This window comes from Rhinolophus hipposideros (assembly GCF_964194185.1).
Source record: "Rhinolophus hipposideros genome assembly, chromosome: 7".
Taxonomy (NCBI): domain Eukaryota; kingdom Metazoa; phylum Chordata; class Mammalia; order Chiroptera; family Rhinolophidae; genus Rhinolophus; species Rhinolophus hipposideros.
This window is the reverse complement of record NC_138053.1, coordinates 94,210,997-94,332,892: the sequence shown is the minus strand read 5'-3', so window position 1 is coordinate 94,332,892 and position 121,896 is coordinate 94,210,997. Positions and strand designations below refer to the sequence as shown.

The 121,896-nt window shown below is 45.2% G+C and overlaps 1 protein-coding gene across 1 annotated transcript; it reads right to left on the bottom strand.

The window, feature by feature from the left end:
* Positions 1-4,222: 4,222 nt before the first annotated feature.
* DAP (death associated protein) lies at positions 4,223-53,008 on the bottom strand. The gene is made up of 4 exons (XM_081052987.1): positions 52,783-53,008; positions 43,007-43,103; positions 7,404-7,446; positions 4,223-6,084 (listed from the first exon to the last, which is right to left on the bottom strand). The coding sequence occupies exons 1-4, from the start codon at positions 52,835-52,837 to the stop codon at positions 5,971-5,973; spliced, it is 309 nt and encodes a 102-aa protein (XP_080909113.1). The 5' UTR covers positions 52,838-53,008; the 3' UTR covers positions 4,223-5,970.
* Between the last annotated feature and the right edge of the window lie 68,888 nt (positions 53,009-121,896).

Sequence of the window (121,896 nt, the reverse complement as noted above, 5' to 3'; positions counted from 1 at the left end):
CTCCTCTGCGAAGAACCTCCATGGCTGAGATGTCCCTCCTGATTCTCATTCACCACACACAGGTGTGGGGCCCATTCCGCGTCTCTGCTCCTCCTACCATACTTGGTGTAGGCTTTTCTTTATATCCCTAGCTACAAAACTTTTGTTCAGCTAGACATCAAATGGTCTCCAGGTGGATTGTTCTATAATTTAGTCGTAATTTTAATGTGTTCACAGAAAGAAGCAGGCACAGTGTTTATCTACTCTGCCATCTTGTATCTAGGATAACTTTCTTTGGGATCCTTTTGATATGCCAAGAGCCTCTATGAAGACAGTTAAATAACTCCACCTATTAAGTTGAAAACAATCAGCAGTAAGGCAGGGAAAAGAACTTTAGCTGTGAAACCCAAACAATAAACATGAGAGACTTCATTAATTGTTTTAACTGGTGTGATGGGCTTAGCACCATCTTAGGGCTGTTAAATATCTATGACGTGACATTACCTGTAATTTGAATGGGTTTTCTTATGCATTGTGGAAATCTGATTTATGGTCACTCCACTGTTTCTTAGGTTTTACTTTTACGGTTGTTTTGTGGGGAGGATTATTGTTCTGTCTAGAGATCCTTTCTACTCCCAAGTCTCCTTCTTATGCCCAGTTTACACTTGTCTGAGAGGTGGCACTTGTCAGGGTGTGGGTTTCTCATACTGGTCCCATTAGCGGGCAGTTGGATGCGCACCCACATTGCTCTGCTTTCCAGTTTGTAGATACATTGAGAAGGTCCTGGAACCACAAACACTTTACCAGCCTTTCTGGGTCTGGTATGACACAAGATCTGATGTTTGTTAATTTTGGTGACCAGAATTAGGATGAGTCTTAACCTAACTGAAAGTGGGGCTCATTTATATGGAATGACTTCTATAGTCACACAGGACTCCCCCAGTTACTGACAGCACCCTGAAATAGTGCTTTTTGAAAGTGACTGAACCAGATTATCTTCTCGCGAACTGACGTGCAGAGGCAGGGGCACCACTTGCGCCGAAGGCAGAGAATGTTATGATAAAGCATGTGACTTGGGCAAACTTGCTCCGTCTCATGTCCTGAAATGATTTTTATATCCCCTGTGATGTAATCGAGTTGTACAAGTTGCAGCTACAAGCACAGCTAATGCATTGGGCATTGTCAGTGTCTGAGGGATACAAAGGGTGTCAGCACCCCAAGTCTGAAATAGCTAGTGTGGGGTGATGGGGAAGCCCCAGGGGTTTAAGAAATGGCTGCATTCCAAAGAATTCACAGCTAGGCTTTTGCTCCTCCTTCTGTGATGGAAACAAGGATGTGTGCAGGGGCTGTGTGGGGGTGGGGTGAGGTTGTTGTGCTAGGAGACAGCGCTGCAAGGTGAGCTGATGCCGCTAGCCCGAAGTGCTTTATACACAGGTGTCATTCCCCTCTACCTCTTGCTTAGCTGCTCGCTCTGCAGAGATGCTCATTTTCCTCTTATGCTTCTCGTTTGGCCGTGTGGACTGATAACTCTGAGGTTAATAAGCTTGAGACACACACGGTCCATTTTGGAAAACAGGCTGCAATCGTTGTGAAAGAGGTTTCTAGACCTGAGAACATTTAAGTAGCTGAGCCAAAAGTCTGTGTTTGTCCTGCCCATCTGGGTGAGCGTGCTGGGGCGGCTGCGGAGGGACCTTCATCTCCGCCCTTCTTTGTTTCGGTGGCTGAGAAAACTGATGCTGCAGAACCATTGCACTCTCCCTGAAGGGAAAGGCTTGCTGTATCAAAAATGTCCATTGCAGCCAGGAGGAAATCTGCATTGTAGCAATTTGCTATTATCTGCTCCAAGGACTGAAAGGCAGACAGAGTTTGAACTCCTTTAGCTGCTTCTACTTGAGCGTCCCTGTCACTAAAACACACATTTCTTTTCAAGATTTCAGCATGAGCTGAACTTGCCTTTGTTTAGTTGCATTATTAATGAGTCATGGACTTCCAGAACAGGACTACTAAGGTTTTTCAGCCTCGGCACTGCTGACAGTTTTGTATGGATACTTATTTGTGGTGGGGACTGTCCTGTGAATTGTAAGATATTTAACAGCACCTCTGGCCCTTGTTACACACTGGCATCCCACCCCAAGCCCCTGGAGTCACAACCAAAGATGTCCCCAGACATTGCCAAATGTCCTCTGCGGGTAACATTGCCCCAGGTGGAAACCACTGCCCTCGAGATAATGGAGATTTATATTAGAACGCTAAGCACATTGCATGTTCTCAAACCATCTCTATTTAAAGAAGCACACAAGTGGGTTTCTGGCAGTTTGCACAGAAACCGAGCCTTTGTGCCACCAAATGTTGGACTCTCCCTTTTAGGTGACCTTTGGCAGCACAGAATAACAATGCTGAAACGTCATCAGAAAGCTCATCTGGGGCTTCTGCGCAGAGTTCCAAATCCTGCAGATTCTATCAGTTCATTACATTAGATCATCTTGGGTCTTTTCCAGGTGAAAAACTGGATGTTTTTGAAAGCATAGCAGTTGGATTCATAATAATTAGGATTAAAGGGGAAGATGAGAAAAAATTTATTTTCTCGTCATGAATGCGCTTAATTGAATTTTAGAAAGTCTGTCTGAAAGAGCCTGTTAAATGTTAGACAAGAGTGTTGTGAGATGTGCCTGTGGTCAAAGTTAAACCAGATCCCAGATGCTTTGAGGGTCTCAAGAAAAATGAGCTGCAATGAACCTATGTTATGTGCCAGCTTGGCTGGGCCACGGGGCCCAGATATCTGGTCACGCATTACTCTGATGTTTCTGTGAGGGTGTTCTGGGTGGGAATGAATATTTAAATCAGCGGACTTTGAGTGAAGTATAGTAACCTTCATAATGTGAGTGGGCCTTGTCAAATCAGTTGATGACCTTAATAGAACAAAGACTGACCTCCCCTGACCCCTTGCCAAGCAAAAAGGGAATTCTGCCAGCAGATGCCTTTGAATTTGAACTGCAACACTGGCTCTTCTCTAGGTTTCTAGTCTGCTGGCCCACCCTGTAGATTTTGGACTTGCCAATCTTCAATAATCACGTGAGCTAGTCCTTTAAAACAAATACCGATCTATCATCTATCTTCATTAGCTACCTACCTACCTACCCGCCCACACCCTACTGGTTCTGTTTCTGGAGAACTCTGCCTAACACAACTATTGAGGACATTGCAAGTACTCGAAGTTTCCTGGATAACCACCCCCACCACCCACTCACCCCCCGTTTTTCGGGAGCATATGGCTACATCTGCCTCCTGGGAGGGTTATGCAATGGCTGGTTTTTGCTTTGTCTTGTACTGCAGAGGCCAGCAGGCTGCCAAGGATGCCTGGGGAAGTTTCCTTGGGTTTGTAAGGTGAAGAATTGAACCAGCATGCAGCTGTGGAGTCAGAAAAAGCTGCAGAACACCAGCTAGAGCACCACAGGCCGCCAAGGCAGGGGGCCGATGTTTTAAAATTAATTACAAACCTACTGGGTCTGCCAGTGTCTCCCCTGCCCCCCAGGCCCTCCCCCTGGCCCTGCAATTTCTTGGGGAGCCTGAGCGCGATGTCTCACGGTGTCTCCACAACGGGTCCTCATTCAGGCTGCAGAACTCACCAAGGGCTCCCGCCGCACACGCGGGCTCACCTGCGTCCACACCTAGCTCCTGAAAGAACCAGGACCAGCGACGGGGAGCATTGTTCCGTTTTGGGTGTGTGCTTGTGTGCCTGGGAGTCAGCATTTGAGATCGTAACACACCCCTGGTCCTCCCCTGACCAATGGGGCACTGGGTAAGAAAAGCTCCAATCTGTGATGATGCCGGATCTCGGGGCTGAAGGCTTGAGACTATTCTCGGATCCTACTCATCTGGCGTACAGGAGGCCTTTGGGGAAAGGCAAACGTCTTGTCAGAGTGGCTTGGCCCCCCCCCCCCACTCCAGGGTTCATGACTAATGATTCCTTCTCAAGTCTGTCCCCAAGGGCCCACCTACAGAGTTAGCTGCGAGGCCCTGGTAAGACGTTTTCATCACTTGCCTTATGCTTTTCCATTTTAGGACATTTCAAGGTACGATGACTACACTTGAGGTGCCAGGTGTCCCATAGTTTGACTCTGTCTGGGAAACAATTTGTGCAAATACCCGTCATGTATGTGCGTTCCCATTTTTACTGAAACCATCTGGCAACCCTTGTAACATGTAAAAGAAAAATCTCTAAAATAGAAGAAAAAACAAACCACGAGAAGAAATACAGGGTCTTTATTACAATCCCTATTAACTTTGAAGTTAACAATTGATAAACTCATTCAGGGAAAAATTTTGCTTTCAGTGACCTAGAGCCCACAAGTACGTGCCAGATGCTGCTAAAGGTACCTGAGAAATGCACCTTGGGAAACAGCCTGGCCGTCGCTGCAAAGCCCAGAAGGATCGCTGATGTGTCTTACTTCCTGTGTGCAGTGGCTCACAGGCCTGACCTGGCACTGTCTGCTCTCGGGATCCCTTCTGAGACGCAGGCTCCAAAGGCCAGCCTCAGTTTACACCAACATCCTAGTGATTAAGACACACACCTGATGTGACGAGGCAGGGCCTGGAGGACTCGGTCCCGGCTTTTGAAATGGGGTGGGAAACCTAACACTGCCCTCATAATGGGAAGTGCAGAGCTTCTCCCTTAGGGACGGGTGAGAGGGGGGGTCTGCCTACGTATGTGTCACTGTGACTGGTCAGCAGCTGTGGAGTTGATCAGGGCGTCAGAGGGGCTGGGGGGTGCACCGGTCACAGCACCACTGCCAGCCTGCAGCAAACACCACTGCTGGTGACGGGCAGTCACTGCGCCCTCTCCAAAGCATCTGCTCTGCAGGAGGTTAACTACTGAGGAAAGGAGCCCCCTGGCTTTTCAGAAAGCTGGGCATCTACAGCTGTGAGCCAGAGAGGCGTCCAGGCCAGCTCTGGGCAGGAAACGGGTACAGAAAGTGGGGTAACCCCACCTGCCCAGGCAAATGTGCATGCGGGCAGGAGCTCTGGACAGCTGGACTGACTGACAAACAGGTTTTAACTCAAATGGAATGTGGTGTTCCTACGTTTCCCTGGAAACACAAAACGCAGGTTTTCATCTGGTCTATCTATGCAGCCAACGCTCTTGCTGTAGCATTCCAGAATTCGCTGTGTGCCTGCTCCTTTCCCTGGTCGGTGAGCACTCCCAGAACTCACCAACGGCTCTAGAGCTGAGCACTGAACAAGGCAGGTTTGCCTGGCTCTCCTGGGTGGGACCCGTCTGGATGTGGCGGCAGCGCGGACGTGGGACCCACCCTGAGCTCTCATTCCAGACGTACTCCTTTGGGCAAACTGCCTACATTCTAACTTTGTAGCACGATGACCCCTGGAGTAAAAGAGCCATTTTAAAGATGCGAGCTTCTCTTCCACTGTCTGGGGAGTGCCTGGTGCCGCCCTGCATGGCGATCCCTCGTCACAGGGAGAGACACTCAGTGTTGCTGTCGTCTGGCTCTCCCTGCTCTGCCTTCTAGAACACTCCCCCGCAGTTACTACCCTCATTCCTCATGCTCCCTCAGGTGGTAAGACTTTACTATCCTTGCACTAAAAATTATGAAATTATCGAGCTGTCCCCCTAATCTTAATCTAATCCACCCCCCCAAATTTGTGCCCTATTGGTTTTAAGACCACAGGCAGGGACGTTAGGCAATTGCTGAGACAAAACTACAGCTAAACTCTGAACAACTTCATTTTATTCAGGGCTGGCAGGTCCTCCCAGTGGCGCAGGGGGCCTCACACACCAACCAGGTCTCCTGGAAGCACGGCTTGGGGTCTATTTCTAGTTTCTGACACGGAAATGTAAGGCAAAGGAGGCGCTTGCTTTGCCTTAGATTTCCCAATGGAGCAGCGTTTTGAAGAAAACGCAGCTGTCTTTGCTGGGGAAATACCAAATATTGGGGAACCGAGGCATGGCTGGGGAGGGCGCTGGGTCCTCGCCGGTCACTTGCGAGGCTGCTGGATATTCTGGGTCCTCGGGGAAGAGTGCTTGTCCATGGACGCGTGGGGCTTCTGGTGAGCCACCTGGGCGGCCGCCGGTGGGAAGTCTTTGTCACCCTGTCAGAAGACATAGAACAGCTGGGGTCATGCAGGAGCAGGGCCACGACCCCATGCCCACCGCGTCCCTGCAGGTCAGGTGATGGCATGAGGACCTGTGGGCAGGCAGAAGCCTGTCCTGGGGCAGCGTGGGTCCTGAAACTCTCTGGGGAGAGGAAGGAGCACTGAGACCCACGCACTACCTAGAAGTGCTGTCTCTGCCCCTACCCCACGAGGGCAGGTCACCGTACGGCTTACCGGGAGCTAGGTTGGGTGGCTTTCTTCTGCCAGAACAGTTCTTGTAGTCTTTTGAACTGGGGGCAAGACAGACCCAAACCCAGGCTCTTAAATTCAGCTTTGCCACCACAGCTGTGAGTGGGGGCACCAGCTGGGAAGGAAACCCAGGGCAGGGCTGAAAAGCGTGAGACAGTGCCTGACAACCTGCCAGGCCTCGGAGAAGGTCCCGATCTGTTTCTCAGGGAGGCACAGCCTTCCTGTGCCACGGTGCTCACGTGACGGGGCCTGGGCCAAGGCGCTCCGGCTGAGCCGACGGCCACGGTTGACATTTAATTTTCTCACATGTAGTAGATTTCCCACCCGTCTGTCCCAGTCTCTGGACGGCTGTGGTGAGCTGTCTCTGGCAATGGCGCTTTCTTCCTACATCACATGCTAAGTGCTCAGGTGTGCTGACAGCCAAGGAACCATGGATGGCATCAGTGTGCCATCCCCAATGAAAGTTTGCTGGTGGGAGGTCTGTGGTTATAACCAAATCCTGGGTCTCACCAGAAGAGGGGGCTTTTGAAACGTAAAGGCGTGACTAAATCCCATGAGTTTAGTCCAGGACTCAGCAAACACTTTCTGCAGTGTGTCAGACAGTGACTATGTCAGGCTCTGCGGGTCACACTCTCTGCCTCAACTATCTGACTTGGCCACTGTAGCATGAATGCTGTCTGACAGTGTTATGACTGGGCCATGAAAACTTTATCCGTGGGCAATGAAATATGAATTGCATACAATTTCCGTATGTCACGACATAGAATTTGTATTTTGATTTTTTTCAACCGTTTAAAAAAGGTAAAAATATTCTCAGCTCACAGGCCACCCAGAAACACTTGGCCCGTGGGTAGTTTGCGGAACCCTGGATGAGGCTCAAGAGAAGGGCACACGTGAGGGAAGACAGGCGGCAGCCCGCTCACGCTGCGCGCTGCGTGGTCAGTTCCTACGTCCCTCACTATGCGCTCCATGGACACGAGACGACGAAGCGCCCCTGGCCCTGGGCTAGGAGAGTGGGGTTTCACAAAGACAGAAGGAACCAGGAGGTCACACGCGAAGGCTCTTACCCGGGCGATGACGCCGGAGATGAACACGGTCGGCTTAGGCGGACTGCAAGGCAAGGAAAGGCGGGTTAGAAGAAAACTCACAGAGCGCGACGTGGCAGGGACCCCACGGTGGACGAGGCTGGTTCCAGGGAGGGTAAGAAGCAATGAGGGGAGGGAGAGGAAGCAGGACTCAAAACTCTTCCTGTGTGTTATTTCATCACAATGACCGCCTGGCAGGGGGTTCAGGACACATTAGGGGTCCACCTCCTCCTGAGGTGGTTCAGACAAAGAGCCAGAGGAAAAGACTGCAGCCAACAGCCCCGAGCTGCTGAAAAGCACTTTCTTTTTGCTTTTTAGTTCATCCTCTGAATGTAACTATGGGCCAACTTATAGTTACGGTTTCAGGAAATTATGGACACAGGAGCTGCCTGAAGCCAGAAAACAGGATCACACTGGAGAACCCGGGGACTCCAGCTAAGGAGCTGCCCGTCCTGCAATGGGTCCCCTCCCAGGCCGGGGGTCCCCTCCGGCTCGCGGCTTCCAGCAAAGATCCTGGCTCCCACAGGGACTCAAGTAGTAAAGCTGTCAGGTCCCGGTGAAGCTACTGTCATTTTTTAACATCTTAAATCATAGCTGCCTACACCACCACCGACACTGAGGGGCCAGACTACAGGACCAGCGTAAGGTACGTGCAGTGTTGAGAAGCTGACAAACCAAAACATAGGCACCGCGAGCACGCTGGCTGTTCTCCTAGACTTTCCAGCTACGGAGAGGCAGACACTCGTTTTCTCATCAAATTCGTTTTTTTGTACAAAGAGAGTCAGATTGTTTTGTAATCTTCCTTCTGCACGTAGGATACGGTGAGCGTACTTCCATGTTATTGTATGCTCTTCTAGGCATTTTAACAATGGCTGCACGTGTCGCAGTTTTAAAACATCAGCACAGCTTCAGGGAGCATTCAGGTGTGCACACCCCCGGAATGGCTCGAGCAGAGGTCAGGAGACCCGGGAGCTACAGGTGACCACAAGGCGAGTCCAGGGGGGGGAGTGCGACGGGGGCAGCGGGAGGAGGTGGACAGTTTTGTTTCAGGATCGTCTTGCTGGGCAGACAGGGCGGATCCAGTCTGAGCTGCCCGCCTGCCTCCCATCAGCGCTGCTGCGGGGCCCTTGGAAGAAAAAGCCTTGTCTTAGCTGTGTGTCACTGCAGGCAAAGCCCGCATGTTCTGAAAGTTCAGTTGACATCCGAGTTGAGCACAAACACCTGGAAGTCCCCCAAGTAATTTCTGTTGCTCCATGAGCGGAAGAAACTTCAGTCTTACTCAGCAGCACAAACGTGCCCCCGAGCCTGGTATCACTCAGCAGCTCTCAGTGTGTGGTGAACAGACTTGGAGTTTTCCCGTTTTATGATGTGGCCACAGGATCAACAGCCAGCCAGAGATGAGTCGGCTCAGCACAGGTGTCACCCCTGCGTGCGCTTGGATTTGCCTGAAGCCCAGCATATCCTGTAGTGACTGCCCCACGCCACCCCCGGGCTTGGCCGGGCGCTCACGGCCACGGGTTAGGAACCGCGTTCTGGATTCTAACACTTTATAAATGTCTGAAGTAGCGATGGTTTGGTTCTGATAACTAATCATGCAGCATCACCTCCAATAAGGCCCGGCGTCTTTATGTGCCATGAGCTTGCGATTGCTTCCAGCATTTCCATTTTGCATTGGTTTCCTAACCCAAGTCAAGGCCCTGCAGGCAGAAACAGAGACACTGCCTCTATTCCCCCACTCCCCACCAAGAACCTGATGAGAAAGTCACCTACAAGGAGTGAATCTAGTCCGAATAAACACACAATAGAGGAGATTAGCTTCTCCGCCGCACTGAGCCCCAAAAGACGGCCCAGGAAGCTCGGGTCATCATATATCTGTATATACACATGTAGATATAAAATATGTATCCCTCCCCCAGATACACATATAATGTTCTGTGTATTGTTGAAAAGCAGACAAGCAAAAAAAAGTTACAATCATTTCTAATTCTGTGTTCTCTGCGTAGAAAACACACACACACTTCTCACAGAACCGGACTATAGAAGAACTGTAATGGAATCAGTAGGTTATGCTCCCAGGAGGCGGCGTGTCTGGCTCCTGGGAGAACAGGTGGCCGGCAGCAGGCACAGCGCCAGCTACAACGGCCACCCCAAGGGGCAGCTCCCAGCACCTGTCCCTGTGTGTGTGGAGGAGGGGCCTCCAGACCTCAGCCCTGTCCTGGGGTCCCACACTTCCACTGATGGCCTCTGCGTCACAGGTGACCCTTCGCATTCTGGCCCTGGGCGTCGCCTACATTCAACACGAGGAGGGTGGGTTCTAGATCTTGACTCGAGTGCGTTTGGGAAGCGCGTGTGTGGATGGTTATGGTAAGAGGTCACAGTGGCCTTGCTCCAACCCTGACATCAGGAAATGCAGCTAGGAGTTGCAGCCTTGCTTCTGCGTCCGTGGCTCAGCAGGTACGACTGTTATTCTCCTGGCGCCCACTTTAGCGTCTCTTTCCAACGAGCTTCTCAAGGAGACTGACAGCATGACTGCTGAATGGCCGTGGGGACTCTGGGGGCTAAAGGAAATCCCTCCCCCGCCCAGTCCCAGCTCAGTCCTTCAGAGGGTCAGGGTCGGGGGGCAGAACCCAAGGGCCCACACGGAGCATGAAGACACCTCTAAGGAGAAAGCCTACAGACCAAGCACATCTGAGGGGCGGTTCTTGCTCTAGGATAGCACTTTTTTTTTGTAAGAACACCAAAGAATTGTGCTGTACTTGCAAAGTCTTATCTAGGTTGCAGAGGAGACTCCGGCCTGCGTTAGCTCGGGTACACGACCCCTACAGACAGAGAGCAAGCTCTCCCCTCCCTTCCAAGTTTGCTTCAAAACCCCAGCTAGCTCAGCAACTAAGTTTTCAAAGATTTTTTTTTTACCTTTTAAGCTATTTTTAATTGTACAATTCAGTGCCATTAAGTACATTCCCTAAGTTATATAACCATCAGCACTAACCATTTCCAGAACTTGTACATCATCCTCAACAGAAACTCTGTGCCTAGTAAACAACTCCAGGCCCTGCCCCTAAACCCGGTGACTGCTGTTCTGCCTTCTGTCGTAAGAACTGCACCACTCCAGGACCTCAGACGTGTGGAATCGTCCGATATTTGTCCTTCTGTGTCTGGCTTATTTCACTGAGCATAAAGCCTTCCAGGTTCATCCATGTTATAGCGTGTGTCAGAATATCCTTGCTTTTTAAAGGCCGAATAATATTCCATGGTACGGACAGACCACCTTTGATTTCTCCATTTGTCTGTTGATGGACATGGAGGTTGTGTCTGCCTTTTCGCTCTTGTGACCAGTGATGCTATGGACACGGGCGTAACGGTATCTGGTTGAGACCCTGCTTTCAGATCTTTTGTGTGGATACTCAGAAGAGAATTGCAGGGTCATGTGGTAATTGTATGTTTAATGTGAGGAACCGTCAAACTGATGTCCAGAGAAGTTCTACTGTTTCACATTCCTGCCAGCAATGCACAGGGCCTCTGCGTCTCACCGACACCTGTCACTTTCTGTCTGTCTGTCTGTTTTGTAGTAGTCATCCTAATGTGTGTGAAGTACTATCTCATTGCGGTTGAGGCTTAGCAAATTTTTTTTTAAAGAATAAGCTTCTTTGCATGAAGGAATAGTGACCCTCAATCCGTACGGATCATTCATTCAAGGTCTTTAGAACATAAACACCCCCACTCCCCACCACCGCCATAATCGATGGTAAGGACACGTGGCAGCCACCTGTGACAAGATGACAGGAAGCCGGCCTCTCGGATAAATAGATGCGAACGGCGGTATCTGTTTTCACGGAGCTCTTAGTTTCCCCGAGCACGTGCTGCAGTGCAGGTTTTCATTAGGCTTGGCCAAAGGACCCCCGAGCGCAACGCCTTTTTCCATTTTCAATTAATACCATCTCAGAGTGGTAAACGATTGTTTATTACATTTCTATAGTAAAAACACATTTTAAACTCCTTGAGATATTGTAGCTTAAACAAAAATTCACAAACGAGAAACCCTGGTAAAGAGTCTGCTCACAAAGCTGTGTTTGCAAAAACACGTGCGCTTTAAATTCCATTAGGGTTCCATGCAAAGCATAACCTACATTTCCAAGATTCTAGAAACTGTGATCGCGTCTTTGAGGATTTATTTAATTTCATAAATACCATTCTGACAGATGCTGTTTTGAAGATGCAACGTTACTTTCTCCCAAGAAACAGAGACAGTGAAAAATATCACTGCTGCCCTCCCCACATCCTCAAACCTCTCCAGTTTTTAAAAACCACACTTATGTAGCATGAAAGGAACTATTAGCGTAATTCGCGGGGATTAGAGTCCAGGTACCACTTCCTATATGTCAACAGGAACTGCAGCTCCGTCCCACGTGCCTGGCATACGCGGCCCCTGCCTGCGCCATGCCCGTACTTTCCAGTGTTCACCTGGTAAGGACCACAGCACATCTTAACAGGGCCAGTTAGTGGTCACTCATCCTGAACAAAAGTTTCCTATTACTTATAAACTTCCTTGATGGACAAAGTTTATGCCTTATTGGCATTCCAGAGAGGCAGGATGAAATGGCTGAAATTCTTAGTGAACGTGACTCTGGGGAATGCAGACGTCCTCAGGACTAGTCTGCCGGGCTCATCTTTAAATGAAAGTCCTTAGGGCTGAGAAACGGAATTAATATTTTTAAAACTCTCCCCAAAATCTAAAACAGCAACTATTGAAATAAATGTCAATATATTTTATTCAACTCAATATATCCAAAATAGTACCAGTCGTCATGTAATCAACAGAAACACTACCGGGATTACAGACTTTCCACTTTTTGTGTGTCCTAAGATTTCACCACCTGGCAGTGCGGGTCCTGGGTGATGTGACGTTTTCTGCCCTCTCTAGGCTGTAGACTCTGGCTGCTCTAGCTCCCCCGCCACCCGCACCCCGTGGCCGTCAGTAGCACTGAATCATCCAGAAAAGGCTACGCGGGGACCTGGGAGAGGTCTGCAAACGACACTCCCTCCCCGCCCCGTAAGAAAGCACGAGTGCTGAGAAAGGGATTTTCCCCTAAAAATTTCCCTGGGAAGTCCAAGCTGCCTGTGAGTCAGGGAGAGGCACTCTCATAAACACTGGGGCCCGGAAAGCTGGGTCCCAGTCTCGATTTCATTTTCCAACAAGCAGCTAACGGTGCTGTGAGAAGGGGCCTGTCTCTCCCAATGCCCAGCCACTGAAGCTCAGTTTACCCCGCAGCCTATCACGAGGCGGGGAGCTGGCGGCTCCCAGACCACAGGCCTTCCAGGGTGTGTGTGCTCGCCCAAAAGGGGACACAGGCTGCCAACCCCTCAAATCCAGCCACACTAGTGGAAACACTTACAGGCCCCCCCACCATGTGCTGACAGCGAAGGGCTTCCCTGTGCCAGAGCCACAATGTCACCCACATCCCTCAGCTGTGCTGACCGGGCCTCTCTGGAGCCAGAAAGAGAAGCAGCACTCACTGTCCTTGGGGCGTCATGCCGGCTAGGAGTCGGGGTGTTGGGGTGTGGAATTATAAACAGGGACAGTGCCAGGAAAGAAAGGGGTGGGGTACTCTGCTAGGGCATATTTGGGGGCCTGAGTTGCGGAGGGCAGTCAGCGCTGACCCTGGAAAGGTGACATTCAAGCTGAGATCGCATGTGTGCATGTGCACGCATGTGTACACACGCGTGTGCTGGGAAGAGGGATACGACGCCACAGCGCAGTGACTGGATGGAAGGGGCAGTTTGCTTTGTCATCACAAAGCCAACGAGGTCTAAGGGTGGCCCTCTTTTCTTACAGTGATGGGAGTGGGTGATTTGGGGTGTACTCGGCTCGTGTGACGAATACCTGGGAAAAGCCGTCTTCTTGCTGACCCTTCCTATGAAAGGATAGAGCCCTTATTGCGACCTAGAAGCAGATTCTGCTACTATATTTTGACTTTGCTCTAAGCTTGTGGCTTTGTGTTTTCAGAGAGTTTATGGAAAAATACATTCCCACCTGGGGTGACTTTAAATATATTTCCTAGTAAAGGGATGGAAAACAAATCCTTTCTAGCCATTTCAGTTCTTGAAATATCTTTCTGGCTTGGTGTTAATTTATTTGGGTTATTAATCTTCTAGACACCAAAACAATAATTAGTGTGGCTGGTGGCCAGAGGGGAACGCCTCACTTCACTGCACCCAGACATTTATTTGCAATGTCATTCCTCAGAGTTTGACAGTCAAGGTTGTTTCTCTGCAGCTGATTTCAGGAGCCGAGAACTTCCCCACAAGATGGCACTGCTGGTCCTTTTATTAGCTGGGGGCTCTCGGGGCAAAGCTTTGGTCAGCGTGGGGGAGGATAACTCGGAGCTGACATTCCTTGTGGGCAGGGGCTCCTGGCGCCCTAGAACAGGTGTGTCCCCGTCTCCCTAAGCAGCGAGTAACTGTCCGTGAGTTACAGTTTGAACCTGAGCGGGGGCATCTTCACTTCCCCGCTAGATGTTCCCAGAAGGCTGCTCGAGGCCTTGTGCTCTTCACACACAGGTGACCCCATCACGAGAGTCGCGGCTCGTCCCTGCTCCCTCGTCCCTGCGCTCTGACCTCATTCTCCCTCCTTCCCTGGACACAACGACAAATCCATTCTAAAGACTCAGCTTGCACCTTAGGGTTTTAATTCATGGGGGTCATCCCGGGCTGGGGAGATGTCCACATTCATCACAATAGAGGGGTTCGGTGTGTCTGAGGGGAGGACCCAGGCCACGCTTCCTGACAGGGCACGCGTTGTTTGTTAAATCCCCCTCATTCTGCCTCCATCTCTGGGGAGCTCGGGGAAGATTCAGACGCACAGAGGAAAGCTGTGTTAATGAGCGTTTCAGGGCTGGACTTTCGAGACGAACGGCTCTGGGTTCAAGCCTCCGTTCAGAGGAGTGGCCTCTCCGAGCACGTGTCCAGCTGTGAAACGCGAACAATCCCTATTCCACAGAACAGTGGGGAGTTTCAGTGAAATGATGTACATACTGTACTTGGAATCCTGCCTCCACTGACAAAGTCACATGTAGTGGTAATGAGTACTAACTGCCTATATGACACAGTGCGGAAGCTGCTATTTTGTCTTCTAAAGTGTAATTTAAGCATTCTTTTCTTTTTTTTTTAAAGACTAGAGAATCCTAGGGTTCCTCTGAGCTTCTTTGAAGAATGACAGGGTGTCCACCTTAAGTTTTCTCATTCCTGTTCTAACACTGTACGGCACCAGGGGGCAGGATCCGAGGGCATTACAAGCAGAAAGGGGGGCCCCAGGATCAAAGAATCTGAACCCCTGCCCACCCTACCCAAGGCCAAGTGTGTAGGGCAGAAAACTGACAGCCTCCTTTATGTCACTGAATGTTCCAGAAAAGGTACCTTTTAGGAAGAATATAGGTTATCATTATAGGCAAGGGCTAAGCTTTAATATTTAAAAAAATATTAACGTGTGTGAGTTTTACCACATGGCAATGAGGAAGACGCTGGGGAAAAAGACAACAAGCCTGCCTGTGGTTAACTCCAGAGCTGAAGTGTTAGAAGACACTGGCTGTAGGTGGGCCCACTCCAAATATGCAAATTCAGGCAATACTGGCTGATGCCGGGAAAGGCTCCCAGGCTCTGCCAGGAAGTGCCTGCCCTCTGCCGCCTCCGTGACCGTCAGCTCCTTACAGCGGGAAACCCGGGTCTCCCGCACAGCCTGAGAACACGGTCCACACTGATCAGACAATCTGTGTAACTACCATAGATGTAGTATAAATTCCAAATGTAACTTTGTTTCAGCAGGTAACTTTTACACTTAAAACTATCCTGTCTTTGATGCTGAACACATTTGTTCTGGTGTCTGTCTTTTGAATTTCAACTATAGGGAAGTGCTAATGAATAGTTAATATGACTATATGGGTGCTAAAAATCAGAGTATTATCATCTGTATCGTGAAACCAGATCTAGTCGGCTGTCTTCAGGGTCAAGGGTCATGTGTTACTAGGGAACGACTTTTAGGAGGACAGTGTCCATGGTTCAAAGTACAAGGTATATATTATCTCAAGGACGCGTATTACACCTTTAAAAAAGGAAAATCATTGTGTAAGTAGAAAAAAATCTGACAAGACAACTGCTAATAGAATTCCTATCAGAAAGAAGTATGCACTGATATTAAGTTGAATTACAGACACCAAAATATTACCTGGTCTTGTCTACTCCCATCTCTGGAAGTAGAGGTGGCTGACCTTACATGGGACCAGCCACCATGAAAACGGTTTGTGGGGAATCTGGCAACAGAAGAGGAGAGGTGCCAGATTTCATGTGCTCTTAGGAGACTCCCCCTAGCCATGGGAGCCCTGCATCTAGCAAAAGTCAAGACATGGCCTGGGGACACTATGCACGGCTTAGGTTAAAGTCGAGTACGTGGAATGATGGACAAGAGCTGCTGGATTTGTGTTGCTGGGTTCACCAGTAATGACATCCTTAATCCACCCTCCAAACGCAGGGCAGGGAGGGATCTGTGCTGAGAGCGACCGCCAGCCAGGCAAATGTGCTAAGCTGCCCTCCTCAGTGGTCTCGAGACCTGCAAACTCAGCTGCTCCCCAGCTGCGTGGACCCTCCTCGGACCATGCCATACCCTCTTGCCTTTTCCAGGATTAACAGAAAAGGAGGTGCCCGTATGCAGAAAACTAAACCCACTGCCAATGCTCTTACTTTCTGAACCAGCTAGTGAGTTAGGATGACTTCCCATCGATCCGAGAGCCACCCCCACCCACATGTTTAGAGCAAGCCTCTAGAATATTTGGATAGCACGGGAGCACAACGGGGTGGACATGACACAGACGCATGTCACCGTCACCTGAGGTTGCGAGGAAAGCACTCTGAGGGCTGATGGAAGTGTTCACTCCCTCGCTCCCTCCCTCCGTCCCTCTGTCCCTCCCTCCCTCCCTCCCTCTTTCCCTCCCTCCCTCCCTCCCTCCCTCACTATTGAACAGTCAGGATGCTTGGTCTCTGGTGCCCAGGTCACTCTGTTTTCCTCGTCTACTAGTTGGTACCACTTATTTCTTCACCATAGATCTGTATCTACTGAGTGCCGAGCGTGCCTCACAGTTAGGAAGCATTTCGTCCTATTTGAGCACCTCCTGCTTCCTCTCTGTTCCGTGGCTGCGGGGACACTGGCCGCAGCTTCTCATCGCTGCCATCCTCTTCCTCCCGTCCACTCATGCACACCTGACATTCACCCACTGTACAGGGCTCTAGGCAGGCTGCGTAAAGACAGGAGATGTCAGAGAGCTGGTCCCAGGGGCCAACGAGGCTTACGAGAAGCTAACGTGGAAACAGTCACCATGACTTCCCGGAAACTGACTGCCCCTGTTTCAATGTGGCTAGTGTTGGTGGCAACCACAAGAAAACTGAGCATATCCTTATGGACAGAACTTCCACAGGCGATCTCCCGTCAGGGCTGTTCCTGACAACATGCAGGGAACCCGAGACTCTTCCTGAACTTGGCAAATAAGGGTTTCAAGTGAAGAACGGCAGAGCCAGAGGGGAGCGCGGGATGAAGCAAACAGCCAACCGTGTTGCACGAGACCCCAGGCCTAGTGCTCTCCTTACCACTCCTCCCCTCTGGGTGGCTGCTTCCGTAGGGCCCTTTCCCTTGCTTGCCGTGGGCCCAGCCAGATAATCTGCTTTGCCACCAAGGAAGCGTTCAGTGTGCCTTGTTATTAAAAAGCGAGGCAGATAAATGAATGGTGGCGACGCAGTCCCATGGGGCTGAAAGGACAGGGCTGCAGACAAAACACGTATTCTGAGAGCCGGTGGCCATGGGTTCTGGAGTTGAACTGAACCTGGTTCCTTATCTGAAATGGGGACCTAATGACCCCTCTGGTGCTCGCAGGATTTGAGGAAGATCAGACAAGCTCCATGCGTTAGGCACACTGCACACACAGGGTGACCAGGGGAGCACGCTAACGCGGTCAGCGCTCATGGAAGCAGGTTTATCTCAGTCGCGTCGCAATGGGGAGGGAGGACGGCTCCCATCAGGAACCTGAGGACCCCATGGGACCTGCCAGGGCTGTGGGGAAGGGCTCCAAGCAGTGACCTGGAGTTCCCTACTGGGCCTAGCAGCTCCTTGAGAAATGGTCCCATGGCCACAGCCACAAAGAGAGCAACCAGGAGGAGACCCCCTGGGCGGGCCTCTCCGAGGGCTGGACATGACATGCCTCGAGGCTATTAGGGCTAAATGCAGACTTCATGTTTAAGAAACCAAAGGAGCAGCTGTACTTATAATGCTCACTATGAGATGGCGTTCACGAACAGACCCCCACACCAGAACCTTCCTCCCTCCACCTCGGGGAGCAAATAAATCCGCATCCAAGGCCCGTCTATTCCAAGCGAGTGATGGAAGGTGTAAGCAGAGCACGGCCACAGCTCCCAGGAGTCTGAGAACCTGCACGGTTAATGACGCTGGTGCATTACCACCACGAGTGTAAATGATCTGGAATGCCAATGAAGGTGGGGGTAAAAAGGAGTTGGGGGCCTTTCCCTCACTTTGAACCCTCGCTGGCCCTGCAGGGAGGGGTTTTATTCGATCAGAAGAGGAGACTATTTCAGTGGCAGAGCTGATTCTGGCTGGGGGCTCGAGCTGGCACAGCTGAGCTCCAGAGCAGCACGGATGCCCAGGGCACGGCAGGCCCACGCATGTGGATCTCTGCATGTCACCACCGGGCCCGGGCCTCTGCGTGGAATAAACATTTACTGAGCCACCACCGGCGCCAGCCGCAGGGCGGGGTGCTGCGGACCCACCTGACCCACATAGATGGGAACTGCCCTCCGGAGCCCGACTGCATGAGGGCGCTGGGCTCCGCAGGGCGGCCTGGGACTCAAGACAGACTTGACCTCGTTGTTCATGAAATGAACCCAGGGCCCTGGTTTCTCTGCATCATAGCATCCGGAATCAGAACACTCTGCCTGACAAACAGAAGTCCTCGTGTGGACAAGGGGAGAATATCTGAAACCAGAACTATTCCAGCCAATCTGCAGATGGCCTGTGCTCCCACTGTGCCATCGCTTGGGTCAATGCACCTGACGACCCAGCTGTCACCTTGGAAACCAGAGGAAAGGACTCTCAGGAATGGAGACACCCAGGAGGAAACCTGGAGAGGTATGGGGCACGGAGTGTGCCTAGGGCAAGTGGGTGCACAGTCTCCCCTTGCTGTGAGGCTTTCCTAAGGAAACCAGTGCTGCGGTGTTTCAAGTGAGATGCGTGAACAAAGCAGCCAGATGAAAATCGGTGGCGTCTCCATTTGTTTCAGAGCAGCAGCTGGGATGGCAGTACTTGCACAAACAGTCTTAAAGAAGTTCTGTCAGGTACAAAGACCCCCAAAGAGGAGTTCTTCTTAAGCTCCAGATGCAATTTGTTGCTTTTCCTTGGCATTTGCCTCAAAAAGGTGCTGATCCGAACATAAAGAGAAAACCAGCATCTTTATGGTGCAGTAAGAAGGCTGTGAGTCTGAAAATGAATATCGGGGACCTAAGTACAAGCATTTTTGCATTGCAGTCTTCAAAAATGATGACAATGGCAGATGGCACTGTATCTGCCTTCCTATCCTTTTTCTGGGAGACACACAGCAGGCGGTCCCCACTGCCTCTTCTCTGACCAGTTACCCTGGGATGGCCCTGTGTACATGACTCCTTGGGGACACTTCGGGTTTAGGCCTTGGTCCCTGTGTAATTACCATCAGTGATTCTTTTCACTCTCTAAAGTACACCAGTTTAAATATGTCACACGGTCCCTCCAAGCCAAGACACAGAATTCTAGAATGATCCTCAACGTTCCTGGGGCTCTTAAACGTTTCATCTTGCATGGAAGAAACTGTTGGTATTCCCTCTGTCTGTATGACCTTAATCTTAGCCGGCCAGTAAACACCAGCTCGAAGAGGGCTCACAGGTGATCTTTCCGTTGCTTTCCCTGACCTTTCACCCGAACTGCCTTTTCCCCAGCTGTGTTCACACAAGAACTTCCCACTGTCACAGTAACATGTAGGCTCTTGCATGCCCAGCTCTCCTTCAAGGTCGAGGATGATGGTTGAATTTGTTGTGTTCCCAGCACCTGGTATGGTATCAACAAATGCTGTCAGCACGGAAACATGTCACCGGCATGGTCTGTGAAGGGAGTGAAGTGACCCCGGGGATTAAGTCGGGCTGCCTGTGGCTCATGTCTCAGGAATGCACGTGACTCCTCATGCACGGAGAGCCTCAGAGGCTTGCAAAGGAGTCCTCAGGGGTATGCGGATGAAGTTTTGTTACTGACCAGTCTGGCTGGGCTAAATCTGCTGGCGATGGGGAGGTAACCTGCAGTTCCCAAGCGAACGGCTCTTCTCCAGTGTTTGCCAGGCTGGTCTTAAAGACTAAAAGAGTTTTTCTCAATATTAAGAGAGAGCTCAGGCTAAGAGGTACTTCTTCAGATCGTCTCAAGTCAAACTTGAGAATGGTGATGGAATCAGGAGTTGAATCTTAAATGTTAAGCACAGATGCTGAGGGCACAAGGAAGAGGGGGGTGATGGCCTTACTAAGACAACTTTCAAGAGTGTGAATGAACAAATTTAACAAGAAAAACCCCATCAACCTTCTATATGCAATTCCCGGCAGCTGCCAATAAGGGCTGGAGGTCTTTGCAGGACTCTTGCCCTATTTCTCTAAAAATCTGCAATGGTTCAAAAAGCACAGGTGACCAGACTGAGGCATAAGCTGAAAGGCAGCCAACTCGGTAAAGAACCGGCATCTTTTTCATGAAGTGTGACTTTCCTCCTGACAAAAACAGCCCAAGTCAATGCAAAAGGGCTGTAATGTTCAAGGCGTTTTCTCCAGGCTCGGAAAAGACAAATGTGTGCCGTCACTAACACACCCTTGACAGGGACAGTTGACCACACTTTGCCTCTTTGGCTGGACTCTCAAATACCTGAAGGATCCAGCTCTTCACTTAGATATTTCCTTCTCTTGACCTATGGCCATTCCTGATTCCTGCCTTTGATCACCTGCAAGTGTTAGGAAACAGGAACTGCTTCCGTTAACTTTCATTTATCACGAGCACCTAAGAGCACGAGTGAGGAACAGGGCAAGGAACGGCTCAGTCTGGGGCGGCAGCCACGTGTCACGAGGAAGAGTGTGCTCCAGATGCAGGGCGGTCACTTGTTCGCACGTAGGATTTATTTTCCCCGAGAAATGGTATTACCGTTAATGATGCTTAGGTCCCTACTCTGTCTCATAATCCATGTAACCCACGTAGGACACTAAAGGCCAGTGTCCGAGTCTCAGGGCTGACGGGATTCCGCAGCCACGGCAGTCCTGAGACGCGGGCAGGGAGCTGAGCGCCGGCCTCTGGGCGGGTTGGTCAATTTGCTGTGTCGAGCACTTCACACTTAGGAAGAGTTTTGTGGGATTCTCTTTTAGAATTCAGGAAGCATCCCTGAGGGAGTGGCCCAGTGAAGTCAGCTCTAAAAGGACTCTTTTCCCTAATAATGAAAGGAATATACCAAAGCATCCAGAAGGGATGAGTAAATTATTAAACTGTTAAGACGTTGCTATAAATATGCAGTGCTAATTCAATAATTCATACTGGACTGGTACAACAATTTCTAAGGTTCATAAAATACTGCCGGCTTTTGATGGTAGCCAGCATCGTGGGGTGCATGCCAACTGCTTCTTCACCCGGCAGCCTGGTGTGGGGGTACCAGCGACCCTTCTCCCCGCCTGGCCTCCAAGGAGCCCTGGTGAGGCAGGGAGCAGGGCCTTCCCCTCCCCTCGGCTGGCCAGGGGGCTGGCCCCGGCTTGTCTCGGGCGGGAGAGACAGGAAGCGGGTTCCGCAGCAGCTGTGAGGCTTCTCGCCAGGCACCTGGGCAACGCTGAGCAGTCACAGGGTGTGGCAGCTTTCACCTGAGCCCAGCAACAGAACAGCCTGTTCCTCCAGCCCCGGACGGGCGTGGGGACATGCTCCTTCACATGTGCCTTTGTGCCTGAGAGTTTCCATTATGGCCCTTGATCTCTTACTCAGAACCGTGGGGTCAGGTACATTTCAGATTTTATAAAGGCAACACGTTGCATAAACTGTACATAATGAACACCCTGGAGGGATCTGGGGCAGCACCCTATATTCAAGCCCATTAATATTTTGTACAGCAAAATGCATGGAGATTACACTAAGCAGGATAAGTAAGGACTATAAATAGCCTACATCAGTTCCGTTTTTGCCAGCGTATGGGTTTGAGCATGAAAATGTGAAAACCTGTGCAGTTTTCTGAGCCCCCTGGACTGAACAGCTTGCTCTGGGGACACTAGGGCACTTTCTGCTTCCTGCCTCCTCTCTGGCTGTTCCTTTTCCCTCCAAGAAAGAAATGGATTTGGACTAAACAAGATGGTATAGCTCTGAGGGGGCAAGAAGAACCACAGGCATTACTCTGGGATTACACGGAGCAGCTGCGGTCAGCTCTACACATTTATCTCTATAGAGCAGAATCTGATTTATGCACGTAGGCAAAACCTTTGGCAAGGCAGAATAAAACAAAGGCAAGCGGGATTTCTCCCCAGGGGCCGGCGCCCCCCGCCCCCAGCCTGTTCCGGGTTGAGGGAACTGTGGCTCACAGACGTGGGCACACTTGCAGGCCTTCCCCCGATTGCAGAGCCCGTCGGCCCAGGTTCCAGCAACCTGCTCCGTGAGGTGTGCAGGGCGGGCAGCACACAGGTGCACTGGCCTCCCCGTGTGGAGATGCCGCAGCAGCACAGTGACAGAGGCATGTCACCCGCAGTCACAGGGCCGGGAGGAAGTGGAATGTGGACAAGAACCTAGGCCCTCAAATCCTCCAACAAACTGCTCTCCTCACACCGGCCACACACAGCCCTCAGGACCGCGGTCTAGCATTGTTCTGCCCCACGCTAGTCCTGCAGCGTGGGGTGAGTAACCTGGGTCAGCGGAGCTGTGGAAACACTGCTTCCAGGAGGCTTGAGTGTCCCTTAGTGTGCTAGAGCCCTGAGCCGTCGTAAGGAAACCAGATTAACCTCACTTAACCCATGTTTCCGGAATGCATTTGAACATGGAACCCTTCGGCCAGAACTCCCGTCAGCATCGACCACTGTGGGACACCGAGGAAAGGCAGTTTCAATCGTGTCCCAGGTTTTACATCGAGTTGAAAGCGGCTTATCCATTCGGAAAGCGTTTTACCTTGAAGGCTAAAGGAGCAACCACCACGATTTACAGAGAGACCCACATGAGGGGATCCACTCTCCCGCCCTCTTCCTTCTCCTCTGCTCTGCCTGTCACCACGGGGCCACCACAGCCACAGCCTGCGCTCGCTCCACTTCTGTCCCCGAGGGAGGCAGTGCACGAGGCTCACTCTCTCCGCTGTCTTAGCACTTCTGGTGAAGCAGGAGCACCCCACTGGGGCCCAATGCTGAGGAGCAACGCAAAGCACCGCGTCTTCCCCGAACCACGTAACCTTGGCCAAGTGATTTCTCCTTTCATCACCTGGACCCCCACAACTGTAAGACACAAGGGGGCGTCCAGAACCCACACGGAGAAGTCAGAGGGGATCAGCTTGGAAGAGAAGCCCGTGATGTGTTCCCGAGGCAGCCGGGGCCCAATGTGAAGCAAGCGATGAGAAATCCCTGGCAGGCCTCCACTCAGGGGAAGGCCGGGCATGCTGATGGGGGTGTGGACAGCAGGGGCCGGCAGGACCTGCGAGGTCGGGGCTGAGCTCTGGAAGGCCAGCAGTCAGCTGAGCAACGACGTGCATCTCCCTGTCCAGTGAGGGTCTGAACAGACGAGCACCAGACACACGGCGGGCCGGGGACAGGGGGAGACCAGGGGCAGTCTCTGTCCTCTGCAGTAGCACACCTGAGCTACTCCGAGTTTAATATTCAACACACTTAACTACCATGACACCGGCGCTGACCAAAGCGGGAAGATGGGACACTGGCAGCACCGGCCCTGGTGGCACCCGCCCCACGCACAGTCCCTTCTCCACGATCGCACCACTTCGGTGCATGACCACCTCCAAGGGACACTAATGCTTGTGGAGCCCTGAGAGCTGAGTCAGCCTTTACCAGTGCAAATGAATTCCACTGCTGCCACGCCACTTAGCAGGCAGGTGACACAGGGCGCGGCCAGGGCACAGAAATGACTCGGAGGCAGATAAGGCCAAACGATAACTTCAAGGAGGAAAAGTTTAATCTTAAGTTATTAATTCTTCTCTACTCTGCAATTGCTTAAAATATTTTCTATCAAATGCCTTTCCCACATGTGACCATGACTCTCCATAAAGACTTGGGTCATTTAACATCGTGACCCAGCGTGTACACAGACACACCTAACAGCAAACAATTCCGACTCTCACAGCCGGGGATGCCCTCTAACATTTCCTGCTTGATCTTACTCCGTTAAAAGAAACACACGGGTCTCCACCCACGGAACTGACTTTATGACCCACCAATGGCCCACAATGTAGTTCAGAAACCGCAGTCTCCTCTGAGGACGGCAAACGTTCCCGAGCCTCCATCTTTGCTCTGACCAGACAGCAGGGCACTGAGGGCAGCTTATATGTGTGTGATCAGGTGAATAATTTTTCCAAAGGAGTAAAACCTTATTTAGTCAGATTTCATAAACCTAAGCTGAGGTTTATGATCATTAGAAGAAAGGTTGGACAAAGAGGCAACATAAACAAGGTGGTAGGAAGTATATGACATCCCCTTAAAAAAACAAGCTCTGGGGAAGAAACTCAAGAACCCTACAATGAAAATAATACACAAATAATTGATATGCTTATTACAAATAATTCTTACTTACACATTCAGTCGTGTCTGCTCTATGAGGAATTTTACTGGCAACATTAGAATTACACAAGTCTAAGTTATAGTACGGTCACGAAAGTAACTATACCACATTCCTTAATAAATATTTTATAACTTGGAATTTTAAGAAGTATATCATATGACCATTCACTAGAATGAAGACAAATTGGTGATGGTCCACTGCATGAGTTTATACTTTACAAATGCTTTTAAGGTTTGCCATTCAGAATATGTACACACATTCCTATAAAAAGTTAGGCCAATTACGTGGGATAGCAGATAACAAAATAGTCCAATTTCACACGATCCCTCAACAGTCTAGTTAAGACAGTGTCCCTGTTGCCTAGGGAACAAGACCCAGACGGAATGCACTCCCAGGGAGGACTGAGGCAACGTGCTAAAGAAATTCCACACTGCAGAAGGTGTCATGTCCATCCTATTGCCCACGTGTATTCATAAGCTTCCCGCGGTGCAGCCCAGAGGGCTGAAAACGGGTCTGGCAAAAAATGCCGGGTTACACGGGCTCATGTGGCTTTGTCTGCGGCAGGGCCTCCCTGGGCAGGCCACAGGCGGAGGTGCACTGGGAACTCCCTGAAGGGGGCCACACGAGGACGCCTGCCCGACTTCTCTGACCACAGGGCTCTTTTTATCAGGCAGGACTTCATAGGGCTGGCATGCTAGGAGGCTGGCTTTCCAACTGCTCCTGCAACCCACAATGGCATTGAAAATGCGGCTGACGTAAACTAAGCTGACATTTAGCTACTTGTAACACGTCCCAGAGGACGCATGGATAGGGAAGATGGTTGTGCTAAATGAAATTTCTCAATGTCTCTGTCATATGCTTTACAGCAGCAACTCAATGTGCTCCCCAGCAGCCTCAACTCACCGGGGACCTGGACGGAAACGCACCTTCTCAGGCCCTCCCCAGACCTAGGCAACCAGGAACTCCGGGGGTGGGCTGGCCATCTGTGTCACGTGCCCAGGAGGTGCTGATGTAATAAGCAGGCTGTGCCCTAAGGTGCGGGGCCCATGGGAGAGGCGCAGCCCCACGAGGGCCAGTCACCGTCATCTTCAGAATCAAACGAGGGAGAATCCCTAGACACGCTGAGGCACCTAAGACAAGGACACAGCTCTTCTCTGCACACACACGCACACGCGCGGTCAGCACTACCCTCCCGCCTCGCCCACGCCCAACAGAACGACCCCGTCCAGAGGCTGTGGCGGAGGGGAACGGCTGATACGCCCTGGGTGTCTGCGGTGGGGGCATCACGCTGACGCCCTAACCAGACTTTATCACATTAAGTCCTCTCCAAAAGATAGGACACCTCATTACAAGAAGGAAAACAGGCTCAGGGCATTGCAGGTACGTGGCCAAACCACAGTGAGGCTCTGGGCCTTACCTTGCACAAAGAAGGTGTGCTTCCACTCTGTGAGGGGTTATGAGTTTTGCCCCCATTTTATACCCAGAAGTCCAGGCTCTAAGAATTTAAGTGTTTGCACGATCACACAGGCAGCGGGTCACAAGGCTGGGCCTGAACCAGTTTTCTGCCCCCGACTCTGTGCTCCCTGCCCTCTCCCCCCACTGCAGAGGCGAGATGAAGCGGGACACCCTAAGGTGCAGCCTTGGGGTGTCCGGAGAGGAGCAGAGCCCTCACGGGGGCGCTGGCTAAGGCATGAAGACACACGGGTTCCCTAGTGAATGGTGAGTGGACAATGCAGAGGGCTGAGGACTGAGCATCAGGGAACATTCTTGGCGGGAGGGAAATCTCATCAGTCTGCCCCGTGTGTTCTCATTACATTTGAAAAATGAAACGCGTAATTAGGACTGGCAGTGATGCAGGCGTGCGGTCAAATCACTTAAACTGAGCCGTGCATTCTGCCCACGTCGGAGGCACATATCCCCGGCGGAGAACCGTGAGACTCACGCTGGGATCCAGGCCCTTGAAAAGCTGTGTGATGTGAGTAACACTGACACGGAACTTACACACGTGTTTTGATATCGCACAGCGCTGAGACGTACAGGATGAGGGTTCTTAAGCCAACGGGCCCAGAAACAGAAATTAGGGCGGCTGTAAGTTAGTCGAGGGAAAACAAAGCGACCGACCCTACGCATTTCTTTTCATTAACATCTACCTGATAATTAGCGTTCTCTTTCCTTAGGAATTCAGGCAACAAACCCCGCTGCCTTCGCAGGATCTGTAACTTTTATGTCACGTCAGCGCCATTGCAGGTTGCATGAAATATTGCTTGCACTCATCTCTACTTCAAAGTGACAGAAGTGATTAGACCTAGCATGAAATCTTGTTATTCAAGCTTTAAAGAAATAAATATATCATAATTTAATATTTTGATAACTACATTTCATATTTCTTATGGCCAGAAAAGCTGCAACATGAGTGCACAAAAGCAAAATCAGGAAAAATAGGAAGAAAAAATCCAAAAGGACGTGGAAAACAAGGAAACAGATACGCAGACTGGAGGACCTATTAGGAGGTGGGGGTTTCCTGTGTAGGTCCCTCTAGCTGAGCCTCACATGTGGCCCCACGGTGGACGGACTCCCCTGCACAGCTGCTCAGCAGCTACTTCTGGTGGACAGGGAGGGAGGCCCCAAACGTCAGGCGCTGCAGCGGTTAGACATCATAGGCCGATGTCCCTGGCTTGCTCCCCAGAAGGCTGCTGCTGCGTCTGATACTACAGAGCATCCAGGAAATAACGGGAATGGCTCTACGCGGCATGGAGGGAACCTCCTGCACTAATGCTCCCACCACCTGCAGCTGACGCTTGGGTGCCTGCGTTTCACGGCTGTGCCTGCCCCACGGTCCCCATGGGACATCGAGCAGAAGCCTGACTCGTCAGTGGATTCTCACAGCAACATCTGCTGACCTTGAGAAGCTCAGGCAACTGGCAATCGTTTGCCTGTCTTGTGGGCCATTTAATGGGCAGCTCCTGAGGACCCAGGTAGGGTTTCCAGGCGGGAATTCCTGCCCGTTGTCAGGAATTGTTTTCCCTTTCCCGTTCCAGAATCCCACGATTTAAACTGTTTTCTGTTCTCTACGATGAATCGTTTCCACAAAGTGATGGCCGATACTACCAACCACCTGGGTTCAAGGAGCCGATTTTCCTGATTTCCCGACCAAATTATATCGCGATTCAGGAATGGGAAAGCCAAAAACATTCCTGAGAATGGGCGGGAATTCCCGCCTGGAAACCCTAGACCCAGCAAATGTGCTTGTGAAATAGGTGCTGGGTCACATCGAGGCAAACAGCAAGCACCCCACGGAAGCAAGTCACCAGAGTTCATCTGGGAGGAAGCACAGGGAAAGTGCTAAGAATTAACACAGCTGCCGAGAAGTGATGGGTTACTGACGGTTTCTTGGCAAACGGTGCTCCAGAAGGAAGCAGGGCGGGCTGCTGCCGGGAGGACGCTCTCCTGCCTCGTCCATCATCCACGCCCTGGGCCATGAACACTCACCCTGGAATCTGGACAACCGCACCAAGGTACTTATCACCTTCTTTACATGTCAGCTTGTCACATGTAACAATTAGTTTGATGATTCCAAATTGCACCTGACAAGCTGCCTCTTGATACGGCATGCCTGGATTCAGCAGAGATGAACACCGTTTTCATTTCTCCAGCCGGGGATGCAAGGATGAAGCCAGGGCTGCTTTCATCATTTCCACGGCACTCAGCACAGGGCCCACCTCACCGCGACGTTGCCCCTCCACTGAGAGCTGTGGCTGCTTGTAAGAAGCGTGGTGTCTCAGTGTCGCTCACTGAGCATTGATAGTTTTCAGAGGTGGACAGGATGTGAAGGGGAGAAGCAGAAACTGAGCGCCATCAGTGGGAAAATGATGAGTCTGAATAAACTCTGAAATGTCGATAGGGAAACAAAAGTTGATTGAGAGAAACTGATTTACAAACTTTTCAGGAACACAATTGTGCCAGGTATACACACTCTGAAGTCCGGACATGTGTGGGTAGCAAGAAGAAGTCTTTTCTCCTCGACCCCTCCAGCCCTCCCACAGCAGCTGCTGAGTCGAACCATGGGCCCAAAGGCATGTGCGGCAGCTGCTGGCCGCCATAACCCAAGCCCAGATGCCACGGGGATGTACTGCTTCCCCGGCGGAAAACCATCGGGGAAAATGATGACGTCCACACAGCAACGCTTAGACACTGACCCACACCCACCACGCAGCGACTGCTACTCGTGCCACTTCCTTCTTGCCATTACTATTCCCCACCACCCGTTAAGGATTGCAGTTACGAAGGAGCCCGCGGAACCGAATGTCAATCACAGAAGCCGCACAGAGAGACATTCGGTGTTCAATACACCGAAAAATCCTCTTTACACATCTTTATGCTTCTGGCCATGGCAGCCACAGAGTCCTGGCCATTGAAGGGGCAGCCATCCTTCAGAGCCATGTCCCTTGATGAAACGTTAATGCTAAAGAAATACAGACAGACAGACCCAACAACATATGGGCCACCTTGCCTCCTTGTCATCACAATGTCCTCCAAAAAGAGTCAAGCAGCTAAAAAAAGCGCTCACCGACATTTAACCCCTCTAAAACAGTACTTATGGTAACAAACTCTTAAGCTGATTACAAGAGGGAAGATACTGTATTAATAGCCCACCAGATCAGAAAAATTAGAAGAACGTTAAAATCCATGGAAATTAAATCAAGCCCCCCTCAACCGCCCCCCCCACACCAAGGTCAGGCAGCTACTGTTTCCCCAAAAATAAAACCTAGCCGGACAATCAGCTCTAATGCGTCTTTTGGAGCAAAAATTAATGTAAGACCAAGTCTTATTTTACTACAAGACTGGGTATAATATAATATAATGCCGGGTCTTATATTAATTTTTGCTCCAAAAGACTCATTAGAGCTGATGGTCCAGCTAGGTCTTATTTCCGGGAAAACAGGGTAGCTAGTGGTAGAGCCAGCCCAACTCCTGTCTCCTAACTGGGTCTTTCTATTGTACCCTGATGCCTCCTGAAAACAATTTGGTGGCTACAGAACCTTGGAAAGTACACTTAGCTCCTCAGGGCCATCCTAACAAGACTATTGTTAAACCCATTTCCTGGGGAGGAAATAACAGATGAAGAATGGAGGCACATATAGGGACGACTGTTAATACCCAGGCAAGAGATAAAAGAAAACAGTTCTTGAGCATTTTTAGTAAAGAAAAAGACAGCAGCCACAGTCACTAATTAACACTAGCACTTTACAAGGAGAGATTATACTGTGGGCTCCAGGCCAGATACCAAGGCATAAGAATAAATGTGTGAAACCCGGCTCCCGCCTCATTAAAACCTTGGTGAGTTGGTTGTATGTTGTATTATGTGCCATTATCTTCATGTCATTGTAATGCTGGGCTGTGACGCCTTCGAATGTATGAAATACATCACTCCTAAGGATGTATGAAAGGAGACCCTGGCTTCCTCTGGGCCTTGGGGGGGACTGAGTGTCATCCGAGTTCAGGTGCCAGGTATCCACCTGGAAGGGGAGTGAAGCAAAGTCCGAAGTACAAATGGTGACTTGTTTGGGTGCAGAAAAAAACGCAGAGCACAAAAGTACACCCCAGAGATTTCAACAAGCCACAGAGCACAGACAGTCCATTTCCTTGTGCTATCCTAAAAGTCACACAATAATTTCTAGAACCGACTCTAAGATGATTGAAAGCACAGCACCTTTGGTCTTGTTTAAGCCTGAGGTGACTTATCACGACCGCACAGGAACCACGCTATCACCAGGGAACGCAGAACGCCTCGGTGAGGACAGAGCCACCTCCCCAGGTTTCCTGAGGACTCGATTCCGTTGTCTCATCTCCTCCAGTCTCGCGAAGTGCCAGCCTCACAACAGGAACTCCGTGTGTGCCTGTTATTAATCCAAGTGCGCTTCTACTTCTCTCCAGAGCTTGCAGGGCTTCATTTTTCCTCATTCTGCTTGCACCATAAAAGTCCCGTAAGAGAAGTAGACTCCTCTACAAACCTCATGTTACAGATGAGGAGTCAGCCCCGAAAGTTAGTGCTTTACCTGGGACCAGCCAGGAGCCTCCAGCCAGGACCTGGGGAGGCCTGGCTCTGCCCCGCAACGTGGGACTTTCCCATGCTAAGCTTGCTATATGCACATTTCAGGCCAACAATGGAAGGCTGAGTCTTGGGAACTATGTGTACCTAAATGGCTTGATTTTGCAGTTATAAATGTGGTCTAGGATAAGAAAGAAAGCTAAGAAGAGTAACAGATAAACTAATGGACAAAAGGCCTGGCCTGAGCTGGTCGGTCAATCTCAGCACTTAGCTTTTCTGGTTCCCTGTCCCCTAAGGGAGGACTGCCGACTCAGCGACAGAGGGAGGAGCCCTGGGGCTTACCCCAGGCCTGGGTCTCAGGACGCTCATCCAGGGACGCCCGCTGTGGGCACAAAGTCAAGCTCTGAAGGCCTGGGGTAAGCCTGGGCCTAAAAGATGCTAGGCTAGAATTCCCAGGAGGAGGGGGGGGGGTTCAGCAGCCAACTGACCCGAGCTCTCTCCCCCTTTCTCCCCTGCAGGCTCCCCTCTGACCCAACAAAGTCAACAAAGCATTTCTATAGAAATCCACCCTGTAGGCTCAGCCTTGCCAAAGTAGGAAAGGGTTAGCATTTGTTTTTATCTATAATCACATTTGGAACCTCTGGCAAAATGAAAACAGACTATTCCATTCTTTAACAGCATTTGTTTTGCGCCCATGTGGCACCACCCTTCCCATTTAAGACTTATTATTTCTTTTTTCCACTTAAAGTCATAATGAATTTAGTAGCCATGAGTCATTGGTTTTACACTGACGCCAACCTCCTCTAATTGTGCTTTTCTGGTCTGATCTCCTTTCTTGGCAGCTGACTTTGGGAATCTCGGATCCATGGCTTCTCAAATGGAACTGGACCCTATCTTTGTGCCGTGTGTCTCTGACACACGGGGCTGGGTAGCTCCCAAGTGGACGGTCGTTTTCCTGGCTCTGTGGCTCCTGCCATAGAGATGTGAAGGCTTCCTGGAGAGCGGCTGCCATTATTCAGGCTGTTGGGCTGCCCTCGTGGAAGCCTGTGCCACTGCAGTTACTCCAACACTGCAAAGCTTGTACAACTGCAAAGCTTGAGTTGACAATTGGGGTAGAAGGAAACTCACAGAAACTTTTATCTGAAATGAGCTTGAATGGAAACCAGTCTTCAGTAATACAATCCTAGTGTGGAAGATATGTCTCTGAACTTTAAAATTCTAAGTAGAATTTTAGGCTTTCTTTTCAATAATTTCTCCCCAACTCTTTGGGAAAAGAAGGCTGGCTGCCAGAATATAAGCGGTGGGCAGCAGAGCGGCTAGTCTTTGGAGTCAGATTAAGATTCAAATACTAAGTCTGTCAGTTCCTATCAGAATGACCTTGGGCATGTCGTTAGCCTTTCTCAGCAGAATTCTTCATCCATAAAATGAGGGTCTACCACCTCCCCTGTAACCCATGAAGACAAAACAAGACTATATACAGAGGACGCCCCCCAAAAATGTATGCACATTTTAAGAAAGGAAAAAACTGTATTAAAATCGTAGTATTCAAAAAAAAAAAATCGTAGTATTCAGTGTATGCTGATAACAAAAGATGAACACAAGTCACGTGTATACTCTTTTTTGGCACCCTCTGTATATACAGTTCTTGGTCTAATGGTGGCTTGTATTTGTTATTATTTGGCTCTTAGACTGTCTGAATGATGCTGAATTGCTTATTTGATAGCAGGGATAATCTTCTAAAGTTCTCATTCCTCAAAGCCCACTTACGATGAGACATAACCATAAACTCAAGAGGCTGAATGACAGATACCTTCAAAACAGTTGAAAGTGCGATGGAAAAAATGCTCCATCCTGCCCTCTGGTCAGTTCGGGACATCACTTGCTCTGCCTTTGCCAGAATGGCCCTTTACGCTGCCCCCTGACCAGCAGTCTCCCCATACGAGTCTGTCTATCAAAATTCTGTAAGTGCTTCTAGATTCAGAGAATCTCAATGTTTCCACGATCAGTTTATAGCCTGTTCATCAACATTTATGTCATTTATTGTCCAAGTTTTCCCCTCAACTCACAGAACTTATCCAATATGGTAGACTATCAACAACCCTTTCTCCAGAGTCTGCTCTCCACTGAATCCAGGTGTAGCAAAGGTTAACCTTAGCTGCAGAGGTCAAGCTACTTTGTAGGTAGGAATGTTGTTAAATAAATGGAACCAATTAGTATTCCTATAATCAAACTTAAACTTTATACGAAACTGCCTTCCTCAAAAACATGTGCCCACGTCAGAACTTGCATATTTCTACTCTATCATCTTAGCTTTCCTCCCCTTCGATCCTCCCTCCCACGACACCCACCTAAAGAGTAAGCAGCAATTACTTCTCTGCATTCAGTTACACTGGTCCACGATGCTCTAAATTTCATTATCACCACACTGAGAAAACCGGCTACAAAGAAACACTTAACAGATGTCATTTATAATCTTCACTCTCCCACTTTAAATCTTTAGTCCTGACTTATATAAATTCAAAGTTATCCAGAATAAAGGTTAGTGTTTGGACAAGTTCCTGCAAGACCCCAGACACTCTTTTTTCTAGTGGCCTGCATCCTCCCTGGAAGGCTCTGCTCTGTAGACTGCCAGGGAGGCCACAGCCCACCACTTCCGACCAGCACACCAACAAACAACCCGTAATGATTGTGCCTTACTTGCAAAATCCTTAGCCTCAGGCTGGACCGTACTCCCTAAAGCCATTTGCACATAGATACTATTCTGGCAGCAAATTCACCTTTCCAGTAAGCCCACGTCAACAGAGGAGCAGAGAGCTTGGTTATCCTGGTGATCAGCACTGAGCGTGACTAAGTGAGTGATCAGCTGGTGGGGACACTGACAGGTGTGCTCGGTGACAAACCAGCATGCATCTTCATTTCCTCTCTTCTCCCCCAGTGAACGCCTCAGGCCAACTCACTGCACAGGGCCCCGGCTGCCACCAATGCGGTTAAGAACATCCTGTCGGGCTGTCCTCCATGTGCTCCACCTGTGGTTTCCCTCGGAGAGGAGGACCCACCCCGAGCCACATGACCCAGTTTTGGCCAATGAGTTTGCTAGAAGGCTTCTGGCAAAGCTTTTCTTGCTCCTAAATAGAGACTCAATAAGAGATGCCTGTTTCTTCCTCTGGATACCACATGTCTGGACGTGTTGGCTGGACCTGCTGCAGCCACCCCACTACCCTCCTGGGGAGAAAGCCACTCCAGGAGGGAGGCAGAGCTACCAGTGGGCCCAGAGGTGGACCTGGCAGAGGCTGGGGCGGCCATGTTGCCTGCAGCCAGCACCCCCCACCTCGACCTTCTTCACAGCAGACGGCCCAAGTCGTTGCTGCCTGGTCCACTCTGAGCTGCGTGCACTGGAAAGCACCTCCCCCTCCGCCCCAAGTGTCCTGGTGTCCCGAGTACTGCAGCCAGGGCCCTCCAGGGAGGCATTTCACTGGTGGGCGCTTCCACCCTTCCGGCTAAGAAAATGTGGGGGCTGGATCCATGCAGGGCTGGATTTCCCACCCTGCATTCATGAGGGCTCCTTTCTCTAACTGAGGTGACATTCACATGTGATGTAATTCACCATGTGAAGCACTTTCAAGTACAGTTCAAAGGCTCTTTTAATACACTGTATGCCACCATCACTCCATCTAATTCTAGAACATTTTCATCATGCCGAAAAGAAAGCACTCACTCCCTACCCCCCACCCCAGCCCCAGGCAACCAGGAATCTGCTTCCTGTCTCTTTGGATTTGCTTATTCTGGACATTTCATGGAAATGGAATCCTATGGTATGTTGCCTTTAGTGTCCGGCTTCCTTCACTTAGCCGGATGCTTACAGGCTTCACCCAACAGTGCAACACGTGTTGCCACTTCATTCTCCTTCATGGCTAATACTCCACTGCATGGAGAGACCGTTTTGTTTATCTGTTCATCATTTGGTGACATTTGGGTTGTTTCCACTTTTGACTACGGTGAATAATGAAACATTCATGTCCAAGTTTGTGTCTGGACACCCGTTTTCAATTCACTCGGGTACAGCCCTAGGAGTCAAATTGCTGGGTCCTGCGGTGAGGAGTTACCCACCATGCCTCCCTGGAGGGCCCTGGCTGAGTCTAAGTTTCCGAGGAACCACCAAACTGCATTCATAGCAGTAAGTCTGTTTTTGTTTGTTTCTTCAATAGAACTTTTTTTATTGTGATAAAAAACTTATCATAAAAGTTACCATCTGACCCATTTTTAAGTGTACAGTTCGTTTAGTAGTGTTAAGTATATTTACTTAGACACAGCTCCAGAATCTTTTCATCTCGCAGAACTGAAACTCTATGACCGTTCAACAGCTCGTTTTGCTCCCTCCCCCTGCCGCCTAGCGACCTGCATTGTACTTTGTGTCTTGACGAATTTGACTGCTTCAGACGTCTCATATAAGTGGAACCACACAGTTTTCTCCTTTTGTGACTGGTTAATTTCACTTAGCATCCATTTTGCAGCATGTGACAAGAGTTCCTTCCTTTTCAAGGTCACGTAGTATTCTACTGCATGGGCACACTGCATTGTGTTGATCCACTCATCTGTCAGTTGGCATTTGGGGTGTTTCCACCACTTGGCTGTTGTAAATAGTGCTGCTGTGAACATGGGGGTGCAAATATCTCTTGAGACCTGCTTTCAAAAGTTCCTTTGGAGATATAAGCAGAAGTGGGCAAAGACTTCTTTTTAACATAAAAAACTTCGTGGATCTCTACCCAGCAGGTGTTCTGCTTTGGGTATCAAGCCCCTTCAGGTCTGTAGTAAAATCTGACTGCCCGCGGAGCACCTGGGCTGGGTGACCTCGCAGGTCGTGTGCAGCTCCGAAGCTGATGGCTCTGTGAGGGCCGCCTGATTGTAACACCATCCTCAAGACTCCAGTCCATGTTCATTTGACATGAATGACTACAGGCCTGCCTGTGTGTACATCACACAACCGAAAACCAAAGCACACAGCCTGTCTAGAGGGAGCGGAGGGCCCAACAGAATATGCCAAGAATACTTTTCTTCCTCCACACGCACCCTCCCTCCTTCATCTCTTTCATTAGTGGGAAAATAAGGAATAATCAAGTCAATAAGTTAACTATTTTACTTTTAAAGAATCCAAGTCTAAGCGAATTATTACTGATTCACCAAGTATAGCAGTCGCCCCTTACCCCAAGGTTTCACTTTCCACGGTCTGAAAACATTAAATGGAAAATTCCAGAAATAAGCAATCTATATGTTCTAAATTGTACGCTGTTCTGAGTAGCGTCAGGAGACCCAACGCTACTCCACTTGTTTCCCCCAGGGACGGAGTCATCCCTTTGTCCGTGTCTTCACACTATGCTGTCCGATACTGGCATTGGTCACTTGGTAGCCGTCCCAGTTATCAGCGGGTCATAGTGTTTGTATCCAGTAACCCCTTTTACTTAATAATGGCCTCAAAGCCATTCATAACTTTTATTACAGTATACCATTACAATTGTTCTATTTTATTATTAGTTATTGTTCATCTCTTACTGTGCCTAATTCATAAATTCAACTTTAAACAAGTCTGCACGTGTAGAGAAAACCATAATATGTATAGGTTTTGGTACTATCCATGGTTTCAGGCATCCAGTGAGGATCTTAGAAAGTATCCCCCACGGATATGGGGGGACTAGTACTGTATTTTCTGAATGCTCTGCATTCTGAGACATGAAAGTCAGTGGAATTTATTTAAATAGAGGGTTTCAAAATTTTCAGGCATAGTAATTTTAATGTAATAAACTCAACAAAGGGCTCTTGTTTCTATGTAGTTATTCTTACATGTAGCATGATTCTATGAAGTTATTGTTACATATTTCTTTCTATAAAATCAAACCACTGGAGAGTTGATTTAAATTCAGTTGACACGTTTATGTGATAAGAAAACACTCCTGATAAATAGTGCCACCCTCTGAGTAACACCATAAAAGCAAAAGAGTCATCTGTTCCGAGAGGCTGACTCCAGTGCAGACGCACACACAGTGTCTGGAGGGGAAAACTGATCGCTCCATTTTCTTCTGATAAAAGGGGCTCTCCCGGGGTGGAGGGAGTGTGACAGTCTCGGAGGAGCTGCAGGCTGGCGCAGGGAGAGGGAGCAGGCAGAAGCCCATCAATCACCCCTGGTTTCTGCATTCGTTCTGGAAGCAGATATCGTGCCAACACCGCCTCTCAGCCAGTTACCAGCAGCCCAGGCACTGAGGGCAAGTGGGCCTTTGGCACTTCCCTTCTCACCCCAAACTGAAGGAGACCAGCTGGCTGCTGTGACATCTGGATGCCCACGTGCCCCTCCCTCTGCGGAGCAGCGAGCCTTTGGTTCGCCACCTGTCAGACTCGTGCCTTCCTCTGGTGCCCATTGGCGTGAAAGGAGAACTGAGAGACCGCGTTCCAGGCAAGATGAGTACTAATGCCCATCACTTTCAGGACACCAAAGATGCCTGCAAACTATCAGGTCGGGGACAGATTCTCCCTCACGGCTGTGGTGGCACCTTGATCTTCCAGCTTCCAGAACAGAGACAGAACATTTCAGTTATTCTCAGCCCCCCAGTGTGCGGTACAGGTTACAGCAGCCCTGTGGTGGGTAAAACAGCAGCCACGTAGCGTGTTTTCCCAAACATAAGACCTAGCCAGACAATCAGCGCTAATGCATCTTTTGGAGCAAACATTAATATAAGACCAGGTTATATTATATTATATATATTACATTATATATATATTATATATTATATTATATTATATTATATTATATTATATTATATTATATTATACCTGGTTTCATATTAAAATAAGACTGGGTCTTATATTACTTTTTGCTCCAAAAGACGCATTAGAGCTGACGGTCCGGCTAGGTCCTATTTTCGGGGAAACACGGTAGTAACAGCTGTTTTGGGCGTGCGCCGTCAGTGGGCTAAAAGTGGCAGGTGAAAGTCTGATGAGGAGCAAATCCGTGCAGCACTGCCACGGTCGTTCTCAGACACGCGCAGAGCAGCAAAAAATGATAGCCACTGACGCGCAGGTTCCCCTCGGAGGGGGGAACATGACCTCCTGCCTTCTCATTTCAGCTTTCATATGGCAAACAAGTGTCCTTGTCATGAGCTCCATGGTACCAGACTGTTGTACAATTAATAAACATATTGGGGGAGACACTTTGAGACGGTGCAAACATCCCGTTTCTCCTCAAACGTCCCCCACTAATCGCAGCATCCACTGGGGACCTTGTAACCATCACTGTGCCGTCTGCCTTGGGGCGATATTCTATTACCCTCGCTCCCGACACATTTATTAATTGGAATTCTTCTCTAAAGAGCTGTCCCTTCTCCTCATTTATGTATGCAGTGATTTACATCAGTATGAACTCATGATGTTCACTCTACTCTACGGGTTCTGATCCGACACTGCCCTTTGTTTGGTTGCCCTGTGCCAGCCCTGGCCTTGGGAGCTCCTTCAGGTTGGCGTCTGTGGGGTTCTGACAAATCCCCGTCCTGTGTGGTGCACCTCCTCATGTTCTGGCACCACAGGGGATCCAGGCTGCTTGGGCGTCTTTCCTGCTCTGGCTCTGGAAGTAATTAATCACCTCTTCAAGGATCCCTGGTTTCCTGGATTGGGGAATGGTGTTTAGAAACCAAGCCCTGGGCCTCGGGGTGCTGCTCGAGGCTACGTGCGTGTCAGGAGTTTGCAGGCCCTGTCCATGAACACAGCCAGGAGCATACACAGTCCTAACATAACACAAGTACGGTGCGTACACTAACGCTCCCCCATCTGTATTTCTGTATGTATGTGTACGTCCGTATGCATCTGCCTGCCAGCCTGCCATCCTGCCATCCATCCATCCATCCATCCATCCATCCATCCTGCCATCCATCCATCCTGCCATCCATCCATCCATCATCCATCCATCCATCCTGCCATCCTGCCATCCATCCATCCATCCATCCATCCTGCCATCCTGCCATCCATCCATCCATCCATCCATCCATCCATCCATCCATCCATCCATCCTGCCATCCATCCATCCATCCATCCATCCATCCATCCATCCATCCATCCATCCATCCATCCATCCTGCCATCCTGCCATCCTGCCATCCATCCATCCATCCATCCATCCATCCATCCATCCATCCTGCCATCCATCCATCCATCATCCATCCATCCTGCCATCCATCCATCCATCCATCCATCCATCCATCCATCCATCCTGCCATCCATCCATCCATCCATCCATCATCCATCCATCCTGCCATCCATCTATCCATCCATCCATCCATCCATCCATCCATCCATCCATCCATCACCCATCCATCCTGCCATCCATCTATCCATCCATCCATCATCCATCCATCCATCCATCCATCCATCCATCATACCAATACCTTCAATTCTGACTCAACACTACAAAGTTCATTTTAGTCTTCCTTTCCAATTTGTAACCTTTCTCTGACATCGAGAAACTTGGCTCTCACTACCCACAATATACTTATTTGTTCAACCTTATTGTACACATAAATTTTAGAACTGCTAACCCATACTCCTGTAAGAAACACACTAACTGGAGTACAGCATTTACATACAGTTTTTTGTCTTTAGTCTTAGAGTATGCAGTCAGAATACTGTTTTCCAAAGTTACTTAGGTTAGGTCTTTTCTTCCCACTCTTTTCAATGGGTTACATTAACCATTTGTATTACAATTAGGTTCATCTGTTACTATTTGTATTCCATTTTGCGTATCTCCCACATGCTGGGTGGTTTAAATTGTGGGCTTATTTTTCGGGTGTGTGGAATAGGACCAGGTTGTAATCAGAGGCTGTACTTTGCTGAGCTCAGAGAAGGGCTGCTCCCTCTGTGCCCTGATTACCCGCCCCCATTTTCCCCTCCTCTACCTCTTTCCTGCACACCCCAGTTCACACCCAAACCTTCCATTCCTACTTTATTCTTCCTGTTACCTGTCCTTTTCAGTGTCTTTGCCAAGCGCAATTCATGGTAGGACCTCAGTATGTGTTTGATGCTACACTGTTTTCTTTAGTGGCTCCTACTGAATCCTGAAATCCATTCAGCGTCTGCAATTTCTCCTTTACATAATGAAACTGGGTACTTCATCTCAACTCGCTGAGAAAAGGCTTTGAGGAAAATCAGGCATTCCCTAACTGAGTCGGCTCTAAGATGGCCTCCAGCAGCAACTCAGGGAAGTATTAGTTAACAATGATGGAGCCTATTTCTCTCCTTGGATACGCGTATGAAGAGTGCTAAGTAACTAGAACTCAGCTTGATGAGAATTCTTGGGCAACATTTCCGAATTTCTGTTACATTCTTTCCCCACCTCTTTTAAAAAAAAGTAGCATCCCAAAACAACTTGGCAGCATAGGAAATTTCTGTAAATCTCGAGAAAATTGCAAGATTAAAGGGATTAAGAATAGCATAAATATCTGTAAGAAAAATAATCACAAGTAAAAGTTGTGGATTTTGGTGTTTTGGTCACATAATAACCTCTTCATTGTTCCAGTTGTTCATTTTCTCTGTAATCAGTACTTGATTATCAGCTTAGTGAGAAAGGAATTTACCAGAGGTGAGTCAGTAAATGTGAAGCCAGTTTAAAACCTTTGGGAAGGAAAGCAAAGTTTCACCAATGCAGAGCCAGGAGGAAATTGGCATCTGAGACTATGCACTTATTTTCATATTGCGAGAACACTTGGACCCAAATATGAAAACATAAAACTTTAGGATTAGGATAACATGGATGTTGACGTCACATGCTGTGACATTTCCAAGAGAATAATAAAATGTTTGACAAATTCTGCAAAGAAACAGATCTTTCCATATGTAAAGTATCTGCAGTCTCCTGAAGCCTTGTTGTAAATGGATAATTACACCACCTACTGATGGCGAGGCTATATGGGTGGGATTGTAAGCTGGAGAGATGTGGAAAAGGTTATGGACAACCCCAGAAGCAGTCTATGTCGACCCTAAAAATACCCTGTCAATTCAGGGGGATTCTGCAGCATATTAGAGGGACTGGTTTCCCAGTGAGGGCAGACTCAGGGCTGAATCACAGCCTGACCACTGACTGTCTATATATTTTTGGGCCGGATAACCGCCCTAAGCTCTGGTTTCTTCATCTCTATAATGGGCATGGTACTACCAGCTTACAGGTAGTGAGAGCTGTAAGGCGCCATGTGAAGCACTCGGTGGTGCCCAGCACAAAACAGGCGCCCGACTGCTAAGCACGGCCTAGTGACTAAGAGCAAGGACTCTGGGCCCAGCTGCCAGTGCTGGAATGCTGGCTCTGCCACTCATCTGCTATGCGACTTTGGAGAAGTCACTTAACCTCTCTGAGCTGTTGAAGTGGGAGTAGCAATGTGGGATGGGGACAATAATAACCAACTCTGAAATAGGGATGACAACAGAGTAATTGCAAGGAACAAATGAATTAACATATGCAGAGCACTTAGGACAGGGCCAGACTCACTGCCCTCTAAAATATTAGTGATGATGATTAACTAGAATTATCCATGAGCCCACCAGAAACATGGGGAGTGGCCTGGTGGTGCAAGCAAATGAGTCTACGGAGAACCAGGCCCGGTGCAGGGGTTTGGAAGGGGCTGTGCTGGCAACACGTGTCAGTAGCTTGAGTCCACAGAGACTGCCACGTCAGCCCACAGTGTGTCAAGAGGCCTAACCCAGAGCATCAAGGGTGGAGCCGAAGTCAGGAGGACACGAGCTAACACACCCACTAGGAACACAGTGCAGCCCTGTGGCTGCAGGAACCAAGACAGACCCGTGCTGTGTGTCATGCAGGCCCCACGCTGCGGTCAGCCTGCTTCCCGATGGTTGGTTCCACAGAATGCCAGGAGCTCACTCCTTTTCCTTACAGTCGTTCTTCGTCCTCTGGTATTTTTATTTAAATGGCACTCACGAAAAAAATCATAGAAAGAAAACAAACGGATTGTTCTGTCCTTATTTCTAAACGTGCTAATAAATTATCATCTCTCACTGAACTGACACAGTGCTACACAGGAAATAGCTATTTGTGCCTTATTCCACTTAAACTCACACAGAAGAGCATGTTTCATTAACTTTCCAAGATCTCTTTTTTTTTCCAGGAAAGGCTTTGTCCCTCATTCTTTGTCTTTCTTCGTAAGGAAACAACTGAATGAAAAAGAAACACCGCAGGGTTCCTAGTGGACAAATCACCGCAGGCCCAGCTGCTCTCATGCCCGATTCTGACCTCAGGAGTTTTCTGAAAGCCGACAGTTTCCTTGTAAGTTTCCTTGTAACTGGTGTGGAGGCCCCACTGACCTGAGCTGACCCAAGTGTGTAAGCTTGAAACCCGTGTCTCCCTAGGTGTGAGCACACGCGGAGGACAACGTGCTGCGGGGCCCTCCATGCGCAGCTGGATGGAATGGGCGCTGCTTTGTCTCCAAAAATCTGTGTCACGCTCATAAAACCTCTACATTTCTCAATTCTGAAATAAATCAGGCCCCAAACTTCACAGATACAGGACTGTGTGCCCCTAGGTGTTACTGATGGTGTTACCATCCAAACACAGCGTGGTGAAAACAGCCAGGGAGAAACACAGTGCTCGAATTTTCTTTAAACCGCCTTCTTTTCAAACCAGAACTTGGACTTGCACCTTCAGGCTGCTGCCCTCAGATTTAAAATGGGCAACAATCACCCAGAAACAGCCTCAAGTTCTGTCCACCCTCACGAGGTGGCTCGGTAACTCCTACCACCCGAGGCTCCGCACGAAACCCGGGAAGTGCAGCCCACACGTGGGAGGACCCGCGGGGCCACGCAGAACACGCGCGTCCTATTTCGGGGGCACACGGTCCCGCGAGCGACCTGCAGGAAGCCCCCAGCGCACCTGGGTTTCAATGCCGCCCGTCACTCGCAGGCGCACGGCGTGGGCCAGTTTCCAGCCGCCGTGGACGAGTCTCCCGTGTCGGCGAGGACACCGCCGCACTGCTCCGGACTGAGCCAACGGCCCACCCACGGCCGCGAACGCGCCGGGCCCCGCGCTTTCCTGGCTCCGGGGACACAGCTGAGGACCAGCTGCAGGCCAGGCTTACTGTTCGCTGTCCGCCCCGGGGACAAGCTCAGAGGCGCCGCCAGGTGCACACGTTTATTACAAGGCGACGACATCGCGGCCCTTGAACCAAATTTGACATCAGAACCTCTAGGGCAAACAGCTCATCACAGAGAGGAGGGAAACGCAGGGAGAGGAGCTGTCTGTCCCGGACCGGGGGCGCCGGCGGCAGAGACGTCCTTTCAGGACACCTGGGGGTGGCCGCGCTGATGCTCCATGTGGCTGAACAACGGGGGGAGCCCAGCTTGTGGGCCTTTTACAGACCAGTAGTTCTCTATCCTGGCTGCACAGAAAGCCAGGCCCAGCCCCGAGATTCACCCAGTAGGGCATTTTCAAAGGTCCCCCGCCTACTGGCCTGACTGATGGCATGCTCGGATTTACTCAGCAAGCAGGGCGCCCTCAGGCCCCATCCCTCCTGCCCCTCACCGATCAGGGAAGGAAAAACACACAGCTGGGCCCCGCACTGCCCAGGGGTTATCAGAAGCACAGAGCAGAGAACAAATGTTAATGTTTAACTGAACAATGGTTATTGTGAAAGTCGGGCATGATTCACCAGAACTCTCCCACCTGGGACTTTCCCATTCTTGGTCGTCCTTGTCTTTCTCTTCTTTGGTGTCTCCAGAATGTGGGTGTTTCTGCACAATTCGCATTCCACCGGCTTTCACTAGAATGAAAACAAAGTGGGGGGGGGGTGTGATCAGTGTGGAAAGGGAACCACCAGAGCACTAGGGGAACCAGCTCCAGAGGTTTTGGTTGCCCAGGGCCCCAAGTGAGTCCAGATAACTTGACAATGACTAACTACAGAAGGCCAGTGTTGCTGGGGGAAGATTCAGGGTGACACGGCCCTCAACGCTCTCTTTTACTCCAGATCCACGTAGAAACTCCCCAAGGCTCTTGTTTGTTTGTTTGGTACCCTTATGAGTCTGTCAGAGAGCACAGTGTAACCAGAGTACAATCCACGTAAGGAAACTGGCTGCCTGCTTTATGTTCTGCATATTTTGGTGCATCAAGGCCCCACGGAATCCCTGCCCTGTGGTATTTTCTCAAACACTGACGATGCTTTTCCTTTAAATCCTGAATTGTCCTGCATCATTATTTTTAAATTACAGTTGACATACAATATTATATCAGTGTCAGGTGTACAGCACTTATATTTCTTACACGAAGTGATGACCACGATAAGCCCAGTACCCATCTGTCACCGTACAGTTATTACATGATTGACAATATTCCTTATGCTGTACTTATATGCCTGTGACTTTATAACTGGAAGTTTGTACTTCTTAATTCCCTTCCCCTTTTCTGCCCATCCCCTACCCCTCCCCTCTGGCAACTATCTGTATTTATGAGTTTGCTTCTGTTTCATTTTGTTTGTTCACTTGTTTTGATTTTCAGATTTCACATAAGTGAAATCATACAGTATTTGTCTCCAACGACGCTTCTGATGGGCGATACATGGGACAGCTACTGTGCCAGTCACAGAGGCCACTCAGATGGCAGCCAAGATTTCTGCGGCAGCCTTTCCCAAACCTTGGTGTCGGCAGATGTTCACTGCCTTCACAACAGGCTTCACATATAATTCATACACAAGTCACCCTTGTAGAGTGCATAATGCAATGGTTTGGACTATATTCGGAGTTGTACAACCACTGCCACAATAAACTTGAGAACACATTCATCACCCCAAATAGAAACCCCAAACTGGCCCCAATTCCTCCAATGCTTGCCAACACTTGTTATTATCTAGCTTTTTAATTATAGCCATCCTAGTGGGTATGAAGTGGAATCCAATCGTAGCTTGATTTCTATTTCCTTAATGGTTAATATGTTGATATTGTTCTACAAGAAAAAAGACAAAAAGTGTGGATTCTAGGACCTATTAAGCGTGGCAAATGCTAGGTTAAACACATTAAATGGGTTTCGAGACAGATTTTCTCACCCTTTCGTGAGGGGCACAGAGCACGCCATCTTTCCCAAATGCATTTGGCCACAGAACTTTTCCTTTCTCAGTAATGAGGGTGTGTATGTGGTCATCCTTTAGGACTATAGTGTCCCATGGATCAGAGTTTGGAAATGCTGGCCCCACATCCGAAAAGCCGATGTGCTTTGGGGTCAGCAAGCTACTGCATGTCCTCAGCTAGATGGTCTCAGACTCGGCCCCTTAAAGCCTCCCCGCATCCTCCAAAGAAAGGAGATAAGAGCAGCACCCTAAGACTGAGAGGTTGAAATGAGAAGAGAGGCTGCAGAAATCCTAACCCCCAGTGCGATGGTGTCTGGAGGTGGGACCTTTGGGAGGCGATTAGGTCACGAAGGTGGATCCCCCATGAATGGGATTAGAGCCCTTGTATTGCGACCCCAGAGAGCTCTCTTGCCCTTTCCACCATGTGAAGACACAGAGAAGATGGCCATCTACCGTCACCTACTCTTATTATGGAAGAAGCCCTTATCAGACACGGAATCTGCTGGCACCTTGATCTTGGTTGGGACTTCTGGCCTGAAAAGCCATGAGAGATAAATTTCTGTTGTTTGTAAGCCACCAGTCTGTGGTATTGTTATAGCAGCCCGAACAGGCTAAGGTAGAGGTGTTTGGTAGCTTCCTGGCACAGGTTGAGTTCTCGGTAGAAAGTAGAGATGTGTCAACTGTACTCATCAGCCCCGAGGCTCACCACGCCTCATCTTCCCTTCTCAGGACAGCGACTCCCAGTGTTCTGCCATCACACAACAGTCAACATGTTAGGCCGTGTCCTGTGGCATTTCAAATTTCAGTGGGACCCTTCTGAACTAGCCAAGTCCAGAACAAGTTTCTTTAGATGCTGAACAGCAGGAAGGAGAATGTGAAAACCCCCTCAGGCTCACACCCTCTTGTTCATTAGTTTTCAGTTTCCCTGGGAGAGTTTGCCGGCCCCCCAGCTTCAGGAAGCTGACGATGCCTGCTTCATGGCCAAAGGTACTTAGCAACGGTCTATCAGAAAAAGGCAAAGCAGGGTCTTATTCATTTCCCTTTTATATATTTAAACGTATTAGACAGACTTGTCTTATAGGTGTAAATCTAATGATTGTATTATCTGACGTCCTTGGGAGTCTAATCCACTGTCTGTTTTTGCCTGCCGACTCCCCTTACTGGGGTGACTGTGAGCTTGTCTTCAGTAGAGCTTTACCTGAGGGGTCCCTCTGGGGCCCAGCATCAGGCAGAATCATTTTGGAGAAATGCTATCCGTGCTCCTGTCAGGCCAGGAGTATAGGCACCTGGAAACCCTTTTTTACATCAGATTCCTCAGGAATTGCCAAACAGTTAAATGTGAACCCACAGCCCACATAAAGGCAGGCCTGCATTCACAAATTCTCAAGAACACTTTTTTCTCTGTCCGGAGCCCAGGCTAAAACAGATCAGCTTTCTCCCCATCCGACTAGCCACATTTATTTCCCCCTCCCTTTCCCCATGGACTTGGGGATTTGGCCTCTGAGCACCCAGCTTTCTGCTGGGGTCTTGGGTTAAATGAGGCCATTGGGGTGGGCTCTAATCCAGGCCTGGGGTCCTTATAAGAAGAGGAAGAGACACAAGGCTACTCCCTGCCTCATGTGGGCCCACGGCTCTTACTAACTACTCTGAATTTCAGTTTCTTCTTTGGGTGTGGTTCTTAGGGATTTCCCTCACTTTGGGCTCAGATGTTTTTCAAAAAAGGAGAAGAAAACAAAAACACCCTTTGCAGGTGGCTTATGATGATTTCTCAGGTTCTACAGTATGCCAAACCTTAAGAAATGAAGACTGAAAATAAAATTCCGTAGTACATTTAAGATGATTCCCTACTCTACTGAAATGTAAGATTGGAGAGTTCTGATTTTTTTTTTTTTTTTAGCCAAAGGAGGGGGCTGGGAGAACTGTACTACTAAATGTTCTTTTCTTAAAATTCATGTTGCCCTCTCAGCTATCCCACTCCCATCCCATTCCCCTTAGAAATGGATTAAAAGTGCTGCTAGGGGCTTCCTCCAAATGCTTACGTTGCAGCCCCACCTCCCAGGAGCTCAGACACGACTGCATGTGGAGACACGGCCTCTGAAGGAGTGATTAGCTTACAACCGGGCTGTTTAGGTGCAGCCCGGATCCAACAGGACTGGTGTCCTTGTAAGAAGAGGAAGAGCCCCCAGGGATGCAGGCGCACAGAGAAAAGGCCCCACTGCGTCACAGTGAGAAGCCCCGGAGAGAGGCTTCAGCTCCTTGATTTGGACTTCCAGCCTCCAGAACTGTGAGAAAATAAATTCCTGTGAAGACTCCCAGCCTGTGGTATTTTGTTGTAGCAGCCTGAGCTGACTAATACAGATCCCCATTTAAAAACGATCTCCTCATCATTTCAACTTGGCAGACATAAAACTTTAAAACTATTACCCCAGATGTTTTCTATAAACAAAGTGAAAAGGGCTGTGCAATTAACTACAAAGAAAACTGACGATGAATATCAAGGTGACATTTGAAATAACTGTCATCTGAGGCTCACAGTGGCCTGTCTACTCCTCTGTTGAAGCAACGACACGTGTCAAGGCTGTCACTCTGCACTAGCACTTCATTTAACTGAGTTTATGAAAACGATTAACTCTATCAATCCCTCACAGTATGTGTGGTGATTCATGTAGCAATAAAAAGTGGCAATAATAATAACTCAAGGCTGAGACAGATTCATTTGAACTTGCAATCCTGCCGAAAAGCATGATAGCACATATTTCATATTTATTGTGATTGTTTCATCTCTGTCACTAGAACTCTTCATTTGCGAAAATACAAAGGCAGAATAATTTTTGCAGAAATCTTTGCACAATATTCGCAAATGTGTTTTTAAGAGAGACATTTGAAAAAAAATCTTGGAATTTTGTTGTGCTGGCTGTTACTCAAACGAGAGCGTTACATTTATGCTCTATGGTCACCTACTCTTATTAAACAGTTTAACAACTGGCACCTGGCACTTAGAGAGACAGCCAGTCTTCAAGCCCGTGGTGCTTCACTGTCCGCTCACCCCCGTGTCCTCCTGCGTCACATGGGGACGACACCAGGACTCAACTCGTGGGTCATGCCAGAGTAAGTGAGACCCCCTGCAGCATGCCCCCCACTGTGCGCTGCACTGGTGGGGTCAGCTAACTATCACCAGGACAGTTGTCAGTACATCATGTCAGTAAGGAAGCTTGTGGAGAATCGCAGATACCGGACCGTTATTTAACTTGCTGCTCTTTTTTCATCTTGCCTCGTGAAGGGCAGCATAACCACTGGCCCTACATCCTTCCACTTTACAGTCACCCCATGGAGTAGACCCCCAGGCGTGAAGAGGGGGACGCCAGGGGTCACAGGGCTGGATCTGCCCCGGCGGCCTGCACCCTGAATCCTCCCCTGCAGGCCTTTCCTTCAGGAGACACAGCATCATTGCTCCAACGAGAAACAAAGTGACGGCCTACGGCAGGCCTGGTTACTCTCCACCTAGGCAAGGGAGGAAAATATGTTTGATGTTCAAAGTGCTCTGCAGAGCAGCTTCCCGTCCAAGGGGCAAAGGGAGCGAAGGAAGCGTCCTCCAGGCAGACTCTGTCAGGTAAGAAATACTGAGGAAGTGTCCAGGTGTCAGGGTGCCTTCTGTGTGCGGGCGTCACTGCTCAGGCTCAGCAGCAGCCTAGGAAGACCCAGCGCTGGGCAAGGGGATGTAAGGGGGCATTCCCGGATCACTCATGACTGGAGGCGCCCCAAGAACCAGGGCCCGGTTTCCAGCAGGGAGCGAGGAGGGGCTGTTAATTCACACACATAGCCGCCAAGGACTGCAGGCGTTGGCGCCAGACTCGCTAGTGTGTGCCATCTTTGTTTCCGCCTGAGAGGACAGACGTGAAATCTGAAACACGCCTTTCAAATGCTACGGTCCACCCTGACTGGAAGCTTTTGAAAAAACGCAGTAACTAAAAGGGTCTCTCTTCTTTGTTGGCATGTCGAGAGCAAAGGCAGACAGGCCTCTCTCCTGTACCTTCAAACGTTGACCGGTGACTGGGCTGAGGGCACTGGGGACATGGTTAGCAAACCTGTGACTATTGGTTATTACAATACAAAACTCATTAGTCTTCCATTCCTAGTGACATGGTGGCCTAGAGAATATCAAAACCTTCCTGCAGAAGATAATTCAGGGAGAATTATCACTCACAACCTTTAAAATGCATCCTTAACTCGTGTCTGACTGATTAATATAACTAAGAACTAAATTATTTTGAAATGACTAAAGAAAGCAAAGTGGTCTATTTCTCATTTCACCGTCAATAAATACAACTGTGCTTACAGTTTGATTTGACTCAATTCCAGAAGGGACGTGAAGGCTACTTTTCGTAAGCATACATAAAACTAGTAATGCTCAACGCTACCACACATTAGATTTATGAGAACTTTACTGACATATGGCTTTGGCTTCCTTGGGAAATGGAGGGAAACGGGGCCAGCAAACCGTGTTTAATAAAGAGATGTCAGCCACATGACTGCCACCAACTCAGGAAGACTGGCAGAAACGAGTAACTGCGGCTTATAATTCGTCCTCCTTTCTGCTGAGGCGCCCTCGCACTGCTGTTAGCTGGAACAGCACCTGACTAATTCTAACTTTGCTATTCTGTAGTTCCAACAGCGCTCATACAACACGCAGTCTCACCCTGTTTCCCTGCAGATGTTTTGTGGTGGAGAGCAGGGGAGAGGGCTGAGATCATTCACACGTGATGACTTTTACAGGACAGGGTGCGGTGTCACCAGCGCCCATCCCCCATGGGCAACGGGGCTCTGGGGCTCTGGGTTTGCACAGCGCCTTTCCTCCATCTCCTCAGAAGCCTCAGGAATCTCACACCTTGGGAGGAGACACTGGAGTGATGGGGGCCCCTGTTGAGAAGGGCTGCAAAGGTGCCACAGGCGGGTCCCCCTGAAGTCACTGGCTCAGGGGAATCAGCAAGGATTCTCCAAACAGTTTGGTCAGTTTATAAAATGGAGTTGTGCTCTTTATCCCAACTGTAAGGTTTCTGCTAGTTAAATAACTCAGTGCCAAGTGCTTAGAACGGGGCCAGTGAAGGGGCGCAGAATATGCCACCCCAAGATGTGTTATTTTGAGCTAATTAAGAACAGCCAATTAAGAAACAGCAGACAAGGAAAGCTCTGGGGGAAAAAAAGAGAGAAGCTACCCTTTTGGAAGGGGCATTGACACTTACCACGGGAATCTCCATTTGTAAATGCCTCCCTCTGGGTACCAGGAAGGCAAGGATGACTCAAGAGAATCAAATCTACGTCACAAACTTCTCCTGGTTTACCTTTCCCTGGAAACCTCCCGTAACCGGCTCCCCACTCCCCAACATTCTTCTTTTGCCTTTAGTGGAAACTGGTATTTAAGGTGGTGACTTGGAGTATTTCAGGGAGTTACTCAGTTTTCCTGGATCTCTCCCATGTGCAGAGGAGGTAGACATGTTATTAAACTTCTGTTTGTGTTTCTCTTGTTAATCTGTGTTTATTACGGGGTAGGGGGGGTTCTCAGCCAAGAACCTGGAAGGGTAGAGGTAAAATTATTTTTCATCCCCTACACCAGCGCCATTGCAACACTCAGCAAATGTTAGTTACTAGTCACTGTTCTGAGGCAGCCTGAACTGGCCGACAGTCCCACCAGCATCCCTAGAGCACACTGGAGTCAGCTCAGAAGTAGGGGGACACTGTGGGGCCCCAAATGCTGCAGGGAAGTGAGAGGTGCTGAGAGGCTTTCGAGAAACTCACTGAGGAGCTATCTGAGTATTTTGTGCGAGGCACTATGCCAGCCCCTGGGGATGAAGACAGAGATAAGCCGAGCCCTGGAAGCAAGGAGAGGAGAGGCAGTCAGGTGACAGACAGTAAGTGCGATACGTGTGGTAAGGAAAGATACGTGTGGTAAGGAAACGGGAAGTGGGAATGCACAGGAGCGGTCCTGGCTCAGACAGTAGTAACGAGAAAACACAAAAGAACATGAAGATAGTCAAGGAAGAGACTTTTATTGTTTCCGATTGAGGATTTAAGCACAAGTCTGTGTTATCCAGTTTAAGCACTTAATGAAAGCGTTCCTGAAGTTTTCAAGGCTGTTATTTTGACTTAAGAACAGTGCTCTTGGCTATCCTTGTTGATTATCCTTTATTATAGTGGGTTTTCTTTTTCTTTTTAACATCTACTCTGCAGAACTGCCTACTCTCTCGCCATGCTGGAGTAAACAAGAATACCCTCAGCTTTCTGTCAAAAGGCTTTCCCACAGCGTCCTCTGTTCCACAGGGTAAAGAGCATCTAAGGGGCACTGATGGGAGACAAAATCCTGCAACTGACAAAAGGCCCCTTTCTAACCTGCACCCCTGGGCCAGGAGGCTAGGCACTGCCTCCACCTCTGGCCCAGTGTGAATGGCCTTGGAAAATGGGGAATGACAGAGTCAGCTCCTTAAGCCGTTCATGCATGAAAGGGGCCCCAAAGGCTAAAGAACCTGCTCTGAAGTCACTTGAAGAGTTTATCTGTGGGATTAACTGCCCTTGGACTCCAGTTCTGAGGGATGGAAGGGATGGAGCTCCAGTGAGAGTTACAGTGGCAAAGGCAGCCCAGCTCTGTGACTTTCGCAGAAAGACCATCTGGCCCAAACCTATCATTTCACAGATTAGGAAAACGGAGCCCTAGAGAAGTGATGGGCCTCAAAACTTAGACCACAAGTCACTGCTACACCAGCACAAAGTAGTTGGCTCCTCCGTCCTCTGCATAAATAAGCTATTTTAATTTGTAATTCACAAAGCCTAGCTGTTCACAACTCAAAATAAAACCAGTCCTTCATGAATTTTCTCCCAGGGAGTTCCTATGCACAGCTCATGTCTCTGATCTTAAAAATCTCCATACAGATATGTCTCTATATGCAATTTTGTTACAACTACTTTGATTTGGTATCACTCCAACACATATGCTTTACTGCCACTCATCACCCTGGTACAGAGGAGTATAAAGGAAGGGGTCCTTGCAGAGCTGCCCAGGTTGTCAGGCAGCTGGACACGGACCGCTGCTGTGGTAGGAATTAAAGATCAGAGTTATCTCTAAAGGAAATCTCTTTGAAGTACTCTTTCCCCCCTTTTAAGTAATGCAACACAAAGGCTCCCAAAACCTATTTTCCGTTACAGTGGAACTACTTTCTAAAATCCCGTGCCTCTTAAGTCCCCAGGCATTAGTTAGCCATTTTTCTTCCCTCGTGCCAGTTAATTTTCTTGTTCCTGTTGAGAGCTTCTTTCACCAGTAAAAACTACTACCTTGGAATGCAGCCTATATAAAGAGCTGCTCTAGTCACCATGCTGCAGGAGGGAATTAGTGCCCTATAGCAGGGGACAGCAGATGGAGACTTCAGGAATCTTTACTATAGTAAAGATTCACGCCACACAAAGCAGCCACGTTTCACTAAGGCTGTCATGAGAAGACAGTTTATAACACTAACGTTTGCAATTAATATCCGAATGGAGCCCCCCCCCGCATTGAGGTGACTTGGCTTCTGGGACCCTGTGGCCTTTCATGCTCTCCCAGGGTCCTCCCATAAGTATCCATTGTCATTCCAAAGGTGGGTAGAAATGGAACTTGACCAGTTGGAACAGACTCCAAGAGCAAACAGGAACCGAGCTCGGAAAGGGGAGGAGGCCCTATGAACAAAAAGGTTCCCCAGATTCAGATTTTCTAAGAAAGATGACTCTTTCCTGGATTTAACTTCCTGGGCTCAGAGTTTAGAATTTGGGGGGGAAAAAAAGAAGAAAAAAGAAGAAAAAGGACCACCCAAAACACACATACAAACATCACGCTTGAGAAGAAGCTGGATGTGAAAGAAGCTGAGGGGGAAAAAGTCATATGGAGTGATTAGTGATAGAAATGATTTCCGCTCCTGTGGTCGTCTTGTCAGTACGAAATGCTGTCAGCCTACAATTAATCATCCGCATGGGATTAAAAGCACCCACTTTTAATTGTCGCCGCTACTCGTTTTTCCAACACATGTGCATTCTGTGTTCGCACCGCCCCCACTTCTTTCTGGAAGTTGTGCAACGGGGCTTATTCAAGTCAGTGTCCTTTGCACGCAGCTGCCACAGGCTGGCGACGTCCTGCGCACTTGCAAGAAATGGGCCTCCCCGCGCGGGGCTGAGCAACTGCAAACCCCACGAGAGGACACGTCCCGGGCTGGGTGGGAAGTCCCCGCGCCGCGTGCCCCGCGCGCCCCGCGTGCCCCGCGCCCGGGCCGTGAGCCCGGGCCTCCCCACCCGGCGCCCCACACCCGCGGGTGCGAGCCCGCCCGGGGGCCCCGCGCGGGGAGAGAAAGTGCAAAGGAGTCAGTACCGGCGGGCGGGTGTCCGGCTTTCGTCTCTAGCTTCCCCTCGGGAGGCGACGACATGGCGCGACCGCGTTTCCGAGCGACCGGGACGGCGGCGGCGGGCTCGCGGGCGGGAGGGCGGTGCGCGCGCGTGGGGGGGCGGGCCCAGCGCGCCGACGTGGCGAGGCCCGGCCCGCGCGCGAGTGCGCGCTGATGTCACTGCGCCCGCCCGCCCCGCGTCCCCGCGTCCCCGCGTCCCCACGCGCCCGGGTGCCGGGCCTGCGCAGTAGGCAGCGCCACGTGGGTCACCGCGGAGGAGGGGGGAGGAGCGCCGGGGCGGGGCGTCACGGTTAGGAGACCGCGGCCGAGGCTGCCGCGGGCCGGGGCGTGGGGTTCACGAGGGCCCGGCAGGACGGTGACAGCTCCGGGGGGCTCGCTCCACCAGCCCCCAGGGAGATGGCCGCCGCGGCGGTGGGGAAGCCGCGCTGCCAGCGGGGCTCCCGGGCCCTGATGGATGTGCTCAGGGGACCACCTGCCAGGTGTCCGCCAACCGCTCACACTGGGAGCGACTGACGAAGGGCGGAAATGAGATCCCAGGGGCCCGGAGATCGCAGGGATTTGTTAAAATTGAGAGGGGCAGTGCTGTGACTCCTGGAAACCTGGGCGGAGGTCTCGGAGGGTTGCGGCTGTGCCCACTCTCTCTGCCATCTTTCCGTTGCGAGGCATCATGATTCTGTGCAAAGCTGACCCTTTGCTTTGCTCTTGTGCCCCGGATTGCACACCTCTCTCCTTCTCCAGCACTTTGCAACCACAGATATCCCCTCCTGAACCAGCAGTCCCGTCTTGGTGGGTGAGCATTCTGCAAACACGTGCAGTATCTTTAGCAAAGAAAGCACCACCATCTCTCTTGGCTATATCTACCTTTGACAATGCAACTGCTGAAAGAGGCTGAACACCTGACCACCTTTCCCTTCTCAGCCTCGTCCAATCCATCTGGTTATCCAGCTAGCTAGCAGAGGCTGCCCCCAACCACGGGAAGTCCTGTAGTCCGGAGGCTCATGAACTCCATGCTGCCCAATCCAGTGGTCACCCTTCCACGCTCATCCTCGACCTCAGCAGCCTTTGACCTAGCTGTCCCCCTCCTCCTCCGTAGCTTCAGGCATGCCACATCACTGCCTTGACATCCAGTGTTGGAACTAGCTTGGCTGTTCACTCTCAGTCAGGTTGGTTGGCTTTTCTTCTAGATTTCTGAACATTGGAGTATCCCGAGGCTGGGTACCAGCCCTTTTCTCCATCTAGACTTTGCTTCAGTGGTCACATGCTATGACATGGCTATGTCTGTCATCCAAATGCTTATGGATGCCAAGTCTGCAAACCCATTTCACTATCCCTGCCCCTCCCCTAAGCTTTCTACTCACATCCCACCCCACCTTCTTGACCTCTCCACCCAGATATCTGACACAGCGCTGCCCAGCTGCATCCTGGGGCACATGGAAGTGCACACACCATGTACCGATCCTGGACTTCCCCCCACATTTCACTATCATTGATGGCGGGATAGCTGTTGACCAGGCGGCAGTCACGAACAGTCATCATCGTCTTGCATTCGCATCAGAACTTGGAGCAGATGGGTGTCAGCGGCTTAGAGGAAAATCCTGACACTCAATAATGAAGCCCTCTTTCAAGAGACCACTGTGTGACCAACACTCCACTCTTGATGTAGCAGCGCAAGACAATTTACAGACACTGACTTCAATTCTGAATGGAAAGATGCTTTAAGAAAACTGATTAACGTAATGAAGATTTTCCTTTTTATGTATGTACACGAGTGCTGTATGGTTAGAAAGTCATGTCTTCATAAGTCTAAAAGAACTACTTCTCAGAAGTGTAAAGTAAAAATTCTATGTTAGAAAACATTGTGTTATTGTTAATTGGCAGCATTTTTCCCCTGGTGGCTCATAAAGTTGCGTGTTATGAGTGATGGCATCTTCTATTTAATGACATACGGTATTGCTAAGGAGCCCTGGGACAAAAGAAGGAACCTTCTGAGGAAGACATCAAGCTACCCAAGAGCTCTGGTGGCCTCAGATACCCTGGGCTGTCCTGAGGCCTGGGAGGATCCTTACCTTTACCTGAGACCCGTTCTGGGACTACAGTGATAAGGATGCCGGTGTAACAGCCATGTCTGGTTTTACAAGTTTGAAGCAGAACTCCTGATTTACCCATCAACCTACAGATAACCTTGCCTTTCAGAATAGATTCCAAACTTCTCACTACAGTGTGGTATACCTGTCTTGTCAATAATATTCCTATTGAAGAAAATACTGTTGTTTAAGGAACTTAGCTAGGAAAACAAACAAACAAACAAACAAACAAACAAACAAACAAACAAACATATTTCCCAGCCTCCCTTGCAACAAGGGGTGTCTAAGTGACACAGTTCTGGCTATTGAAATGTAAATGGAAGTTAGGGGATATCTGGGGAAATTTTGCATTTTGGATTATGAGGACTGCCTTCCTCCTGTTCACTTCATTATTTATACCGTCTTGAATTCAGACAGAAGGCAGAAGACAGAGCAATCATATTGCAACCATCAGGCAATCAAAGACATGAACGCGAAGGTGGCAGAGCAGAAAGATCAGAGGCAGGTGGGACTTTGAGGTTCTGTGGAGGCTCTGCAGAGCAGTGGACCCCACCTTGAAGCTGTTGTGTTGTGTGTAAAATAAACCCTTGTTAGATTAAGTTCCTGTTTGCTGTCTTTGTGTGCAGCCAAATGCAAGTCCTAACACCTGGGGCCTACCCTGGTCCTGCATGCTGGGGGCCCTGCCTACCTCTGGGAGCTCATCTCTCATGGCTCCACTGGCCACAGCGGCCTTTCTGGTGTTCCTCGAGGGTGATAAGCCAATTCTTGCCTTTGGGCCTACCATTTGCCATTCCCTCCTCTGCAACCATCTCTCCCAGACTCTTGCACAGTTAACTCCTCATGCTGCAGTCAGCTTTCCAGAAGGCCTTCCTGACCACCAAATCTGAAGAAGACAGCCCAAGCAGTAGACTCATCACTTTGTCTTCACAGCACTTCATTCTCATCTGAAATTTCTCATCTATCATCTGAGTATTACTGTCTTTCTCTTCTGACTAGCACTGGTCGAGTGCCAGCCCCACGAAAGGAGAGACCTTGTACACCTTGCCCACTGCATCCCCAGTATCCCAAACCAGGGTGGGCATGGAAGCAGCATTCAGTAGAAATTCTCCCCGATAATTCTGGAGCATAGCTACATTTAATTTCTCACACTGTTCCCTAAATGAAGAGCAGCAAGTGAGAACAATGAATGAAAAATGTAGTACATAGTGACGTAGTCAAGGTTATGAAATATACCCGTAGACAAGAGAATACGCATTTCCTGTTTCTTCTTTGAATACTTTTTATACAGATGGCCACTAATCCTGACATTTATTTTCACTTGTGAGCATATTTATGTATTCGTGTGTGTGTGTGTGTGCTTGTGGGTGTATCCAGCCCCGTCCTAGATGCTGAGGATAAATATCAGGCACCATCCATTGGCTGCTTTCTATGTGGGACATGCACATTTAATAGATATTATCAGAATTGCTGAGTGAATAATCTTATTGGAAGCTCACTATAACTCTCGGAGTAAGGCAGGATTAACTCATTTTACCAAGAAAAAAACAAAGGCAAACAAACCAATGGGAGAATAGGATCATTGGACTTATGTAGGACACAATGCTGTTGAGTGCACACGGGGACCAGAAGACGGATTTCCAAGCCCCAATCCCATTTGTCCCCACTGTTGGCTGCCTTCAAAGTAGAATTTTGGGAGTTGTTTCCCCTTCTTCTTTATGTAGGCTGTTTTCTACTTCCAAATGGTGGTGAAAATCCCCTTCTTCTTTATGTAGGCTGTTTTCTAATTCCAAATGGTGGTGAAAATCCCCTTCTTCTTTATGTAGGCTGTTTTCTAATTCCAAATGGTGATGAAAAACATGGTGTTGAATCTAAGAGACTGTTTGATGTGAACGCTGTAAGCACTGGAAAAAGTATTCGAAGGAAGAAACAGCAAATGCAGATTCTCTTGTCCACGTGTATATTTTGTAACCTTAACTACATCATGGAAATTTTCTGAGCCTCAGGTCCCTTATCTGCAAGTCGGAGATGTGAACACTAACCTCCTTCAGGGCTGGTGTGAGAATTCAGGACCAAGTGCTGACTGCATGCTCGGACAGCTCTGTGACATCCCATTTACTGTCCACGAGATCCTGAGATACAGGGAAGCGAGCCTGTGAAAGGACAAGCACAAGGTCTGGAGGATAGTGGAGAGGCTAGAGAGAACCCAGCTCTCTCTACTGTCCTGGTGGCCCATTTGGAAGTGCTTTGTAAATGGCAATAGACTACAGAAAGTATTGTTATTACTGCAAAGGAGTTTTCATTAGCATTCATGAAATACACAGATTGGTCCATGGTTTATGAAAATAATCCCGCCTATCAATCAGGTTGATGAACACTGCTTTCTCATTCCAGTCTGGCCCATACATTCTATCTTCCTGTGCTATTGTCTGATGGATGAGAATTTTTACATTCCTATTCGCTACACAGAATTCTCTCCCATTGTTGATATTGCTCAGAAAGGGAGGGCAGCAGTCGTTCTCAACTTTGCTTTGTAACATCCAGGATATTTCTTATTATGTTGTGGAGGTTTTAAGTAATATTATATTAATTATAACTTATTTAACAATCACACACATATAATACTTGAACAGAATATGCATGTCCCATTGTCAAATGTAAATGTAGACTATCACATGTCACACACACACACACACACACACACACACACACACACACACACACAGGAACTCCTTTGGGGTTCATTTGGCTTCAATGTGTCAGTCAGTCACAGGGTAATTGAGAAGCACTTTGAAGCATTTTTCAAAAGTAATTCCATGCCTAACAAAGGACATGGCGGTCAACTTTAGACACATAGGAGGTGATCCTTGAGCTAAGAGTATTTGAAGAAAAATATAACAAGCCTGAATTGTGGCAAAATATTCCTCTTATCTTTATTTGGGAGTTAGAAAATAGAAACGGTAAAAGAGATGAGTGCTACAACTGTGAATACTGATTTCCTACAGAATTGCAAATGTTATGTAAGTTATTTATGAGAAAATGTGTTTTAGCAGAGAAATGGGGGTAGACGAGGGATCATTTTGTTTCTGGCTCTTTCACTGAGTCGTTATTTGACCTGTGCATGCATGCTACGTCTACACTGTGACTGTGGTTCCATAGTGCGGGCAACAACACCGATCTTACACGGGGATTCAAGTACTTATTCAGTGTTATGTCTTAGCATTTATCTTTGTTTGTAAAATTTCTTACAAGGGTCTATGAATTGCTATAAGTATAAAAAACAAACATGACAAAAACATCAAGAAGAAAGAGACTTTCAGCAAGAAAATCATCTCAAGGGAGTCTGAAAGCTGAAATTGAAAAACAACATATTTTTGTTAGCTTTTTTTTTTTTAAAGACTCTATCCAGGACTCAGTGGTACTGGGCCATTATTTTACCTCTTACCCCTTAACATTTTTTGAAAGGCTCTTTAAGTGTGAGTACCGTATTTCCCCGAAAATAAGACCTAGCCGGACAATCAGCTCTAATGTGTCTTTTGGAGCAAAAATTAATTTAAGACCCAGTCTTATTTTAGTATAATATAAGACCGGGTCTTTAATATAATATAATATAATATAATATAATATAATATAATATAATATAATATAATATAATATAATATAATATAATAAATATTGGATATAACATAATATTGGATTTAATATAATATTGGGCATAATATCATATAATGTAATATAATGTAAGACCGGGTCTTATATTCATTTTTGCTCCAAAAGACGCCTTAGAGCTGATTGTCCGGCTAGGTCTTATTTTTGGGGAAACACATTATGTCGTATTAGAAGAGCGTAAATGAAAGACAAATGGCAGGAGGATGTTGAGGGGTTGCTCCTGCCTTTTCAGGCCCATGAGCCTCCACTCAGACTTTCCTTGGGGGATCAGTCTGGGAAGGAAGGAGCATCCGTAAGTGATTGAGTCCTGGTTTTGGGGTCTCCAGACCAAGGTTTAAGACCCAGCCTGATCACACATCAAATGTGGGACATCAGGAAACCTTCTGAGTCTTAGCACCTCCACCTAAAAATGGAGACAAGAACGCGTCTCTCTAGAATGTTTACAAGAAGTGTATGTGATGGCATACTGAAAATGCTTCTTCGACTTTGAAGAACTAAACACAAATCTACCCAAAGCACATTGCTAGTTGTTAGAGATTTTAGAGAAACAGCAGAGTCAACCCATGCTTCAAACACAAGGCAGGACATAAGGACTGTTGTAGAACAGTAAGAGATTCCTAGTGGTTTGAGGGTGGGTAAGAGTAGTGAGAATGAACGGGTTTCCAGGGTTGGGGAGTGTGGAGCTGAGCCGTGACGGCTGAGCAGGATGCTTTTCTGGTTGACAGGCAGCAGGAGGACGCTGCTCCACACAGAGCTTTTCCTCTGTGTGAGGATGAGCATGGAGGCAGGAGGCGATGCACGTGCCCCAAAACAGCTGAGGGCAGGATGGACCTGGAAAGTCACAGAGGACCAGGGGTGACTGGTTTAAGGTCTGGTGAAGAGAGCTGTGTTCTCGTGTGGGCTTCTACATTCATTTTCTTGCAATATCATGTCATGTAGCCTCTGGGAAGCTTTCCTGTATAGTCGAGAGAGAATGCAAGCAGAAAAAAAACAAATAACATTTCAGTATTATTAAAAAAAAGAAGTTTTGACCTTACAGACCCCCTGAATGGGTCTAGGGAACCTCCAGGGGTCCCTGGACCACACTTTGATAATTGCTATTCTAGATCATTCTTTAGACACTTATTGATTTAAGATTAAGAAAAAAAAAGGGTTTGGATTAAAAAACCACCACCACACTGTAGTCAGTGGGGATGTCAGCCCTACAATAGGCTGGGACTGCAATGCCAGCTGGCGTCACCCCAGCAGTGGCCGAGGTCAGCAGGGGGACTCTCTGGGGCTCCCCTCTTCTAGCCTGACTCACTGTCTGGGATTCCCCACTCTCCACAGCTATTTCGATGCACAACTTCTTCTTACCGTGTTGTTTGCCTTCTAAAAAGGTAGTTTGAGCAATCTTAGAGTTTTGTTTGTATTACTGACACCATTTTTCAAAAGGGCTGTTCTCACAGGGTTTTTATTTTTTTAAAGAGATATAATTGACATATAACACTGTGTAAGTTTAAGTTTTACAAAGTGTTGATTTGATACATTTATACATTGCAATATGATGACCACCTTAGCACTTCCTGACACCTCTATCTCCTCAAGTAAGTACCATTTCTTTTTTGTGGTGAGAGCAAGCAGCTGTGAAGTTTATTACACAGTAATTATTATGGTGTGCATTAGACTTCCAGGACTCATGTATCTACTAGTTGCAAATTTGTATCCTTAACATCTCCCCATTTCTCCCACCCCCGGTCCCTGAGAACCACCATTCTATTCTCTATTTTTATGAGTTCAGCTTTCTTAGATTTCACTTTTGAGCGAAAGATCATACAGTGTTTATCTTTCTCTGTCTGACTTACCTCGCTTAACATAATGACCTCAAGGTCCATGCCACTCACAAGAGCATCACACACAGTACAATACTAAGGAATACATTTAACCAAGGAAATGAAAGATCTGTACAATGAAAACTGCAAGATTTTGAGGAAAGAAATTGCAGACACAAACATATGGAAAGATAACCCACGCTTATGGATCGGAATAATTGATATGTTTAAAATGTCTGCACTACCTAAAGCCAATTATAGATTCAGTGCAATTCTTACCAAAATACTAATGGCATTTTTTTTCACAGAAATAGAAAAACAATTGACAGGCTTTTAAGTGAGGAATGGCCAAAGATTTTAACCAGGAAGCTGCTGGCCATGTTTATTCCTCGGAAGCTGCAATAGGCCACATGGGTATTTTGACCACTTTCAAATAAGACACATTTTTATGAATACATTTAAAAAAATACTAAAACAATATACTTTGGAAAACCTATGTAGCAATGTCCAAAGAAGAAAGCAAGTCATTGCTTCTCAATGATCCTACCAGCATTCAGCATTTACTGCTGATAATGTTCTTTATGTGTCCCTCCAGGCTTCCAGAGAAAAAAAAAAGGTAAGGATTCTTTTTATCTCATTTTGTGGCTTGTCCCTCAATTTACGTTTGTCTGATGTCTCTCTCATTGTTAAACAGGGGTTATGGTTTTTTGGGAGGAAGGCCCCAGAAGTGAAGTGTCATTTTCATCACATGATATCAATCTGATTTATCATTGATGATGTTAATTATCTGTCCAATAGAAAGGATGTAGAAAGGATGTTGTCGTGCGGGGTGACAGGCGGGGTCTCTGGTCCCACTCCCCCATAAGAATGCAGGACATGGTGATGCCAAAAAGGAACACCCACGGAGCCATTAGTAGGGGAGTCATAGCACTATATTCTCGCTGGCGGCATCCGTCTCTCTGCAATCCGTGCTTGCTAGCTCAGCCACCGTCTTCTTGCTAGCGCCCATTCTCTGCTCGCGTAGCTATGGTAGTTATATTAGTGGCCAATGGCTCACTGGTTACAGCTGACGGCCAACTAGCCACAGCTGATGGCCATTTACTTCCCGAGTGAGCACCTTTCCACGTGAGGCCGAGAGCCTGGAAACTGCACTCCTGGCTCTGTCCCCACAGATGTTAAGTATGGTTATTTTATAGATTTAAAGTAGTTTCTTGGTGTGTTCAGCTCCTTAGCAGGAGTCATTGTGAACAGGACTAGATTCTTTGTGTGATAGCCTTGAAATTGCTCAATAATTGATAAGCGTCTATATTAAACAGCATGTACCCGTTCGTAACTTTTGGAAGATACCTTTGGGCACTTCTCACCTCAGTTTTATTCTTTGTCATATTCTGGGCTTATAGATGGCAGAAACTTCCCCTAACAAATTTAAAGCCTATTTTCCCTGCTGAAATGACCTGGGTTTCTTTTTAAACCATCTTTCTTCTAGTTTAAGTGATTTCACATAATTGATTAATTATTCCATTCCGGCTGAAGTAAGTGTGTGTGACGTTGCAGGCTAGAGTTGTAAATAATGACTTCAGTCGGCACCCTAGTTCTCACCGTGTTTGCAGAAAAGCCAGTTCTGTTCTTGCTCACTTTCTAGAAAAGGTTGGAGCTTAGGAAACACCATGGCTGTTAATCCAGATAAGAAACCCCAGGCCCATCCTTCAGGTTTGGAGGGACCCTCTGGGGCACCATTCAGAGATTTTTCATTGACATAAATTAATAAACTGCCTTTGGCCATGGAAAAGATAAAAGAAAATATACAAGCTTTTGCAGCTTGCTTACTCCCTGACTATCCATCTCCTTGACAAAGAACCATGGAGCATTTGGGTAAAGAAAAGTTACACCTAAGCTATTCCTTGCAGGGTCTGTGGGAAAGGTAAAACTTGATGTGACATTGCTCCCATAAATATGGTAGAGTAACATGCTGGGCCAGGTGGGGGTTGGGTTTGGCTTATTTACTGCTTCCTGTCCCTCCCCTCCCCTCCCCTCCCCTCCCCTCCCCTCCCCTCCCCTCCCCTCCCCTCCCCTCCTCTCCTGTCCCCTCCCTTTCCTTTCTCTCTTTTCTCTCTTCAGAAAGAGAAACATATTCTGAGTATTTACCAGAATATTTGCAGAATGCTGGAGGAGCTCACAGAATTAAGGGAGGCCTCCTGCAGCCTCAGGAAGAACGGAGACCAGAGAGGGTCTGGAAACACCAACAACTGCCCTGTCTCTAGGTCGCTGCCAGAGGGTGAACCCCCACCCCCTGCCCCATGATTCACGTTATGTGTTGATTTGGCTGGGCCACAGTACCCCGGTATTTGGTCAAACGTTATTCTAGATGTTTCTATGAAGGTAGTTTTTCGGATGAGATTAACATTTCAGTCAGTAGATTTGAGTAAAGTGAATTACCCTGCATGGCGTGGGTGGGCCTCCTCCAACCCACTGAAGTCCTGAATAGAAAAAGACTGACCTTCCTGGAGGAGGAGGTAATTATGCCAGCAGATGCCTTCAATCTTGAACTGGAACTCTTCTCTGGGTCTCCAGACTGTTGGCCTACCCTGCAGACTTTGGCTTTGCTCGTCCCTGTAATTGCATGAGCCAATTCCTTAAAGTAAATCTCACGGTCTCTGTCTTTTTCTTCCTGTAGATCTCTCTCTCTCTCTCTCTCTCTCTCTCTCTCTCTCTCCCTCCTATTGGTTCTATTTCTCTGGAGAGCCCTAATACCCTGAGCTACCATTGTTTTCACTTGCCTAGATCTCTGCTGAAGATCTGATTCAGAAGGAATAAAACATCCTTGGGCCCCAAACTACTTTTATTTAGGTACTATGCTCTTAGTGACCTTTCTGGGTGCAGATAAATAAGCTGAAGTGGACAGAATGTTTACAATTCAATGAGCTAAATGAGGAGCCCTGTTAATTGGCTAATAATGCTGAGAAGATCTCTAACATTAAGTTTGACTATCTCTGTTGTTTATCTTAAAATGTTACTGATCCGCTCTGTCAGCTTTTTCCAGAATTTGATGTCAAGAGCTAAAGACACTGCTGTTGTCCATTGTTTTCTCATTGGAAATGTAATCCTTTAACCCCGTTCCTTGTGTACCATCAAGCTGTAAAATACATTTAAGAGAATCGCATCAGGTAGCAAACTTACCTTTGTAAGGAACAGTGTTAGTTCATAAATCGTGCCTGCTGTTAATGACTTAGGCTGCAAAATGACCTCCTTGGCCTTGTATTAATTTAACTCACTACCCTAGATTATGTATTATATAATCTAAATTATATAAATTCTCTTGCTTGTCAGAAGATTCTTGCTTGTCAGAAGGTCTTGCTTGTCTTGCTTGTCAGAAGATTCTCAGACTTCGGGGTCTAGTTTGTCTCCTTGCACACTTGCAAACTGCATAAATAAAAAGCAATACTTATAATGTATTCGTGACAGAGGGACATCTTGCTTCCCTATTCTTCTCCACCTGGCCACCCTCTTTTCTGGTTCTACCTTGTTGGCCTTTCTGATACTAAAGTCTGCCCTCTCCTATCCGCCCCAATGTTCGCTGCTGGCCTTCTCCATCAACTGCCTTAGGCTCTCTGCTTTTATCGCAGGATCCCTGGTGTTCATTCGCAACTTCTCCACTTTCGCTGAGGTGGCTGGAGAACTGAGTGGTCCTCAAGATTCTGGGCAGCGAGCTGGGGCTGTTACCATAGCTGTTAGAAAAGAATCCTGCCCCTACCATCTACTCGCGTGAGGTGGCGGCACTGGTGGACTTATGCTGGCCCTGGGCGTTCCTCTTGGAGTCCCTTTCCTGTTCCTACTTGCCTGGGTTGTAATGGCAGAACGAGGTTGGCTGTCTGGCTTTGAGGGTAAATCTAGCAATCTCAAGACTAGGAAAGTGTGTATTGATTTTGCAGACTTTATTTCATTGAACAAATATTTTTGAGGACCTACCTGATGCTAGTCACTTTTCTGGAAATTGAAGATAAGATCTCAGCTTTCTTAGAGCTTACACTCTGGTCTATAGTGACAAGTGACAGAGGTAGGCTTCTGGTATTCTCCTCTAAAACAAACTGAAATGCTGGCTAACTCCCCAGTTTCTGAAGCTTTGTGATGTTAATATGTGTGTTTTTTTCTGCACAAGTAGAAGTCTTTGGGACATATTTTAAAACATAAAATTCAGGTGTCATGGCATTTCTGGTTTTCCATTCATGTGCAGGCATGATCCTTCTGGAAAACTTGGGGTGGGGAGGAATTGTCTTGCATATACTTTATTCCTTCAGGTATGGCTCATGCCCTGAGCTAGGGTGAGTCTGGGTGAGTCTGCCATCCTCTGGGGCAGAGATGGGCCAGCTGTGTGCACCAACCACGTCCAGCCCACTCCGTGTTGGGTAATAAAATTTTACCGTAACTCTGCCATGTGCATTCATCTGAGTATCGTCTCTGGCTGCTTTCATGCTACAATGGCAGTGCTGAATAGCTGCAGCAGATATAGTATGGGCTGCTGAGCCAAAATATTTATTATTTTGCCCTTGTCCAAAGGTTTCCTTTTGTTTTGTTTTGTTTTTTGTATTAAGTTGATTTGGGTGATATTAGTTAATAAAATTATGTAGGTTTCAAGTGTACAATTCTATAATACATCGTCTGTATATCGCATTGTGTGTTCGCCACCTCGAGTCAGTTCTCCTTCCATCACCATGTATTTGACCCCCTTTTCCCTCTTCTACCATCTCCCTCCCCGCCTTACCCTCTGGTAACCACTAAACTTGTCTGTTGTCTATGTCTATGAGTTTTTGTTTCCTTGTCTTGTTCCTTTGTTGCTTTCAGTTTTATATCCCACATATGAGTAAAGTCATCTGGTTTTCGACTTTTTTGATGTACCTCACTTATCATGATAATCTCAAGATCCATCTATGTTTTCACACATGGCAGTATTTCATCTTTCCTGTGGCTGATTGATATTCCATTGTATATATGTACCACTTCTTCTTTATCCAACCATCTATCAAAGGACACTTTTGTTGTTTCCACATCTTGGCTACTGTGAATAATGCTGCAATGAACACAGGGTATATATATCTTTGTGGCTAAATGTTTTCAGATTTTTAGGGTAGATACCCAGAAGAGGGATTGCTCAGTCATATGGTATTTCTATTTTTAATTTTTTGAGGGACCTTCATACTGTTTTCCATAGTGGCTGTACCAATTTACATCCCCACCAGCAGTGTATGAGGGTTCTGTTTTCCTCACAGCCTCTCTAATACTTGTTGTTATTTGTCTTGTTGATGATAGCCATTCTAACAGGTATGAGGTGGTATCTCATCGTGGTTTTGATTTGCATTTCCCAATAGCTAGTGAAGTTGAGCATTTTTTCATATATCTGTTGACAGTTTGTATATTTTCTTGGGTGAAGTATCTGTTCAGGTCCTCTGCCCATTTTTTATTTGAATTGTTTGTTTTTCAGTTGTTGAGTTGCATGAGTTCTTTATATATTCTGGATATTATCCCCTTCTCAAAGGTATTGTTTACACATATCTTTTCCCATTTGGTTGGTGGCCACTTTGCTGATGGTTTCTTCTGCTGTGCAGAAGTTTTTAAGTCTGATATCGTCCCATTTGTTTATTTTTGCTTTTATTTCCCTTGACTTTGAAGTCAGATTCATAAAGTCCTCTCTTAAGACCAACATGCATTTTATTGTTTCAGGTCTTATATTTAGGTTTTTAATCCATTTTGAGTTAATTTTTGTGAATGGTGACAGATAGCAGTCTAGTTTCATTCTTTTTTGTGTGACTTTCCAATTTTCCCAGCATCATTTACTGAAGAGACTTTTTCTTTTTCTTTTTTCCATTGTATGTTTTTGGCTCCTTTGTTGAAAATTATTTGCTTATGTATATGTGGATTTATTTCTGGGTTCTCAACTCTGTTCCATCGGTCTGTGTGTCTGTTTTTCTGCCAATACCATGCTGTTTTGATTATTGTCACCTTGTAGTACAATTTGAAGTCAGAGAGTGTGACACCTCCAGCCTTGTTCTTTTTTCTCAGAATTGCTTTGGCTAGTCAGGGTTTTGATGGTTCCATATAAATTTGATGATTTTTTTTTGTTCTCTTTCTTTTAAAAATGCCATTGGAATTTTGATGGGGTTGCATTAAATCTGTATATTGCTTTGGGTGATATGGCCATTTTAACTATGGTGATGCTTCCAATCCATGAACACGGAATATATTTCTATTTCTTTGTGGCTTCTTCAATTTATTTTAATAATATCTTGTTGTTTTCAGTGTATAGGTCCTTCACATCCTTTGTTAAATTTATTCCTATGTCTTTTTTTTTTATGCAATTGCAGATGGAATGTTTTTCATTTCTTTTTCTGAAATTTCATTGTTAGTATATAGGAATGTAATGCATTTTTGCACATTGATTTTATATCTTACAATATAATTGTATTTGTTCATTGTTTCTAATAGATTTTTTGGTGGAATCTTTAGGGTTTTTTATATAAAGAATCATGTTGTCTGCAAAAAGTGATAATTTAACCTCTTCATTCCCAATTTGAATGCCTTTTATTTCTTTCTCTTGCCTGATTATTCTGGCTAGATCTTCCAATGCTATGTTGAATAACAGTGGTGAGAGGGGGCATTCTTGTCTTGTTTCTGATCTTAGAGGAAAAGTTTCCAGTTTTGCACCATTAAGTATGATATTAGCTGAGGGATTGTCATGAATGGCCTGTATTATGTTGAGGTATTTTCCTTTTATACCCATTTTATTGAGTGTTATAATAATAAATGGATACTGTATCTTGTCAAATGCTTTTCATGCATCTATTGATATGATCATATGATTTTTATCCTTTATTTTGTTTATGCGGTGTATTACATTGATTGATTTACATATGTTGAACAATCCGTGTGTCCCTGGAATGAACCCCACCTGATTATGATGTATAATCTTTTTAATGTATTATTGTATTTGATTTGCTAGTATTTTGTTTAGGATTTTTGCATCTGTATTCATCAGAAATATTGGTCTGTAGTTCTCTTTTTGTGTGTTGTCCTTACCAGGTTTTGGTATCAGGGTAATGCTGGCCTCATAAAGTGAGTTAGGGAGTATTGTCTCTTCTTCAATCTTTTGGAAGAGTTTGAGAAGGATTGGTATTAAATCATCTTTGAATGTTTGGTAGAATTTGTTAGTGAAGCCATCTGGTTCTGGACTTTTACTTTTTGGGAGGTTTTTGATGATTGTTTCAATTTCCTTACTGTTGATTGGTCTAATTAGATTTTCTAATTCTTCTTGATTCAATCTAGGAAGGTTGTATATTTCTAAGAACTTGTCCATTTTTCTAGGTTATTGAATTTGGTGGCATATAGTCCTTCGTAGTATTCTTGGATGATCCTTTGTATTTCTGTGGTATCATCATAACTTCTCTTCTTTCTCTTCTGATTTTGTTTGAGTCTTTTCTCTTCTTTCCTTAGTGAGTCTAGCCAAGGATTTGTCAATTTTATTAATCTTTTCAAAGAACCAGCTCTATGTTGCATTAATTTTTTCTATTGTAGTTTTGTTCTCTATTTCATTTAATTCCCTGCAACAGTTTTTGAATTCCTTATATCTCCTTATTTTTTTCACAGGATCACTTAGAAAATAATGTTGTGTGTTGGATGCATTGGCTGACGCATTTTAAGAGACGCGGTACGTAATGGCATAAATGATTAAAAATTGTGTTCACTGCAGAAAGGATCATTAGCTGATTTTATAACACTATGAGGGCTAATATTTAGCTCATTGATTTATGAACAGCACATCAATGTCCCTTTTAAAAGTTTAATCTTTGAAAATTAATTTTTGATTACAGTTGAGGGGAAGACATTGACTGATTATGTGTGTTCATGTGTTGTGATTACAAATAACTCCCTGTATGGTCTCAGGAGACCAGGCATGAGCCTGATTCATGTGCAAGGCGTAAGAAAGGCATGGAGATGGCTGTGCCTTCTTCCCTGGGGTTAGTTGCAATTCTCCTAGGACTGCTGACCTTGCCCACAATAGCGTTCCTCTAAAGAGGAAGAAAATCTGCATTTTGGACACAGTGGGTTTAAATGTTTGGATTTCTGAAATGCAGTGTTAATAATGCAATAAAAGGTAAGCACTAAGAGCCTTCAGCCCATTGTTTGGAATAATATATTTCCCTGGTTATGTGGATAAATGATGAGTGAAAAAATCCTATCATACTTATTTTTTTTTCTGGTTTTACTGAGATATAATTGACATACAGTGCTGTATACGTTTAATGTGTATGGTATCGTGATCTGACTTACATATATTGTAAAGTGATGACCACAATATGTTTAGTTAACATTCGTCGTCTCATATAGAAAAAAAATGTTTGCCTTGTAATGAGAACTCTAGAATCTACTCTCTCAACAACTTTCAGACATACCATAGAGCAGTGTTAACTATAGTTGCCAGAGTGGAATGTCTGTCAAACTTCTTTGAACTTGTGACTTGCCTGACTCTGTCCAGGCACCCAGACTTGAAAAATCTTCTTGATCAAACCTCTTCCTCTACCTTCACTTCAGGTTTAGTTATTATTATGAGCTTTTACTTTCATTTGTTTACCTGTGTCTCCCAAGCAGATGGGATTTTCATGGTCAGCCCAATATTTTTTTGTTGTGTCATTAACCAAAAGTAATGAATGGCACCTCTGTTCTAGGTGATTAGGTAGAAATTCATCGTTAAGTTGGCAAAGGAAAGATTTCAGGAAATCTCAGGTCTTACTGCCTTTATCCCATTGATTCAATAGTCACAGAATTTATAATATGATTATAGGCAACAGGAGAATTCACAATCATACATTCTCTACTTGGATAGTGATTGTTAATGTGGACTCAATATAATTCACACATATTTCTGATAAAACATTTTATACACGTGTCACCTGAATGCCTTTGTCAGAAATAGTATCTTACTAGCTCACCTGTATCTTTATTGCTAATTTTGGTTTTATTCTGAAACAGAATACAGACAATTCTCTACTGCTGGTTTGGCAAACTACAACCTGTGAGCCAGATCTTGCTCAATGTCTGTTTGTGTACATAAAGTTTTATTGAAACTCGGTTATGCCCATTTGTTCACATGTGATGTATTTATTTGTTTCAGAGTTCAGCTTTTTATTGAACATGTTACAAAAGAGGTTTAGTCAAAAAACCAAAGCCCATGTCATCATCAGTCTCCTCAGATTCTTCTTACTTTGCTTCCCCTTTCTTCTCCTCAGCTGGGGCAGCAGTGATGGAAGGGGCAGGACCTCCTGCTGGGGCAGCGCCAGCTGCTGGGGTAGGTCCACCAGCCCCCATATTGCAGAGGAGGCTCCCGAGGTTGACATTGGCCAGAGCCTTTGCAAACAAGCCTGTCCCGAGAGGTTTAACATTTACACCGGCTGCTTTAATGAGGGCATTGATCTTATCCTTCGTGACCAACACCTCATTGTCCTGTAGGACGAGGGCTGAGTAGATGCAGGCAAGCTCTCAGATGGAGGCCATGGTGCTGGCGAGTGCTGGGCGAGCGCTGCTGGGCTCGCCCAACGCGGCTTTGGCTTCTTCGGAAGGACCAAGCACTTTACCGGCAGCTAAGGAAAACTGTGCACATAATACTTAGTGCTGCTTTTGTGCTACAATGGCCAGGCTGAGTAGTGGTGAAAGAGGTCGTATGGGCTTCAAAACCCAAATTATGACTGCCTGACCCTTGGCAGCAAGTTTGCTGACCCCTGTTGACCACATCACTTAATGTCATCAGCAGAAGCAGCACCTCCGGGTTGGGCATAGCCGTCTTTATGATGCTAAATCAGGTGGAGGATGTGTTCTTTCACAGTTTAGCTTTGTGGGAGATGTAGGTCAGGAAAGCAGTGGAAGCAGACTGCTTTGTATTCAGAGACTATTTCACCTAATGGACCACTTTAGGATTTTCTAGGGTTTATTTTTAACCCTTTATTTTCTGATGTGCATACAAACATGATATAGATGGGTGCTTCCAGAGAGTGCCATCTTTCCTATTGGTGACATGAGCTGTGAACAGTTTATGGTAGAATGTCCTAGGGAGACATAGCCACGTTGAAACTTTACTTTGATCCAGAATATGGGAGGCGGCCTTGCAGAGAACACCCCCACACCCCCTCTTCCTTGTCATCATGTCCTTGTAGACTCCCCCACTCTTGGGTGTGGACTGGATCTAGTGACTGGCTCCTTATGGCCAGAATATGGCAAATGTGATGGATGTCGCTCCTGAGATCAGGTTGTAAAAAGCCTGTGACTTCTGTCTCTGGGGGTCTCTCCCTCTCTCTTGCTGTCTTGTTTGCCACTGGCTGCAAATGTGAAACTCCCCTGTGAAGAGACCCACGTGGTAAGAGAGACCTGCCAACAGCCACGTGAGTGACCTTGGAAGCTGATCCACACCCCAACCCCCCAAGTGGAGCTTTCAGCTCCCAGTCCTGGCAAACAGCTTAATTGTAACGTCTTGACAGCCTTTGGGCCAGAGGCACCCAGCTATACCAACCCTAGATTCCTAACTCACGGAGACTATGAGATCGTAAATATGTGTGGTTTTAAGCCGTGACATTTTGGGGGTAATTTGTTATGCAGCTACAGGTAACTATTACGCAGGAACAAAAGCCAGAGCTGAATTAGGAAATGATACGGCGTTCAGGCTGATATAAATTGTTCACTTTGCTTTATCTAAGTTAAATGAAATTGGAACATATTACACAGGTAAATTAGTGCTCTTTTGAAGTATACTGTTATTTTATGTGAGTTCAAATGTCCCCACTTATTTTCAAACATGAACAGGGCCTCTCTGTCCTCTCACAGGTTAGCATACTGCTATGGGTTTGGGCAGGATGTCTCAGGTGGGTCTCCACCTACTTTACACCTTTATGCATAGACATAACATCACAGCATCATATGGGGCATTCTATATCTGTATCTGTATCTGTATCTGTATCTGTATCTATATCTATATCTATATCTATATCTATATCTATATCTATATCTATATCTATATCTATACTGGGAGTGCCAAAAAAATGCATACAAATGGACACTTTGGTCGATGTTGCTCAAGCAGTAGTTCACTGTAATCAGAAGTGTCTGAACGCTGATGGGAACCACTTTGAGCACCTCTTGTAGTTGCAGAAGTCACACATGACTTGTATTCATCCTTTGTTATCGGTATATATTGAGTATTTACAATTTTAATATAGTTTTCCTTTCTTAAAATGTGTATACATTTTTTTGGCACCCCCTGTGTATACACACACGCACATGAAGTCGGATAATTAAGTTCAGAAACTCAATTATCACAACCCCTCTCCCATCCTAGAAAAAGTGCAACATACCTCACGGCTGAATATCACTACGGTCACCTTCAAAGTCCTCTCCTTGGGAAGGTATGCACCAATGCCAACACCTAGTCCACCCTTCAAAGCAATTTTGGAACCTTTTCTGGAATGGCCATCAGAGCTGTTGTTGTATTACCCTTGATGTCCTGAATGTCATCAAAATGTCTTCCTTTCAATATTTCCTTTATCTTCAGGTAAAGAAAGAAGTTATTGGGGGCCAGATCAGGTGAGTAGGGAGAGTGTTCTAATTCAGTTATTTGTTTACTGGCTAAAAATTCCCTCACAGACAGTGCCGTGTAAGCTGGTGCATTGTCGTGATGAAAGAGCCATGAATTGTTGGCAAAAAGTTCAGGTTGTCTAACTTTTTCATTCAGCATTTTCAGCACTTCCAAATAAGTAAACTTGTTTGTCCAGTTGGTACCAATTCATAATGAATAATCCCTTTGATATCAAAAAAGGTTAGCAACATTGTTGCAACAAGTTTGTGAACTTAATTTGTGTTTGTGTGTTTTGCCTTTTATGGCATATTTTATAATTTGAAAACCACAGAAAAGTACAAAAATAATATAACAAACACCCATACACCCAGGATTCTCCATTGTTAACAATTTATCTACCGACCTTGAATTTGTGTTTTTAAAAGTGATAAAAGCAATTAAGTTGAAGCACCCTTTGTCCATCCATCCTCAATCCTGTTCCCCTCCTTCCCACCCAGACGTCAACACTGTTATGAATTTGGTATTCATGTTTTACTACAATTTACATGCATTTATGTCTTTGTAAGCAATAAAGTATTGCATTGTGCACTTTTAAATTTTACAGATGCAGGCTCAGACAGTACATACATAATATACATATATGTTTAGAATATATATTATTTTGCAACTTGCTTTCTTCTTTCAAATGCTCATGGCACATAGATCCAGTTCATTTTCCTTCAGCTGCTGTGTAGGATTTGATTGTAGGGCTACAGCTCCTTTTATTTATCTGTTCCCAATTGAAGGACCTTCCCACATTACCCAGTTTCACATTATGACAATACTGCAGTGAATACCTTAGTGCTTTCTCCTTGTGCACATGTGGGAAGATTTCTGTAGGGAAATAACTGGAAGCAAAATTACTGGGCAATATTATAAATACACCTCTGATATTATGAAATAGTGCCAAAACGTTTTCCAAGGTGGCTGTGTCACTTTACACTTTCACCAGTGGTGCATAAGGGTGTCTGCTGTCCATTTGTCCTGCATCAGGAGACTTAACATGTTTGCTGATGTGACGGATGTGTAATGGTTTTTTATTGTTATATTTTCTTGATATTTAGCGAGGCTGAGTATCTTTTCATTTAATTTTCCTTTTCTGTAATAGTCCATTTACATACTTTGCTTTTTTCTCTGTTGAGTTTTGTTTGTCATTTTCTTTCTTTCCTTTTTTTTTGACATTCAATATTATTTTATATTAATTTCAGGTGTACAGATAGTGATTAAATATTTATATAATTTAAGAAGTGATCCTCTGACTAGCCTAGTACCCACCAGGAACTATGCATAGTTATTATCATATTATTGACCATATTCCTTATGCTTTACTTTACATCCCTATGACTATTTTGTAACTACTACTTTGTTCTTCTTAATCCCTTCACCTTGTTCACCCTGCTTCCCAAACCCCCTCGCACCTGTCACCCCAACAAGTCTAGTGCCCACCTGACACCATACGTAGTTATTACAATATTATTGACTATATCCCTTATGCTATACTTTACGTCCTCATGACTACTTTATAACAACCAATTTATACTCCTTAATCCCTTCCCAGTTTTCACTCACCCACCACCCCTCTCCCATCTGGCAACCATCAAAATATTCTTTGTATCTGTGAGTTTTTTCTGTTTTGTTTGTTTGTTAATTTTGTTCTTTAGGTTCCACATATAAGTAAAATCATATTACATCTGTCTTTCTCTGTCTGACATACTCCACTGAGCACCGCACCCTCCAGGTCCATCCATGCTGCTGCAGTGGCAAGAACACATTTTCTTTCCTGGCTGAGCAATATTCCACTGTATTTACCACCCAGGCTGCCTCCACATCTTGGCCACTGTAAACAATGTTGCAATGAACATATGCATGCACATGTCCCCTTGAAGCAACATTTTGGGTTTATTCGGGTAAATAGGTTTCTTCGGAAATGGGATTACTGGGTCCTTTGTCTCTTGTTATAGACTTTGTTTTAGTCTATTTTGTTTGATATAAGTATTGCTACTTCAGCCTTTTGTTTGTTTCCATTTTCATGAAATAACATTTTCCATCCCTTTACTTTCAATAGTGTGTCTTTCAACCTGAAGTGAGTCTCTCGTAAGAAGAGTACATAAGTGTTTTGTTTTCTTATCTATTCAGCCACCCTATGTTTTTGGCTGGAGAATTTAATCCACTTACATTGAAAATAATTATTGATAGATATGTAGTCATTGCCATTTTATTATTCAGATTTTTGATCTTTTTTCTTTTTCTGTCTTAAAGAATCCCTCTAACATTTCTTGTAATTATGGTTTGGCGGTGATGAACTCCATTAGCTTTTTCTTGTCTGGGAAGCTCTTTATTTGTCCTTTGATTTTAAGTAATAGCTTTGCTGGGTACAGTACCCTAGATTGTGGGTCCTTGTTATTCATCACTTTGAATATTTCCTACCAATCGCTTCTGGCCTGCAAAGTTTCTATTGATAAATCAGCTGATGGTCTTATGGGAACTCCCTTGTAGGTAACTAACTGCTTTTCTCTTGCTGCTTTTTGGATTCTGTCTTTGTCTTTAACCTTTGCCATTTTAATTATAATGTGTCTTGGTGTGGGCCTGTTTAGGTTCATCTTTTTTGGGACTCTCTGCATTTCCTGGGCTTGTATATTTATTTTCTTCACCAGGTTAGAAAGTTTTCAGTCATTATTTCTTCAAATAGGTTCTTAATCCCTTGCTTTCTCTCTTCTCCATCTGGTACCCCTATAATGCGAATATTGTTATGCTTGATGGCCCAAAGGTCTCTTAAATTAGCCTCATTTTGGGGGCATTCTTTTTTGTGTGTTTTCTGATTCAGTGTATACTGCTACCTTGTCTTCTAAATCACTGATTCGATCCTCTGCTTCATGTAGTCTGATGGGGATTTCTTCTAGTGCATTCTTCATTTCGGTTATCGTACGCTTCACTTCTAAAGGCTCATTTTTATGGTTTCTATGTCCTTTTTAAGGCTTGCTATCTCTTTTTTGAAGTTCTCACTAAGTTCCTTGAGCGTCCTTATAATCAATTGTTTTGAACTCTGTCTCTGGTAGGCTGCTTGCCTCCATTTTGTTTAGTTCTTTTTCTGGCCTTTTCTCCCATTCTTTCATTTGGGATATATTTCTTTGTTTCCTTATTTTGGCTGCCTCTCCGTGTTTGTTTCTATGTATTAGGTAGGGCTGCTATGTCTCCCAGTCTTGGCCAGGTGGCCTTATGTAATAGGGGTCCTGTGGGGCCCAGTGGCACAGTCTCTCTGCTCATCTGCTCCAAGTGCTCCAGGAGTGTCCCTTGTGTGAGTTCTGTGTGCCTTCCTCTTATAGTTGAGCCTTGGTTGCTGTGGTCAGTGGGTGGTGCTGACACTCAGGCTGACAGGCTATGTATTTCTTCAAATAGGTTTTCAATTCCTTGTTCTCTCTCTTCTCCTTCTGATACCCCTATGTAAATGTTGGTATGTTTGATGTTGTCCCAGAGACCCCTTAAACTATGCTCATTTTTTTTGATTCTTCTTTCTTTTTGCTGTACTGATTGGGTATTTTATGTTACCTTATCTTTTAAATTGATGATTTGATCCTCTGCTTCATCTAATCTACTGTTGATTCCCTCTAATGTATTCTTCATTTCAGTTATTGTATTCTTTATTTCTTACTGGTTATTTTTTATGTCTTGTATCTCTATTTTTATGTTTCCTCTCTCTTTGTTGAAATTCTTGCTGAGATCACTGAACATCCTATAACCAGTGTTTGGAAATCTGCATCTGGTAGATTGCTTACCTCCATTTTGTTCAGTTCTTTCTCTGGAGGTTTATTCTGTGCTTTTATTTGGGACATGTTTCTTTGTCTTCCCATTTTGGCTGCCTCCCTGTGTTTGTTTCTATGTATTAGGTAGGGCTGCTATGCCTCTCGGTCTTAGTAGAGTGGCCTTATGTAGTAGGTGTCTTGTGGGTCCTAGTGGTGCAGTCTCCCTGGTCACCTGCTCCAGGTGTTCCAGGTGTGTCTCTTGTGAGGGTTGTGTGTGCCCTCCTCTTGTAGTTGAGCCTTGATTGCTATTTTCACATCAGTGGGAGGGATTGACCCTCAGGATGATTGGTTGTGAGGTCTGGTAGTGACTACAGTGGAGGTACTGTTGTGCAAGGGCTGACCTTACAGAGTAGAGTTTACTTTGGCAGGGCTCTGGTGCTTGCCCAGTCTGCCCTTTCGGTGTGTTATCCTTGGAGGCATACAGTTGATGCTCCAGCTTGGTCCAAAGCTGGTCACCAGGCATGCCAGCCCTGGGGCCTTTGAGGAGGAGCCCCAACACAGGCTGAGTTTAGCTACAGTCTGTGCCTTGCCCAGGGCCATCTGGTATGAACCACAAAGCATGCACAGATGGCTGTCATCCACATTGGGCTTGGAGGTGCCTTGAGAAGCCAATCTGTGAACCAAGTTGGCTGTCACTAGTGCCAGGCTTAGGGCTACTCAGCCAGAGGTATGGAACATGCAGAAGCCAGATGCTGCTTGTTTGGGTTTTATGAACCTTTCAGAGATTTTAGTCCATAGCATGAGCTAAAACAGGTTGTTTATACAGAAAAGTAACTGGAAGCAGCTTGAGTGTGACCAAAAGTTGGTGGGATGGGGTCTGAGGGAATAACTAGGGTGGGGCAGATGAAAGCTGATAACCAATTTGATGGAGACTGAGATATGGCATGGAGGGAGGGAAAGGGCTCAACAAAGAAACAATAGCTTCCACCAACTCCTCCCTCTGGGAAAAAGCTGCCCCTCCTGCCCTCGTTCTCCAGCCAGACAATTCAGTTCCTCCCCATATGTCCTTGGTGTCTTTTGAGCTGCTGCCCCAGTGTTGGAGTTCAGAGCCGGCGAGTCAGTCAGAAAATAAGTTCATATGTGGGCTCTTTAAGAGGAGCTCCCGGGAGTGCAGACACCCTCTGTCTCACTCAGCCACAATCTCTGCTGGTCATCACAGCCAGAAGTTATGTGGACTTCTCTCCCTGGCACTGAAACCCTGGGCTGGGGAGCCTTGTGTGGGGCTGGGAACCCTCGCTCCTTCAAGGAGGACCTCCACAGCCAAGATATTCCTCCCTATTTTTCGTGGTCACACACGGGTGTGGGGTCAGCCTGTTCCTTGTGTCTGCTCTGCCTACAAGTCTCCAGGTGGCTTCTTCTGTATGTCCTTAATTGTAGTGCTTCAGTTCAGCTAGACTTTAGGCGATTCTCAGTGATGGTTGTTCTGTAGTTTAGTTTTAATTGATGTGGTCCTGAGAGGAAGTGAGCACAGCATTTAGCTACGCCACCATCTTGACCGGAAATCCTGTTTGCTTTTTTCTTATTGCGTTGTGGAAATTTTTTTATATCAGTGGTTTTTTTTGGTCTGTTATGTGTGTTGTAAATATCTTTTCTCAGACTACTACCTATCATAAATTTGTGTATGACGCTTTTATTTTATAGAAGTTTTAAGTTTAATAAAGTCAAACAAATTTTTTATGATTTGGGCTTTTTGTCATTGAGCTGTTATTTCTTTGAAAATGAAAAGATGTCATATCACAAGTATAAGTCTGGAGTTGTAATAATTCACACTCATGCTATAGCAGCTCCCAGGACCGGCATCAGCCTGGCACAGGGGCTGTGAGCAGTGGGTGCCCTAGCATTACCCCAGCCAGATCCTGTTCAGCCCTGCTTCCTTTCAGGCCCCAGCAGCTCCTCAGGTGGCCAGCTGAGTCAGGGGAAGCTTCATGGCCATCAGATGAAAGCTGTGAGGGCAGCAGGAGGCAGGACTCTGCTGCCACTGTGCTGCTGCGACTTCCTGGGTCTAGATAGAGGACAATTTTGGTAACGCCATATCAATTCAACTTGTCTTTCTTCTCTCATGTACATTTGTGGAGTCTTGACATGAAGATACTTTCTAAATAAGGACATATGCTTAGAATGACACAGACACGAACTCAAAAAGATACAGATACACACCTTTCTTTCTCATGTCCTGCTTCATGTGGACAGTAAAGCACTGGAAAATGCTTTGAAGCTTGTCCATCCGGTGCCTCTACACCAACCATCCACTTGGTGTAACTTGGGGCGGTTTTTAAATGCAGATTTGGGATCCTGTCCTGAACTAATTGAGTAAGTCTCTGGCAGTGGGACCCAAGAGCATGTGTTTATAACAGATGATAGTTTGGTGATGACTGGCTTCACCCCCAACAAGTGGCCACCATGTGTTTGTTGAGACGGGGGCCATATTAGTCTGGTAAAACCATCGTAACGAAGTACCACAGACTGGGTGGCTTCAACCACAGAAATTTATTCTTTCACAGTTCTGGAGGCTGGAAGTCCAAGGTTAAGGAGTAGCAGGATTGGTTCCTTCTGAGAGCTCTTAGGGAGGGAATCTGTTCCAGGCCTCTCTCCTTGGCTTGTAGATAGATGGCTATATTCTGTGTTATTCACATAGTCTTTCCTACAAGTGTGTCTGTGTCCAAATTTCTCCTTTTTATAAGGACACGAGTCATTTTGGATTGGAGCCCACCTGAATGACCTCATTTTAACTTGATTAGCTCTATATAGACTCTGTCTCTAAATAAGGCCACATTCTGAGGTACTGGGGGTTGGATTCCAACATATCTGTTTTAGGGGGACACAATTTAACCCATAACAGAAAGCTTTAGGTGACAATGTCATGAGTCTTCTGTACTAATAAAATGATCATAGCTGTTTATTGAGTACTTACTGTCTGTGCTCAGTGCTTTAGATGTATTATTTAGTTGTAACCGTCACAGCAACCTTTGAAGAAGTTATTATTATGCTCTCCAATTTTGACATGATAATAAAACTGAGGTTTAAAAAATTAGGTAACTTTCCCAAGACCGCACAACTACTAGATGGCAGGGTAGGGCTTCAGTCCAGGTTGAAATGATTCCAGGTGCCGTACTTTCCCCCATTGTACATTCAATTATCAGAGGGTTCTAATTGTTACAAAAGCCCCTTTTATGAGTACAGTCAGTGTTTGCCTCCCTATCTCATTGGTCTAACGTTTTTGTCCTTGTGTAGCCAGAGTGACTGTGTTCCTTTCTCATGTCAGATGCTTGTAGAAGGCCCTTTCAAGCCTTCCCTTTTCCAGGGTACATACCCCTGTTCTTTCCTGGAGTGACAGAACCGAAGTGCTCTGGCCACAGTGGCCCCATCTTCTTAGAGGATCTGTTTGCTGATGAGCACAATAAGGTGTTTTTCCCAGTGGAGACTGGAACTGGGTTTGGACACCATCCTGCTCCAAATGTGCTGACTTATGATGCTCATAGTAAACAAAAATCTCCCAGCTACCTGCACACAGTTCTCATCAAGCCATAGCACAGTTTCTGCTCTTTCCACATATATGTATATTGGAACATAAGCTAAATGCTGTATGCCAGAATTCTACTAATATTTGATTTCAACCTAAAGAACATATTCCTACTACACCAGGGTAAAGTTATAAGCGGAAGCATGTAAGCCCTAGCATTCCAGGGAGCCTGAGGGACCTACTGTTGGGACCCTTCCCAGGATTTCCAGCTCACTGGTTTGTGGTAACCCCAAACTCTCCTCTTATTTAGGTGAGCTAGCCAGCAGCTAGGGTTTGTCATTGATGTGTGTTTGTCTTTCCCCATCCCTGAGTGACAGCAAGGCTCCAGTGTATCTGAAACCTGGAAGGACTTGCCTTGTCTCCACTTTACTGTCTTACTTTAGTTTATGCAGTTGCCTTTTAGGTCACTTTAGAATTCCAGAAATGATTATTCTCTAAAATCCGTGGTTTTGCATTTGGCTTGATGACCTATTGAAGTTACTGACATCACCAAAAGGTGCATGGTCACATAGCCTTGCTGGTTTCAGCCCCTGTCATGGGACAAGTGTCCAGCTGCTGAGCCCTCCGTCCTTCCCATTCTCCCTCCCTCTCTTCCTCCTTCCCAAACAGTCATGGGCTCTGGTGCCAGGCATTATTCTAGTTCCTGGGGACCCTGGATTTTGAACAAGGTAGACAAGTTTCCTGCTTTTGGACATTCTAATGCTCGATCGACAGGTCACAAACAAGTAAATCAGTGAAGTATGTTCAGGTTGTAATAACTGCAATAATGGAAATAAAACAAGCTAAAGAGGTGTATGTGTGTGCGTGTGTGTGTGTGTGTGTGTGTGTTGTATGTGTGTCCTCCCCCCAACACTGTTAAACTTTCCAGTTTCTAATTCATACTTCCTTAGCAGAGCTACATTCTTTTGGCACACTTGACATTAGTACGAGGTCACCTGTATCACCCCCGCTTCATTTGTTAGGTGAGGTTCTGCAAAGTGAATTTTGAATTTACCCCAACTGTGCAGTTGAAATGATTAAACATGCACTTAGCCAACTTAAGCTTACAAGTGGTTCTTGCCAGTGTTCTCACTGTGCCGCACATGACTGTGGGCATCAGATTTGAAATGACCTCGTGAACCACCTCCATTTTGAGTCGATGGAAGCAAAGCAGAACCCAGGAGAAATTGTAGAGTCGAGCAGGATGATCTTTGTTTCCTGTTCCTTGGCCCTTTCATCTCCTCAGCAATACCTCTTCTTCTTTTCAGCCCTCTTCATCTCCGATCTTCTCCAAATATCAATACAAGAGAAGAGGGGCTGTCATTTTTTTGTGGTTAGATGGACATATGGATGAGGGTACTAGGCCTGGGACCTGTACCCAGGAGTAGAGATAGTACATTTTTCTGGTGCCCTGGCAGCCAGGGATGGGATCTATATCAGAATATACACTGTCTTTCTGGAGGGGGCGGGCAGAAGGCCTGCAAACCCAGGGAAGAGCTCCTTGCTTTTCCGAGGCTCAGCAGGATAGAGCTGACTGCCGCATTGAATGTCCCAGACCCCCTACACTGAGCTATAATTCCCGAAGGGTGTGCTTCTTTTTGTTGTTGTTGTTGTTGTTTTGTTTGTTTTGTTTTTAACATTTTAGGCAATCAGTCTCATATTTTGAGTGGAAGGCCCTGGTCTCCTTAAACAATATTTCAGATATCAGCACACTAAACTGCCTGTCTCCTGGGCCGTGGGGTGCAGGTCTGGTGCTGCTCTGAGCTCAGCCTCCATCCAGTACACTCTGAAATCCTTCTCTGGGTTGGAGCCGTCCTCAAGGCTACTTTCCCACCTGTACCCGAGCGCCCCCTGGATGGGGAATCAGCCTTGCCACCATCGCTGCTGCTTCCAGGCTGCTGACAGCGTGGTCCTAAGCATGGCCTGGGTCAGCTGGGCCCCCCCTGCTACAGCCCCAGAATGGAAGTTCACTACTTCCTTGCAGGTCTGTTCTGTGAGTGGCCGCCTCCTTCCTGTCTTTCCCCATTGGCTCTCTCCCTTTGTTGCTTTCACAGGATCTGGGGCTTCCTCCCCTTACCCTTTCCCTTCCTTTAGCCTTTCTTGTCCCCTCCCTCTGTGCTAAGGTTTCCAACTCTGCTGAGCTCATTCCTATGAACTTCTGACCAGGCTTCTGCCTGGTTCTTCCATCTACCCTGTGGCAGAAGCACCAGGAGCCCATCATTCCTGCTGCTTTGGACTTTTGGCCAAAACCAGAAGCAGGAAGCAGTTGTTTGTGTTGCTTCAGATGACCTTCCTGGGGCCCAGGTAACTTCAGCCTGGCCTTGGCCAGTGAGATTAGGCATGCAGAGAATCCTGCCCTTGAGGCTAAATGGTAGAGAATGCGACGCTGATTTCAGCTACTGGAGAAATAACAATGTGAGATAAGAAAAATATTGGGAGCTATTGTAGAAATAATTCCGATAATGGTTTATGAATGAACTACTTGTCATACATGCCTACTTGTCATGGGGTCAATAAAGACTTAGGCACATTAAAAAAATGTCTACTTAACTTTGAGGCAAGTTTTCTTCAATTACAAAGTCAAATCTGGCTTACTTCTCCCACTTTCCTGGTATGTTGCTTGGTGGCATGGTATAAAAAGCAAATAGAAAGACATCAGCCGGTAAAGAACACGGAGTGAGCACCCCATCGTGGACATTTTATCAAATAAGCTACTTGTGTTTCCTCTTTTCCATAATTGATGCGTCATGAAAAAATTGAATGCAAATTAAAATGTCCCGCCATATAGTATTTCAAATGCCCTTTAAGATCTATCTTTAAAGCATGCATTCCCAAAGGGGATGATATTGTATTCAAGGGGGTGAAAAATCATACTCTTTTATATATCATTCATACAGCTTTTTATGTATAAAGCACAGATATCGCATAATGCATAAATAGATATACAGTTTGTCTTTGACATTAAAATTTCATTGGGGAGTGATTAGGACAGAAATGTCTAGAAAGGCTCATTCGTGGGGGGCAATGATGAAAAAAAGGTTGAGAAACACCACTCTACATGGATACTTTGTGAAGATCCTCTATTTTAAAGTATTACCTCCTAATTAAATTTTAAAATAGGAATCTAGATTTTTATATCTTGAGATTGCTTAAAGTAAGATGGATCTATATGAAGTCCATTACAGCTAGAAGGCAACATTCATCCATCTTAGCCATTGCACGGAGGCCCCCAAGAGAATCTTCCAGTCGGGAAATCTGTTTTGTGCTGTTTTATAATAATAAGGCTGCTGATTGTCCACAGCTCGTGGAAGCAGTCTCATAATTATTTTATGGTCAGATCTCTTTGGAAACAATAGTACCAATAATTACCACACCATATTTCAAAAAACCAAGACTCTATTGATTGTAAGATGTGCCATTAAAATTTGACAAAATGCTAGGATGCCGTAGACTATCAGATGCTCTGAAGACATGTTAAAATGTGGGAAAACGTGCATCTTAGGATCAACGAAATGTGGAAATAATAGCCAGACAACCACTGAGCTTTGACCACGTGGCTGGTTTATCTTATTGAATACTTTCAAATGTGATGCCATGTTACATACGGTGACACTTACTATTTCCATTTTCAAATGAGGACAACTGAGAGTAGGAGAGGTTAAGTAACTTGCCAAAGATTGCACAGCTCCAAAATGGCGGAGGAAGGAGTCATCTGGAGGACGCTGGGATCTTCACGTTTCAGCCTTCTAGTGAATATGAAGCTATATCTTTTTATACTCCTGTCCTAACCCCTGGTTACCTGGAAAAGCAGATTCCCCTCAGTTCATTAAACATACGAGTTTCTAGAAAGTGAACCAAATGGAGTGCTTGTATCATCCAGATTCATGAGAGCGAAGTTATTTTTTGAAAGGAATGCTTTGGAAAGAATGCCCTTCTGACCTGGTGAAAAGATAATTGGTCTTGAAGCCAGAGGATTTGGGTTTGGTCCTGACCCCTCCACATTCCTGTGGTGAGAACGTGGCCGGAAGTTCACCTTTCTGAGTCCAAGTGTCTTTGTGAGTCCTGAAGCCTGTGCCTTATAAATCCAGGCTCTCATAGTCACATGGCTTCATTAATAAACTCCTGCAGGAGAAGATCTTAAACCCACACTTCTGATAGCTTTATAGCTTTCTGCTTGGAGGCTACCGTCAGGGGAGGGTGCTCTATTTTTATCTCTTTCTTGCCTTTGTTCCTGTTGCTGTTCTGTAAAGGATCTTTCCTATGCTGAGGATAGTTCATTGGGCTGGAATACCCTCTTAATGGTGTGGAGATAACCAAGTGTAGAGTTTATATTGGAATTGAAGATTTTGCCTCCCTCAAGAATATTATAACCTTAACTTATTGTTTGAGGCTCCGTTGCCTTTGGATAAATACAAAAATGTGCTTTCTCTTCCCTTATTCCAGTGGGCACTTTTTCAAATGGACTGTAACGACACTTTCTCTGTTGTGTTGGGAGTCATCTCAGGTTTACATTCAGAAAACCTAATAAAATGTGAGCTGCAAACAACTGGGCTAAAGCAGAGGAATGAAAAGAAGTTGTTTGATGAGGATTTTGCAGAACAGTCGTACCAGGCTGTGGCTTGCAGAGGACTTAGAGGGAGGGAAGTTTGCTTCCGCCTACCCCAGACATCATTCCCAAGGGTTCAATGACTCTTTATCCCTCACGCAAAACGATCACACACACACACACACACACACACACACACACACACACACAGCAGAAAAATCCTTCCCCACTGACCTCACTTAGATTGGGGTGTGTTTTTAGTAAGTTCTCCTTCTTTTCTGACTTAGTGGGACATAAAGCTGTTCAAAATTATTTTAAACCAAACTCAACCAAAATGAACAAAAATTTTATGAGATGATGTCTCCCAGTAATACTTATTCTGTTAATTTCTGAACAAAAATTCTACATTTGTTAACTACACATTTTGCCAAAAGTCAGAAGGAAGTTTCTTCTTCCTAAGATTTCTCCTGGTTTTAGTTTACTTGTGTACATACTGTCAACCGAACCCATCGGCTTTGACCAGGACCAGGGATGGATGGTGTGCCATTCTGTTTCTTGTTGGGGTTTGGAATCATGGTGTTTGGACCAGGAAAGCCGTCCTGTGAGTCACATGACTTGGGACTCCTCAAGCCCGAGCCGCTGGGGCTCTCAGCAGAGTTGGTCATTGGCATCTCTTCCCAACTTCTCTTTCAGTGACATCATTTTGGTGGCTTGACATCAGCTTGAAATGAGGATGTAGTAGTATTTGCACCACAGAAGTTAGTAAATCCTACAAATCAGAGCTTCTGCGCCAACTCTAATCTGGAGAGCTCGTTGTTAAACATTTACAGCCCTCCAGTGCCACGGTCAAATCTCAGTGACGCAAACCCCATAAGACGCGTAGCAAATGTTGGGTAGAAAGTCACCATCCAGGCACTGGGGCTGGGGCTTCATCAACAGATGAGTAAACGGGACATTCCCACTGCCACCGTCACTGTCATCACTCAGCTGGGCATTGTAGCTATACCTCTGTGTGTGTCTGTGTGTGTGTGTGTGTGTGTGTACCGCTGTATGCGTGCACATGTGTGTGTGCACTGTGTGTGCACAGACGCCCTGAAGCTCCCGCTGCAAGTGCCCACAGCAGGCCCTGCCCTCCCGCACAGCTTCTCTTTTCTGCTCATACATCTTTGCCTCTCACTGAGCCCGTCACATGCAGCTGGGCATTTGTTAGCTGGGGCAAACGGCCCAACAGCTGCTCAGAGCTGTGCGTGGCCGGGTGAGAGCGGGGAATGGCTCTCCAGCAGAATACAAAGATCAGAATTGTCGCATCCCTCCCTTCCTCTTCTCCCTTGCCTCTCCCTGTCCATTAAACCTAACATTCGGGAACTTTCAAGAGGGAAAGATGCCCCAACTCAGAGGCTGTTGGGGAATGAGGATGGAGGGCGAGCTAATGCCGCCTGTCCGCCTGGCAGTGGGGGGAGTTTGTGAACTGGTCGTTTGTATGTGACAGACTCAGGGCCTCTCCAATCTTCTTGGACCTCCTCTTCCTCACCAGTGAAAACTTGGACCGCCCGCAGAGACCTGAACTCTCAGTTTTTGTCTGGCCTCTGTGGCTACTGCTTAGGCTATTGGCATGCAGGCCCGAGTCACCCCCCCGAGTGAGAGAAGTGGGCAGGAGCCTGGCCTCCTCCTTCTGCCCTGAGGCTGGGCTGCTCCAGCCTCACTTGTGTTGACTCCCATTGCCTACAATCTTATACACGATGCCTCTTTAAACCTCACCAGGATCCACCGGGGTAGGCCCCTCATAGTCCCACATCACGGCTGGGGAGATCGAGGTCCCCATGACATGAAGTAACTTGCCCAAAATCTCACAGCCAGCAAGGGGCAGAATCAGAAGCCAAAGTTCCAGGTTCTCAGCCACACCTGTATTCTGTTGAGGGGCTCGAGCAACTTTTCAGTTTACTTGCCAGTTTCTGTGATCCGGAACCTGACTCTTTCCTTGACTAATTTTGTATCTCCGGTGTAACCAGAGAAATGCTACCTGGCCAGGCCAGGGGAGGGTCTTGCTGCAGAACCTATTGTTGCAGGGCAGCTGGGCTGTGGGGCCTTTACTGTCTCTGCACTGCCTGCCCCCAACTTTGCTGGATCTGGGAGATGGCCCCTGTTCAGACTCAGCCAGCAAAGCTGGAGGATGGTGTCCACCTTGGACCCAGCTCCTTGTTCTCCTTGAGGGGGAACTAAAGCCGAGAGAGAGTGCAGGTTTGTAGTGTGGACTTCAGGCTCAACCGGGCCAGCTCAAGTCTGTCCTGTGTCCCTTCCTCCACCTGAGGGTGCAGACTGGGTTCTGCTGGGGATGATGGGTGCATGAGAACCCCTGAAAGGTGATAGGAGATCATTGCCTGGGGTCACCGGGAGGAGCTGCAGAAGAAGCAGAGGGCACGCCTGAGGAGAGATGTGAAAATGTCCTGGGTACACAGTGGGCCGTGTGGGACCATGCTAATTGTGGGCATCGATGCAGTGACTGGAAAACCCGTGACTGCTGAAGCTGGGGTCTCTCGTCCTCCCCACAGACCCCAGACCTTACAGAACTATCTCAGGTCTAGAAGGAGGCTTTCCTGTCTGAGGTAATGACCTGGGCAGGGCAGGTGCTCAAGCTGTGTGATAACGAATGGGCAAAGCAGAGAGGCCGAAACAAGGGCATCACGGGCGACTCATGCGAGGCTGTCTTTGCGGTCTTCCTTCTCAGAGCCGGCTTCTTAGATGGGTTGAACCTCAGCAATGATCAGATAGGCCTCAGTTATATTCCTTTTCTTAATGGGAACTGCTTGTTTGTCTGAGCATGACTGTTGTTTTGCTGCCTGCCAGTAAAAGGGAATATGCTCGAAGTTTACAAGTTGATGAATTTCATAAATTTTTTATTTTTCGCAGGGGCCCCAGCTGACTCCACATCTCCCTCCTAGAGACAGTTGTTCTAATGGTAGCAGTTCTGCTTAATCATAAAAATATTCTTCATGTTAGAACAAGGGCCTCAATATGATTGGACTCACTGAGAGATGTCTGTTTTGGTCCCACTTCTTTAGTTAGAGCAAGTCTGGTCTTTAGCGTTCTGTAAAAAAAATTTGACTATTAGTATTTAGATAATTACAAAAATATTTTCAGAGTAATATACTTCAGACATTGTATTTTTCTAATAATTCATTTTAGTTTTGAATAGAAGGATGGCAAGCCTTAATATTCTCCAGCTTGGAAGGGCCTGGTTGGAATTACTGATGTTCCTTTTGTGTAACACAAATTATAGAAGAGCAATTTTTTTCTTTGCTTCTGCAGGAGAGGTGTTCTTGTGCAATACAACTCAGATGAACCTGGCATCTGCTCTCTCAATCAGTGTTCTCAGAAGTATGCTGAATAAAACCCAACAACAAATCTCAGGATTTTCCTTAGGTGTTGTAGGGGTCCCCCACAACAAAGTGGGTAAAGCCGTCTTCACATGGCGAGTATGAGCTACATCTGAATGTGCAGAGTGTTCCAACCTCCTCAAATGGCATTGTCCCATGTGGTGCTAATAGCCTTGACCTTGATGGAAGCCATTGACCAAAACCATTTTTCTTGGTCTACTCTTTCATTTTTTAGGTGTTTGGACTGCTATCCTCTCTCATGTGAAAATATCTCCTTGATCTCATAATCCTTAAAGAAGTCTCAAATGATGCTTTTCTAGTGGTCCTACTCAGTGAGCATTCACAAGTTGTAGGACCAACCTGTAATTATTTTCCACGTGGTAGGACTAAGACAATCTTACTAATTGTTTTCCCTCAGTCCTCAAAATTCAACATTTTTAAGGGGCCGCCATTCTCCATCCCTCCTTCTTTACAAGTCCTTTATGACATGACATTGCAGCTCTGCTTACCAAGAGGTGACACCTATTTCCCCACCCCTTGGTGTGGGCTGCCCTTGTGACTTGCATTGGCCCAAAGAATGCCACAGAGGTGAGAGTGTGGCACGTCTGAATCTGGGCCTCCAGAAATCTTGTGCATTTCTGCTGTCTCTCGTGTTTCTCTGCTTTGCCATGAGAACATGCTTAGGCTAGCCTGTTTGAGGATGAAAGACCATAGGCATTATAGTCAAGTTGTCCCAGCTAAGGCCATCCTATCCCAGCTAAGACGGCAATTGCAGCCACCCTTCCCGCTGATCGCAGACACATGAGAATGATAAGCCGAGAATACCCAAGCCCAGTCCAGATCATGTCAGTTTACTCAGATATGATAAATCGTTGTGCTTTTAAGGCATTTTGGGGCATTTTGTCACTCATCAATAGCTAACTGATACACTTGGAACACGATAAGTGGTAAACGTAGCTAGTACTTTTAGTTTTCTATTCAGTTCATCAAATAAGTCCTGTTTGCACCATCATGAGCCCCCCTTTCTGTGTGTCTCCCCTCTCCAGTCCCCACTTGCCTCTGCTCTCTGAACTAAGCATATGTTTCATAGGTAATGAACATCCTCTACTCTTTGCCTTTTATTCCTCCCATTATAGAGTTCAAGAAAAAACAAACCAAAGGCGTTCTTCCTAGTGGAAGAAAGAGCAGAGGGTATCAAATATTTGAAACCACATTAAATGTACACAACAAATAAAGAGAGAGAGGAGACTCAATTCTAGGCACTGTTGTTTGGCATCGATTTGACCTCCTTCTATTTCTTTTAAGCAGAGACATGCACATTCGTCCTCATTCTCTCAGTTGTTCCAGGCAAGCCAGAAAGTGCCGAGCACAGAGCAAAACTGTGTAAGTGTGTGTGAGATAAAATTGAATCAGATGGAGGGAAACTCTGTTTAACTCTGGACTTGATTTCTACTTGGGCTGACTATCTGCTGTTTGACCTTGGCCCAACCAGTCATCTTCTCTAAATGTGTTTCTTCTTCTGTAACATAGGAATAATTTTGTCTGCTCTACTTATCTCCTACATCATTGCAAGGACAAAATTAGATGGCATGTGTGGAAATGCTTTGTAAACTATGCAGAGCTATGCAGTACAATGGAAGGCATTGGTACGACTCTTTCAAGTCCAGGGGGAGATTGGATCTGGGAAGAATGGCAGACAGCTCAGGGTGGCGAGGTGGGGAGACTGACTTGTTTCTTTACCAGCAGATAAAGTAGGAACAGCATTGTGACTCATGTCAGAAAAGAAACCTGGCAAATGCAGAGAAAGTAGTCTGGAGAAAACTGATGAGCCCACGGTTGGAATTCTGCACTGGGGTTTAGAAACACAAGCGCCAGGATGCTGAAAGCATTGGAAGGCATCCAGGGAAAAGTGATACGTGTCACTCCAGAACAGAAGGCCCAGCTTGGGAAAGAGTCCGTGTGAAATGTGTGGGCTTTGGCTACCAGGAAATTGTACTTGTTCTCCCAGCTTCTTCCAAGGGGAAGATACTTCAGGGACAAGTAACGTGTTCTGGTGTGGAGAGTGCTGGGGTACAGGGTTTTGCACAGGGACCTTGAAACTTTACCCTGTTTCTGGGTGAAGAAAATAGTGAGAGATTCCCCAGAGGAGCTAAACTTTTCAGAACCAGAGAGAGTTTTTGCCGATTAGGATGCTCTTGGCTGCAAATAACAGACAAGCTAACAAGGTTAAGGTCATTCATTACCCCCTTAGCAAGAAGGCCTGAGATGGGCCAGTTCCAGGATTGGTTAAATCAGTAGCTTAGACCGACCAAGATTTATCCTGGGACTAGAGAGAGAGCCTGGTTCCCAGAAGCACAAGGCCTTCCAATCCCTGAAAACAGTTGGAATTCTGTTGTCAACTAAGGACTGGAAGAGCTGTCAAGCATCAACCAAGAGCAGCTCCATCCTTTTGGTTCATGTGACTCATAGACCCCGGCTCTATGATACTTTCTAGGTATCATCTAATTCGATCATCTCAGCAGCCTGAAGCCCCCTTGTAATGAGCTATGTGGGGTAAAGAGAGAGAGACCTTTAGTAATTGAATCTTCTTGGAAGAGTCCAAGGTTAATCCTTCTTATATCAAATTGCTCTCTTAACAACTGTTTTGCCATGGTTCTGGTGAATTTCAGCTTCTTCTCTTTCTAGTGGTTGACCTCACCTTTGCCCACTGTGATTTCTTCCCTGGGTTGTTTTCTCAGGTGGTGTCCTCAACATATATGCCCAGAGGTGTGTGTGTGTGTGAGAGAGAGAGAGCGAGAGAGAGACAGAGAGACCAAAAAATATGAAAGCCAGCCCAGAAAGGAAAGCCTTTGAAATTTCATAATTATTTATTATTGTTTTTGGTTTTTTGAATTGGCACACATAAGTTTTTAAAAATCCAAGCAATACAAATTATTATTAACAAGAAAGTTTCCCTCCATCTTAGTCCGTTTCCAAATCATCTCTCCCATGATTCCATTCCATTCTTCCCTTCCTTCCTTCCTTCCTTCCTTCCTTCCTTCCTTCCTTCCTTCCTTCCTTCCTATTAACTGGTGAGTTATTATATGCATTGTTTTTTCTTTTATTTATTATTTATTATTTTTTTATTGGGGGAAAGGGAACAGGACTTTATGGGAGAACACTGTGTACCTCCAGGACTTTTTTTTCCAAGTCAAGTTGCTGTCCTTTCAATCTTAGTTGTGGAGGGTGCCGTTCAGCTTCAAGTTGTTGTCCTTTCAGTCTAAGTTGTGGAGGGCACAGCTCAGCTCCAGGTCCAGTTGCCATTGCTAGTTGCAGGGAGCGCAGCCCACCATCCCTTGTGGGAGTCGAACTGGCAACCTTGTGGTTGAGAGGAGGCACTCCAACCAACTGAGCCATCGGGAGCTCAGCAGCAGCTCAGCTCAAGGTGCCGTATTCAATCTTAGTTGCAGAGGGCGCTGCCCACCATCCCTTGTGGGAGTCGAGGAGTTGAACCGGCAACCTTGTGGTTGAGAGCCCTCTGGCCCATGTGGGAATCGAACCGGCAGCCTTCGGAGTTAGGAGCACGGAGCTCTAACCGCCTGAGCCACCGGGCTGGCCCTATTATATGCATTCTTGATTGTCATGCTCTCCAACTGTAAAATTCTTCAGACCGGGCTACATCTCGTTCATCTTTCAATCTTCAATAGAGGATGGGTAGACATGTGGCCTATTTTCAACAAGATGGGAGTGGAATTAAAATGACAGGCTAGGTTGAAAAATAGGATAAAAAATAGGGCAAAAATGAAAACAATGTTCATAGGAAATAACAAACAGGAGAGATGGATTAAAATAGTGTCAGTTCTGGGATGACCCAGAGGAAGATGTGAAACCCTGGCCCGGTGAAACCCTGAATAGAAGTCTTAACTACTTCCTCTGCTATTACAGCTATATTTTAAACTATATGAGGTGTGACAATTAAGTTCATGAACTTGTTGCAACGATGTTGCTAACCTTTCTTGATATCAGAGGAATTATTCATGAATTTGTACCAACTGGACAAATAGTTAACCAAGTTTACTATTTGGAAGTGCTGAAAAGGCTGCGTGAAAAAGTTAGACCTGAACTTTTCGTCAACAATTCCTGGCTCTTGCATCACGACAATGCACCAGCTCACACAGCACTGTCTGTGAGGGACTTTTTGGCCAGTAAACAAATAATTGTATTGGAACACCCTCCCTACTCACCTGATCAGGCCCCAATAACTTGTTTTTTTACCTGAAGACAAAGGAAATATTTAAAGGAAGACATTGTGATGACATTCAGGACATCAAGAGTAATACGATGACAGCTGTGATGGCCATTCCAGAAAAAGAGTTCCAAAATTGCTTTGAAGGGTGGACTAGGCGCTGGCGTCAGTGCATAGCTTCCCAAGGGGAGTGCTTCGAAGGTGACCATAGTGATATTCAGCAGTGAGGTATGCAACACTTTTTCTAGGACGAGTTCGTGAACATAATTGCCAGATCTGGTAAGCTACTTAAGATAGAATATTGGACGAATATTCTGGAATGTTTTCTGAAAGGAAAACATTTGATCCCTGGAGATGATGCCACAGAAGCTTTGCCTTGGCATGCTGGCCAACCAAGGGGCTTCTGAGGTCCTTTTGCTTTTCAGTTTAGTTGCCTTTGTGATACTTTGGTAGAGGGTAAGCAGCAGAGTTCAGCAGGGAGCAAGCTTCCAGGCACACATATATACCTTTAAAACCATCTGCTGTGCAAACATGTGGAAATCGTTAATAAATTGTCCATGTGGATATGCCTGGATATGCTGAAACATGATCAAAGAAAGTGATTTTTATAATCTCTCCCTTTCCATCTACCCTCTGGGCTGTCATTAGGATGAACCCCATCAGAGGTAAAAAATAAAAAACCCCAAAACACAAAAATGCTGTCTCTTCCCTCAAATGCCTGCAACATCAAGAAAAATGAAAGCACCCCTGCCTTTTTTCTCATTACTGCAAGAGAGAATTGAGAGATTTCACGTTAGCCACATAAAATCGAGTGGCGAAATGGGGATTTTCTCTCTAGTGAAGGTTTTCTTCTCCCTTTCTTTCCTTTCTTTCCCCCTTCATCTGTCACATTAGGGAGTCTCTCTGACAAGGACTTGAATAGGTTCTGCTTTGTTCCCCACTCATCCTCAGGGCACTGGCCCATTAACACGCATAGAGAGGCTGTGTAAAAGGGGAAGGAGCCATCAGCAGTATAAACATTCACTGGGGACTAAAACATGTTGGTGTCTCTGGGGCTCCACCTTGCTGCTCAGTGGACAGGAGTGGACTTCATGTCCCTGGAGCCTGCCTGATGGTGTTGCATGTCTGGGGTGCCCCAGTGTCCCAGCTGTCAAAGCCATGAGCTCTCAGGGAGGAGGTGCAGCTGAAGACATAGAGATGGGGCTGGAGTCAGGCCCTGCCTCTGTGCTGTGAAGGGGTGGTGGGGACCCAAAGGTCTCTAGGCACCCAGAGACTGTCTTACTCAGGTGTGGACTGTCTTAAGTTGAGATCCCCGGAAGCAGAGCCTAAGAGGGAAGCTTGTGCCAGGGCTTTATTGAAAAAGTGCTCTCAGGACGAGGGAGGGAAGGGTCAGGAGAGGTTGGGGCAGGGGTGTTTGTGGTGGGGAGTTCTCAGGGATTGGGCTCTGCTGGAGACCAGCTTCAGTCCCATCTCTCCGAGAGCTCTGGAGCATGAGTCATACCACACAGTTGGTTTCTTTTGAATCAAGAAGGCTGGCCTTCTGTATTTCCATGTTTGGTCATTGATCACTGGCCATGGGGTGCGGTAGGGGTGGGGAAACTCCCATTAGGACAAGAAGAATGCTCAGGAGAAGGGGGCAGTAGTGAGTTACCAGCTTTACATTAGCCCGCCTTATCCGAGGCGGAGATGGTCCAAGATCCACAGTGGATGTCTGAAACCATGGAGAGTGCCAAACCCCATATATACTGTGTTTTTTCCTATCCATACATGTCTGTATATATGGATATATGATAAAGTCTAACTGGTGCACAGTAAGAGGGTAACAACAATAACTAGTAACAAAATAGGACAATTATAACAATATTTTGTAATAATTCCACGAATGTGGACTCTCTTTCTCTCTCTGATAACTGATCTGATAACCAAGGGCTAGTAAGTGACCAACCGGCAGGGAGCTTAGACATCATGGATACACTGGACAAACGGATGAGTCACATCCCAGGTGGGATAGAGCAAAATGGCATGAAATTTCATCATGCTACTCAGAACATCACACCATTTAAAACTTATGAATGATTTATTTCTGGAATTTTTCATTTAATATTTTCAGACTGAGATTGACCGTGGGTAACTGAAACCGAGGAAAGCGAAACTGTGGATAAGGGGGGGACCACTGTATTAAGTACTCAAGCCGTCATAATAAAGTACCACAGACTGGGGGCTTAAACCACAGAAATTTATCATCTCACAGTTCTGGTGGCCAGAAGTCCAAGATCAAGGTGACAGCGGGTCAGTTCCTTCAGAGGGTGTAAGGAGGGATGTGTTCTAGGCCTCTCTCCCTGGCTTGTAGATGGCTGTCTTTGCCGTGTGTCCTCACTGCCTTCCCTCTGTGTGTGTCTGCGTCCACATTTCCCCGTTTTGTAAGGACACCAGTCATGTTGGATTAGGGCCACCCTGATGACATTATTTTAACTTGATTAGCTCTGTAAAGACCCTACTTCCAATAAAGTTACAGTATCAGTCACTGGGGTTAGGATTTCAACATATACATTTTGGGGGGTGAGGGGAAGCACAGTTCAACCCACTACACCAGCAGACATTTCTTTAGCAGCTGGGGGATGAGTGCCCCCAGCAGGTGAAGAGGTGGCAGGCAGCACCAGCCTTCACTGCACATAGAACCAGAACAGCAAGCACCGGAGTCGGGTCATTTTAGTTGTAACCATTGGTTTTCTCTGGCATCTTTTTTTCAAATGCAGCAGCCTCTTGAGTGGACAATTTGAAAAAAGCACTACAAATGCCTGTTAAACACTAAACCTTAGCACAGATTAGTTTTGGGAAAAGCACGTCTCTCCACAAAGACACCGTGTGACTGAGAAGAATGGAAAAACTGGGGAGAAGGTGACCATGAGAGGAAAGGGAAAGCTTTTCGGACTTCCCCAAGGCCTCAAGCTGGTTCAGGGAGAAGGGGCGGGTGGGGGAGAGAGGCAGCCCAGGGCTCCCTGGGCCAAACGGCAGGGTGTGCTCCCACTTGGATCAGAAGGAAGCATAAACATTGAGGTTTAGGGAGAAGCAATGTTGCTGTGGAAATGAAAAGGTGGAAAATTCAGCAGCAATGTGAGCTGCGGAAATGGAAATGGTACCCCTCTACCAGGGTCTGAGTAATGAAGCGCTGGGGTTCTCCCTCCATTTTGTGTTCGAATGGATGGGAACTGAAGCCCTCTCCTGGGTTCTACCCATTCTTCTCCACCTCCCCTGCCCTCGCTCAGCCTACTGGCCTCTGTCCAGGAATCTCAGGCCCCCAGGTATGTGACTGCAGAAGATTTAGAGACTTGCTCAAAGCCAGTCACACGTTCTGGAAGGATTTGCACAGGAGAAAATTTGTAAAAGTAGGACCCCGGGAACTGAAGCCATTTCTGAGGTTCTCAGGGAAGTCCTTGGGACAAATAGGTTGTTCACAAACACCTTGTTTCACCCTGAGGAGGGAGAAACTGTTTCCCTCTTCATTAAGAATAAAATGAAACAGTGATTGTGTGGGGACAGAGTCCCGGAGAGCATTTTCCATGGGTGAATTTCCATGCAAGTCACTCCCAATTTTCCTCCACCTACTTCCTTCCTCCCCACAGCCCCCTTCCCCCAGACCTAGGTGACTCCTAGTTGATTTTCTGTCTCCACAGATAAGCCTATTCTGGACAATTCCTCTAACTGGAATTGTACAATATGTGGTCTTTTGTGTCTGCCTTGCTTCAGTTAGCCAAATGTTTTCAAAGGTCATCCATGTTGTAGCAGGTATCAGTACTTCGTTTCTTTTTATTGTCAAATGATATCCTATTCTATAGATATAACACATTTTATTTATCTATCCATCAGTTGATGGACATTTGGGTTGTTTCCACTTGGATCCCAAGTTATTTTGATAGAACCCTAGCGATCTTTGATAGCTTTCTCGCTATCTGGTATGATAAGATGTTCAGAATCATTGCATGCATTTCTGCCTCAGACCTAGAAGAGCTTGATTACTCCCTTTAGACAAAAAAGGATGTCAAGACCAAAATTTGAGTGCTAGGGATTCTCATTGCTACTGGGCTAGTCATTGACTCTAGGAGTTGGAGTAGACAGCTCAGATATTTTTTGTTTATTTGTTCATTTATTTGCTGTTTAAGATAAACTCTATCCAGAGTTCATCCTGAAACGTCCAATTCAAAATTAGGGCTGTAGTATTTTTTTTAAAAAGATTTTTATTAAACTATAGCTAACACACAATATTATATTAGTTTCAGGGATACTCCATAGTTATTCAACATTTATATACCTAAAGAAGTGATCCCCATGATAAGTCCAGCAACCATCTGACACCATACCACACTATAGCAATATTATTGACTATATTCTCTATGCTGCACATTACATCCCCATGACTTATTTGTTTTATACCTGGAAATTTGGACCTCTTATTCCCCTTCATCTTCCTCTCCCCTATTTTAATTTTTCAATTACAGTTGACATTCAATATTATTTTATATTAATTTCAGGTCTGTAGCATAGTGGTTCGATGCTTATATAGTTTAAGAAGTGACCCCCCCTGACATTTTAATTATGATGTGTCTTGGTGTTGGACTCTTTGGGTTCATCTTATTGGGGATTCTCTTTGCTTTCTGGTCTTGTACATCTTTCTTTGCCAGGTTAGGGAAGTTTTCAGTCATTATTTCTTCAAATAAGTTATTAATTCCTTGTTCTTTCTCATCTCCTTCTAATACCCCTATATTGCGAATATTGGTACACTTGATATTATCCCAGAAGCCCTTTAAACTCTCCTCATTTTTTGGATTCTTTTTTCTTTTTGCTGTTCTGACCTGGGGTTTTCCACTACCTTATCTTGTAAATTGCTGATTCAATCCCCTGTTTCATCTAATCTATTGTTAATTCCTTTAATTCCTTCTAATGTATTCTTCATTTCCATTATTGTATTCTTTATTTCTGACCAGTTCTTTTTATGTTTTTTATCTCCATTTTTATGTTTGCTATCTTTTTGTTGAAGTTCTCACTGAGATCATTGAGCATCCTTACAACCTGTGTTTGGAACTTTGCATCTGGTAGATTGCTTACCTCCATTTTGTTTAGTTCTTTTTTTGGAGCTTTGTTCTGTTCTTTTATTTGGGACCTGTTTCTTTGTCTCCCCATTTTAGCTGCCTCCCTATATTTGTTTCTATGTATTAGGTAGAGCTGCTCTGTCTCTCCATCTTAGTAGAGTGGCCTTATGTAGCAGGTGTCCTGTGGGGCCCAGTGGTGCAGTCTCCCTGGTCACCAGAGCTGGGTGCTCCAGGTGTGTTCTTTGTGTGGGTTGTGCCCTCCTGTTGTAGTTGAACCTTGGTTTCTATTTGCCCATCAATGGGAGGGCTTGACCCTCAGGCTGATTGGTTCTGAGGACTGGCTGTGACTACAGTGGAGAAGCTGTTGTGTAAAGGCTGGCCCTACAGAACAGGGTTCATTTTAGCAGGGCTCTGAAGCCTGGCCAGTCTGCCCTTTGTGTGTTTCATCCTTGGAAGTGGCTGAGTGATGTTCTGGCTTGGTCTGAAGCTGGCTACTAGGCCTACCAGCCCCGGGGCCTCCTGGGAGAGGATCCACTGCAATCAAAGTTCAATTACTGTCTGTGCCCTGCCTGGGACCACCTGGCATGAACAATAAAGCAATGCAGAGATGGCCGCCACCTGCACTATGCTTGGAGGAGCCTGAGAGGCCAAACCATGAACAAATGCCAGCTGTAGCTAGTGCCAGGCTTAGAGCTGCTCAGCCAGAGGTATGGGACATGCAGAAGCCAGATACTACTTGTTTGGGTTTTGGGAACCTTTGAGAGATTTTAGGAAAGTCCACAGCATGAGCCAAGATAGGCCATTTACATGGAAAAGCCACTGGAAGTAGCTTGGATATGCCTGAAATTTGGGTGAGGCAGGGTCTGAGGGAATACTTGGGTGGGGCAAATGAAAAGTGATAGACAGTTTGCTACAGACTCAGTATGGTGGCCACCTGCATGTGCATGCAGGAACAGGGAGGGCTCAACAAGAAACAATGGCTTCCGCCAGCTTCTTCGTTCAGGAGAAAGCAGCCCTCCCCCTCCCCACCGCCACCAGCCCTCACTGTGAAGCTAGACAACTCAGTTCCTTCCTGTAAGTCCCTGGAAACTTTTGAGCTGCTGCCCCAGCGCTGGAGCTCAGAATGAGTGAATAAGTACATGTGCCAGCCTTATAAGAGGAGCAAGTGGGAGTGCAGCCACTCTCTGGCTCCTTCAGCCACAATCTGCTGATTTTCACAGCCAGAAATTATGTGGACTTTTCTCCCTGTCACTGGAACCCTGGGCTGGGGAGCCTGGTGTGGGGCTGGGACCTCTTGCTCCTTGAGGGTGAGAGTTAACTTCTGCAGCTGAGATATCCCTCTTGACTTTTAATGGCCACCCACAGGTGTGGGATCAGCCGTTCTGAATCTCTGCCCCCCACCAGTCTCCAGGTGGCTTCTTCTGTATGTCCTTAGTTGTAGGGCTTAGTTCATCTAGACTTCAGATGATTCTTAATAATGGTTGTTCTGTGGTTTAGGTGTAATTAATGTGGTCCTGAGAAGAGGTGAGCACTGTGTTTACCTAGTCTGCCAACTTGATGAAAAATCAGGGCCATATTGTTTTTACATAGGCTCATTAGTCTTACATTTGTATTTTTTCTTCTATGCTAAAATTCCAGGTTCTCAGCGACACCAACACAATTACTCATTTGCATTATCCCATCATACACACACATACAAGTTTTAAATCACAATATCAACTTTGGCAGAACGAATATATTTACTGAAAACAATTTAAGATTTGTTTAAAGTTATAATATTTTTGCCTTAGAGAGTTGTCACTAGAAGTGTATAGTCAGAAATGTGTTAGTTCCTTTATGTGATATTATCAACTGGATACCATTTTAAGTCCATTTAGTTCACTTCATTTTTGATTTTTAGAAATTATTTATTTAAATTAATTTTGTTTTATAACAATGTTCTAAGATTAATTGTACAGAATAAGATTTATACAAAGAAGTCTAGCTTCTTTCTATATCCCCTCTCTTCAATTCCTTCTTTCTATAGGCAACAAATTGAAAATTAAAACTTTTTTCTATTTTTTAAAAATTTTAAGCAAATTTCCATATATTTTCACATGCTACTCCCCCGCCCCTTTTTAGCCTACCATATTTACTATTCTCTACTTTGTTTTTTCCATTTGGCCATAAATCTTAGCAATCATTTCGTAATGGAAGTCTACCTCATTTTTTTTCCATAGCTGCTCAGTAACTGAGTAGATGTACCTAAGTTAATTAATCTTGTACCTAATTGATGGACATTTGGGTTGTCCCAAGTTTTGTGTAACTTTACAAATAGTGCTGTAATAAACAGTCTTTTTAATACAGGTATTCAAATTTTTTTTTTGCCAGTGTATCATTGGCTTAGATCCTAGGAGTGGAATAGGTAGGCTAAAAGAAAAACACATATTATCAAATTTTGGATTTTTTGCCAATCCATTAATTCATTAGGGGTTGCAAAAGGATGATAATTAAATTCTATCATTCTTCATTTATTAACTAGAACAGTTCTGTAAAGACAAAGTTCCCTTTATTACCTCTTTGATTATACCGAAGGATAGTCCATTTAAGAAAGGCAGGATAAATGCTTGATTCCTTCTCTTTACTAACTGATATTCATAATAATTAATTCTTCTTAGGAATCTTTCAGGGGTGACTAATGAAGACTTTTTTTTGTTGCCTGTGTGTATCAGTATGAACGTTTTTTTTTTTTTTTGACATTTTTAAAAAATTGGTTTTAGGTGCACAAGACAAAGTAATACTTAGACTTTTATCTTTTATATACCTCATATTGTGTGAAACCCCTCCCCCCCATTATGAACCTATTGATTTAACCATATTTGATGTGTTTCAATTGAGTGATAGCTTAGTGTAATTTTAATTTGTGTTTCCCTTATTATGAATGAGCTTGAGCATGTTTTCATTTCTTCAGGAGTCAGACAGTTCACACCCCCCCCCCCCATTATACTATCTACTAATATGTCTAGATTACTTTTTTGGAAGAGTTGTTGACTTTTTTCTTCTTTATATTTAGAACCTCTTTATAATTAGGCTTATCAACTGTCTGATGCATGCATTTTTTCCTTAGTGTGTTGTCTTTTTACTTTGCTTACACTTTGTTTGAAATAAAAGTGTATTTTTGTAATCAAATTAATTAATCTTTTCTCTTATTGCTTTGAGATTTCAAGTCATAATTAGGAATGCTTTATTCAGGCTGAGGTTAAAAAGGAATTCACTCATATTTTCTTCTAGCACTTATGTTTGTTTTGTTTTTAACATTTAATTATATACCATTTGCATTTATCCTGGTATGCAGAATGAGTAAAGATTCAATTTTATTTTTGTATGGCTAAGCGGTTATCTCAACACCACCTATGAAAAAGTCAGTCTTCTTCCCACTGACTTAAGATGTTCTTTATTGGACACAAAATTTTCATTTCCATGTGAGCTTGTTTCTGGATTTTCTATGTGTCATCATCTTCATCGACTCAAGCATCAAGATAAAAACTTCTAAATCATAGAAGCTTCATGATGTGTTTTAACATCTGGTCGATCCAACCACTTTCCTCTCCTCCATTCCTGCTTTTTTTTTCTTCCCCCCAAGGTGTTTTGCTTGCTTGTTTCTTATGGCAAATGAACTGTCTAATCAACCTCTCTGGCCTAGAGGACAAAACCTGACAAGTTTTAAAATTTAGATCACATTGAATTTATATATTAGCTTTGTGAGAACTGATACATTTTTGATATCCAAGAATGTGGAATAGCTTCCCATTTGTTCAAGTCTACTGTTCTATTTTTCAGAAATGTTTTATCATTCTTTTCATATGGTTTTCAGACACTCTTTTGTAAGATTTATGCCTATGTGTTTTCTTCTCTTTCTTCTTGCTATCACAAATGTGATCTTCTTTTATATCTTCTTACTAATTTTTGTTTATAATATGTAATGGGCATTTATTTTTCTTTGTTAATTAAAAAAATTGCTACTTTACAAAAGTCTTTTTATTGTCATAGTAGCTTTTCCTTATATTCTTTTGGGTTTTCCAGATATGTAATCATGAAGTAAACATTTTCTTATATTAGCAAATCTGTAGAAATATTTGAAATCTGAATTTCTGAGAAAGCATGCCTCTTATGAACCATATGAATTGAATCAGTGCAATTGCTACAACTTTCTGGCAACGTGTTAGAAAAAAAATATCTGTAAGAGAAGAAAATAGAGCTTTTTAAGTATTCAAACTGGCATCTCACAGCTATAAAGTTGGAGACAACACTGCAAATATGTGTAATTAATTTTCTCTGTCTCTCTCCTTTCTTTCTGACAGCTCTTCCTTCCTCCTTTTCCCAGTTTTCTTGTATATTAACACAATCTCTGGGAATGCTTGTCCGGCACAGATCCCTTCTACATCTTTCTACCTTTTTGGGCTTCTTTTGTAGCTGCTCTTTCCTCTGTGGCTTGTGTCTCCTTTTCCTTTTACTGCTTCTTTTTCTTTTTTTTTCTTTTGGAGGGGGAGTTTATACTTTTTTCCCTTTTTTAATTTCATTGGCAAGAAAATTAGAGTATGCTTAGAAGTAAGGAAAAAAACCAATCCAGGAAATGGAATCTTAAAAATATGGAAACATTTCATTATACATGGTTATGATTTTGTTCCTAGAAAACTGATTTTTGTGTATAATGTAAAGCACAAAGTACCCAGCTTAGCTTATCCTGATAATATTAGGTAATAAGAATAATTGTGAAAAATCTCCATTTAGTGGGCAGCTTCGATGTGCCAGTACTGTGCTGGAAACTCAACCATTCACTCAACAAGTATTTATTGAGCTTCAGGTACCATTGAAAGTGCTGTGGATAAAGCCTATGAATTCTCAGTTTTTCACTGAGCTTGCATTCTAGGAGGAAGGCAGAACATAAATGAAGTAAATCAACAAAATATAAAGGATATATCTCAGCTCTACTTCTCTAGAAAATAGAGGGTGGGGCCAGAGTTGGGAGAAAGTTCTTGTATGGACATTGGATTTTACTTGGCATGAGATGGGAAACCATTGGAGGAAGGTGTTGGAACAGAGGAGTGACATAATCTATGTTGTCACAGGATCATGACAACCCTGCAAAGTCAGTAATTCAGGCTCCAGAAATGGAGTAATTTCCCAATGGTCACACAAAGAGAAGGTGGTAGAGCCAGAATTTGAAGCCAGGTCCTCTTACTCTAAAGTCCTTGCTCTATCTACTGGGGGTATTTCCTACCAAATATTTGCCAAGTTTCTATTCTATGTGCTTCTTTTATGCTTCCTTTCAGGCCTTTACATTTTTGCTTGATGGGTAGTTATGCTGTGTTAGGTCTGTATTATTTCACTCATATCAAAAATATTTATTCACTCCTTCCTGTGTACATGGCACCAGAAATTGTACTGTGTGTGGGGTTTGAAGTGGAAAACGGGGTCTCTACTCTCAAGAAGTTTGTAGACAAGCTGTAAAGAGAAGACAGGATTTGTGTTTAAATTATTTAAATCTGAGGAAATTTACTTTTGGGGTAAGGGTTCTTACTTGTTTCTTTAACCACCTAAAAGAAAATTGCTACTTCTTTTTAAAGAACAGCCCCATTTGAGAACTGGAAGCAGATGAAATGGGATTTCCTCTTCCATTTTATGGATTTTGACTTCCAGATTGACTATTCAGTTAGCTCGTTAAAAGATGACTCCTCCCTCCCCAACCTTAAGCCTTGCTAACCCAACCTGTGATCAGAAAATCCAGCTGTGCACTCGCTATTTCTTGCCTCATTGCCAGGAATAAAGATTCAGCAATCTCTGCTCAACTGACTGTTGCCAGGGACACCTGAGGCAAAGTAAAAACCAGCTCAGCAGTTTTGTCGCAGCTGAACTGCTGTGACAAAGTGTTTAAAAACAAGACAATTCCTGGGCTTCCTCTACCTCATGTCCATGATTGGGGGTGGGAGGCTTCTGGGGTACTGGACAGAAATGTTCAGTATTAGAATCTGCCCTCTCACTTTGATTAGGAGATGTGACAAGGCTAAATGGAGAGTGTTGACTCAAATGACTGTTGTGTTTACCTTCGGCCACTGTATCAGGTATTTTCAGGACTTGAGTCCATCCGTTGTACCCTTGGCCTTCTGGCTGGAGACTCAGAAAGACATCACATTCTAGTAGGAGAACAGCTCTGGTTGTAAATTGAAAACACAAGGATTTGGGGTTTATGCTGCAATCTGTTTATGCACTGTGCGATCTCCAAGAAATGATTCATGAAGTCATCTTTCATTTTCTAAATAACCCACGCAAGCTTTATTTGGATCTTGTTGGGTTTACAGTGGGAAGCCAACAGAGCAATACCTGGGCTTTGTAGCTCTTAAAATATCCCAATTTAGAAAGCTCATCTATAGTCTGCTTGAGTTTGCCTCCCTGCGCTATGTGAACATGCACAATCTCCCTGGCTTTACAAATTAGAATAAATGCATGACCCCTACCAGAAATAAACAATAGCCTCCATTTTAGCTAACTTGTTCTCAGATAATTCATCCTGTTAAGACAGTGGGTCTCCACACTGGTACCTTCTAGCTATTCTTTAATATTTTATAGTCCTGAAACTACATAGCCATTGCTTGTCATAGCTTCTTCTTACATGGCAATGCAAGTGATCCATCCATCCACCCATCCATCCACCCATCCATCCATCCATCCATCCATCCATCCATCCATCCATCCATCCAAAGAACAAATGCTTATTAAAAGTTTATTACATGTCAGGTGCAATGAAACCCAGCATCTATCCCTCCCCTGTGTTCAGGGGGTTTATATTTATGCCATTTGCTTTCCTATTTGAGTATTTTTTCTGTGATAAGTTTACGAAAGAAAAATCTTTCGAGGGAACTATGGTTTCTTTACTGATCAAATTTCTATACCCTAAAATTCTCCAAGATTCAACATTAGAAGTCATTAAAATTAAGAAGTTTTGATTTATTTGTATGGAAAAATCTACTTAGTGATAGTGAAATTACCCCCACACCAAGAGCCAAAAAAGATAGAAATAATTTTAAGAAAAAAATTACTTTAAATTTCTTCTTCTTTTTCTTCTAAAGTTGTTTGGGCAAGTTCCCCTGGGCTACAAAAACAAACAACAGTCGTGTCAGTTTCAGAAATAAGACTGCGGATATGACTGCTATATTAACTAGCTGGACATTTCCACCTAGAAAAAAGTATACTTGAAGCATGCAGAATTTAGCCTGCCAAATATGTTTGCAGTGAACATGAAAAATTATAATTATTTTTTTAGTTGAAATTTAAATATGGATCTACCAAAGTTTACATCATAAGAATCTAGTTTTTTAAATTCTGGTATCACTTCACTTTATTTCTCTCTGAAAATGTATTTTATAGTCAATTCCCATTTAAATTGAATTTTGTGTGTGCAAAGTATGTATTCAAATAAAAGTGATGTAGCAGATTGTGGTAATAGAAGGATATTGAGGCTTGGGCTGAAGAGTTCAATGGGCATCTTCTAATGAGAAGGGCCCAGTTCTATTCTAAACCATCACGCACTTTTGGACTTCCTATTTCATTCCTGTATGTGTGGGCCAGTCAGTGTAGTAGTGATAGAAGAAAGAAGAGAACTAAATGCAGGGAGAGCTTAAAATATCATGTTTTGCATTCTACCATCTCTAAAATCAGATGTGTCTTATAACTGTGTCTTAGATTTCAAGAAATATAGTGACCATTGGGCTGGAATGCAAAAGTCTTAATGCTGAACAGTTGGCCAACCATGGCCATGTCTGTTTCAGCTTGCAGTTCCCACTCTTCCTGGTCCAGTACCTTACACACAAAGTAAACTCTAAAGTATTTGTTATTAAAGACAAATAATGAAGAAATATAGCTGAAGAATACTGAATGACCAATAACTTTAGTGAATAGTGTTAGCTAATTTAATCAGTTAAGATGGAGGGCCCTCTTCAGATTAGATTTCTAGTCTCATTTGAATAATTTTACCCATATGTAGTTATTCATGTACTATCCACTTCAGGTCTCTGCATTGAACAGTGAATAAGATATGTCCATGAAAATGTTTCCAAGTTCCCTTAATTCTGAAAGTTTTGGAGTTATTATCATTGAGCTTTCAGGGGATTCCCAGGTGTGATGACCCCTGAGAAGTCAGTTGGTATCCAGGACCACCCAATAGTGAGAAGATACATTAGTCTCTATCAAACCTAAGGATGGAGATGACATCCAGGGTCTCTAGATGGTCTTCCCAAACAAGTATTTTGTTGAGTGCCTCCCATGGGTACTCATAATACAGTGGTGAGCAAGACAGATGAAGTCTCTGCTCTGATGGAAGTGAAGTTCTAGAATGCTGGCATAATGCATGTAGAAACATCAGTGCAATGCCCAGCATTCAGTAGGTGTGCCATCAGTGTTAGTTTCCTTTCTTTTCCAGTAGAGTTCAGAAACTAGACATGGCGGTGAGGCCCTGTATCCCCCCCAACACAGTCTTAGCTAGCCTTTCAATCCCCTGGTATTGTTTGCTTGCAGCAAGACTTTTACCTTAGTATATTAGAAAAGGACATGTGAGAACCTGGCTGAAAGAAGCTGTAGCAGGCGTCCTTATGTATTAGAGTCCAAGAAAGTGTTCCCAATCCTTTAAAAAAGCCATTACTTGGCTCACTGCAAGCTAATTGCATTTGTTCAGTCATTGTGAGAATGGATGCAGATGGCATGAGGAAGCTAAGAAATACCCTACTGTTAAATCAGAAATAAAGCCACTTGCTCAAGATACACTCTTGCCCAGAAAGAGGTTTTTACCAAGAAGTGGGAAATTGCTCGGTAAATTTCTCTTTTCTGCTTAAGTAACTTTTTAAATTAATTTTACTGACCTATTCCTCCTTTAACACCAAAGGTGTGAAGCTGTAGAGAATTGGGCTTGTTGACAGTACCTTCCAGAGTTAATAAGTAAAGATGATTGAGGTTAATGTGTTCCGTCTTTCAGTCTGGGACAAAACTTTGTTGTGTTAGAATCTGCGACATTGATAGTGAGCTGCAGGGGAGGCAATTCTGTTTTATTAACTTGTTATTTCTATGTTGTGTGTGATAAGAGCTTATTTTTTAAATAAAATGTCATGATGGGATTAATAACCGAAAGATGAGAATCAAATTTTAATGGGAAGAAGTATACAACATTATGACAAAATATCAGATCTCTCTATTTAAAGGAGAGGGATTATAACTCTAGCATAAAGCCATCCTATCTATTGGTTTGATTAAATGATGCCATATTGTTCTCTTTTCATTAGTAATTACATGTAGAGGTGTAGTGTCATTTAGTAACTTTCTTCCAAGAGGCAGAAATTCTAATTGGTTTCAGAGTTTGGGGAGAGATGTTAATGCTGATTATTAGAGGAGTAAATGTTCTAGAAAACTGTTGTTCACTAACCTTACCATACCTATGGAAAATTATCAGTAGCCTAAAGAAAAATGTCCTAATATTATCGCCTCATCTTGTCCAATATCTGAGACATACAGGCTTATGAAGCTTATCAGAGAGGGTGGGGTTAACACCATGCAGTTGGGAAGGGTAATACAGAGTGGTTTTTCTTTCTGCAAAGAAAAACTCAGCACAACTCACCAGTTGGCTGGTCAACCACAGCTCCGACTAGCTGTGTAACATTGAGTCAATCCATGTGGTTGACCAGTCAGCCAACTGGTTGACCAGCCAGCACTGCTTCTACCTCTTTGAGAAAATATTATAGTCACTCCTCTTAAATATCCTGCAGGACCTGTGAGGAAACAACACTTGGACATCTTATTAACTCCTAAGTTTGTTTGTGAGACAGGTTTTATGAACTATTTATTTCATCACCAATGGTTTGGTTTCCAGTTCCAAATGGAAAGTAAGGCAGATGTCAGCTTCTATGTTAGGATCAGGGGATCATTAGTTCTCACGGCTTCTTTAAGGTGCCAAGGTCTTCAATCAACAACAAAAAGCTCTACTGGGAATAATGCTGTGATAAAGATGGAATGCAGGTATGTCTTCAGTATCCTGTTTTCATTTCCTTTTATATATCAATATATACCCAGAAGTGGGATTACTGGACCATTAGTATTTCTGCTCTTAATTTTTTGAGGGCAACATGCATGGTCTTAGAGGATATTATGGTTAAGTGAAATAAGTCAGTCAGAGAAAGAGAAACCATAGAGTTAGGTATCACTTATATGTGGAATCTGAAAAAGCCAAACTCGTAGAAACAGAGTAGATTGGTGTTTACCAGGAGCTGGAGGGTGGGGAAATGGGGAATTGTTAGTCAAAAAGTACAAACTTCCAGTTAGAAGACGAATGTTCTGGGGATCAAATGCATAGCAGGGGGTTATAGATAGCGATACTGTACTGTATACTTGAAAGTTGCTAAGAGAGTAGATCTTAAATGTTCTCACCACGAAAAAGAAGTGATAATTATGTGACATCATAGAAGTGTCAGGTAAGGCTCCAGTCGTCATCATATTGCAATATATACGTGTATCAAATCAACACATTGCTCACCTTAAACTTACACAACGTTATGTGTCAATTATAGCTCAGTAAACTTGGAAAAGGAAAGGAAAAAAGACTACTACAATTTATTGCAACATCCGAAAGCATCGCGGCTAAGGCTTCTGTGGCTTGGATAAGTAACTGTTCTGGTTTGCCTAAGATTGAGGAAATTGGGACTTTCCAGTGCTAAACCTGGAAAGTTCTGGACATACTGGAATAAGTATGTTCAAGAAAGTTCTGGACATTCTGGACATACTCACCCATCTGTGGCAGGAAGGAAGTCTATACGTTGCATAGCTGAAATCACTCACTCACTCACTCACACACACACACACACACACACACACACACACGTATGCACACACAATATCTGATTCATTGGTCTGACCTTTGTTAGCCACCTTACTAGCATCCGGGATACTTGATCACAAAGAGATAATAAGATTGTAAAATACTTTGGCTAAAATCTTACTTAAAGTTTGCAAATATGTAAATGTGTGCTCTCTGCCTCATAATTTGAAAATGGTTTTATACTGTTGACCACACAAGACATACAGCACCGAAGGTTCTGAAGTAAAAGGGAGATTTTATCATTATTTATGCTTTTTAGAGTTTTCATGATTCAGGAAAGGGCAATGAGAGACTCCAAATCATAGTGCGTCTAAAAATCCTTTCTTCCCAGGTAGCATAATCCACCTGTTTTTAAACTGCAAGAGAGCAGCTGACACTTTATTAAGCTGTTGTTTGACTTAAATTACGGTTATCTAAAGTGACACCTCCCTTCAATTCCTGCTTTGCAAAGTGCACTAACCATAACTGCTTATCTGGGGGATGGCAGTGGCTGTCCCTCCCCTTGATTAATACATGGAGTCAATCTTTTTGCTTTATTTTAATGCATCACAGCGTGTGGCTGCGTCTCTCGGACATTCACTTTCTCCTTCTCTCTCTTTTCACTTTTTTCCTGCTATAGGGTGGATACACTGAACTTCTACTTCTAGGGGGAGGAAGAAACCCATGTTTGGAGGAAGTTCTGCTTGCTGGTTGTTTGAAAATGTTGGTCACAGCCTGTTGACATATTTGTCATTGCAGACCTCAAAGTGGGAAGGGCAAGGAAATCTAGATTTGATCATTTCGCTCTTTAGTGAAGATTGCACTCTTGAGTAAAGAAAACTTCTTCCTGAAATTTCAGCTCCATTCTTTTTTCTGACTTTTTGGTTTTCCTGTACATCAATCAACCTGGATCTGGGCCATGAACTTGTATGCCCCTTCTCTCCTGCCTATGTGGATGACCATTTCATCCACAGTGAGAGGTGCTTTCAATGTGGTGGTGTGGCTGAGCCGCTGCATGTAAAAGGAACGTCTGATAGGAACAGTTTTCATCAGATTCTAGAGTTGGGGGTCTCCATTCCATGCTCTTGGTACTTCCTTGAGTGTTTTTATTTTATGAATCTTATATTTTCTCAGTTTACTTTCAACCATTATATTCAGAAAAAAAAAAGAGACATAAAATAAAGTGGAGTGGCCTTGGAAGAATCCTAGACAATTAGCATTCTGCATCTCTAAATGTTTGGGGTCTTCTCTTCTCTTTCTCTCGTGACTCACGATCCATGTGGTTTAGGAACCCTAAGCCATGAGATTAGCTTGAAACAGATCGCTGGGCAGTGAGCCTTTGGGACGCTCAGCAGAAGCAAATGCTAAACCACTGTGTAGGGACATTTCCACCACCCAGTGAAGAGGAGCACACAAGGAAATGAAAAACAAAACACAAGGAAACGACCTACACTAGTATGTGCACGTAGCCTTACCCCCTTGGGACTTGGAGAGCTGATTTCATCTGAACAGCATGTATTTCTTTAAAAAAACAAAGTTTTTAACCAATATTTTAAAAAAGTGTTGCATCTCTCCTATTTTCTCTTTCTCCTTCTGAAACTATTTTTCAGTCACACTTCGGACCTTCTCCTTTTATCCGACATGATTCCTCATAAGCTTTCATCTGTGTGTCTATATATACACGGACACATATCCGTGCACAGACACATACGTGCATACATGTAGTTTAAAATTTATTCTCATCAAAGTAACACATACGCAACGTTTATCAGCCATATGTTTGGAGAAGACTTTTGACAAGCTGGAGTAGTCCTCGCCTCACACTATGTTCCAACTCCTAAACATACCATTTTGACTCTTTCATTTGTTTCTTCTAATATTTACCTCTGTTTTTCTACAATATGCTGATACTATTATTGGATTTTCAGGTTTCGATGTCATCAACTGATTTCTTACTATAGCAGATGAGGATTAAGCTCTTTTACACCTTCTTTGACATGTTCTCCTTCCTTCCATTATCTTTCAACCTTGTCATGGAAGATTTGGTTCCTACTTTCTTATTTTTATTTTCTAAAAGATTATTTTTGTTGCCCAGTTGTTTCTTTATTAATTGTCTTCTGTCCTTGTATGGTGTACGATGTTTCCCAGAAAATAAAATCTAGCCAGACAATCAGCTCTAATGCATCTTTTGGAGCAAAAATTAATATAAGACCTCATATTATATTATATTATATTATATTATATTATATTATATTATATTATATTATATTATATTATATTATATTATATTATAATGTTATATTATGTTATTATACTATATTATATTATATTATACCTGGTCTTATATTAATTTTTGCTCCAAAAGACTCATTATAGCTGATTGTCTGGCTATGTCTTATTTTGGGGAAAACATGGTATGTGCTGTCTTCTCTTATAACTTGCTTCTTTTTCTGTTTCTTTTGCTTCTATGCATTGCTTCTGTTTCCTCAGAGTTTCTTCTCTTTTCTGTTTTCTTTTCTTTTTGACACACAAGTTTCCAATCAACTTTTTAATCGCCACTCTTCACAATGAACCTAGCCAAAAATTGCTAACAGTGGAGTAAAGTATTTTATATAAAAAAAGTAGAAGTTTTCTCCTGAATTGCCCAGTTTTCTGAAGGGACACCCTGCACCTCCCTATCTGAGAGGGAAACTTTGGCTGCCAATATTCTTAATCAAATACAGGAGGGGGACAGGGGCTCATCCTGCAGTGTGTATTATTTCACTTATTCCCTCAGTTTTTAGCGTGATCCTTGCCCCAAGCTTAGCAGGGTTTTGCTGAATCCAGAGTCCATCTGTTTCAACTTCTCCAGAGCATTTTCTGCTAGGAATGAGAAGGGAACTGATCCAAGCTTCACTCATTTATTATTTCAGCCAGTTCTATTTTGAATTCTACATGTACCCTGCTCTCAGATGTACCGGTGTAAATCAGCTTGCTGAAGGTTTTGTCTTGTTGGCTTAGGTTTGAGCTTCCTCTGGGTGAAACATTTGTTACTAACATTTTATTCCCCCATCTCCTCTCCCATTCTGGTTGTTCTTTTGGATTTCTGCCTTCTTTTTACCACTATCCTTTTGATGGAATTTTCAGGAAGAAGGGGTGATAAATATTTATGTTAAAGCTGCCGTGTTAACTGGAACCCCCCATCCCCCTCTTTTTTAAATACTTCTTTATCTCTCTGTGTTCCATTCTGGATAATTTGTTCAGATCTATGCCCTCACTTGGCTAATTTTCTCTTCAATTTTTTTCTAATCTGTTGTTTAACTGAGTTTTGAATTTTAATGGACACATTTTTCTCTTTTAGATGTTCTATTTCACCTGTTAGAAAAATCTTCCTCTTTTCCCCATGTTTTCTTGTTCTTTTGTTATGATTATTTTCTTTTATCTCTATGTTATCATTTTAAACAGATGTACTTTGTAGACTGTTCCAGACTTTTCTAGTCTCTCAAGTCTTAGACTATGCTCCTTCTGTTTTCTTTCTTTTCCTCTGTTTTTCTGATCCCTGAATCACCATTATGGTGAGTCATTTCCTCTTCTGTGTTTTGATTTTTGAAAATAAGCTCATCTTTAGTGGAGATTTCTTTCTTTCTGTGGGAGGCCCATGTGACCTGAGTTATTAGAAGGGCTCTGACTGAGGGTTTTTGCATTTGCTCCTGCTGGTAACCACAGGGAGTTACTTGTCTGGAATTCTGCTGCTGTTTTTGAGCTTTCTTTATTTTTTCTCTCTCTCTACATATATATATTGAATTCCCCTTCACCTTTTGCCAGCTTTTTAAATTTTTCAATTACTTTAATATTATTTTACATTAATTTCAGGTGTACAGCATAGTGGTTAGACATTTATATAATTTAAGAAGTGACCCCCTGACTAGTCTAGTACCCACCTGGCAATATACATAGTTTTCACCATATCACTGACTATATTCCACATGTAAGTGAAATCACGTTGTATCTGTCTTTCTCTGTCTGACTTACTCCACTCAGCACAAACCCCCCCCTCCCCCCCAGGTCCATCCATGCCACCGCAGACGGCAAGAACCCATTCCCTTCTATGGCTGAGCAATATTCCATTGTATATATGTACCACCTTCTCTTTATCCATTCATCTATTGATGGACACCCAGGCTGCCTCCACATCTTGGCCATCGTAAACAATGCTGCAATGAACATATGCATGCACATGTCCCCTTGAAGCAGTGTTTTGAGTTTCTTTGGATAAATACCCTGAATTGGGATTACTGGGTCCTTCTTTGTCTCTTGTTCTAGCCTGTGTTTTAAAGTCTATTTTGTCTGGCAATCCATTTATATTGAAAATAATTGTTGATAGGTATGTAGCTATTGCAATTTTATTACTCATAATTTTGATTTCTCTGTCCCCGCTCCCCCACCCCCACACCTTAAAGAAGTCTCTGTAACATTCCTTGTAACACTGGTTTGGTGGTGATGAACTCCTTTAGCTCTTTCTTATCTGGGAAGCTCCTTATCTGTCCTTTGATTTTAAATGATGGCCTGGCTGGATAGAGTACCCTTGGTTATAGGTCCTTGCTTTTTATCACATGGAATATTTTGTTTGCCAGTCCCTTCTCGCCTCAAAGTTTTTGTTGAAAAATCAGCTGACAATCTTATGGGCTCCCAAAAAAGTTACTAGTTGCCTTTCTTTTGTTACTTTTAGGTTTCTCACTTTGTCTTTAACCTTTGCCATTTTAATTATAATGTGTCTTGGTGTGGGCCCGTTTGGGTTCATCCTGTTTGGTACTCTCTGCACTTCCTGGACTTTATGTCTATTTTCTTTGCCAGGTTAGGAAAGTTTTCAGTCATTATTTCTTCGAATGGTTCTCAATCTCTTTCTCTCTTCTCCTTTGGATACCACTATGATTTGAATGTTGTTATGCTTGATGTTGTCCCAGAGGTCTCTAAAACTGTCCTCATTTTTAAAAATTATTTTCTTTTTGCTGTTCTGATTGGGTGTTTTTTGCTACCTTGTTTTCCAAATCACTGATTCGATCCTCTGCTTCATCTAGTCTGCTGGTGATTCCTTCTAGTGCATTCTTCATTTCAGTTGTACTCTTTACTTATGACTGGTTCTTTTTTATAGTTTTTATGTCCTTCTTTATGCTTGCTATGTCTCTGTTGAAGTTCTCACTAAGTTCTTTGAGCATCCTTATAACCTTTGTTTTATTTTCCCCCCAGTTTTTATAAGAGTTTATTTGAGCCAAACAGAGGATATACCTGGAAGCAAGATCTCAACAGATGAGAAAAATGGTTCCTATAACAGTTGTTTTGAACTATGTCTCTGGTAGGTTGCTTGCATTCATTTTGTTTAGTTCTTTTTCTGGAGTGTTCTCCTGTTCTTTCATTTGGGACGTATTTCTTTGTTTCCTCATTTTGGCTGCCTTTCTATGTTTGTTTCTATGTGTTAGGTAGATCTGCTATGTCTCTCAGTCTTGTGCAGTAGCCTTATGTAGTAGGTGCCCTGTGGGGCCTTGGCACAGTCTCTCTGGTCACCTGATCCAGGTGCTCCAGGAGTGTCCTTTTTGTGTTGTGTGTGCCCTCCTGTTTTAGTTGAACTTTGATAGCTATTAGCACATCAGTGGGTGGGATTGACCCTCAGGCTAATTGGCTGTGGGGTTGGGCCACACCCACAGTTTACGGGCTGCTGTGCACGGGGCTTACCCCATGGAGCAGCACTTGCTCCAGCAGGCTCTGGTGCCTATTGAGACCACTCTGTGTGTGGCTTCTTGTGGGGCTAATTGGTACCTGCTGTGTTCTGAATCCAGTTTCCAAGTATGTTGGTTCTGGAGCCTCTTGGGAGGGGTCTGGTTTAGGCCCAGGTCACCCACTGCCTGTGACCAGTCAGGGACTACCTGCTAGGAGCTACAAAGAGCTTCACAGTTGTTTACTGCCTGTGTGTCTCCTATGAAGACACATAAGAGAGGACACTCTGTGAACTGAGGGTGTCTGCTACCAGTACCGGGCCTGGGGAAGCTCTGCAAATTACCAGGATACCCTGAGCCATGCTGCCACCTGCCATGTCCCTTAAGGATCAGCCACTGATAAAGTCTCATGCAATATGGAGTTGGGTGAGGCATGGTCTCAAGGAGTTACTAGAGTGGGAAGAGGTGTGGTCACCAGGATAATGTAGAATCTGGTTTGGTGCCAATGCTGAACCTGAAGCTACTTAGCAAAATCTTACAGCACACTGAGGCCAGTCACTTCTTGCTTGGGGCCCGTGGACTCTGATAGTTTTCCAAGAAAGAGTGCAATGTGGGTGAGACTGGCTGCTCACTGAGAAAGTGCCTCCAGTGTTGGGATAGCTGAGTAGGGTGGGGTCCCAGGAAATCAGCAGGATGAAGCAACGGAGCTCACCAGACCAATGAGATTCAGATTTGTTCATGTGAGGGAGGGCTCAATATAGGAAAGATGGCACCTGCCTGCCAGCTGCACAGGAGAAGGACCCCACATGGGTAAAATGACAACTGTCCTCCAGCCCTCACTCTGAAGCCACACACCTCAGTCTGTCCCCCGTATGCCTCTGATGCCCCCCCCCCACGTCACTGTCCCTCCACCAGAGCCCAGGGTGAGTTCCTGCAAGTGAGTTTGTGCATGGATGCTTTAAGAGGATATCTGGGTTTCCTGTAGACTTCCATCCCACCCAGATGGTTAGAATCCCCACTGGTTTTCACAGACAGATGTAGTGGAGGCTCCTCTTCCCAGAACCAGTACTCCGGGCTGGGGAGCTTGCTGTGGGGCTGAGGTCCCTCACTCCTCTGGGGGGTCTCCATGGCCGAGATATCCTCCTGGTTCTCAACCACCACACAGATGTTTGGGGCCTGCCCGTTTCACATCTTCACCCCTCCTATCAGTGTTGATGTGGCTTTTTCTTTATATCCTTATTTATAAAACATCTGTTCAGCTAGATTTCTGATGGTTCTCCAGGTTGATTGTTCTATAATTTAGTTGCAATCTTGATGTGTTCACAGAAGGAGGCAGGCACAGTGTTTACCTATGCTACCATCTTGGACCTCTCTTAAGATTTCTATATTTTTGACAGTATAAATTTAGACTCCACATTAATGTTAATACAAAATTACTGTTTTGACTTCTCATTGGAGAATAATATTATTTTTCACTCAGATCTCCAGGCAGAGCTAAGCCTTTTTTCCACTTTCTCTGGCCAGTAAGAAGATATTTCTTATTGTTTTTTGTGCTGGGTTTTCAGCTATGGGCTTTTAGCTTTAACTCTCCTCTTTGTACACTCTGTTTTCTGATGCCAGGGCTGGTATTCTGCCTACCACATTTCCTCTGTGCCACCTGGCTCTCTTTCAGCATTTACCAATAGGAGGCTCAGAGTGACAATGGAAAGCTGATGGAGAGTGAAGAGACTTACCACTTCCTGTTTGCTCACTATTACTGAGGCATCACCTTGGCAATTGTTTGTCATACCAGTGACAGCCTCTCCCCCAGATACTAATATAAGCTAGGAAGTACTCATTCCTTAGAGCTCTGTGTCTTTGGTCTGCAAAGATCCAGTCCCCTAAGGTTCTATGTTCCAATAACCCTATTCCTGGGCAAAAACATATGGGTCCAGACCAAAATCCATGTGTTAAGAGGTTTTTAAGATGGCTCCCAATCATTTTTGTCACCTGGTATTCATGCCCTTGTTTCATTCCCACCCCTTGGGTATGAGCTAGACCTCACAAACAAACACAATGCAGCAAAAATGATGTGAGGTCACTTCTGAGATTGGTTACAGAAAGATTCTGGCTTCCATCTTTCTTGCCCTCTTTCACTCTCATGCTTACTTGCTTTGTTGGAAGCTGGCTGCTATGTTGTGAATTGTCCTATGGTGTGATCCAGTGGTGAGGAACTGAGAGAGACCTCTGGTTAATACTTAACCATGAACTAAAGTCCTTAGGCTAACAGCTCATGTAGAACTGAATCCTTTCAGCAGCCACATGGGCGAACTTGGAAGCAGATCCACCCCGAGTTGACATGTTGATTGCAGCCTTGTGAGGGACCTCGAGTTAGAGGGCCCAGCTAAGTCACACATAGATGCTTGACCCACAGAGACTGTGAGATACTATTTGTTGTTTTAATCTGAGAAGTGTGAGGGCAATTTGTTATACCACAATAGGTAACTAATACTACTGTACTTCTGATTACAGAATAACTTTTTGATGGGGCAGAAGATTTCCAAAGAGGCTGCCTTGATGTGGAGCTAGCAGGGTCCAAGACCTCCGTCTCTAGCTCCCAAGGGTCTAATACTTCATACCTTTCCAACATGGGTATTAAAACCATGGCCATGAGCTGTTAGGGCTCATGTCCATTTCATGGCATCATCTCCTTGTGAGATGGCTTCATCTCCTCTTCGTTTCCGGCTGCATCAGAAAATTTCCCTTATTTTTGAACTTGACTATGTACTTTTAATTATTCTGTAATATTTACCCAGGATTTCTTTGCATTTGAGGAAGAAGCAGACATCTCTATCAGGCCAGCTCTCTCACTGCCAGAAATCCGAAGTTAAGCAGAAGACTCTGGATGTTCATCCATAACATCAGTAAATCTCTGTATTTTAATTCTCAATATTTAGACAGATTGATCTTTACTAGTTGTTAAAACACAAATTCTAGTTCATAATATGAATGATTTCCCAGAAGAAATGCCATTAGGACAATCTGGTGGCTTAATTGCTTCCTCCCTGATGACTTATGAGTTGGAACAGCTGGAAAAGTACGGTAACAAAACAAATACTTGAAGGCCAGTGATAAAAAATGTTAGTAATTAGTAATAGCTAGAAGCAAAGTTAATTCTCAGTGGGCCCGTAATGTCAGCTATTTAATGCAAATTAACAAATGGCATTTTAATGTAAAGGAATTGAAAGCTAATATTCCAATTTTCCAAGTAAGATCAATATTTCAAGAAATAATAATGTGTTGGAGGAAGAAATTTAGAACTAGAGAGATCACTTTATTTCAGAGATAAGTGAAATGCTATGTGAAGCTTATATTTGTGGATCCAAAATTAGACCAAATTAGAGTTAGGTGCCACATAAAAATGAAAGTTGCAGCAATAGGTGATCACAAAATGATAAAATTGGTCTTCTAACAGTAGATAATGAGGCAATCTCATTTATTAAAAGGATTATGAAGGATAATTCTGAATTAAAATGGTGTTGTTTTGTGTTATTGGATCTTGTGCAATAGGTAAAAGTTTAACAAATGAATAATGAAATAGCATTTCAATTTCTGGCACTGGGTTGCTCTAGATAAATAATTTTTCCCTTGAAGTATAAAAACACGCCCCTGTAATTAGACTGTAGCCTCGCTGTGGCCAGGAGTGACATTACTTTTGTGGCTGGTTTATATAAGACGTTGAGAAGAAAACCATTCAAAGCTGATAACTTCCATTTGTGAAGTACCCTGCTGTTGGCAAACATATTCCCACACTTTCTGCCATTTGATCCTTAAAACAAGCCTGTGTGGTGGGTATTATTAGTCTCATTTGATAGATGAGGGAATTGGGAAATTATAACTTGCCTGGGGTCATGTAATTTGTGAGTACAGGATTCCTCTCTGGACCTCAGGTTGATTACCACATACGAGTACAGAGTGATTTCAGGTGTCCCATTCACTCCATTCCTTCAGGTGTGTCTGGATGCTTTGATCTTTGTAATGGCTGGAAAAGTCAAGTGAGTGCTCTCTTCTAGTCATTCTTCAATGTTTGCAAGTGTGTTGAATTCTCCAGTTGTTCTAGAATTTGTTTACAGTCTTTTATTTGAGTTTGTTTTTTATCAGACCAAATTCTAATGCAACTTAAGTGGCAGTGGACTATAAACACCTTCTTCTGTGGCAAGTTCTGTGCTGTTCTTATCTGCATATTATTTTATCACTCCAATTAAGAAAAGAAAAAAATTTCTTGAAGTATACTGTAGGGACAGAGTCCCAGAGAGCAGTTTCCAGGCTCTCATGTGGAAAGGTGCTGGCTCAGGTAGTAGATACAGCCATCAGCTGTAACCAGTTAGCCATTAGCCACTAATATAACTGCCGTGGCTACAATGGCAAGGGGGTTGGTTAGTTGGCAGACAAGTGGACGGCGGATTGTGGATCGTGTGGCTCCTGCTTCCTGTATCTCCAACCCAGCCGCCAGCGAGAATATAGTGGTATGACTCCCCTATCCATGGCTCCGTGGGTGTTCCTTTTTGGCCTCACCATATCCTGCGTTCTTATGTGGGAAGCGGGACCAGAGACCCAGCATTACATATACTTTGCATACAGAAAAATTCCATGCAATAAATTTTCAACAATGGAATACACCAGTGTATACAAGGCCCTGGGCAAGAAACAGGAAATTTCCAATACTCTCCAGAAGTCCCCTCATGTCCCCTGTCAGTTACCAATCTTCCAAAAAGTGATCGCTGGCCTGACTTTTAATGGCATAGGTTGGCTTTGCCTGTTTTCATACTTTATATAAATGAAATCTCTGTGTCTGGCTTCTCTTGCTCAACAGTATGTTTGGGAGGCTCATCTATGTTGTAGAATGTTCGTTTTCAATGCTGCATAATATTCCATGGTATAGACTTTATTATCTTATTACAATATTATTATATATAAAATAATATATTGTAATGGAGTCAACAACTAATAGAATACACAAATATTCTAGAATATCAGTATTTATTTATTCTATAGTTAATAGGCATTTGGGTGGTTTCCAGTTTTTTGCTATAGTAACAGTCCTCATCTGAACATTCTATAACAGGTCTTTTGATGAATATAAGCACAGCTTTTTGGGTAAATGTGGCCCAATTTTTGGATCCTGACATCCTTCCACTGGCAGAAATAAAAATATATAAAGAGTATAAATTTTCATTTATACATTTTATGTTAATAATCTAAATCTTAATTTTTAGAAAATCAAGATCTCTGATAGCAAACATACCTTATTCATTTGGACTTTATCAGTTTAACATTTGTTATGTTTCAGACTGGAACTAAACTGATATCATTCAGACTGGAAGTCAACTGATATCTCTTTCATTTAGCAAACATTTTCTTCAAAGGTAAGTCAATTAATATTTCAACATGAGGGGTACATTTCTTTCCCCCCCGTCTTTCTTCCACCACCCCCCACTCCGGTTCAATCTGTTGTTTCTCAGTCTAGTTGTGTAGGACACAACTCCCTGGCCCATGCTGGTATTATATGTCTTGAGCTTCCCCTGGCTGAGTCAGTCGGCTGCCAGTCATTGGTTGGCCGCTCATGGCAGCTCACGGCAGCTCTTGCTAGCTGCCGACCGCTCTTGCTGGCTGCCAGCCACTCATGCTGGCCACTGGCCGCTCCTGGCAGCACACGGTAACCCAGGCAGCTTAAGCCAACCTCCAGCTGCTCACAGCAGCCCAGCTCCAGGGAGAGCCATTGTTCACAATCTTACCTGTCGAGGGCACAGCTCACTGGCCCATGTGGGAATTGAACAGGCGACCTCTGCGTTAGGAGCGCGGCCATCCAATCACCTGAGCTACCGGGCTGTACCCTGAGGGGTACATTTCAAATTTAAGATTTAGCCATCAAACATTTTAGAAACAACATTTATATGTATAACTCAGAAGGTAATTGTAAATAGGTCTTATCTCGAAATAAAAACAAGGTATCCCAGGAAACGTCCTATACTAATAAACCTTGTTAGCAGGTCTGAGTTGCTAATACTTTAATATAATGAACTACTTCTATAAGTAATTCTACACTCTGTCATTTCAAATAATTTGACTTAGATGTGTCACTGGATTAATAAATCTATCTTGCATATAAGCCCAGAACACTTACCAGCACATAGGAATTCCCTCTCCCCCACCCCCCGTTAATCAAGAAGGATGCAGGTAACAAAGTAGTCCTTGTCATAGTTACATACTCATGGAGCAATTTGTGCATGGAAGCCCCAGTATAAAATGTAAAATGCTCCGTCAGGAGGAGTTGTTATGTGATCACGACATTCAGGTCCTCTCCCCTCCCCCCACCTCATTCTTTTCTAAATGTTTCTTCTGCAGAGTTACAAACATGGAGTTTGATCATTTCCAACCTTTTCTCCCTACACGCTCTACTTCCATTTGTTTTCTTTGTTTTTTCTTTTTTGTCCTTTAGTATCCAGCCCCTTGGCTTAGCAGAGTTCTTTTTTGACTAAGCCAGCACTCTCTCTTCAAAGGAATTCTGTCACCTCTTAAGAACAAAGCTTCTGTCCATCTGCTAGGCAATGAATTGGGAGGAGTGCTAATTGTGGAAAGTATTTGCTGCCCTGGGAATGAGAAACAGAGCATTAAAGCTGCTCTCAGAGGTGGAGGCGTGTGGCTGGGGGCAGAGGACATCAGGGAAGGTATTTCTAGACGAAGTGATCTTTAGACCAAGAACTTGAAGGGTGGGGTATGTGTGCAGTGGTTATGGGTATGTGAGTGGTGATGGGTATGTGTGTGGTGGTGATAGGTATGTATGTGGTGGTGGGTATGTGTGTATTGATGGGTATGTGTGTGGTGATGGGTATGTGTGTGGTGATGGGTATGTGTGTGGTGGTGGGTATGTGTGTGGTGGTGATGGGTATGTGTGTGGTGGTGATGGGTATGTGTGCAGTGGTGATGGATATGTGTATGGTGTGATGGGTATGTGTGCGGTGGTGGGTATGTGTGTGGTGGTGATGGTTATGTGTGCAGTGGTGATGGGTATGTGTGTGGTGTGATGGGTATGTGTGCGGAGGTGAAGGATATGTGTGTGGTGTGATGGGTATATGTGCGGTGGTGGTGGGTATGTGTGTGGTGTTGGGTATGTGTGCGATGGTGATGGGTGTGTGTGGTGATGGGTATGTGTGCGGTGGTGATGGGTATGTGTGTGGTGATGGGTATGTGTGCAGTGGTGGTGGGTATGTGTGTGGTGGTGGGTATGTGTGTTGTGGTGGGGTATAACTTAGCCAGTGTGTTTGAGGCATAAAGAGAAGTGTTCAGGACACTTCAGATGAACCCAAAGCAGTGATTCTCCCTTTGGCTGCGTATTGGAAGGACCTGGTACTGCAATGATCTCTTGCCACAGTAACAATGTATAACAAATAACCACACAGCCACACTGGTGCAGAGCAATGAGTGCCTGTTGCCATGCATCTGAGGTGGTTGGAGAGGTGATTCTGTGAGATACAGATTTGGTAAAATTTGTCATATTCTCATAAGCCCATGTTCCCGACCAGGGAATACAAACCTTAGAGGAAGCACAGCAGCGGGAAGGCTGGACTCCTACACATCTCAGTGCAAAGCCTGACTCCCCACCTCTGAGATGTGTGGTCCTGAGCAGGGTTGTTATATACTTCTTCATCTGTAAAATGCAAATAATAATAACATCCACCTCATAGAGTTGTTTTGAAGGTAAAATTGAGGTAGTACGTGAAAAGGCTGGGCATAGTGCCTGGTACATAGTTAGTTAGCTTTCAGCCAGTGGAGGCTGGTTCTGTATCCCAAGAAGGACAGTGAAATTCTTAATGACTCTTTATTATGTGTATATCTTACGTTCTTTAGATAATTGGTCATTTAGAACAACACCAATAACATTTATATGGTGCATTAAAATTCATAAAATGTTATCACATACCTTCTTTGATCAGCACAATAATCTGGGTAGTAAATAAGGATGAGAAAATTGAGGTTCAGAAATATTAAAAGTTTTACGTAAGGTTATCCAGTTAAAATAGCTCACAGATGGGATTCATCTCCTGGCTGGATTATAATCGTCATGCTCCAGATGTTCACATTGGAAGTTTAGAGAGTGAGGCCCCAGAAATGCACACACCCAAAATTCCCCACAGAAGAGTATGGGGTGTAGGAACAGACAAGCTGGAGTGTCGGCCCTGGCTGCCCCATAAGAGTCCGGGAGACTCAAAGGGAATAATAGATGGAAAATCCTTTTCTACATTGCAACGTGCCCTGTATGTTAGTTATAAGAATCCTATTTTGTTCAGGAGAGTCTTGGCCTACTGTGATGACATGGCTTACATAGCAACTTTTAACTCAAAGTTTTGCAAAGGAGTTTTAAAATTTCATGTGTAGGGGCCGGCCCAGTGGCTCAGGCGGTTAGAGCTCCATGCTCCTAACTCTGGAGGCTGCCGGTTCGATTCCCACATGGGCCAGTGGGCTCTCAACCACAAGGTTGCTGGTTCAACTCCTCGAGTCCTGCAAGGGATGGTGGTCTCTGCCCCCTGCAACTAGGATTGAACATGGCACCTTGAGCTGAGCTGCCGCTGAGCTCCCGGATGGCTCAGTTGGTTGGCGTGGGTCCTCTCAACCACAAGGTTGCCAGTTCAATTCTTCGACTCCTGCAAGGGATGGTGGGCAGCACCCTCTGCAACTAGCAACGGCAACTGGACCTGGAGCTGAGCTGTGCCCTCCACAACTAAGATTGAAAGGACAACA

Coding starts and splice junctions, on each gene's coding strand:
- DAP (XM_081052987.1), bottom strand. CDS start 52,837: ATGTCGTCGCCTCCCGAGGGGAAGCTAGAGACGAAAGCCGGACACCCG. Junction 43,104..52,782: donor AGCCGGACACCCGCCCGCCG/GTACTGACTCCT, acceptor TTTTCATTCTAG/TGAAAGCCGGTGGAATGCGA. Junction 7,447..43,006: donor CAAGAATGGGAAAGTCCCAG/GTGGGAGAGTTC, acceptor CTTGCCTTGCAG/TCCGCCTAAGCCGACCGTGT.